Consider the following 124,140-nt stretch of genomic DNA (forward strand, 5'->3'; position numbering starts at 1 on the left):
GGCAGCTGGGGGTTGCAGCAAGTGGGGAGCTGAGGGATCTGAAACAGAAAGCATTAGAGTGCTTTCTCTCTCCCCCTGGACGTATCAATCTCTTTTTGGGGGTGGTAGATTTAGGAGAAAACTGTTTGAAAAAGTTGTAATTAAAAAAAAAAGGAACAGAAAAATCAATTTCAGTAACCCGGGAATCAAGTGTGGATGGGTTGCTCTGAGAGAGAATCAATGATGCTGAAGAAATTCTGCCTGCAATATGAGGCGAGGAAAGCACAGTGGTAGGTCCAGGGTAAAAAGAGATTTTTCCTGCCGAGTTGCTGCTTACTGTGCTGCTGGCACCAGGGAGGTACTGCTGAATAGGTTGGGCAAATCCTGGAGCAACACAAAGAGAAGGCAGAAATAAGATACATGGACAAGTGTCAACAGAGCCTCCATGGGAAGCCCCGAAGAGCCAGAAGGGGAACATACACAACAGTTGTTTTCTGCTTGTGTTTGTGGCTTTGCAAAGGAATTGTCTGTCAAGAATGACGGCCTCTCGTGCATTGCTAGGAAATGGTGCAAATGTGGAGCTGCATAAACAGAGCTGTGATCTTAGTTCTCTAGGACAGCCCTGCTTAGTTACCATATTCAGAAACTCAATTGTTTTAACATGTACCAGAACACAAACCCCCACCTGTTTTTTTTTAATCCACATAGCTTTATGTTTCTTTTATTAGTTATCACTAATTAGTTGTCACCCTAATTTTAGAGTACAGTAAGTCCCTAAACAGTGGTTGCAGGGAGTTTACACTGCGTCTGAGCTTTACAAGCAGTTGAAACAGCTAAAAAAGTGCTCTGTGTGGAGCAAAAGTAATTTTATAATCTCACAAATAACTAGTTTCAGTTCTTTTTCTTTCAGCGTGGCTTTTTGTAAAAGCCAGCAATAACAAAAAGTAACCCTCCTCTAACATTTTTTTTTCTAGAAGGAAAAGGGTTATGAAACCTGATATCCATCTTGGGAAACTTATGACCGACTGGAAATGTTATGAAAGCATTAAGTTAAATAGGCCAACCAGGCAAAGCAATGCTATTCAGAGACAAGTTTTGTAGAACAAAAGGAATTGTAGCCCAAGACAGTGTACAGATAATGTGTGTTGCTGACTCGTGGGTTAGCTCAGATGCTGAACCCTTTCTCTTGCACTGACAGTCTCAGCTTACATCTCTTTTGATAGCTGTAGCAGGTGACTACGAAGTGCTTTTCTCTAGTGACCAGACTGAGAAAACTTGAGATTCGCAGTGGACGACAGCATGGCATGGAGTTACATCCCAAACCCTAATGCAACCTGAATCTGCAGTTTCATTCCTAAGGATATGTTACCAAAACCAAACATCACAAAGGTGTGCGCAGTCACAGATAAACCCAAGTTTAGGGGAATTTATAGTCTTGTCAGTTGTAGATTAAAAAGGCTGTTCTACACCTGCAGCTCTGTAAGTGACCACAAACAATGAAGAGTCATGGTGGCAACCATCAGTGATGTGTTAAAGGATATTAAAGGAAGAAAATTCTTTGAAGTGTTCCTCTCTTCACTAAGCATTATTTTTTTCCATTGGTCTGTGAACAGTTTTCACTCCAGCTGCAGAATCCTAGGGTATGATGCCAGCTAAATCTGATATGAAAACAATCTGGAGCTAAATGTGACCTGCATGGAACTGGCATCTTATTCCATGTCTCTTCTGCTGCCCTAACCATTGGCTTCCTATGGATACACAGAATGTATATACAGCTGTTGTTCAGCAAAATCTCTTTCAAAGTGATTCAGCTGCAAAAGGGTGTTAAAGTCCCAAGGGCTCTAAGTCCTGCCCTAAATCAAAGCTGGCACTCTGACATCTGTTTGGCAGGAGCAGATTCTGCTGCAGATAGGCTCTCCATTGAGAAATGTGTGGGAAAACATTGACACACTGTGGCCAGACAGATAAAGTGCAATTTCTGAAATTTCATGAGGTTTCCTTGCTTTTGTCGGTTTTATCAGACAGAAAGGTAGTAAAGATCAGTTTGTAGCTTTTATTCTTGTTGATAATTTCCATTATCTTTTCAGTCAATTTCCTTTATTGGTAGAAAATGTCCTAAACATGCAAGATTAGACAAAAACTATAAACAAATTGTAAAACAAAACCTTGCATCCCTTGAATCTGAGGAGCACTGAGAGTGAGACTCCACTGTTGCTTTGGAGCCTGGCAAGTTGTGCAAAGCACATTTTCAGGTCCATGCTTACATTGTCATTTTAATTACTATTTCCTCCTGTGGAACTGGAATGAGGCAAGGCTGCCTTACGGGGAACTGGATTTGTGTATTGCAAAGCAGAATTTCCTCCAGACTAGTCTGGAGAGATGAACTTCATCAGCATACCCCCAAGGTATAATTTTTATGTCCCAGAGAATTAACAGATAAGGTATTACCTGTATTATATTTAGTGCAGGTAGGCAGTATGGTTAAGCATCATTAGATGGTCTCTGTAGGGCTTCCTCTTCATAACAGCCGGAGGAATACTAAATAGGATAGGATGGAGTAAAAGCCTCTTTTTGGCACATCTGACATGGATATTTTTGTAAGTGTACCCATATTTGCTCTTTTTTTCCCCATTACAAACGTTAAGAATAATGAAGAATTTAGATTAAGGCCGTTCAAGATAGTCAGAGCTGTATTTTAACTAGTTTGTAAGGTGAAAATGGCGTGTATGCAGTACGTAGCATAGATGAGTGTATGACCTAAGCTGGGATAGAGACCAACTGTAAGAAGAAGAGCTAAGGAATAGTTTCAGGAAAGAGAGTGATGGTGTCAGGATAGACAAGGATGCCAAAGAAGCTTAGTTTTGAATTGCCACGAGGAGATAAAGCTAAGATGTTAGGGGTCAAGGGGGAAGAAATCTGTGAAGCAATCTGTGAATTTAAGACATAAGTGGAATAGACAGAAGAATACAAAGCATTGCCAATTTATGTGGAAAAAAATAACACTATTTGGGCAGCACTTGAAAAAATGAGTCTACAGAGAGGACCTGCATCCTGATGAAATTCTAAACAGCTTTGGGAATAATAAATTCAGAGACTGAAGTAACAATATTTATGAAAAATATTCTACAGTCATATACAAAAGACATAGTAATTGCAACAGAAATCAGAACAAGGCAAGTACTTCTCCTTTCCTCATCAGCTGTTGCAGCACCTTCCAGCTAAGGGATGAGAATGCGAGGGAAAAAATCTTTGTTCTTTGCTGTATTTCTCCACATCTACCTTGCTGTCAGAGTGCAGTGAGGGATTCCAAGGGGGAGTCATGGCAGGGCCTGACAGCCAGGACCTATCCCACTGTCCCCAGCCAGGGAGCAGGCAGGCTGGGGGTCGTGCAGGGGCAGCCCAGCCCCAGGCATCTCCCTGAGAAAAGGGGTGGTCTGAGGCTCTCAGGGCCCTGACATCTCCTCAAGAACTTTCTGTTCTAGCTGTAGGAAGCATACAGAAATTGAAAACAGGGAAATGGTCACTAAAAAAAACATCAGACCTTTCCCAGATACCCTGGGGTACATACCATGTCTTTTCAGGATGTCTAAGGACAGACAAATCAATGCCACATTGTGGTTGACACTGTTCCAGGCAGCACGGATTGGTCTCAGTTAAGAGAATGTCACTCATGGAAGTTCAAATAAGACTCTGTTTGGACCTGGGCCCTCTTGACAATTGCAGGTATGAGGAACAGCTCATTGTGTTCATTCAACCTACTTGAACACTGAGCCAAATCACAGGAGGAGCTGAGCTTCTGTCTTGCCACAGAACACATCACAAGCAGGTGGCTGCTGGAGGCCATAGCCCCGTGTAGGGAAGGTCTTTCCATGAGATTTCCCATCCTGTAGTTTTCAAATCCAAACCTATGAAGTGAGGGGAAACTTGTGAGGTTGTTCTGTGAGGCAGAGCTCAGAAGTAAGCTCTTCTTCTTGGAGCTTAACCAGACACTCCTGGCCAAACACCTTTGGGCAACTGATAGGAACCACAAGCTATGTTTTTTCTCTTGTGGTTTGTCCGTCTCACTGACAGCAGGGTGCTCTGACATGTAAAGCAAACAGGCATCCAGGCCCAGCTGTGTTGAGCAGGACCTCACACCTGTGGGCGTGTTTGTGTCCTACGGGCTGCCATCATTCAACACAGGGATCTCAGCAGGCCAGACAGGTGGGGAATGAGAATAGTCAAGGGCCAAGTTTTCTCCTCGGAAAACTGTGATGTGGCATCAGTGAGGGCATAGCAGGTGACTTTTTGTGCTTTGCAGCTAGAGTCGTTCCCTACTGGGAAGAGTTAACTGTTAAAAGTGCAAAGCTGACAGCATATCAGCTGCCAGTTATGCTACCAAAAAAATATTTTCCTTCATCAAATGTTTGTCCCAAGAAGCAAGGGGAAAACAAAGACCACAGGATGAGTGCAGCTGTGAGAACACTGCCCTGTTTCCAAGCCTGCCAAGAATGCCCTGGAGTTACCAGCACCTCTCTGAGTGCTTGATGAGCACCTGAAGGACAGGTGCTTAACATCTGCCTGTGTGTTTTGTTGTGTGAGTCTTGTCACCCTGAACTTTTGGGTGTTGGTACAACTTTGAGTCATGTCTTGTCAAGAGACATCACTGCAGGCAGGCTTTTCTAGGGCATGTTAAAGCCTGTGGCCGTCTTGTGTAGCTTTCAGACTATGCTAAGCCATCTTTCAAGCCTCTGGGAGTTTGTCTCGGGAGGAAGCAGCTTGCCTTCAGCTGCTGCCTCTCACAGCTACTCACTGACCCTGACAGAACAGGCAGCGTCCTGGGCACATGCCAAGTGAAGCAGACTGTTAGCAGGAGAGTACTGGGTGAGTTTCCTGTGGGCATGCCAGAAATGAGGGGCAAAACCTGAGGAATGGACCAGGATGCAGAAAAGAAAAAAGCCAAACTTCTCTAAGCCTGAACCATCGCACTGGGCTTTGTTGCGATTTTATCTTGGGGTCCTGTGTAGGTCAAATCCAGTGATCCCGTGCAGGTCCGTAAGGAGCTGTCATGGGCCAAACTTGGAAGAAGTCCCCTTCAAGATGACTGTCAGCCAGAGACAGGTGGGCTATCCAGGTCAAGACATCCACCTGCATACGGGGCCTCCTTCAAGTCCCAGCAGGCTTCCTCACCTGCTGTCTGAACATCCCCTCCGTTGATGGTCCTTCCACAGATGATACAGTGAGGAGATCCTGCAGGAAACACAGGCAGGGCTGGGTGAGTGTGGCTTTGGTGACCTTTCCCAGAGACACAAGCAAGCCTGGATGGGGAGGCACGCTCTGCCTTTGCTGGGCTGAGATCCACTTGTTGTTCCAAGTAGATGCTATTAGGGGAACGCTCACAGTAAGGACTAGGTCTACACCTGTTAATCCTGGCTCTGCTCAGGGTTGTCCTCCTGGAGCTGCCTTCTAAAGTGACGCAGGTTGGAAAAATGACAGCGAATATAGTGATCAGGACAAAATCCCAGTTACTGGAATATTTAAGGCACAGGAAGGAGGAGGGATTGTCTCCTATAGTACTGGCTCTGATTATTGCTCTTTGTGATGATCATCTAGGAGACAGGGAAACATATGCATAAAAAGCAGCAAAGAAATAAATTGACTGAAATTCTATAACACTATAAATGAAACTAACAACACTGCCTTTGCTCCTGAGAATCTGGAGATGTGAAACATGAGACAAAAACGTTTGTTCTGTCCACAGAAAACATAGCTGGGATAAGGGCTGTCCTTGTCTCTGAACACAATTTCTGAATTTTTTAGCATCTGACCTTTCTGCTCTAGCAACAGGCTCACTCAAAGCTCATCTTGCCTGCTTTTACTTTCTTTTCTTTCATTCTTTCTTAAGCAGACCTGCAATTGCTCCAGTATATTATTTAGTGGAAATACTAGGCTTTTGTAACATACCTGTGGGTGAAACAGACTCCGCAGGCACAGTTTGCACCTTGTATTCGGAATCATTGGCATGAAGAAAGAAAATAAGCTGCAGTTCAATACACAGGATATAAGCATGGAAAACAATAAAAGGAATAGAGAGTTTCCTTTATTTGTCCTTGAATAACTGTATTCTATGCCACAGAAAACCTGAAGGGAATCATCAATAAAACTGTGCCCTAGCAGCCTTTTTCTGTAGCATGTGAGTGATGCAATCAAGACTCCACCACATCATATTTCAAATACTCAGTTGCTCTTCACCCTTGCTTCCCATATCTATATTTTAGTTTACTTAAAAGAAATTATGGTACTATGACAGTCTGGTCACATGAAACACATTTGTGCCACAGCTACCTATCAAGTCTCAGAGAAGACAAGCAGTAGCAAAGGCAGGAGAAACACGAAAAGGTCAAGCAACAATTCACTTGACCCACTGATGTGTCTAAAAATACCAACTACATTGATCTTAAAGTGCAATGCAATGTGGGAAGGAAGATTTTCCTATAATGGTGAGCAAACAGAATAAGGAGCCACACACCAATTTAATTTATTTTAAAAAAATGAAGAACTTGGACAGAAGGATAACCCTCGGGCAGCAGCACACACTTCAGGCTGTGCAAACAGTCCCCTGAAGGGCCAAAATCCAGTGCACGTTTCTGTTCCCACCGAGGGAGCTTCCTGCCATTTTTGTGCTTATAGACCGGTTTTACAGAAGACCACATATGAACATACACTGTACGATTTATCGCACGTGTGATGTTGCATGTCCACTGTTAGATTACTCTGGGACACATGCTGTTAATAAGCATTGGCTTCTGAGTTAACCTTGCGCCTGATGACAGTGATCTGGATGATGGGATCAGGTGTACCCTCATGAAGTTTGCCAATGATGCCAAACTGAGCAGGGAAGTGTGCATTTTGGAAGAGAAAGCCATCCTGCAGGAAGACCTGGACAGACTGGAAGGAAAAGTGGATTAATAGGAACCTTATTAAATTCAACAAAGACAAGTGTAAGACCTTGCACCAGGGAAAGCATATTCCAGGAGTGCAGCACAGGCTGGGATCTACCTACATCTACGCTAGAGAGCAGCTCTGTGGAAAGGGACCTCGGGGTGCTGGTGGACAAGCAGGTCAGTGAGATTGAGCAGTTGCTGCTGTGGCAAAGGAAGTCATGATGAGGAGAATGTCACTTGTGGAAGTTCAAATGGAGACTCTATTTGGACTCTATTTGTGAATCATCAACGGCATCGCCAGCAGAGATACGGAAGGCATTGTCCCACTCTACTCAGAGACTGTCAGGCCACACCTAGAATGCTGTGTTCAGTTTTGGTCCCTGCCATGCAAAATAGATGTGGACAGGCTGGAGAAGGACCACAGTGGTGATCAAAGGACTGGGAAGCCTGACATGTGAGGAGAGGCTGAGAGAACTGGGTTTGTACAGCTTTGAGAAAAGAAGGCTTAGTGGAGACATTATCACCATGTTTCAATATTTAAAGGATGGCTCCAGAGAAGATAGAGAATCCTTTTTTACAAGGAGTCACATAGAAAAGATGAGGAGTAATGGGTACAATTTATTCTTCATGAAGTTTCAATTGTTCACGAGAGGACAGTTTTTCACAAGGAGAACAATCAGTCACTGGAATAATCTCCCTAGGGAAGTGGTGGGTTTCCCCAGCATTGGACACTTTTAAGATTTGTCTGGACAGTGTGGTGAGCTTTTTTTAGACTATGTGCTTTCGCCATGAAAGGTTGGGTCAGACCAGATGATCCTCGAGGTCCTTCCGACCTGGTATTCTCTGACTCTTATGATTCTAGCAACATGTCTTACTCATGCACAAGCTGCATAAAGCTTGTGGAGGCTCTTGGTGCAAGCCAGGTCTGTGGGTTAACTACAGGAGAGACATGTATCGCAGAAATATCTGGCAAGGCATGGACTGTAGGACTCCTTGCAATCCTTGCAGGCTCTCTGGGTTGGACTCCTTGTTTGTTTTGTTTCTTATTCATCTTCCTTCCTTTAAAAGGTGAAAAACTGATACATCTTGCTCCCAGAGGAAGAAGTACATTTCTCGGTGACCACAAGCTAACCTGGTCACTGACCACAGTCCCTTCCACTTGCTGTGCTGAACTTCATCTCCAGCAATGTTGCCTTGTGACATGGAGCTGTCATGTGGAGATTATTGCTGGGAAACTGCATCTCCCACAGAGGCGCTGGAAGTTCCCCCATGGTCCCAGGGAGGCAGGGATGAATCACATTTCCTTCTCAAATAAAGGTGGCTGGAGGGCAGCTCTGCGTTAACCCTGTGATGTGAGGTCTGCATCTGCTTTTGGTTCTGCACACCTCTGAGCAGCCTTTTAGAAGCAGAAACCAACCAATAAGGAAGGTAACTACTGGCTTTGCTGGGACTCTGCTGGCTGTAATCAGCCACTCTTGCACAGGCAAGTCTGGTAGCTGTTACATCAGCACATTTTTGCCTCTGGCATGTAAAGTTCAAGTGGGGCTGTCTTGCTAAACAGTTTTCCCTTCTTTTAAGGGGTATTTTTTACCCTCTTAGCTGCAGAGGAATGACTTTGCTTCATTTACAAAAGTTAAAATGTAGTAAATACTTTGATGTAAAGGATTTTATGGATTTTCACCCCAGGAAAGGCATTTTGACTAGTCGTATTTCAATGAGACATTAAAAAAACATGCTTGCGTGATTTTTTAAAAATCGCTGTTATTACCATTCACACAACAGGTAGTAAAAGCTGATGATACAGAGATTTGTTTTGTACTTTTTAACATAAGATTGGCAGAAAAATTGTCAGTTGTCTCATTGCTCAAGATGCTTTAAATCCACACCCTTGAACTGTGATTCAGCAAATTCCCAGAGTAACCCTGGTCTGAAATCTAGGTTCCTCCTTGTCCTGTCCTGCCGGGGGTGGATTTCCCCTAGAGAAGCCAATGAACAACAGCTCCTTTATTTATGTATGTGGTGGGGAGGAAACTTGCTCCACTGTCTCCCCACCTCTTCCTGCAAAATGTTAGCTCTCTTTTGCACCAATCACTTCAGGTCGTGAATGAAAATGGAATTGAGCGGCAGTGGAGCTGGAGTATAGAAACTGCTGTTTTCAACATCACTCCCTGGCTCTGCTCCACACCTCATAAATAATACCTCTCACCTAATTTTAGCTACAGAAAGAAGCAAAAGGAAGCTGCCTGTGTCTTTCTTCAGCAAACCTAAGGTGCTCTGTCGGAGAGGCAGGACGGAGCACTCTGTGGCTGCATTTTCTTTGTTTGCCACAGTTGCAGCAGTATCTTGATGGGGAAGCTGATCTCCAAAGGCTGGCAAAAAAGAGATGCTCAAGTTGTCATGCTGGGGCTCGACTTTGCTGGCAAATCCACCCTTCTCTACAAACTGAAGAGTGGCCAGGCTGTGGAGACCTGCCCGACGGTGGGCTTCAACGTGGAGTCTCTGCAAACACCCTGTGGCGTATCCTTCACCCTCTGGGATGTTGGTGGACAAGACAGCCTGCGGGCAAGCTGGCCTGGCTACCTGGAGGACATCAACACCCTCATCTTTGTGATTGACAGCACAGACGTGGCCCGGCTGTCCGAAGCGGCGGCAGCACTGGAGGAAGCCCTGAGCCACCCCAGCATGGCTGGCATCCCCGTCCTCCTCCTGGCCAACAAGCAGGAGGTGCCAGGAGCACTGGCTCCTGCTGAGCTGGGGGAGATGCTGCGGCAGGGGCGGCTGGCAGGGCACCGCTGGATGCTCCAGGGATGCAGCGCCCACACCGGCCAGGGCCTGCAAGAAGTCCTGGCCATCCTGGGAGAGCTGCTGCGGGGCCCAGAGCCGAGCTCTGTATCCCAAGAGCAGCCCATCACAGGGCTGGTGGAGAGGAGAGAAGCTCCAGAACAAACCTGAAACTCAAGTGGACCCTCCCCACTCATCGCTGCCAGCAGCTTTGTCACAGAGGATTCCAGCCTCCAGGCACCCTCTAAAATGAGCAGACCTGTAGCTGGCACACACTGTGAAACACCCAGCTTCTCACCACTGAAACCCACCTGGAGAACCTCTGAGCAAAGCTCCCATCATGGAGCAGGTTTGGCCTCATCTCTTGGACTCTCATCACTGGCTGCAGCTTATCCCACTCTCACCATGTTCTGCTCATCCACTACACACTTGTGTCTGGAGCTTCAGCAGAGATGTTTTTGCCAGAGCAATATAAATTATATATATAAATTATAACAGAGACATGTACAAGGGACAGAAGAGGTTTTCTTCTTTCTGCAGCTCCCAGCCCAGATGCAGCCATCCAGATGGGGTAATTCCCACAGCAGGGGAGCTTGAACACGCCCCACGCTGCTTCTCTCTCAACATGAATCACATGTTCATTGGCTGGGAAAGCAGGCAGACACTAAAAGGAGTGGCTGGATGGGAGCAGTGTAAACTCAGGACTTCAAATGGCTAAACAGCTAATTGGCTTTAGTGTGGCATCTGTAGGTATAATCTTCAAACCGTGGAAGCAAGTCAGGATTCGATGGTGTATTGCGGTTTGAGGATGTGTATATATTAATTTATGCATTTCTTGTAATGTTTCCTTCTTTTTCCATTCGTTATTTTTGTCAAATACCGATTTCATGACAATGGTGCCTCATTTTCCTATTATATTTAAATATAGAGAAATCAGACCTGACTTTTAGATGCTTGCGAATATGTCTGCATAGCCAGGGGTTAACCTCTAAACATCCTCATGGCAGCCTGAACAGCCAAGAAAAACCCCATCTCTTAGACTTTTTGAATCTGCTTGATCCCACTCCACATGCACTGGTTGGTAACTGTGGGCACCTATGGGCACAGGCAGGTTGGTAACCAAAGGTCTCTCCACACTCAGTTTTGTCTGGGGCAGATGCAAATGCCCCTGGCAGCTCACGACAGGGTCCTGTGTAGCACTGATGGTCTTTGTCCAATCCTGCTCAGCCTACCATTGGAAAAACTTATAAAATATGTGCCCTGTATCCAAAATATTGTTATCCAGGATTAAAATTAAGATATTTCATAGTAGTCTCTGCTTTACTACAAAATGAATAGGGGAAGGGGATAGATAGAACACAACGTTTCCATTTCTGTTTTCCATTTCTGTTTCTATTCAGAGGCCAGCTGCTTTCAAGGAACAACATATCCAACCTAGAAACACCGAGGAGAAATACACAGTGAAACCCTCTTCCGTTCATACCAGAGCATTTAACAGCCGTTAAGGAATTAACCGTCCAGCTGCTACTGGTGCTATTATTAGCCACATTCCACAGAAGACAGCAGCTGGAATAGAGAGCTTAGACAGTCGTGGAGAAACAGAATCAGACATTTACAGGAAGGTCTCAATAAAAGAAATACTTCCCAATGGAAAAGAGCCACATTTCTGTCAGCTGTGTTAATGTAGAGTTATTATGTGCTATGAAACAGTGCTCCAGTGTTGATCTGGCCTAAGCGATCGTGGTTATGAGGATACTTAAGCAGCACTGAATCGTATAATTAATTATAGGACAAATCTCTCTGCATGCTAAGGGAGACAAAGTCACATCTTTAAATCTTTGCAGGTAGCATAAGCTGGTTGGTCCACCTTGGGCTTGCTGTAGGTGGTCATTTTTTGCCTCTAACACACCAAGCTGCAACGCACGTGTTGGATATGAGGCTGTCACAGTCAGAGCAGGCAGGTTTTGCCAGACAACACAAGATGCTCATACCTAGGCAAAGGTGAACAAATTCAAGTCGTCAGTGCAACCCAGTTGCCAATACATAAAAAAGCCACATCTTCTCTGAAACTCATGTGGCCCTTTGGAACACCAGTCCTAGAGGCACAATGCAAAAGACTCTGTTGCATTGCCATGCCAAAAAAAAAAAATTCTCCTTATTAATTTTGCTGGTGTTTTGGTCTTGCATCTTACATGGTACAAAACAGAGAATTGTATGTTAGGGCAGAGGCATCATCAATGGTTTAAATTCAACAACACATTGAAAGGTTGTCCTGGTGATGTTTTACTCTTAAGTGGTTCTTAATTCCTGCATTTGACTCTACAGGATTGTCTGCTGGTGGTTAAAAGAGGAACCAAAGTCTTCCCATTCCCCCATGGGTGTTTTTTAAGTTCTTTATAAAGGGAAAAAATAGGCTACTCTGGCAGCAAATACAGGTAATCGCCAGGCTTTGATATATAGCACTAATTAAAAATTACAATAGCAAAGTGGGAGGTGGGGAAGAAGGCACGGTGGTAACCCTGAATTTGTCTGAAATTGATGAAGCAATATCCCAGTTACTGAAAGTGTTCTCACTTCCTCTGAAGCACTGATTTGGTAAAACAACCCATCTCATGGGGCATCATGTGATTTACCATCCTTGTTTTCTGGAATAAGGCTTTTCTGGATGCTTGGTCACATTACTCAGCCCATTTATGCCGTTGTTGTAGAGACTGTCAAAACAATGATGGGTCATAATTTCTGAAACAGCGACGCAGAGTTTACTTCTAATTATTTGTCTTTTCTCCTGCATTGGAAACGTGTTAAAAACAAGTCAATCTAACAAGCAATGCATTGCTCTAATCAAAGGCTTGTGGGACGTTCACCGCACAGCACTTAAGTTGTTCAGTGTCAAAAGTCCTGCCTGGTTCAGAGGGAACGGCATGGCGGTTTGCAGGAAGCAGCCAGCCTGAGGGAGGGAAGTTTATTGCTGCTTTTTCTTGGTAATCCTGCAGGATAGCCTCTGCCACATGGAGTGGTATTAATCCCTTAAACATCTGTCCTTATGGACTTCAGCCAGGAGAGCGTCTTCAAACTTAATTTCCATCTTCCTGAGTGTGTGATAGATGTCACAATCTCTGCATCAATTTCTAAAATAACATAGCTTCTCTCTGAGTAGCAAGCTAAAGAAAAAATCCTCAAGACTTTTATTTCAGGATCCTCACAAATTCAAAGTGTCCTTTGGCTTATTCACCACAGAGCCCACTCTTGGTTGATCAAGATTCCCTTCTAGCAGCTTTTCTAGATGCTCAGTCTATCCACTTGCCATCCCTAACACCGGTTGTCTTAAAGCCAAGAGGAGAAGTTTGGAACAGTCAGCTTCTTCTATTTTCTTTTTCTTTTTCTTTTTCTTTTTCTTTTTCTTTTTCTTTTTCTTTTTCTTTTTCTTTTTCTTTTTCTTTTTCTTTTTCTTTTTCTATTTTCTTTTTCTTTTTCTTTTTCTTTTTCCCCACAGCAGCAAGTATTTATTTCACTCTCTTTGTAAAGCAAAAAGGTTTCTTGGGAATAGTTTTACTCCTGTTTTTTTCCCTCCTCACCTTTGTAATAACTTTCATCCTGTTTCTAGACTCTCTTAGTATCTTCCTACAGCTTCACCAGCAACCTTTAACTGTCCTGGTCAGTATTTAGTTGTTACTATGTTCTGTTTTTCCAGGAACTTGGTGGCCTTGGGTTAAATGTTGTGGCACAAGCAGCCACCTCATAAGATAGCAAGGTTCGGAAAGGACATCTGGTCCAAAACACTGCTTAAATCAGGTTGCTTGAGGTCTGGAGCAGCAGTTTTGAATGTCTCCAAGATGGAGGTTCAACAACACTTTTAGAGGTGCTCTGGTTTTGTCTTAACCTTTACAGTAACATGACCAGAATCCATAATTGTGCATTAATCTTCCCAGACACCACTCCATTGGGATGAGCCATACAGGTAAGCATCTACGCTTGCCTGTAGATGTCAGAGCAGCCTCCTTGCCCAAGGCAATCAGCTCCTCCAACCCTCGCACCTCCCATCCCTTCTCTGCTTTGCAGGGATCACTGCAGTGGGAATTACCTCCATGTCCTGCTGCTTTTTTCGAGGACACCCAGGCATTTTAGTCATGTTTCACACTGTTTATGAAAGAGCATAGCTAATTACTCACTGATTTACTAACATTTCTATAGGGCTGGTTTTCAAAGCAGCTTCAACAAACCCTTTTCCAGACTATGAACTCAGCACAGACTTATTTTCTAATTCCTGTCAAGAAGTTTTCCATCCACATCCAGTGAGAATGAAAGCAGCAAACTGGAAAAAAAGGACCCAACCAACACTAAAACCAGTACAGGAAGGATGAGTCACCTTTTCCCCTTCTCTTCACCAGTGCAGGAAGGATGACTCACCTTTTCCCTGGTCACTCCACAACTTCCATTTTTCATCCAGTCCATGGCACAAAATGTGCATTAGCACATTTCTGCTCTTGGAACCATTGCTTTGCTTTGTCTTTGGAAGGACCTACATGCCATTTGTCCTGCAGTTACTGATGGAACTTCCCTGGTGGGTTTCAGTATTGCTGAACGGCCTGAGATCACAGGGGAACCATGAGAACCCGGGGCTGCAGGGTGAGGGCATGAATGGTTGCCAATACACTATTTAAAGAGGGAACAGGCAGCCACAGGGTGCATGAGAGGCAGCTGTGACCAGCTGTAACATCAGGAGAAGAGTGTAGAGCAGCAGCCAGAGACCTGGGAAATGCCTGGGCGAAGAAAGGTCAATAAGAATTTTTTTAAAGGCCAAGAAGAGCTTTCTTTTCAAATACAACATGGAAAAGATTCCAACCCCCCTCCTTTTTTAGGACACAGGCCGTATAATGCAGTATAATGTCTTAATTTTTGCTTAATACACCTGACAGCTGTAAATTAACTACATCCTCTTAAAGAAACCCTGAAATAACCCCTATAAAGATTCACCACATGTAATTCACCAAAAAAACAAGGAGCAAACCGCATGTGATGCCACTTCTTAAAAAAAAACAATCAATACTGTTTCCAAATGGTATTAAAAATCAGTCATGCAATAATGATTAAGACAAATGAGAAACTACAGTTCAAGACATTTCAGCCTTCAGGGGGTTAATTAACTGGCCTCCATCTAAGCTGTCCAGTACTTGATTTTCTCATGGTGCATTTGTTTGAGTGGCAGCCCTGCGCCTTCCATCTGCACGTTGCTAAAAATGCCAGGTGAAGGCTGGCATTTGGATTAGGACTTCAGCGATGCATCCACGGCTGGAAGTGCGTCATTCCCCCCATCTCGTACTTCACACAATGTGACTTGTATAAAGTTCCTGCCAAAAGGAAAAAAAAGAAACCAAACAGATAAATTAACCAACTGCTATGAAAGGCGGTATGGACCCAGCGTATCCCCCGGCTCTGTCTTGCCGCTGCCGCCTCTCTGTGGTCAGACCAGAACAACAAACCTCTGCTCCAACCCAGTCTGGACACTTCTGACCTCCAAAGCTCCAATGCTTTAAACCAGACCCGCACCATTAACATCTTGCCTGCTAATTGCTGTCAGAAACAATCTCCCTGGAGCTCCCAGAGCTGACAAACTGTTCTTAAATTCTCCCTTAGGCCTCAGATTTTTATTAGGTTTTTTTGACCTGTGCTGGCTAACCACACTTGGATGTGGCAATGAGGCGTTTTTTTTTCAACAAGCCACAATCACTTGCACAAAAAAACCCCTTGGTGATCAGCAGCTCTGCAGTAATGCTCCGCTTTGCCTCAGACAGAGTAGCAGCATTTGCTTTTTAACCAAACAGTGATGGGGTTACAAAGACACTGGTTTCTGCAGTGAGAGAACAAAGTCACACGGGCCCATGTGAGGTTTGATAATGGAGGGAAAGGACTTTGGAAAGACCAAAGTGGAGGTTTCCTGGGGCAGAAGAATACCAGCTGAGAGCAGGGGACCTAATTTCCTGGGGGCGTACAATGGTGTGAGGGTCTGCTCTTGCTCGTAAAGGCACACGCTTTACAACTCATGATTTTCTGGCTTTTGACAGCACTTAACAGTAGTCTTTTTTTTTGATAATAGCATAAATGAAGATGAATGCTAAAAGTCCATCCCCCAGCACAGGCAGTATTTCCAGAGACATGAGGTTTGGATCAGTACAAGGCTGGAGCAGGAATCCAGCACCTCATCAGTTGTGAGGTATCTGCACAATGTGCCTCAGGGTGGAGATTTCACAAGGATGGAGAAGTAGCTTCTCCCTGTTCCTTGGGGAACTGAGGCAAAATATGGCAGACCATTCCTGAGGATGCCTCATTTCTTCAAGATAGGGTGGACCCATGGCTAACAAAACAAGGAAGCCCAGCAAGGAAGAGCAGGGTTTGGGCTGCAATCATGGGAAAGTAGTCCCAAGTCTCCAGAGCTGCTCTGAGAGGGATGAGCACAATGTCTGCCATGCTCTCGAGAAAAAGCAGCTCTGCAAAGGCAGTACACGGGAACAGCTGGGACATGTCCTGCTGGAGATGGCTGCAGGCAACCCCAGGGCTTCAGGTGATCCAAGCACCTTATCCTGTCAGGAAGGTGCTGATTTGACTCTTTGATTCCCCCAGGCTTTTTCCTTTAGAGAGACCTTTATTGTTCCGTATTTCCTCCCTGGGAAGAAGCCCCTGTGAGTTCCTTCAGTGAGATGCCGCTCTGTCTTCGATAAAAAAACCAGCCTCAATATTTTTGGTGTTCTATTCTACACCCTATCTTCATTCCATATAAGCAAATTGCTCACTTTGCAATCTTTCCCTCCCACACCATCAGCAGAGGTAACAAATGACCTTGTTGCACCCTCCTCTTGCAGAGCTGAAGACCCATCAGCCGCCTCCACCGCTGCATGGGGGCTCATGCGCCGCTGGTGGCAGGAAAATTGCAGGAGAACAAGTCCCTAGAGCATTAAATCTCAGGGAAAGACGGGAGCCTTGGCTAGACAGAGAGGCTGAAAATGCCACAGACCGGCTTCTGACAGGCTTACTATGTCCTCAGGACTGGCCCTGGCTCGCCCTGCTTTTGCCTGTCACTTTGATCAGCGGTCTGCTGAAATGCAGACCCCTGACTGCCCAGTCCACAGCCGCTACACTCCAGTCACACAGGAGCATCTCATGGTCTCTGCCATCTTCCTCATGGGAGATGCATCCTAGTTGAATTATTTCAGTCTTACTTTGGTGCTGGAATTTAATGGAGCTTCTTGCCATTTTCTTGCAAGGTGATGTTGCCCCAGGAAAGAGCTTCTGACAACAAAATGGATGTGCATTTTGAGACTGCATGTTCTACCCATGATGCCAGTACAAGTAGTGTACTAAAAGTCACGTCATCCTTTCAAAAAGGAAAAAAAAAGATAAAATAGCACCATAAATAATACATCTGTTAAAAAAAAAAAAAAGTGAAACAAACACACAGGGAAAATTTCAGCTGCAAAATAAAAGCTGCATACAAACCAGGCTGCTTTGGTAAAGTCATCAACTACAGAGTCAAGAAAACTAAGAAGTCGGGTCAGACTGTGTGTTTTTGTCATGTCCTGCCTGGATTTTTGCTTTATTTATACCTAGTTTGGGCCACAGCATTGTGTATTCCCAGCACTGTGCATCTCTGTATTCAGCAACAACCCAGCACTTCCAGTCTGAGGGAATAAGCCACGGCTGATGCTGCAGCACACACTCTGCAATGTAGCTTCAGGATAACAATCTTCCCAGAAACAGAAATTATCAGTGTTCCATAAAAATTTAATTTTAAATGTTTAGAAGCAGGGAAAGTAATTTTTGAAAGCTACAGTAATTTTTCTAGGAGACTTTGTCATTCCAGCTTTGGTGACGCTCACCAGAGTCAGTTGCAGGAATGGTCAGTGGGAAACTCACCGTGCGTTCACACCGATTTAGTGCTGCGTGGATTACAGACATGGCAGGCTCTGTGTGAGGAGGACAGCTTTTTTGCCCAAATGACCTGGAAGCAAAAGGATGTTGTTTTCCCCCTGCTATCCCACCCACATTCCTTGGAAGCAGTATCCTGCCTACACTCACTCTCTGGCCTGGGCAAATGCCTTCGGCAAGCAGGAGGGAATGAGAACAAGGTGCTCTCTAACAGAGGGACCTGTCTGGGGAGCAAGGCTGCCAGAACAAGGCACCAAGATTCCCACACTGCAGGGATTGCTGCAGAAATGTGCATTGGTCTGTCCACAGCTCAGCAACTGCTGCTGCTCTGGCTGAAATGCATTTAACCTGCAACAGAGCTAGCAGAGCTCATAGGAAGCCCAGCAAAGGGTGTCAGAATAAAGGAAGATGTTGGGAGCACAAGGGTGCCCTGACTGCTGGTCCCACCACAGGTAGCAGGGAGGGGTATGGGTGGCTCTTGCAGTGGTTGGCAAACCCTTCCTGCCCTAACATCTGCCCCTTCCTGTCTTTAAGGGCCAAATCATTCTTCTGTTAAATTTAGACTAATACACAACTGAGGTCAGTAAAACTCCTGGAGGACCTAAAGAGTTTAAAAGTTGACTAAAATATCAAATACAGAGAAAACTGTGGCTCCTACAAAAAGTGATTTCTTCCCTTTCCATCAATTTTTAATATTGCAAGCACAGACCTCTGGCTGAGCTCCCCTAAAAACATCTCCCTGGATATCAATAGCCACACAAAGCTCAGTGCAAACACTTGGCTCTGTGCCGCTGACAATAAGGTTGGGTTTAAAACCCCAGCAGTTTGATAGCAGGGAGAGAAGGAACACCCTCCTGCTGCAGAAGCAAGATGCCTCCTTGCTAAATACTCCCCTTGGACTGGGCCTTTTTCTCAGCAAAGGGTTAAACATTTCAGCACAGAGCCCTGAAACACTGTAAGTGTTCACAAATGAGCCCTTTGGACAGAGATTTTTCCATGTTAGATGCACCATTTTAGCAGCAATCGAACTGTACAAGGCGGGAGTTCAACCTTTTTTTTTTTTTAATTTTTACTTTTAATCTTTGTTCTAAACCAATAAAGTCAATGGCTGAGAGATGTGAAACGTGACAAGAGATCAAGGGATGCAAAAACTGGAAGGTCACTCTTTTTTTTGACAAAGCTACACAATTTTTGGAAATTTTCTAGGTATTTGATTTATACATGATAATGTGTCAAGTCCAAACACTCCCCCTACACATATTTCAGCCCCTGAGATTTACATGCTGCTGTGCTTAAAAAGACAAAACCTCTGACTGCACAAACCATTCCTAGAGAAATAATGTCAAATACTCTCACTATTACAGGGACAGGGGCAGACCTCACAGTGGTCATCCCTTCTGTAACATAGGGTCACCATGGCAAGGAGAACAGAAGGAATTTATCCCTTATTCTCATTATTATAAAATGTAGGCAGTACCCAGATTTCAGGGAGCCCTACCAGGATATAAAAGTATGAAATGCTGGGGAAACCAACTGTGAACTGCATTGAACACAAGGGAACAGTGATGGGTCTAATGCCAGGGCAAGTGCTGTGGCTTACTTCCCGAAGCATTTCCCTGCACAAACCTAGAACTGAACTTGCTGAGGCCACTGGCAAAATAATTCAATTTCACCCTCCTTTTTCATACAAAGAATTTTTTACGGTGGATCATCTGGCTCCATGAGTTGGGGTTAAAAGCAAACAAAGCCACTAAAGATTATCAGCCTCCAAATAATTAAAATGCAGACATGAGCTCCCTTATGCTCCATTTCAGCACATTACAAAAATCCAACCACCGGATTTTCCACAGGACCCTACTTAGGAAAGGGGATGGTTAATCCATCTTCCACATCTCTGTGTGTCCCTGGACCCTACTTAAAGGTACTGAGCAAACAAAAAACTAACCTCCTCCTGCAGTTTGCCCACTGCGTCCAGGGAAGAGTCTTCCTAGAGGGTATCTAAATCCTTCACAAAACTTGCCATTTTTCCTCAGAGGTTGCGTGATGACATTCACCTATTTTAGTGCTGTAGATGAAGACAGAGTGCAGTATAAAGGCTTCAACCTTCATTTTAAAACCAAAAGGATCATGGTATCAATGTTCTTAGGTGTGATACACAAGCCTGCGATCTCCCCAATATATTTTCTCAAAACTAAGATTGGAAAAAACCCAGCTCTTATGTTCCTTTATAAACTGGGATGCTGCTCAACAAAGCTGTATCATGAAAGCACTTGAGGAGAAAGCTGCTCCTTCCTGCAGCAGCAGCAGCTGGAGATCTCTGGGTCCAAGCCAGCAGCAGAGACAAGACCTGCCCATTACCGTTTCTCTGGCAGGATGATGTACACACAAACCAGAATCAGGAAAGCGGGAAGCTGCTCTAGTTTCTAACTCTGCATCTTAACATGAGGCAATTTTCCTGAGCAGCCTCAAGTAATGTCCTGCCCTGCAGCAGAGCTGAGCAGCCCAGGCAGCTCCAGCTCACGCTGCCCCCGCTCTCTCCAAGTTGATGGTGGCAATCATGACAAACCTCTGCTGCAAAATCTCCCAAGGTTTTGCCTGCTGGAGCCCAGTTTTCTACTGATCGGGTTTTTTTCCTTTTCTTCCTGAAAAGGGCTTCCTAATGGCCTGGCATAATTTGTTGTCCTACATATGTTTGAATAGAAGCATAATTATGCCACAATAGGGAGTACTTTTTATGCAATGAAATAAAAGGAACACAAAGCAATGGGGCTGATTTGGTGGAAATGACTACATTGAAAGACGCTCAGAATCTAGAGGGCATTATAGATCAGAGCAGAATAACAAAGTGGACCTGAACTATCATTCAGTCCAATGAGATAAAAATAAAAAATTTAAAATCTGCCTGCCAGTGGATCCTCTTACTCATTTCTCTGTTTAGCAGATAAAGCAAAAAAAATGAGTGTGTTTATATTTTTAGAAGTATGGGGGGCATTAATGTATCTTCAAGATTTTATTCTCTCTAAATTAAACATCTTTTAAAATAATGCATTATTTATTCCAATGTAATGTCTGTCAGGTCCCCTAGGTAAGACCTAATGCATGATTAACAGGTTGCAAAAACCCAACACAATTCAGTTTGTCAACTGAAAGTCTGAAGGAACAAAAGGGATTAAACAGCTTTTGGAAATGGGAATTAGGTTCTTATGAAATCGTTGTCCTTTATATCCTCTCGGAAGAGCATTTGTAAAGATTTAAATACAGCACGGGAAGCTCATTCCATCATTAACCTACCCACGGGGAGAAGCATTTCTCAAGGCGACTCAGCCGACTGACAGAGAGAAAGTATGGCAAAGCCAAAGCTGCAGCCACAGGCACCTTTCAAGCAGTTCAAGAGTATTCCCTCCACTGGTGCTGTCCCATACTTCAAGCAGGACTGTACTAATTGTCCAGGCTGCTGGACAATGCAAGTCTCTGACAGCTCCAATCTATTCCCAAGTAGCACCCCAATGGGGTCACTGGTGCCTGGGGTGATGGATTCTGGCCATTCCTCCCAGCTATGGAGAGCCATGGAAGGCAGTCTCCTCCTGCCTAAGGCCAGTTTTGGTGTACACGCCCTCCCAACGCACACTGGGCAGGAGTTGGGCCCACTTGTGCAGTGTCCCAAGCTTAATATTAGAGCAGGATCAGCAATCAGCCTAGCACCTGGGTCCAAGGAGCCCAGAAAGGACATTTCTGGAGGTAGATGATGACTGTGAAAGTTCCTTGACACCATGGTCCCCCTTCAAACCTTTGAACTATTCAAGTTACAGGGATCTGCTGCAGCCCACTTACCACAGCTTTCTGTACACACTTGGGAAGCATCTTCATACAAAGTATAAAACTCCGTATCCAGTTTCAGAGATGACTGCATTAGCTCACTTTATTCATTCTTGTAACATACTTCAGACTTCCATGAGGAGTTCTGCTAACTAATATCTAGTCAAAGACAAAAACCCCTAAGCCAATCCATGAAGACTAAGCAGTTCCATAACCTTCAAAATAAGTTCTTGAATTTTTTTATAGTATTTGATAGCAGCTTTTTATTGGTTACAAAACCTAAGCCCATATACAAAATTAGGAACACATTTAGATGCCTCTTTGAAAGAACGTTTTAGTCTATTTTAACTGATAGTTTAAAAAAATAATAAAAACAATGCAATTTTAAACACTGTTCTGAAAACGTAAAAGTGCAGCAATATACTTTGTTTCCTTTATTAACTATGAAATGGTGCAATCCCAATCAAAAGCTGATAAGGTCACAGCAGAAAGAACTGAGCAAACGCTTTGTCCCGCCTTACCCAGTTCTCCGATGTTCACTTTTAATGTAATGCATTGAGTGCAAGAAAAAGATCAAATCTTTACAGTAGTGGAAAACTGGTTTTTTCAGTATCAATTTGTATGTAATCTCTAGGATAACAGTGAGTGTAGGCTGAACCAGGTATCCATCAGTCTTTATGGTGTACAGAAGACTAGACTGAATTAGAAGGGAGGAAATATTTGTCCACAGTAACATCTGCTGGAACTCTAATTTCACAAAAACTTTGTGACCTTACCTAACTTTGACTTTTTATTGTTTAGTTTTTTAGCGAACACCACACAGTTTCAAGATTTTAGACTATAGTGTGTGAATAGGATGCAGTTACCATATGAAGCTTCAACTCAACTTCTGGGAAAAGAAAAAAGGCACAATGAACTTCAACTCAATTTTATGTGCACAAGAGTTGAAAAATCTGAGCCACCTTAAAGAGAAATTGATTCTAAAATTTATAAAACCTATAAATAATCAGAGGCCAAACCACTATATTAAAACAGATTATCTAGCAAGTAAAAATCTTGCAGTTTAAACATACGCTTGTATCCAGCTGAGATACAAGACAACTCACTCTTTAAAGTGGCTCCACCTTGGCAGATATATATTTAATGAATGCACACCTGCTATGTGTTGTTCATCAGTGGAAAAACAGCTGATCCACAAAGCTCTGATGGCATCTGTCCTTATCTTCATCACAGTAAATACAACCCACATCCAATAACTAAATTAGTTTAGATTTTTCTATCCCTTCACATCAATGCATTGGGAAATTACACCCAGTAAACAACAGCAACAAAACCAGTTTGTGTGATAGCTTACAGAATTTCAAAATTACCGATCTTCGCCCCAGCAATACCAAAATCCCTTTGAAAGTGACTGGGTCAGGCGATTTTCCAAAAGCAATGACTTCACATACCTTATATAAAGTTATTTAATGTGCGCTGCACATCAGGTTTATGCTGAATAACGGCAGCTTCCAGACAGCCTCACACATCAACCAGTTTGTATGTTTTTAATCACATGAATAAGATTTGAGACTAACTTCTGAATTACTCTTCCAATACTCCAAGAATGAAGCTTTTATGACGCTTCTAAGTAGTTGCTGGTTTGTTGCCAACCACATCATCATAAGCACTGGTTACTAAGTAAAAAATAGTTTAAGACTAAATTACAGTAAACATGAAAGCTCCACAGTTTAAACCCAATATAAATCAACCATATCCAATTATCAATTTAAAACAAAAGATATTGACTACTGAAAGTTGAAAGCAAGATTCTTTTTAACTAATACGTTTTTGGACAGAATTTTTCTTCTACAGTCTGGGACTCTTGCTTTCAGCTTAAACAGAAGTTCAAGTCCATAACAGGTTGTAGCTCAGGTAAAATACCATGCACAGCATTTGATTACTTCAAAACAGCAGGAACACACAGGCTGAAGTGAGTGGTCAAATAGGGCTCGCTGTTCTCAAAAATTAGGTATAATGGCAAAAGCTTTACCAGTCCAAATCTACAGTTCATTCTCCAACCCTGGTTTCTGAGGCAGTTAATGAACAAACATCAATTACTGATAGCTGAAGTAGTTTTTCTGTTTGTTTTAAACTTAAGTGTTTAATCAATTGCCAAGTGTTGTGTTTTTATAAGTTACTTTTATTTCAGTTTCACCAATGAAATTCATTTGGCTTGCATTTTTGAATCTATTCTTCCACATAAAAGTATATGAAAATATGTTTGTGGAGGATGATGATGGAGGCTCAGAGCAAACTGGGCCCCTGTAAAGTCTTCCAAAATGTATGCATCATACCAAAGTGTCTTGATCCACAGCGCACCATTTTCCAAAGAAGCTACTTTTCCGTGGAAAGCCAATGTGCCACCACTATGGAATATTCTTAACAAAACTGCAGATTGCGGTTTTCAGCATGTGGCACCAGGAAAAAGGCAAAAAAAGGTAGTTGGGACTGTTAAAAAGAATTCTGAAACAGTTTAAGAGATCATGCATATGCATTTACAGTCCATGTGATAGTGATGTTTGGCAACTGCAAAGTGACCGATACATGGCTTGCTTTAGAAGCATCAAAACGAAGAGGCATGTGTGTCTTGGAGCCTTTTGTTTCTTCACTTGGTAGCCATCTGGTGGTGCTTCGTACTGGTGTGGGACAAGAGAAGCTGCACTTTTTTTGAACTTAAAAATTGAATTCTTTCGTTTGAAGGTTGGCCGTTGGGTCAAAGTTGTAAGTACCTCCTTGAGTGGCTTCAGGAATGAGACTGGGGTCTTCATCGATCTACAAAATACAACAACAAAAACACATGAGAGAGAGGCTGATTCCCTGCACAATTTGGTACATGTAGAAGAGATTCACAAATGTTCGTATTTTCTTTTTTTAAATTATTTTTAATATTATTGCAATAAAATTAGATCATTTTTTCCAATTCAATTCCTCAAATATGTTTTAAAAGAACAAACATCAACTCTGTTCTAGTACCATCAGGGAAACAGAAAATTATAATGGTTAGGGACCACGCTGCTGTTTGGTCAAAGTAGTTGCTATTTTAGCTGTGCAGTTTAATTTTCAATGCCAATTTTTAGTACTTCTGGAGTTGGCTAATCACTAGTTGTGAATTCCAAAATTAGTTTTGTACTTTCTCCCATTTTCCTTCAACATGAAAATACTTTTTTATCAGCAGCTGATAGAAATACTTATATAAAGCTTAAAAGAGTCCTTAGTATCTCCTATCAGAATCTGAAGGATTTAGAATTCCTCATTTCAGAGCAGTTTTATATAGCTGTCATAAAGGCAAGCTGAATTTGGTTTTAAACCAAAAGCATTTCATTGCTCTAGGGATACAGTGAAAGGCATCAGTAGCCAACTTCACCCAGCTTCCTCAGAGCTGCTAGAATATAGGTATTTACTGCCTCAAGGAACAGCAAATAACGTATTCAGTAGCATCAATATGCACAACTTCAAGCCCTCAAAATCCTCCTCAAAATCACCACCTTTTCTCTGAGCCTCATTTGAGACTGTGCCATTCTGAAACAGGTAAGATCCCTTGTGTGGGGGGTCTAAATAGGTTTCTGAGACCACCTTGCAGTGGTGCGGACATCAGAACTGACTCACCTATCAGAACTGACTAAAATCTTTTGTTTATCTTTATTTTGGGTGACAATACCTAAACTGAGGGGAAGAGATTAAGGCTTTTGGTGGCAGCAACAATCCGCAGGAGGAAGCACGGGACACGTCATGCCCACATGAAGATTGAATCCCGTTTCAGAATGCTTTGCAAAATGTTTGTGAATTGATACATTAGCAATTTTGTCTGGTGTAGAGATACTACAAAGTAACACTACCTAAGTTCACCTGCCTTTAACACAAGAAACTAAAGTCAGGAAGCTGTTAGTGCCGGTCCTAAAGTACACACGTGTGCCACTTTACAGGGCTCAGCAAAGGAGCAGATGGAATTAACAATGAAGGGACATCAAGCAGCCAGCAACATCTAATGAGAATACAGAAGATCCTGAAGTCCATGGGTACTACGTCTTAACACTACCAAGCAGGGCAACATAATCAGTCTCTTGTCTTCCTAGGGCAATTTGGAGATTCCTCTCCCTCTCCTCTCTTCTCTCGTCTTCTCTTTTTCTTCTCACCAATCCTCAAACAACAACGGTTATTTTCCTACTTACAGCTACTGCCCGACAATTTGCCTGGTTTCATGTTTTGACTTTTGTCTCCCAATCATGGAGTTTCTACAATTTTGAGTTTGAGAAGCTCCAGAAAGTATAGTAACGGTATAAATGATAATCTGAAGGAAAGTCTTGCTCCTGATTAAAGGAGGCATATTCAGCTGATCAGGCATAGATTTAAATGTGTTAATGTAAAAAGTAAATGCACAAAATGGGAGTACTATCCTCAATGGGGTATTTTTCCATGAACACCAACTAGACTGTGCTCTTCAGTGAGATGCAGAAGTCTCAGAGCCATTATGGAGACTTTAGGACACTGCTCAGAGAATCATTACAGGCATAGGGAACTTCTCATGTATCATAACTTCTGCTGAGTAACTTCCCAATCACATGCTGGGCCCATCTATCGAGTCCTGAAGTTAGAGCTGGCATCTGGAGAGTTCAATTTAAGAGAAGAATTGAAGACATAGTTCTGCTAGGCTGCAGAACCCTGGATGGCCCAGAAAAGATAATTTGTCTTCAAACTGCTTGTTGAAGTGCTTCTCAGGGCCTTGCAAGCAGCCAATAGCAGGAAGAGCTAGAACCAAAAGGTCAAAATACCTAATCTGGGTGCAACAAAATACTGGATGGCCTAGATCCATCAGCTGCAGAAAGTATTAACAGTTTTGATGACTCTTTTCAATGAAGAATCCAGACTGAGCAAATACAGAGCTGAAATACAGAAACTATCTTAAAGTAAGGATCCGCTGCCCCCTCCAAAGACTGATGTGTGAGAAAGTAAAAAAGGAGAGACAGAGAACTGTTTAGATTCTAATCACAAGTAATTATATGTCAATTTACAGGTCAGTGTGACAAAATTAGGTCAGCGTCATCAATTTATCAGGCAAAACTAGAGCAGTCCTCTTGATGTTGCTGAAGAAAAGTCCTGATATTGGAGAAACTCTTCAAATTGAGGGAAACCATATTGAACAAGGAGCAGGAAAACTGACTTTCCGGATAACATGTGTTCATAACAATTGTAACTGAGGAACAATGACAATGTACTTAAATAAGCTAACAGCACAGTGCATATACTCTGCCATCTTTAACATACTTACATCATCACCAGAGAAATACTGATCTATGATTTCAAATGCTAGTTTATAAATGTCTTCATTCTCATGCTGTTGCAAGGCTTCAATTTTCTCTAACCCTGGATAAAAGAAAATGGAGAAGAGTTTTATACGTTTAAACCAGAGTTACTGACCACTTAGAAGAAAATAAGAAAAATTATGAAACATTACTACTGAAACATACTAGAATAGATGTAGCTCATTTGAAAATATTACCTACACAGCAGCTATCTGAGAGGAAAAGAAGTTTGTGAACTTTTCATGCTATGGAGTCTTCCATTTTATGAACAAAGGAATCTTCTCTGTTTTTAGCTAAAACTCTCTCTATTTTCTAAGACTTCTTTATACTACATAGCTTTTGGTTTAGTCGTTGTGCTTTCTACGCACCACCAAAAAGAAGTGTCTCCATTTGTGTGTTGCCTATGAGTTTCAAACATCACGGTGACAAAGCCTCACACTCAGAGAAGCTAAAATACTAGTCCTATTTTCAAACCACACGTGGAATAACACAAGGGAAAAGCTTCCAGTCTATTACATTCTTCAGTATCTCTACTAAATACATTAATTAGCATGTGTTACAACTTGGATTACAATATCAAAAAGACTCTTCATCATGCTTTGATCTGTTGATGAAATTATGATCCTAAAACTGCTTCCAAGGCAATGAACTGGAACAAGAATTGTGTGTTTTACTACAGGACAAAGTATGTGCAATTATCAAATGAAAAAAATGAAAAAGTGAAATTCTTATTTAAGCCTAAAACCCTAAAAAATACCTAAGCTACAGAAAACTCCTTTAAGAACTGACCATCTTTAACACATGACCATCTCCAAACCAAACTAAATAGGAAAATAAAAGTAATTTTTCTCATTAAAAAAGTCTTGCTTGTTTACTCAAATAACCTGTGTAAATAATGCTGCAGTAAACATCAACAGCAGTGAGGGGAAGACAGAATATCCAGCAAATCAATTTTTTTCAAAGCCTAATAAGGTCTTACCTCCACACTCTTCTATAATTTCAGCTATTGTGCTAGCCTCATCACCAGCCATTATCAGGATGTTTTTCAGGCCATCCAGCACCACCTGTACCACTTGAGAATCCTTTACTGAGAGCAGATTGCAGAACGGTGGGATTACATTTTGCTGTACAAGGTATTCAACCTTAATAATTAAAAAACAAAAAGTGCTTTCAACATCGTGCTTCTTACAAATGGCTGCACGTGCAACATTTTAGTGACAAATTGAAATCCCACTACACATACCTGATCTTTTCTCCCACTTATTGTCAAATTGCTAATTGCCCAAGCAGCTTCCTTTTGTGTTCCAAAGTCCCCCTGAAAAATAAAATTATTAGCTCATTAAAATTAGCATGGAAACATCTGTCAAACTTATTAAAAATCACAAACTCCTCATGTCAGATTTATAAAAAGAGGATGACAAATTGCATAGCTGATAGTTTGACTGACCTTAGCCAGCTGGTGTATGATCATAGGGATTAGCCCAGCATCTATTACAGCCTGAACTTGTTGCTGGTTTCCTGCTGTGATATTGGAAAGGAACCAAACTGCTTCCTACAATAGGAGAAAACAGAAAAGCAAAACACTTCTAAAAACTAGTGAACAGATGAAAAAAAAGAACCCAATCAAACCAAACCATTGCAAAACCTAAAACCATACCATGACCAATCATTAAACAGGCCTCTTCTCCAGTAGCACTTCTAGCACACAAACTTTTATTGCACTATGAAAGCCAAACATGCAGGGAATCAATGTAAAATTGATATGATTAAATCACAGGGCCAGACTTTTTTTTACTTAAGGAGTGTCTCCATACATCAGAAACAATACCGACTGAAACCTTATACCCACTTTGCACTGCTGGAGTCACAGACACGCTTTAAACTTTCAATCAGTTTTGCAAAGAAAATAGGAAAACTGGTAAAGCCTCATAAAAAAAGGACTTATCCTGTAATCTGACTACTGACAGCTCAGTAGTAGCTTTCTGTCATGATACAAGGAAGACTAACTCCACATCCCATTTTCTTCCTGAAACATGAAGTGATGCTCACAAAGCTCATTCAAGTATCAGACAGGACTGTCCTGTGCCTTTGCTCAGCAGTTACTCCTTCTGGAGGTTCATTCACACAGCTAAAATCTATGTCATGGAAGTTAAAAATTCCTGGTTACAAAGGGGGATACTTGTCAAGGCAATCCAGTACATCTCAAAGAGGCTCCAATCTTAAATAAAAGTCAAACAGATGTGTCAAGCAGCCAACTATGAATCACTGCAGGAAAAAAACATAATGGGTTTCCACTTTTTTAGGGAGGTGTATCTTGCTTTTATTTGTATTTGCCCTCACAATATACACTTGAAACAAAATTCAAAGCACTTCTAGACTCCTCTTACATAAAAACAATTCCTTGGCATTCAAAAGAGCTCTTCATCATTCTTTTGTGAGCGCGAGAAGGGCAGAAAAAATAAATCACATCAGTTTGACTGTCAAAGATAACTTCTTCAAAGCTCTTCATAGTTGACAAGGCCTGAAGAAACAGAGATTCCTCACAAACAGATTTTGCCTCAATTGTACATACACTAACTGAGGGAGTCATGTAAGCTCAACCAAAAAGCCTCCTCCTCAGCCAGCCCCATCTTTGCAGTGGAAGATGGCACAATGAGTAAAAAAAAAGGCAAATAACAGGAAATATAGCTCTGGAAAAGAGGGCCCTGATCACATTGTTTCATCTGACTTTCCCTATTCCATCCAATCTTTGCGGCAGTGACTACGCCTGCCAAAAGGAAGGAGAGGAGATTCAGGGACAATTTTCAGAAAAGCGCAGTGGTATACCCTCCTTCCTTGAAGGTGAAGATGGACAAGAGAACAAATTTCACTATGAAAAGGTGGAGTGGAAAAACTGGATCACTCTTATACAAATCACTAGACTCAACCAAAAGTAAAGAGCCTTTATTTATGGAAAACAGTAACTGAAGTTATCCACTTACTCACTTTGCAAATGAAAGGAAAAAGTATCACACTCCGAAGCAAAAACCATCAGTCCTCCCAGAAAGCATGAGGCATCAACACCAATGCATGGATATTCTCTATGGATGTTTGGTTTCAGCCCTAATTAAGCACCAGCCTCAAAGATTGCAACTTTATACAAAATTGCTCACATGCTGGAAGTAATAGTTGTAAGAAATGCTTCTGTAATATTCCACATGTTACTGCATTATTTCTTCAACAAAAACATTAAGTTAGGAAGAAACAAATCATACCTTGTTTATCTTCTCTTTTGGATGCGTCAGGAGATTTGGGAAATAAGACAAAACATCACAATTGAGAACAACTTGTGTCTGCTCATCAGTACCAGTTACTATGTTGCCTACTGCTCTCAGTGCTGCTGTCTGAATATCCAAAGTGGGAAGGAAAAAAAATTGCATGTTAAAGACATTGCTGTTACTTATGCTAAAACAAAGATAATTTTAAGATGTCTCTTTATAAAAAACACTTTGCAAAATGCAATTTAGCACTTAATTCTCTGAGCTACATCACAAAAATGGGTACTGTTTCATCAAAAGAGAAACACACAGCACATCACTGAATAAATGCACTGCAGCCCAACTCAAAAAGTGTATAGATTAGAAATTTAAAGAATATTAAAACAACAGACGATTAATCCATCATGTATCTGATCTATGTTACAATTACAATAGTGGCTGCTAGACTCTGACTATGTCTGCCAACACTGCTTACTTCTCCATTCATTTTCCACTAGGGCATTCAAAACATCATGATTAATTTTCTGAGTCTCCGTTGACTTTCAGTAGTGGACTTTGTATCTTTATGCATTGGTCAGTAAATGCCTTACAAGTGACAGAATACTGGAGAGACTCTTTTTCATCAGGTGAACCAGTCTGACAAATTTCAAGACAGCCAAGTCTCATCCAAAGTACAAACTAAACAAACACATAAAATGCACAGATACACAAAAAACCTCCCCATTACAGCCGTTGGTTTATAAAAACCAAGCACACATTAACTAACTTTTAGTTTCCCTTTGTCTTCGAAATTAATCAAACAAGCTCAGTCAACCTACCTTTCATAGCTAATTACAAAATTACTTTACCAAAAGGACTCAGCATCTGCAAATATTTTAACATTCAAAAGGTCCTAAAATACTAGTTAACTACCATGAGCTCTTCAGACAGAATATGCACTAGCATGTACGCAGCAACAGAAAGAGCACATATAACTTGAATTCCAGAAAAGTTTAAATCTGTTGTCATTAAATATTTTAGGCACCCCTGGTAATCACACAGTTAATGTTTAACCTGTCACTTTACTTAAAACTTTATCAGAACTGTTTTGCTTGAGTTTTCTTTCATTTTAATAATCTTTTTTCCCCCAGTGTAGGTAACACTTTTTGTTCAGTTTTACCTGCACAAAATGTAGCTATAAATGCTTATCTCAGTAACTCCACTAATAAATGCTCTAAGGTACGTTTTTTAGCAAATAGTTTACAAAAGACTACCCAAGAGCAAATGAACCAGACTTACTTGAACTTTAACCTCCTGATGACTCAGAAGGGGAACTAGGAAAGGTACAACTCCAGAATCAATCACCATTTGTATCTGTTCATTTCCACCGTCTGTTAAGTAGGACAAAGCCCAAACAGTGTCCACAAGAATCTACAAATTGGAGAGAACATGGTTTACACATGGAACAGAAAATCCATATAATGGAAACTTAATCTAGTGAACATTCCATATATTTGAGGGTGGGGAGAAAAAGCATGCAATTTGGTTAAGAAAAACTTAAACATGATTACAATGAGACCTAATCAGTAAAATGCTAGATTATGTACAACTATAAAAAATAGGGTCATTTGTTCCATCATAGCAAATTCTACACATTCTCTCAAATTCCTTTTTAATTAAATACCACATTTTGGGGCACAAAGTGACAGCATACATCATCTCACAAAGGTACACTGTTGGGCTTGATTTGCATTTACAAGGTAGACAACCAGCTCAGGTAAGTAGTTGTGCTAGTAACTTCCTGAAGAAAATACCAACCCAGCCTCCTTAGCACTGCTATAATTTGTTAGCTGTGCTATCTTTTGATTATGGAATTTATAATTTCCTTAGTCTCTAATGCATCTATCTACACCTTAGCGTTTCTGATCTAGTGCAGTTCTCAAGTGAAACCGCACTTTTTCTGCCTTCATACTAAGAATAAAATCCACAGCAAAAAAAGGAGTTCTTATACCAAGTAAAGAACTAGCAGATATTGTAAGGTAGCAACTACTCAAGTGTTCAAGCAAAGCAAAACCCACAGAGAAATGCCTATCCGGCAGGGCAATCTGAGTATCCTAAAGAAATTAAAGACTAAGTCATGGATGACTTGGTAAGGATGATTTGAAAGCCCTCAAAAAAAGAAAGGTACACAAGTTACAGTCATTGAAAGGTAGTATCTGAAGCAGAAACAAAGCCAGCAGAAAGAGGGATATCACATCACATAGAGATGATGTTAGGAACTGCAGGAAGAGAAATCTAGACCCCACAAAGGACATCATCTTTTGAGGTACTAGGATCTAGTGTATTTTTAAAATAGATACCCACTTAAAATTTACAGCTATGAAGACAGCTGAATACTGCAGTACTGGAAACATAGGAAGGACTTCACAGTCCTGCCCCACAGGCTGCTTCCACCCAGCTGCAGATGCCAGCCAGCACAGACCTAATGCTCTCTTGACACAGCCTGCTGCTGCCCTCATCTCCTATGCTGCAGGGACAGCAGAATGTGCTGCAGTGGAGCCACTATCGCAGCAGAAGCAGTGAGAGATGGTGCCTCACCAGTTTGCTGCCCCACAACCCTGTTGGTGACGAGAGCAGCAGCCGCCAGAAGTGCTCACAGGACTGTGGGCTGACCTACCTGCATCACTGACTCATCTCCAAAGATAGGTTTGCTGCTCCAGTACAGAGAGGCTGGGACCAGACTGGTACCTCCAAACTAGCACCTGACTCTCAGGATCAAAATGACGGACACCCTAATTGAGATCAGTCAAAACCTGGAATCACAGATTCTCACATCTACTTCAATAAGCTCTCATACAATCATTGCTTGCAAAAGCTTTCAGATTTGGCAGGGGAAAACAGCCTATAGGTTAAAAGTATATTTGGCTTTGCTATGTATTTCCATTCAGGTTTGTCCAAGTTACGCATTGAAATGTCACCATGTGCTCTCTCCCACTCATTACACTGGGAAAACCCTGGCAAAATCCCAGATTAAACTGTGCAGATATTTCGTGGAGCCAAGCCCACTTCACCATTAAAAGAGCAGCAGAAATACCACTACTACAGCATGGAAGTAACGAACAACAGTTCCACCAACCTTATCCTTTATCCCCAGACCCACCACAAGAGTTCACTTCTTTCTTCCCTAAATTAAAGGATCACTATAGGGATTACAAAGTCATGACAGGAGAAGAAGAGCAGCTCAGTATCCTTAGTTACAGAGATCTTGTTTCTGAAGTCCCAATGTAAGGCTTTAGGAAGTAAGTCCACACTTCCAAGGACCTTACTTGGAAAAATACAGGTAAACACATGGAGCAGGAATGTGGGAAGTACTGAAGGTTTAGTGTATAAACATGAAGGTTGTCAAAGGTGCCAGAAAACAATAATTTATTGCTGTTTATTTAAATGTATTTTCACATGCTATTTCTTCAGTGAACAGGTTGCAAAGTCAGGCACCCAAGAGGTTACAGAAGTCAGGTTTACACTTACAATATTTGATTGATATGTGGAATTGGATGTATTTTTTTACACATGCATTATATATCCTCTATGCAAAATTATAAATTGGGACAGAATTAAAGTGAAGCTCATGGTAAAGCTGGCACTTTCATTTTATAGAGCTCAGTTCTGCAAGATAGGATTTTTTATCATATTTCTAGTGTAAAGGATAAAAAAATCCCCACTTTTAGAAAAGGTATTTCAGAAATGTATTTGCACTTTCTTTTTCGTGTTCTGAGGGTCTACAGTTATATTAGTCTTCATATTTAAATGTGTATTTACTACTTAATTATGAATAAACTAAGGCACAAAACCAAGTTTGCTACTTAAACACAACCCTGCAGCATTTTCTTTCTAGAGAAAACAAATAATCTAAATATCAAAAACTTTGGAAAGTACTTACGTTTATATCTGTATGGTAAATGAGAACACACAATGCTGGCAAAATCTGAAAAGAAGTTCATCAGTCATTACAGTAGAATAAAACTAGCGGTACAATCAAGAATCCAAGTACTGCAGTCACAATTTAGCTTGAGTCTGCATTAGCATATTGTATTCACACACTTCCCAGCAGCTGGTCAATCCCTCAAAGTACGGACAAAAATATGTGTATTGTATTTAAAATTTGTAAAAATATGAGACAGTACTATATTTCAGACACACAAGAGTGCAGATTGTATTTTGAGGGAAAACAAGCAAACAGAGATAAGATACACGCCTGCTATTTTGAAAGCTTTGTTACCACATACAATAAAAATCATTAGCCTAGTATCAACACACGCAACCTCTTGGATTAGTTTTATTTTTATAATCACATATGGAGAAAATATAAAACCAAGCTGTGGTAAGACTGCTTAGAACAGAGGTTTTTATTTAGTAAAGTATTACATGTAAAAGCTTCTCTGTTCTTTGCTTCACTTTAAAAATGTCACTAAAGTTTAGTTAACAGTATCATACTTCACATGGCTTCAAAAACTTTACCTACACTTTCGAATTTATCTTAAAAGAACTTTACTTACATTACAACTATAGTTCTAGTGAAATAGCACCATTTTACTAACTGTGTCTGTTCTATAAACACAGCATTTGCTCTGTTCACCAGTTTAAAAGGGTTTTCAGATGCTTCTCGTCTCAGGCATTGACTGCTAATCATTGACAGCTAGTCAAAACACAAACTACACTACATTCATTAGTTTACTTACATTTGCTCTTACTGAGAATTACATTTGAATACTTTCATATACAGAATCATATTTGTAGCCTTTTTTAAAAAATAAAAACATGAAATGCTGAGTACGTTAACACTTTCTTATGTGTTAATTTTTTGTTGTGTCCATTTTAGTGTATATCTCATCAGTTTTCAGTCTTGCTCAGTTTCAGATATTACAAATACCTTTATTAGGGCCTTAGCAAGAACCACCAAATGGGTCATTTAACAACTGGTAAGTGGCACAATACATGTGCACAGTGACAAAAAGCATGCATAAATTCATACAATTGGTCTCTAGCCCAGAGTATAAAAAAATCATCTCTCTTGTAATTCTTTATTTACCTCCTGAACTGTCTCCATAGGCGGTGGGGGGTCCTTATTCCTGCAGAGATTTACAATGACCCATGTGACGTTCCGAAGGAAGGTGATGGGAATGGAGGGATTGATGAAGGACAGAAGAGGTTTGACAACTCCCAGTGATATGACATAATCTCTACACTGAGGACCATCACCTACAGAAATGAAAATTGTTGTAAAAGAAATTACATTAAAAATGGAAAATCTTGAAATGTATGCAATGACATGTTGGGATACTGAAATTCTATGTTTCCTCACCAGTAGTCTAATACTAAAAGGTGCTGCTTAATTAAATATACATACGTACAGTTATGTATGTATATTTTAGGAGACACAAAATTTATCCTGTTAATATTTTGCATAGCAAGTGATACTGTTATTTAGAAAAAAAAGTAGGAGGTACATATATGATTCTGGCCACATTACATATTAAAAACAATTATATCAAGCCACAGAATTTAGAGGAAACATAGTCTCATATGATAATGCCAATGTTTAAAAAGTCAAATTCTAAAATGAAATGCTCCCTGAATTCAAATCATTAAAACAACAAGAGTTACCTATAATATTTCCGAGAGCCCAGACAGCTTGCTCACAAACATTCTGGTGTGGTGAATGAAGTAGTCTCAAGAAGAGGGGTACTGCATCTGCAGAATGCAAATATTGGATTTATCTTATACTGAAACATGGTATGTGCACAGTACTTCCAATGATTTATACAAAACACTTTCTGCACTGTGCTTTATTCATGTTTCTATTATGATGGACATTTAAAACCTCAGTTAAACATTTCCATATATATCTAAAGAAGGGAAAAAACAGACTTAAGAACAGGCAGCTATTAAAAGACAATGCTCCCCACACTTAAACATTTCCCCATATTTGTCAAAGTGAAATGCAAGACCCTCAAGTATGCAGGTGTGAGGTTTCTTGTCCTGGTAATTCAGACTTTCCAGGTATCCATATCCAAAATCCCAGCAGAATGACATGCCTACTTGTGCAAACCTGCTTCATATCCTGACTTTAAGAAAATAGCTTCCTCCCAAGAGGTGGCTATAGTTAGTTTCCATATGCAGTGAAGATTTACATCCATCTGCCAGTACTAAGACACATTTTAATTTGCTCTTATATAACGCCGGCAACATACCAGATTAAAGAAGTGGTACTGATTTTAGATATTATTCTCTGTGGAATTAAATACATTTAGTAGAGCTAAGAAACCATCCCTCTACTATTCCCATGCACTACTTTCCTTCCGACAACCCATTCCATTTGAAAGACAGTCATTCTTGCAGCAATTTAAATCTATGTATGATCATACTCATCCTATAGTCTTTCTAAGTAAAATAGACCTATTTATAAACTGTTAAAAAAGTATTTTTCTTGCAAAAATAGCTTCAGAAATTTAAATAAATTGCAATACAATCTGTGAGCAACTGTGAATCAATATTCTGTTGATCACGTAACATGTGATAATAAGCCAAAAAGCCTTGATGTATTTTCCTGAAAAATACAGAGCAATGAAGAATGAAGACAACCTAAAATTCCTTCCCCACCCTAGATGAGTAGTTCACCAATTGCTTCTAACTGACAAGCTAGGAGAGACAGCAGCACACTGTTGCTTAAGAACACTCACTCTTCTTGTAACAATCATCCCACTTCCATTAGCTCAAGTGCAATATTTTAGCTTCCTTCTCAGCGATTAACAAGATTACACCTCAGTCATATGTGCATTCTACATATTTCAGAGAGGAGGGTCAACTATGTAGTATATATTAAGACTGCAATCCTAGTATGCTTTCAAAACTGGGAATGAAATTATTTCATATCAACACTCAGGCAGGAGGACAACCTGAGAGAGCATGAGTTGCAGGTTGTCTGACCTACTGCTCTCAAGAAAATTAATTACTCCTGCTCCAAATTGGCTCCTGCCAAGAAGCTAGTCTGTGTATATAGTACATCTCCTTTGTTGGGCCTTCCAACTTCCATCTGTCCCTCTTGATTGCAGGAGGCTGCCTCTTTTGTATTTAGACTGCACCAGCCTCTTCTGTAGCTGCAAGGATCTGTTGCTTTGTTTCCTCAAACCATCCCTTATCTAAAGGGAGAAGAGCTGGGAAGCTGTTTTCCCTTACTTATCTCCCAACCAAAGCTGGGAAGACTAAACTTCCATTTTCTCTTCATGAGTAAAGCTGAAAATGCTTTTTGCTTCTTTAAAATCATTCTATTACATTTTGCTCTTTTCAAGCATTAACTAAACAGATTTTGGGAGACACATATCTCAACTTGAACTTCTAGTAATTGTTCAGGTAACAACAATGCTTTCAGCTTTGCTGTTCATATTTTTATTCTACTTTAATTTTTTTCTTAGATTTTTTCCAGATTTTTTCCTGCAAAGCTAATACTATAAACAGCCTTTCTGTTAGATTCATTCATTCAAACAGGATAACATTGTGGGACACAACAAAGGAAGAAAACAATGACTAGCCAGTGAACAAAGTTGAGAAGGAAGAAAACACCTGGGAGTAGAATTTCAAAGATATTTAGACACCAGAAAAACAATCTAAAAACACAGTTCCCCAATCACATCAGGAATTTTTGAAACAAACTCAAGATATTGATTTTTTTAAAAAGGCTTTGGATTTTTATCCAGAGCTCATTTTGATAAGCATTCTTATTCTATTGCTCCTGTACAGAATCTAACAATGAATGAGATATTTGATTAGCTATGAAAACATACAAACCAGATTTTGATTTGAAAGGTAGGCTCATACACTTAAAAAAAAAATCAAACAACTGAGTTATTGTTTTCCAATAAAAAATGGGAATATGAATAAGCCCAGACAATGTATTATATATTTGCTTATCTATAGTCTCCTGTTTAATGACAAAACGTTGTAATTACCATAAAGGTGATTGCTTTCAGATAATGTGCTGATACATAAAAGCTATATATATAGTAATGAAAAATTTATTTGATTAATATATCTTCAATTATCTTTAGAGTTTCTTTCCTGTTTCTTTTCAGTTTCTTTCTCATTGTCTGATTAAGCAAGAAATGAAGGTAGCACAACAAATGCTGTGTGTACAGGACATATTAATCATGCAGTCAAGGAAAGGATGGTAATTTTTTAACTGTTTCTTTAAATGTGCAACCTTACATAAGTGTATGTATTTAATAAATTTAATAAGATTTATGAACACACCTTTGAGGTAGAAAGAATTACTTCCTAACCTAAGTTTTAGCCATAGAGCAATTAGTGGTACATGATTTCAGAAATCAAAATGAGAATTAGAAAGGACTAACATTCTGTCACATTCATTTTATCATCTGTCATTCTCTGTCTTCTTTATGGGAAAACCAAGTCTGGGATCTTTAATATTAATCCTTAGAGACAAACAGATTAGTGTTTAGGAGCAAATGTTGAAATTTTTAGAAAAAGAGGACAGGCATGTATTTAATATTTTAATGGTTTTATAACAAATAGCATTTGTTATCCAAATACTCCCTTTTCCCCATAATATCCACCCCCCTCAAAACCCTCCCAAACTGTAATACTTACTAGACTGTACAACAGCTTGAGTCTGTGCAGAAGTGCCTGATGCTATGTTAGTCAATGCCCATGCAGCTTCAAATTGTAATGAAGGACTGTAATGAAATAATTTTATAGTAGTAAGTTGAAACATGATCTGAAGACTATTTTATGTTTCATTTCAGTATTACTAGCTGAATCCACCCTGAGATATACATTTAAGCAGTTGCACTGTGTAAAATTTAAAAAAAACAACCCTCTGTACCTGGATATTTCAGGGAAAATCTGTAAGAAAAAAGGAGACCATGCATTCTATGACTTTCTGTAAACCATTCATCATTCTGAATTAATATTTGTAATAAAAAAAATCCAAACAACCAACCAAACTCGATTCTTCTAACATTATATCCTAGATCAAGTGCAAGCTGGTATACTGGGATACAGAAATTTTTCTGCTCCATCACAGACAAAAGGAAAATCTAGCACCTGTATTAAAAGGCAGCATCATATCTGTATTAAATCGGACTTATTAAATGCAGATAAAATTAGTTACAAATATCATGAAAGCTGGAGTGACAGCTCTTCCAAGATCTCTCTTAACTGTTGTCTATGCCAACAGCAATTCACTAAAGGAGGTTCCATGAAAACTGTTGTTCAAGCAAATGCTAAAGGTTAAGAGTTCTGGAAGCCACAAGAGAGTTTACAGTTTGTGGTCATTGGCATAACAGCAAGTCTGGCTTTAGGAGGAGCAGAGAATACTTATCGTTAAGTGACTGATTTTCATTTCCATGATTTTTCTGTCTTTATCAATCATGTTTTAGTACCTGCTTATTACATAGTACCTGTTTATTACACCTGCTTTTTTTGTGTATTAATTTCCAAAGCATGTTAAGATTTTATTAGGGATGTTGAGTTCAACTTTTAAAGACTTATTAAACATTTGCAAAGGTAAATCATGCAAAAACTAGTAGAAAATTCAAATTCAAAGAATTTTCAGAGCACTGAACCATCTACTTCTAGAGCAGGCAGGCATTTTAAAAATGCTATCCTGATTTGAACATTATTGCCAGCTGCCTTATAAGCAACTGTTTTGTTAAACAAGCTAGAAAAAAAGCTACTCGCACTTCCTATTTTTGCAGCAACCAAAAAATACCAAATTGCATTTTTGAAGTTTCTAGCCCTCATGGCTGCAGAAATAACACTGAAATTGGAAATATTATAAATACATTAAAATGAAAATATTATAAATACATTTATGGCTGCCTGAGACCAGAGACAGGCTAAAACATTTACCTCAGATGTGTTAATCTCCATCTATCTGAATAAGGGGTTCATGCTTTGTGGAATATGGCATTTTTCTTACATGTAATTAAATTCTTGCAACTACATGCTCAATGTTCTCTACTTTCTTTACTGAAGCTCTTGTCTTCCAATAAAGAATCACAGCAGAGAGCATGCATGCTCCCCATGTTGTACCATCACATAAGAGAGCAGCAGAGAGTCAGAAGGAAACCCACCGTGCAGTGAGAAGGAAAGAAACTAGAAACTTAAGCTAATAAAGAGTGTATTCTGGAAAAGTCTCCTGTTCACAACCAGGCATGTTCTCTGCCTTCACACAAATAGACAAGACAACAAGTCTGAGGCAGGTTTCTTAAAAACAGTCAGTAAAAGACTGAAATATTCAAAACCAATGAGAAATGCAGTAAGGTTTTCTCCATTAGCTGGATATGCTCAAACAGGCTGTAAAAAATAAAATGACATTTCAGTGGCAGAATAAATAGCCCTGGAGAACGTATGATTTATCACCATGGAATGTGATCCACTGTGTCAGATTATATGGTGCTGTGAATCCTCAGTTTCATTTCAAATAATGAGATATTTTTTGGATGCAAGTTTCCAGTAAAGGCAAACATTTTTAAAAGAATACTTACTTATCATCCCTTTCTAGGCATTTTACCAGAATTGGTAAAATTCCTGATTTTATTAAGTCATCAATAGGTGGATTTCTGTCACTGGAGAGGAGTTTTCTGTGAAATTAAAAGTAAAGTAAGTAACTTTCATAATGAAAAACGTGTAGAAATCATGTTTCTCTATCTATTTATTTTTACCTTGCAGCTTGGACAGCACTCAGTTGGATCACCGGGTTGTCACTTGTGGCGTTCTGAAAAGAACCCCAACAAACAGTAAAAACTAAAATGCACAGAACACACACTTCTAGTTAAAAAAAATGTAAATGTAACATACCTGCAGTATAGCTTCTAGTGTTACGTTTTGCTTGAAAAGAAAAAAATGTGTTTTAGTAATTTTACTGCTAAATTATAGGTTTTTCAAACATTTAATACAATCAAATTAATTTTAACAGTAAATTCATTCATCAATTTGCTTTCAAATAACTGCAAGACAACAGAATACATTGTTTGGAGACATAACCAAAGTTTTAAAATAATTCCAGAATCAAGGAACTTACTGCTTTGAAGTCAGCATCAACATCAGAATCTTCTAAACTTTCTTCTTGAGGAACATTTCTTTTTTTCAAAAGATGTTCATCTCTTTTGTTCTGTAAAGGAACGACAGAAAATAAAGCCACTTTTAATGCTTATTAGTACATGCATGGTGGTATATAATGGACCCTTTCAACATATAAGTATAGATAAAATAGCCTTTTTTCTAATGGCATCTGTAACTGTAAACAGAATTTACCATATTTCAGCTGTAAGAATATGGCATCTTGATAATCACAGACAGACGTATGACAATCCATGACATTTGAATTAATAAAAACTTATGGTTTAGGGATCAGTTTTCTAACAGACATTTACGATACTCATAGCTCTGCATGACGTTAACATTTAGACACACATAACAGAAATTCTTTTCCAGTGTAAGATGAGTTTTCAGCTAAACCTGCTTGAAAGCTCCCTGGATACATCTATTTGCATCTTGTGTGTAAAGTAGCATCCTCCATGTACACTGGCACTTGCAATATTTCCCACTCACACAGAACACCCTCCAGTCTTAGCTACTTTAAGGAATTACAGATGAAAAAAATTACCTTTTCAGTGGTAAAGTACCCATTTAACATTTCTAATTTAACAAATTTGAAGACATAAACCCCTAATTTAAAAAGAAAGAAAACAAATCATCAGTTGTTTACACTTTTTTTACAAATTTAAAATGTATTAAAAGTACTATATCAAAAGTATGAAACTGTCTCTTCTAAATGTTAGGCTTTATGTTTTGTTTGATATGTCTAGAGGTACAAAGACAGAAGGGGCAAAGGAAGATGACACAGAATGTATATCTGAACACCTTTTTCTCTTTAGTTTTGGTTTTAGTAAGCGCACGAAGATTTCTTTGTTTAATGAAGCAAAATGTTGAAAAATAATAACAACCAGCTATAAGAAAGAATAGATAGCCAGCTATAATAAGAAATCTATTATACTAGCAAGGAAAGGCAGGCTTTTCAGTCTCCAATTATCTGATAACCAAACAGTACTGACTAAAGAGATTTTATTACATCATACCTTGTAACATATAAAAAAAGGCATTTAAACAGAACGATGTGTTCAAGACTCCCCAATATTTTATTTTATATTAAAAAAACCTCAGCAGCTGCAGGTCTAAAATTTCTGGGACTTACTTTTTAAACATCTTAGAAAGAATTTAAAACAAATTCTCCAGCCTCAGTTTGAAAGGCTCTCAAGCAAGACATTTTTTTTTCAGACAACAGAATTCTAAAACAATTACCAAGCACCAGAATAAGCCTTTAATGCAGAAGACAACATCCCACAGAACGTAGTATTGTTTAATTTTTTTTAACTTTTGTCAAGTCTAAGTACAGAAACTAGATCCTCAGAGTGCACAAGACCACCTAGACTGGCAGTGGCAGCCTCTCCAGAGGCTGTACAGTAACAGTTGCATACATGGAACACATCCGTACAAACAAGCACCACAGGTATTTTGTAGACAAGTGGAAGGAAGAGGAGGAAGATGGAAATGAGCAGGCAGTTGAATGCCGATAAAATAGTGTTAAGCAGGCAAACTGCATCAGGAAGGTACAGATTGACAGATGGATTCGCTGTAAAAACCTGTGACATATTTACCTGATTTTCCCACACCAGGTATTTGGCACTGCCATTTTAAGCAAAGAGCAAACATCGTTGAACCCTCACCAATCTGACTTTGCTGAAGTACTACTCCTTTTCCCACGTTTGTCTCAACCACAGCCTATATTTTGGCAACTGCATGGATTGGACCCAGTTTCCAGAGTCCCTCTCCATGATCACATCAGCTTTTCTCCCTAATGCACAGCTACTATACGCATCCATCTGCAGAGGATGCAGTTCCTTCCTGCCTCACATGAATGTCTCCTCCTATGGAATCGGCTGTGCTGTTACAGTAATACAAGCCAACATTAGGAGAAGGGATTGAAGCTGGAAGAAGGTCATGATATCTTCAGTCAGCTGTCCTCTTCCCACTCAGAGATAACATCATACATTATGATGGTGAGCAAGCCCACACAGGTATGAATGTACAGGGAGACAGGTTTAGCTGTGCAGGCAGCAGGCATGGGTCCAGCAGACATTCCCTGTTTTCAGAAAAGGTGCAGCCTGAAGGAACTGGTGTTTTAGTGCAGAACTATTGCCACTGTCTGCCGGAGCAAGCTAAATGTTTCATATTAAATCATTTACTTGGAAAGGTAAAATTTCCTTGTCATTAGCAGCAGACTACTGTGATACAAGGCAGGGGTCTTTCAGTTCTGTTCCTTCTAAAATATTTGGCTGGATTTTCTACATTTTATGTTCAGAAAATGCAGGCATAGAGCACTGCAGGGTTATTCTAAAATGTGTTTAGTCTAAGAATTGTTATCCATGTGTTTACTGAACATTTCCAGAGATGGTGATTTTGCCACTTCCCAGGGCAGCCTGTTCCAAAGCCTGAAATTCTTTCAGTGAAGAAATTTTTCCTAATATCCAACCTAAATTTTCACTGGTGCAACTTGAGGTCAGTTCCTCTTGTCCTATTGCTCCTTTCAGGTAGTTGTAAAGAGTTATAAGGTCCCACCTGAGCCTTCTTTTCTCCAGGTTAAGCATCCCCAGCTCCCTCAAGCCATCCCTCATAAGACTTGTGCTCCAGACCCTTCCCCAGCCCTTCTCTGGACATGCTCCAGCACCCTAATGTCTTTCCTATAGTGAGGTGCTCAGAACTGAACACAGTACTCAAGGTACAGCCTCATCAGTGCTGAAGAACAGAATGGTTTGGGTTGGAAGGGACCTTTAAAGGTCATCTAGTTCAACACCTTCCCCCCTTGATACAATGCAGAGAATACAGTTGGAACAAAGCAAGAATCCCACTGTGGGGATTGAACAGCATCCTCACAGAACAGCAGAAATGAGCTGCTTGGCCTTCAGCAGCCAAACAGCTGGATAATCACCTTCCACAAAAATGAGGCAGTAGGTCAAGAGCACACCAGTGGCCAAAGCCCTGAATTATTCCATGCCACTTCACCCAAGGAACTTCAGAAAGACTACTTCCTGCTTATTCACAGTGAGCACACTTCTATAAAAGTGCTGTTCGCTGAAGTAGTTTACTTGAGTAGTATTTAGAGGGGCATGCACAAATTCTCTCTGCCTGTGGCCACAGAATATGTGATGAACACTTTTTTAAAGTTCTTATGTCTCCCTACAAGTCTTCCAGGGACTTCAGCAAAGAGGGAAGGAGGACAGGTTGTAAATGAACAACACATAGATACAGAGGAGCAGTAACAGAACAGTAAGTGGCTTGTCTCCTTCAAGCAACTGCCTATGTGTACATCAATGCACCAGCCATCTCCAAACTGCACCCCTCAAAGGAATGCTGTTCACCTGGAGTAGAGTCCCTGGAGTCCCCAGATGAACAGACACTTAAGGACTTTTCTCCTCATGGCAGCAGCATACATGAAATAAAACTGAACTCCAACTAACTGTTCTGCAGCTTTCAGGAATGGGGATACGCCATTGGGAGGCTACCAATGGTGAAGACCGGAACAAAGGAACAATGTTTCAAATTCTGGCCCATAAAATGTATATAACCTCGGTTTAAATTCCACTATGAGTCAGGGTCTGTTGACAAGAGCAAAACTGCATCAAATGAATTAGAAATCTTACTATGGTAAGACTGAGTAACAGTGCAAAGCCTCTCATTCATAGCTGCATGCTAAAGATGGCCATAATACATAAGCTGAGCTAACTCAGAGCCTAGTTATCTCCCATTCCAGCAAGCCTTCTATGTCTACAACTAATTCCTTTGGCAACATGAGTAGACCTAAGAGAATGCATCCTAATGTTAATGGTAACCAAAATACGCATGAATAAATGTGTATATTCTAATGCCAAGATGCCCTCCTTAAGAGAGATGTGAACTTCACAGGACATAACTGACCCCAGGTTGTTGCTACAACTTCTGTGAGTGCAGACAACATCTTCAGACTGTCAGTCATATGGTGCAATGGGCTCCAGAAAAAATTACCTCAGCTATTCACTGTTTGCAGGTGGATGGGTTGAAAAACAACTGTCAAGAACAAATATCAAGGAGCTTCCACAGCAGCCTGAAGCAGAGAGGCTAGTATTTTTTGAGAAACACTCGAAGTTTCTATTCTTATTAGCATTTCTGATGAAGTCAAGGTGCTCTTGGAACCTTCCAGTTCTAAAAAGTGTCTTTAAGGCTATTTGAAATAGCTCTGTCCATCTGCAAAAGTGTCCAATCCCTGGACAGCTAAACTCCTGTATACTGTAACTTGATAGACTCTATCACTCCCCTTCATAAGGTAAAAGAAGGTGATTCGCAGCTTGTCATGACCTTAAAATGCTTGCATTTTGTCATACTGTAGCAAACTCCAAAAGTTTTTGCCTAAATCAGCACCAGCCTCTTCTGCAGGCTCCTGTGGTGAAAATGAAGACAAATCAGCATAGCTGCATATGGCTGTCCTGTCCAAAGCCTGGTGAGACAGCCCTTTCAAAGGCAAAGGCATCAGACTGAAATCCCTGATGAAGGGTAAGACCTTGTCACCAAAAAAATTAAGCAGGTCTCCTTCAAATGAGAAGATCCTTAACACTGCCTGAAACATGTACAGTAAGTATGAAAGTTTATAAACAGGAGCTGACTGCTGATTATAAGCATGCCAACAGTCTGCTAGGGATGCCACTACAGTAGCCTACAAAGGTTTCCATACAAACAAAAGATATGGGGACATATACACTGGCCAAAAATGCCATTTTATTAGAAAAAACAGTTATGATATGATGAGTGTACTTTCTTGTCCAGTTTAATGACAGAGGACCATCATTTGCTTCACTGACAGTGGGATGGTCAGACTGCACGAACAGTAAATATGCCAGTCCTGCAGATCCTGGTACTCCTTGGGTTTATCTTCTTGGAAGATGGCCACAGGATTAAAAAAAAAAAGTTTACCAATGCAAGCAAATTTCAGATGTTCAAAAACATGATTAATGGAAGCAGAAACTTGTGGTCAGAGAGCATGTCCAACAAGTTCTATGATGCATTGCACACAGTACTATGGGACATGGCCAAAAGGACAGTCTAATGGAACTGTGGAAAGTGTAAAATATGAATTAATACACACTTTTCAGCATTTGACACATGGGAAACTCTGTGAGAGTGCTAATTCAGTTGGGAGGCTTCAAGATCAAAAGGGAAAAGAAAAAAACAAGAAAATATGTGCCCTCAGGTAACAAACACCATTACAAAATGCTTCTTCAGGTGATAAAAAGCTTTAGGAACTCAGAAGCCAGTAGAAGTTTTTTTGGCATGAAAGTTAAGTATCTTAAGTCTGAGGACAAAAACCAGAACTTCAAGAGCATCTCAACATCAGGAACTGTAGTTCCTAATGCTAGCCACCATTGGCTATACTCACAAATGACAAAAAGCATCACTTTCCTCTGCAATTACATCCAAAAAAAGACTAAGGGATCACCTCCGTGATGGGAGGTAGATTCAGGTTGTCTGGACATCCCTCTTAAGCTACCACTGTGACAGACTGAGCTGAACTTCTAGGTTCCACTTAGACATAATCTCCAATTTTGGTTTTGGAGGGTGAGAGTACCTGCCACAGTCCATCATGAAGAAAAAGGAAATGCCTACCACTCCAATCTCATCTCATGTTAAAGGGATGCTTTGAAAACCTCTACTGAATATCCTCCTCTTAATGAAAGTTTTTGTAGGTGGGTTATCTAGTCTGAGTGAATTTCTAGTAACACCTCCTGGATATGAATCTGGGGAAACATTCAACTTATTTAATGGGTGGGAGAAGACCATTAGTTGGCTCTAGTTACTGTCTCAGAACTCATTTACACTTGGAGATATTAAAAAAAAAAACATAAAACTGTAAAAAGGCTGAACAGGTCAATCTGATGATTGTACTATCTATGGATATTAAAATTATATCCTACTGCTTAGTGAACTAGGTCACTTGCATCTGAAGGCAGTCAGATTCTGAGACTCTTCTTCACATAAAGTACATAGCTACAGCTACACAGAAGACAAAGGCAACTTTTCTACATTTGAGTTACGCTAACTCACCTTTGTGATCACAGAGAGCAATGACAATGTTCTTGTTTGGGTACTGCACATGTGTCTCAGAAGAGGAGCGGACTGACTAAAAATAAATACACACACAGGCACACACCAGTGTGTGGCCCAACAGCCCTAAGCACGAATTGCAAAGATTGAAGCCTCTTAAAGTTAGGGAAAAGCAAGTTCTTATCAAAATAGATTCAAGCAAGCCTCCAAAGAATTTCTTCACAGCCCTTTTCAACTCAGCCTTTAGAAGAATACATTAGTAATGTAATTTTCCTCTTAGGGTATTTTTTTTTTTTAATGAATCAGTCAGGGCAGAGTAAACGCAAGTTCTTTTCCAAGAATTAGTGGTACTAACACTGGTTAGAGAAGCCTCCAGAAGACCACACTAATAGTGCTTCAGTGTTCCTGTGATTGTAGGTATTTTAGTCTATCAGTTCAAAGAAGAGCTAATTTGCAGTGAATGAAAAGCTATACATACACATTGAACTGGAAAAGATACGTAACTGATGCAAGTCTCACTATCCTGAAACCAAAAATACGGGTTTTTTTCTTTTGCATTCTCAGAGTTCCTGAGAATTAAAAGAAGATTTTTCCCACTCTAATGCTCCCAGCAACATGAAGACAGACTTCTTTCTTCAAGCTTTACTACTTTATTTAGGAACTATCATGGACATATGCAATCTTATTTAAGAAAGATCGGAGAAGGAACAAGTATGATATGTCAGGGAAAGAGGTAAAAAAAAGACATATGCCAATACCTACTTAATCCACCACTTGTTTAGCAAATAATTGCTTTGCCTTGCACCAAATTTAATTGGCAATTAGAGCTTTCATGAGCTCATGTCCATGAGCTCTCAGAGGCAGCTGAGTTTGCCAAGAAAGTCAAAAATAAACCTTGTCAGAGATCATGGAAGTTCCTAGGATTCCAGTTAGTTAGCATGACAGTATCCTGTGTTTCTGCTGAGGTTAGGAGTGCTAAGGCTTCCTTCAAAGAGTGGCATCCAAGTCAGTGACCATAGCATTGACCTGGCTGAGGATTTAAGCACACAATGGTGTGCTCTTTAAGTACACAAATGGCCCAAGTCAAACTTCATCCTCAGGGAGAGCCAAGCACTTAGAATCAAAGAATCTGTCATAGCAGTGGAATTTCAGGCTTCATTTAGACATAGAACCTTAGGGTGAATCCTAACCATTACTCATCCACCCTACTCCCCTTTAGACTGACACTAATATACTAAGCCAATTAATTCCGGGGTCCCTGTTGCCAACAGAGCAGCCTTCAGGTTTCTGTGATGCTAAAACTAAGTGATAAACACTCTAAATCAGACTTCACTAAGACACTACACAGAGTTAAAATTCTAAATCCTGATACAGTTTCCATCACCAAGATTGACATTGTCATTTTGTCTGTCAGGAAAGAAGAGATGGCCACTGTTTAAGCTCTGTTTGCTGTACAAACAATATAGCCAGAGACCAAGACTATCTTTCTAGAAATCTCGTAGATCCATTCCCAAAATGCACAGAACGCAAGGCCAATATGGAATCAGTAGAAGGGCAACTGACCATCAGGAGTGTCATCTGTCGGGCTCATGATGCCAACCCATGCCTCAACCTGAAATCTGCCAGGCTACTGCTACCCTTTCATGTCAGATAGCTTTGTTAATTCAATTCCTAAACAAATAATAAGTAACTGGGAAAAGAAAATAGGGAAAAAAAAAGTAAAAGTTTCCTTCTTAATAAGAGTTGTGGTGTGAAGATAGTGATTAGAGATAAAATATTCTTGAAACACAGAATGCGTTGCAAATGCACTTTGATGTCTGTAATCCCAAGAGAATAAACACCTCACACTGATGCATGCAGAAATTGTTTACTACTGTTCAAAGCTGTGATTTTTTTATTTATTCCATCTTACAAAACAGAGATGTAAGCAACTTCATCAGATCCATTCATTTAATATTTATATCCACATTGATTCAACAGACAAACCCATGAGTATGTAGTGCTTCAACCACACAGATCAGCAATATACTCAGTTTGCCTGTTTCCTTCAAAGGCAGGTGAACATGCAGCATCCGGACAGCTGGGATAAAGAGAAGACATCCCTTTGTTTTGAAGAGGCACTGGTGGATTACTTAAGGTCACGCCAACATGTATGGCCTAAATTTCGCATACTCACGCTAGAGTAGCAGTGTAAGCTGTAAAGACAAGACTGAAGGAATGAACTTAACAAAATATATCACTTTACATTTCAGTCTCAGTTCTGTACCAGAAGCAATGGCCTCTCACCTGCCACAGAGTTCCCACAGCAAACCAGCTGCCCACCAGCACCACTTCAGTTGCTGCAAACCAACAACTCGGACACATGCTGAATTTCTTATCAAAGCATGTTTCTTCTGGTCTCTACAGTAGATGTTCAGCAAACACTCCAGAAGAACACCACTTCCTGCATTTAAAAGTCCTGCAGCTGCTGCTCACTCTTGATTTACAGTCTGACCTACATCCCGTGCTCAGGCTTCTCCTCTAAATGTGTAACTGATCTTTGCATGTGCAGTTTGCAGTGAGAAGTCACTAGCAGCTCATAGGCTTCCTTCTCCTCATTTTCACTCGCGTATTATGGGCACATGCAGGATTCCTTCCACACAGAACAATCCTTTGCCTTAAGTGTATGACTTGCTCCCACCATGCGTCTGTAATAAAACAGCCTGAAATTGCGACCTGTTACAAAAACCAATTATGAGAATTAAATTAAAATTAAAATTCTCACCTTGCACTGCAAAGCTCTCTCCAAAGTACAATCCAAAGACTGTACTGGAATGCTCTCGTTCCAGCTCAATTTAACAAGATGTATGAGGATATGCTGCATCAGCGAAGCCCTCTTTTACAGCACTGTTTTGCTAACAGGCATAGGCTGCCCCAGCGCTGTGAGTGACTCTTCCCAGTACAGATTTCACAGTTATACAGCAAGTTTAACACTAGTTCTGAAAAGAGAGGGCCTCTAGCATGTCAGCATAAACTTCTAGTGCTGATAATTTTCCAGTTATCTGGGTCAAACTGGATTTCTTTGACTAATTCCTATAGTCTCAGGATGAATCTTATAAATAGTAATTTTTTCCTATTGTAGTAAGATACAAAAGTTTTTCTGTAAGACCTGAAAAAACAAAAAGAAAGTCTCTTTTTCTGAGAGGAACAGAAGCATCACAGGAAAATACTAGCACAAGATTTTTGGTAGCTCCTACGCAATCAGGTGATAAGTGTAGACAAAGTTTCTCAAAAAAAAAAAAAAAGGTCAAGCTGATTTCTATCAACATCTATTTACAAACCCTTCACTCTGATTTTAGCAATGATTTTGTCTTCTCTCTCAGTTTGCAAATAATGGAAAAAAAAATTAATTAAATTGGGTGGGTGTGCACTCCTAACAAGAACCGTTCAAACTGTCAATGATTCAACTGGCAAACTGGATCAAATGGGAGACCAAAAGGAGTTTGGGCTTTATTTAGAATATTCAAACCACATACTTCCATTAAGTCATTACTGAAAATACTAGAAAACACAGGTGATACCAAGCTGGAGAGGCTCTGAAGCATATTGGGGAACAAAATAGGGAAGTCTGAAAAAAGCAGATGCAATTCAGAAGACAAGGATCAATCACATAAACAAAGATTAAATCTGTATTTATTTAACCATGCAAACAGAACAAACAACTATGTTTGCTTTGTGGTACCCTAAGAAGTGTACAAAAGATATAACAGATCACAGACTGTGTGCCTGTCAACAACATACTCGATATAAAGAGGAACACTGTATTAAGAATTGTTTTTCCCTATTGCATTTAAACCTCAAGTGCAGCCTGCATCCTTTCAAACTTCCACCCTTCCAGAAAAATATAGGCAATTTGGATCCGAGAAGCAGCAACAAGTCAAATCTAGGAAACAGGTGAAGAAAAGAATGAAGAACTGAAATTGTCTCAATAGGATAAAGCTGAAGAGGCCAATATCAGTCCTCAAATACTCTGATGGTACCCAAAGGCGGACAGAAGTTTACCCTTCTCTTAGCTTGTGAAAAGGTCCTTCAGCAGCAAGCCATGAAGGTGCCTAGAAAGGCTGTTGGAAGAGTAATGAATGAAGAGGGTAAAACAAATGCTCTATTTAGGCAGAGCGGTAAACTAGATCAGTTCTCATATACGTGATCTTCCCAGTTTTGCTTGCATTTACTCAATATGCCAAAAATCTGACCCCAAAATTAACTCCTCTACAGCATGGAAGCAGTAATTTCCAGAAAACAAAAGATAAATCTCACTTTCTAAATGCTAAAATTCTCCCTTTTCCTATGTGGAGATTTTAAACACTTGAACAGCTGACAGCTCCACTCTAATAATATAAGAACTGGTAAAGAAATGGAATATGGATTATTTCCAAGTGATACATTGGAGTAATGCAGTACTGCTCTGTTGTAGTGAGCTTCATGAATTGAAGAGGAAAATTAAAATAGAATCTGCAGTTAGTGATCAAAAAATTTACAACTTTTCTATATAAGTTTGGGACTATAAAGCAAAGCTTATGGCAAAATATTTACCTAAGACACCAGAGTACTATTAGCAAAGTAACACAGTTGATAAAACAAAAGCAGACTCACCTTCCGCAATTCAATTGTGACTTCGTTTCTGTGTCTTCTCATAGTCTGTAAACAAAAAAACCAATTTGTATGTCAAGAAAGTAGTATTCTGTTTTGGAATCAACCACCTGTTTCTAGGTCAAAAGTGCAGTTATTCATCAAAAGACATGGAAAACTGTGCATAATTTATAACCCACTCTTTCCTAGGAAGCTGCTGAAGTTGTTTTTTGTGACGTTTCGCTTGGGTTGGTTTTTTTTTATTGTTGTTCGGTTGGTTGTTTTGGTGGGTTTTTTTGTTGGTTTGGTTTTTTTTAAGATTATCCACTTTACGGGAAGCTGTGTCCTAAATCACAGTAAGTATCCCTTAGGCAGAAAATATCGACTTCCCCACAGATTTCACTGGAATGACTCCCCAGGTGTTTATATGTGCAGACCAAAAGCAGCAGTAAATCCAGGTTAGACATATGATCACACAACCTAAACACATGACCTATGCCAGTATCTGGCCAAAATCAACCATGAGTGACAGAAGTTGACTGAGCTCAATGCAAACAAGATCAGGTTTGTGGCAAGAGGAAACAAAGTAGTACGGTGCTACTAAGTCTATTTAGGATCTATAACCTAAACACTGTCAAGGAAAACCACCCTGTAAACACCTCAGCTCCTTAAAGATACTGGGCACTCAGAACGCATTCCTGACAATGCTGCTACAGCTCTTACCTAAGAGAGATCAAAAGATTGAAAAAGAATTTTAGCCTACTAAAGGCAATCCCCCTAGGCTCATTTAACAATCAGTGGAAAAGACATATACCATCAGAATGCAATTCAGAGAAAATCAGGGCTGGATGACCGCTGGCAGCCCAGAAAGATCACCCACACTAACTAAAATTAGCCTTTTAAAACACTTCCTATGTCCTATCCTTGCTACTGACCTCCACTGTCGCTATCATGTTCCTTTTGGGTTAGGGCAAATAACTCCCTGAGCAAAAAAGTACCAGTGACGACCAACAGTAAAGACCAGCACTTCCATAAGTCACCTAAGGAAATACCAAACATGATAAAGTTTAAACATAGGTAAAATAAATGAGCAAACTTCACACCTTGAACCTATACAGGACATAACTGCAGTACCTAAAACATTATCTTAGTTTCACTGTTCTCAACCAGTTTGCATAGCAGTGCTCATTTCACAGAATCATAGAATGGTTTGGGTTGGAAGGGACCTTAAAGATCATCTAGTTCCAACCCCCTGCCATGGGCAGGGATGCCACTCACTAGATCAGGTTGCTCAGAGTCCCATCCAACCTGGCCTTGAACGCTTCTGGGGATGGGGCATCCACAACCTCTCCGGGCAACCTGTTCCAGTGCTTCACCACCCTCTGAGTAAAGAACTTCTTTCTAACATCTAATCCAAACCTATCCTCTTTCAGTTCAAAACCATTGCCCCTTATCCTGTCACTATCTGCCTGTATAAAATGTCCCTCTCCCTCCTTTTTATAAGCCCCTTTAAGGTACTGGAAGGCTGCAGAAATGCCTCTCTTCTCCATGCTGAAATTCATTATCTTGGGTTGACTTGAGAGTAAGGAAGGCTTGTCTTCCTGCCCACTGCTTGATTAACCAGCTCACTCATGTAAACACAGACACAATTCTCCTTTTACATCTACAAGCATGAACTATACTACTTACTACAAAGTAAGTCCTCATTACATTAAGAGGACATAGCACTACAGCATCTACCAGAACTACACTTATTTCCCCCTCATTACTTTGGTAAACCATTTGATACTTGTAACCACCTGAGCCTGCTGCAAAAACTTATCATGATAAGGACTGGATAGCTGGGAAATGGGAGTGCATTGGTTAGGTAGGTCATGAACAAATTAAGAACCCAAGAAGACATCACATGCAACTAGGAAGACCAGTTATTCAAGTCTGTTGTTCTATTAGAATTTAATATTTGAATAATCGTAATAACTGTGTCAAATTTAAGGGTACTATACAGCTTAAAGTTTTTCAACACTTCTGCCCCATGACAGCAGCCTTCCAGTACCTAAAGGGAGCTACAAGAGAGCTAGAGAGGGACTTTTTACCACAGCATGAGCAATAGGACAAGGAGAAATGGTTTAAAACTGAAAGAGGGCAGGTTTAGATTAGATACTAGGAGAAATTCTTTACTGTGAGGGTGGTGAGGCACTGGAACAGGCTTGCCAGAAAAGCTGCCAATGTTCCAGCCCTGCGTTTAAGGCCAAGCTCGATGAGGCTTTGAGCAACCTGGTCTTGTGGAAGGTGTCCTTGCCCATGGCAGGGAGGTTGGAACTAGACGGTCTTTAAGGTCCCTTCCAACCCAAATCATTCCATGATTCCATGACTCTGAATTTCAATGAAAAACTGTAGTTAGACAAGACTGTATTATCTCCTTTTCTTGATCATTCTGTGTTCTAGACACCAAGGTTCTTTACCAAACTTTTCACTAGCAACACTGCCTCACCTCCCCCCAAAATCGAATCTTTTATTCCTACTTAACTTTTAAGGAGTACCCCACCACATGACAAATCAGTCAACTTGAGTGTCCATTAGAATTTTTCTCCCCAAAATCCAATATTGTATGTGCCAAATCTGAACTTTTGGTGATTTAACTGATGCAAGGCACAACCTACTTTTAGATTTGCTCCCTAATTACAGTTTACTCATTTATCTATGTGAAAATACTCCAGAATACTTACACTGAGCAAAAATATAAATCAGACCAAGCCTGAAGCTCTTTAGGGGACAACCATAACATTTATAACCTACAACTCTTCTTGAAGTAAGACAGATTTCAGAAACATTATACGCTGTGCTTAACAGCTCAGCAGCTTAATATTTTTGGTTTAGGAAAAAAACCAAACACAGTGCAGTCCCAGGTATTACTACTCATTTCATCAATTTCCTCTAAAACCTTCCCTAACAATGCTTTGACTAAATACAGTTACTCAGAGTCATCCATCCATAAAGGCTCTACTGGGCAGACTTTAAGCTTCTTTTCAAAGGCAAAGAATTCACTCAGATTTTTCCATTACGGTATTATCGTTGTTTCATACCTCCATTACTTCAGCCCCACTGATCCTACCCTATAACAATTCTGTCTCAGTACCTTTTTACAAGTTTGTATCAAGCTGATCTTCAAAGTATTTGACTGCTACATAATGATTTTTACATTTAATGTGCAAGAATCTCCCATCATTTCCTCAGCTAGAGAGCTACCACTCTCTAGAAAGATTCCTCAAAAAAGGTTATCACCTCCATAGACATTTTGCTGACCAATACTATACATTTTCTGTGCTTTTATACTGTTAAGGCAATCTCCATACTACCTGGGTTTTATCCTTTGAGCTGTTCTTTTGTATTTCCTTTTAAACTTCCTGTGTTTTCTCTATTAAAGTAGCTCTGGTACATTTTGCCTTCCTCCTTTCAAAGGCACAATAAGCAGTACTCACCAGTAAGTCTAGAGCTGCCTCTCCATTCACAGAGCGAGCAGGTTGACAACTGGGATACCACTGAGCCTTAACTCCACAGAATTGATGAGTGTTATCTGTCCCCCACTAAATCAAGACTCCCAGTCTTATAGAGTCTCCAGCTGGCACATCATCCTCAAGTTTGTCAGGGTCACGAGGATCATCCAAGAATCAGTGATAAAATGTTAGGGCTAGAGTCTTCCTACATATATATGGAGCTGAAGTTCCCAAAAAGCCTTTGGTGCGTTCTGGTAGTTAAACTTGGTTGCCATGGCTGGATCATGATCACTACTCTCAGCTAGATGTATGGTGACACTATTTCTAACCCAGCACTTTGTGTCCCTGAGGTATGAGGTGACCATTGCATATCAATGTATTTAAGACCACGGACTTCATTCATATTGTCAATTGTGGCAATTATAGACTGTACATGAAAACTACATATATGCACTTGACATTGGCCTGACTTAGTTTTATTCATGCTACTTAATGGGTATTTGTTCAGACTGTTCCCCACCTTGATTTTCTCCTCTATCCACAGGAACTGATACACCAGTGATTCAGGACTCTGAATGTCCACAATTTAGCCATCCTTGCCTTGAGAAACCATACTCTTCAGAGTAAAACCATGCTTCAACTTCATTTGATTACAATACACTTGATACTCTTGCTGGACTTTTGGAAGCTTTATTTTAAAACTTGCAGACCAATAGGCACAATTTCTAATCTCATTTGTTGGGGGGACATAAGACGGGCAGGAAGGTTGGCAAAGCCCAGATTTTATTCCCCAGAAAACAGACTTAAGTGATTCAGGTAATTTTTTTGTCCTGATTTGGCATTTCTTAAAAGGTAAGTATTTAAAGCTTGTGCTTCAGATGAACCATTTCAGAAATACAGCAGGTCATCAGCACCTTCCTACAGCCTCAGAAGAAGTACATACACTACAATTCAACAGCATATGAAAGCAGCAGTTGTAAGAACCACTGCCAGCCTCCCTGTAAGGAAGCATTACTGCTGTTAGCAGAATACCACACTTTTATACTACCTGCAAGCCCCAGAAGGTGGGGAACCGACAGGCATGTACAGAAGATTTATACAGTAGTAGAAAGGTTAAACATTCTCCCAAGCTAAGACAGGTCAGATAAAACAGAGAGAAGAGGCAAAATTATTCTGCAACTTAATCCCATGATTTCATTACCAGCTTTCAAGCTGGGAGGACAACATCTGTTGAAGTCTGTACATACAACACCACTGAAGCCTAGCAAGAGGTTACCAATGGATCTAATACAGGGTTTGACATCCATAGCATCTGACTACAGGCACTTCTCAACATAATGTGCACCAACAAGTAACTTCATGTAACACTGAAACAGCACATCTCAACACTGATCTCCAAGACAAAACTGAACTGTTTCACTGAATAAATAATACAGACTCCAAATATTAGAAAGAGAAAATATGGCATAGACAAAATCCTACAAATCCCCAAAATGATGACAGCTAAAGAATCTGAACTGTGAGGCCACTCCTAAACACAAGGGTATTAATGCACCATACACAAAGTGCCAACAGTAAAAATGAGTAACAGCATGTTACTATTGCCATTATGTTACTCAGTCAGCATGTACTATTAAAGAACAAGAACATACAAAAACCATACAAAACTTATCAAGCTGTGCTACAACATTACATCTCAATTGTTACACAACTCAGACTTAAGTTTATAAGGCTTGCAACAAGTGATTGCTTCTCCCCAGCTCACCATCTGTAAAGAACAATTACATACCAGTGTGTTTGACAGGCTGATAGAACCACAGTACTGGACCACGTACTCTAAGTCTTGTTAGAAATCAAAAATAGATGTTGAGCAGTATTTCTAATTTCAAGTTCCTCAGCATTTTGTTATTTTTTTAAATAAACCATAAGAAAACCCAGAGGATCTACTAGATGTTGTTAGATAAATTAGTGTTCTCACTTCTACCCTGAATTTCTGAATATTCTTCCAAAACCAGATACAAAGAGCTACACAACAAGAATCTCTCCCTAACACCTTCCACTTGAAGGAAAAATAACGTCTAGTTCCCTCAAAGTATCAAATCTGAAATTACTTTCATATGCCAATGAAGAAAATTACTGCACATGTTAGGACTGCTGTGCTAAGGGCTGCAAGGGAACTTTCTTTGTGGTGATACAAAACACAGAAATGCTAAGCTGACATAAGACAAGAGATTTAAGAGATACTAGACCTTGGGGGGAAAAAAAATAAATCAAAGAATGTCACAGTCCCTGTAAAACTGCTTTTGACACACTCAGTGGGCAGAAGCAATACAGAATACAGCCACCCTCATCAGATCAGCGTTTCAGCTGTGGTATCTCTCAACAAGAAGCTACAAAAAACTCAGTTTTAGCTACCTGTGGAGAAGGGAAAATGTCTTCCTGATTTCTCAGTTGATATTTGGTTTATGACAGAACACAAAACTACATAGAACTCTTGAAGTCAAAATGCAATGGCCTGTGAAATTCTAAATTATCAGCATAACAGTACCCCATACCACCAGCCCATTCAAAGAATTATTTTTCAGTGACTTAACATCTGGAACCCTCTCGCTCACCCACACATACTTCACTAGTACCATCCACGAAACCGTGCACAGAGGTGCACAGGATGCTCACTACATGCCAAAGAACAAGCAGTGCTGCAGTAACACTGCCACTTGATGCCTTAAGACGGGCCATAAAGACCTTTCCGGCAAACAAAAAACTAAAAAGATTACTGTAAAGTTTTGAATAACATTGAGATTCTAAGGAAATAATTAAATCTAACAAGCTTCTTGATCCTTTGTTTAACATAAAAAACGTTTAACTGCATAATACATCCAACTACCTGAAAGGGCAACCCATATAGCTTCTGCAAACTAAAAAAAATAAAATAAAAAATTCAAGGAAGCCCCAAACCAATGAGCTGTACCTGTACATGAGAACAAGATAACATTTTCCAAAATCATCTGTAGCAAATACATAATGAAGTGTGTTTTTCCAGAGTGGGGAAGAACAAAAAAACAAACAACCCCAAACCCTATTAAAGCTATACAAGACTACAAGGAAAAAAAAAAAATCAGGCTAACTCAAAAGGAAAAAATCACATGCGAGACAAAGCAATCAGAATAGTCTTCCATTTATGAAAGAATTAAACACACTGTTACTACTCCAAGCAAGCTCGATCCCATTCACAACGAAATATCAGAACTAGTCTGTTAACTTGAAATTTCTACTTCATATCTAAAAATCATTCTTAATTGATTATAAACACGAAGTCCCTTAAGTACACCACTTTCAGAGACAAGAAATTCTGGATACTTGATAAGTTCATCCTCAATTACAGTACAAATCAGAAAAAACAAAACTATTTAAATGTGTGGATGACACAACTAGTGAGAAGCTCAAGTCATTAGATTTCACTTGGTATGCTGGGCTAAAGATTTCTTAAACAAAATTAAAAATTAAGTTTCATGTACTAGGTGTTAAATAATGTACGTTCCCTGCACGGAAAAAAGCATTACCACTTGCTGTTGCAGTATTTGATGAATTTTAATAGTTTTAACTACTTTCAGCTAAACCAATTGTGTCAGAAGGAAGATTAAAGCATAAATAGCATTTAATGATGAAAAATCTACCTGCCATTATAACAATGAGATAGGGAGCTCAGCACGGTTCTCAACTTGACTGGACACCTCATTAAGTGGGATACCTCATGAGTGTCATGTTTTAATCAATACATTCATACCACAAAACATCAGAGATGGAGAGTAAAAAAAAAAAAAGGATGTTTTTATCCATCCAGCATATCAATACTGTCAGCTGTCCCTCAACCAGCTAGCTGGCCACCTCTGCCCTCCTGCAGGCCAAAGCACACATCAGCCTCCAGCCAGCCCAAGAAAGTGGGAAGGTTCACCTTGACAAGACAAACACCGCAGCCCAATGTCAGTTTTGGTTATTCTGTGGACACAAAAGATAGGTTTTCAGGAACTTTGGTAGGATGTGCCTTTAGTTCCTTTGAAAGTTCAGCTATTAAATGGAGATGAAAGAACAACTTCACTGACTGATTCTAATTTCTCTGCATCTACAAATCTCATTAAAAGATAACTGGTCATTTAAGTCCTTTATTTCTGCTCTTGCCTCTCAACATTACAGGAACAGATCTTGAGAAATCAGAAGATACATGCTTAGAGGAAAGAGCTACACTGAATACATAGCTGGGATAGTAAAGCAGCTTGATTAAACATACAGGGTACCCAAAGAGCTTAGTATTTGCAAGTCAATTCCAGACTCCTTCCACCTGCCTAACTGAAAGAAAAAAGACTGGCCCAGTTCCAACAGCTGGATTGGATTTAACTAATGCCTTCCCACTTACATTGCAACTATACTCCCTAGAGTATAGTTTATATACTTTATGACATGGGTGAAAGTGCAAGACATGAAAGGTGGTGTTTGCATTGATGAAATAAATACCACTCTTCCGTAGAAACTGCTTTATTAGGCTTCTTTCCTTATTCCTTCTCTGACACCTTTTAACAAGCATGAAATACTGCAATGCACATGAAAATGCAGAAGCCTCAGGAGCTGGGCTGGTTTGGGGCAGAAAAAAAAAAACCTCAAATGGTTGTTTGTGTACAATTGCTGAGATGATTAAGGTTGTCAGCTGCCTATGTTTGGTTAACATTAGAAGCTAAATATTCCTTATTTGCATAGACATATAATTAGTCTGTGTAAAGTTGGGGCTTAAACTGATGATATTGTTCTACTTGTTCTGATACAGCTGGCTCCAGCCAAAAAAATAAAGAGACAAAGGGACACTGACAGAAGGTGAGACTGCTGTTCTACCTCTTCACACTTTCAAAGTGCATATAGCTTGCTCCAAGAATTACACGTATACCTCAGTACAGCAAGGAAGAATTCTGGAACTACTTAATCGAAATTCTGGGACAGCATCACAGTGGTCTAAGTGCAACTACCTAATCACAATTGCAAGAATTAAAAACAATGATGCTGCGCAGACCAACTCCCTCTATTTCTTTTGGGCATGCAAAAAGATTTGACATCACATGCCAAACTAAACCAAATATTTAGTCCAAATTAACCCTTCCAGCTAGGCTTATCCCTTTAGTTACGAGCATCATGGATTATTACTCAGCTTACTCCTCCCAGGGTATGGTCTAGGCAGACTCTTCTTCCCCATGCCCAATTTTGAGACTTACCTAATTAACAAGTACTCCCATAAGCTCTAAATTGTCCTTCTACGAAAAAAAAGTGATTTTTTTTTTCCAGTGGTACAGACTACACAGTTAGAACAACTTCACTTCTGGTTTTGTTATCATAGCTCCACATTAAATTATGCTGACCCAGTTAAAAATGCAGGCAGGGGGCAAGGATTCCACAGTAGAAGCAGCAGATCTAGATCTACCAAAGCAGCCAAACAAATTTACTATGTGTCTGTACACTGATCTGATACCCCAAGACAGTTTTATTTCATTTGATTATTATTTGACCTGAAAGGTATTTGCTCCTCTTTTAGGGAAATATTCTATTATTTTGCAGAAGGTTTTAAAACTTAGTTGAGATTCTTTGTGTGCTGCAGAATCTTAATATTACAGAGTTTCCTTTTGGCTTGTAACCTTTAAACACAGTACCAGGTACATTAGGAGTGGAGAGCAGTATTTATGCTACTGTATTTTATTATAATCTGTCTGGGACTTATGTTCCTCAGGGTTAATAAAGACCACTGAAGGAAAACTAGTTTTTTTGCAGTTGGAGCTGCCACACTTATTTTTTTTTAATCCTCAGTTTAAGGCCCCTAAAATTAGGACCAGCTGCTTTTTGCTAACCAGTCTGTGGCAAGATAATTCAAATATCTGAACCTGGCTAGCCTCAGCAAACTGAGCGAGTTGAGATATCTACCGTAACTCTTTTACTTGGTGGGTAATGACTCACTGAAGTCAGACACTCATGCCAACATGTAAAGCCACAAGCCTCCAATTATTGCTGCTCATGATGCTGACTCGCCTGAAAGCCCTATGGAAGCAGACAAAGGTGCACATCCACATTGTCTGCTTCTACAGCTCAAAAAAATCTTGGCAGAAAAGCAATTGTTGTGTTTATTTCTTACCAGCTCTTTTGTAAGCATATAATTTGAGATCCCAATATCCCCTCTGCATTTGTTTAATCTCCATACTGAGCTACTACCAGCAAAGAAGTGAGATGTGAGCACCCATGTTTTAATTCCCATATACCAATTACCCAGTTTACAAGTACAGACATATCACACAACCCTCAGGAGACTGGACTTGAAGCCAGTTAGTTGGCTGCATTCAACACAAATTGCACCAATACTGAAGGACACAAAGCAGTCTGGAATACAATCAACACGTTTTCGTTTTATATAGCACAAAAGAGCTGGAATTTTCTATTTGACATCAAAACTCAGCTGGGAGAAGGAAGACAGAATCTAGTAGATTTCCAGTTACTGCTACTATATGACTCAAGGACATCATATGCGGTGAAAAGTTTTACACCATTTCCATTCAGATGTAGATCTCAAAACACTCTTAACCCCATCTTTACTGATATCAGACCAAAGACTGCAACACACCCATATGGGCTCCCATTGAAGTTAAACTGAAGTTTCCAGGTAACCCCACAGCATCCCAAGCTAAACTCATCACTGCACAAAACCAACAGACAGGCAGGCAGTGAGAATCACCAATTAATTCAAACAAGGTGGTCCTAACAGGGCAAGGAACCTGTCCATGTAGTATTCCAAAGAGCGCTGGCAATGTAGTCACTGATTATCTTCATTTTGACAAGGGTTCACCTCGAAAAACTTAACTGTGGAGTTCAGTCATTTATGCTGCAGCCCAAAAGAAACTACTGGTCTGAAGGACACCTATATTAAGTTGTTCTTCTCTTGTATCTTTTGAAAAGAGAAGGGCATACTGAATTTTACAATGCATTATCTGAATACTGTGATATGCCAAATAAACACCAAAGAAAGTGGATAACCAAGACAGTCTAACTACAAATGATTCCTATTCCTACTTTTTTAGGAAGTTAGAAGATTAGGGCTTTTTGTCACACTAAATCGGTACACAGATTTGAAATGTGGTAGTTTTGTGTTACAGGAATCTGCTTTCACCAGTACACAAATTTCTAAAAATATATTTGTTATTTTCCTGTATTGCATGAGCAGCGTAGATGTTTTAGAGTTTCCTGGAAACAGGTGCTTAACCTGTCTTTGAGGGAGAACAAGTGAACCACCTACACTGACTCCTTGGTCTCTCCTAAGACATGACACCACCACCTCTGTGCTCTCCTAGAATTTCTAAGCAAGCATCCCTCCCATTCCCTTATTGAGGAGGGAAAGTACACGGATTTGTCTATTCAAACAGAACACCTCATTGCCATTGCAAAAGAGCAGGAGTCCCCTTCCTCCTCCATAGTCTAGAAGACCAGAAGAGTCTGAAGAAGAGTCTAGAAGATCAGTTCAGAGGTATAGGTTCACTTTTTCACTAATGGATGTTATCAGAAACCAAATCTACCACTTAATACTATTTTTCACTGACAAGATACCATATTCACTTGTGTACAGCACATGAAAACAACAGAGTAAAACTACTACTGTTCATCATATCTAGGTGCAAATATCAGACTAAAATTTTGATCTTCAGATCAACATGAAGACTTAAACAAATCCTTTCAAATGTAATAGCTTTTATGAATTGCAGATAACCACTTTCAAGAAAGTAATTACAAATTTAAGTTTGGTCAGAAAAGCCTCACAGATTTCTGGGACAAATGCCAGAAGATCAGACATTCTTAGGCTGGCCCAGTATTTATACTAGTTTCCCTTAGGAAGTAAAAAAAAAAAAAAAATAAAAGAAAATCTACTATGCTAAATACTAGCCAGATACCTTCTTGTGCAACCTATGTTTGAACAAAGACACTCCCTTTTCAGATACTTAAACAGTCTTCAACTGTAATATCAAGGTACCTCAATCATTCTATGAATCTATGATGTGTTTATAAGCACCTCCCCGAAGTAAGGAAAAAAATTCTGTTATTCCATCTATAAAATGGGAAAACAATTGCAATTTGCATACATTTACAGGGTGCCATGAAAAAAACAGCAAATCAAGTCCCTAAGGAGCTAGGCTATATTCATCCACAGCAAGCTTTTTTGGTATAATATTACATGGCTCAAATGAAATCAGATTTTCTTTGGTGTTTTTTGAAAGATATAATCAAAAGGCAAAAAAAGATTAAACATGTGCTAGCTGCCTAATTAAATCTATGAAGAGATCATTCTGCTCAAGATGCAAGAGAAAACAACAAACCCAGCTGACAACCCAGGAAGAAGATGGAGCATTAGGGATTAGCAAATACACTTCAGCAACATCCCACAATCTTATGAACCCTGTCAGTTATCCCTCTGATTTAATCATTTCACTATCAGGAATTCTAGATGCTTCTACCTCACTTTTTAATGTGACATAAGCACTGATCCGTGTTTCTATCACTTGAACATTTTGTGTACCATGCTTTTCTCCCTGAGGATACCTTCAGTTTCTCAAAATTCCAATTTGTATGTCCTACAACAAAAAAAGGTATTGGCTAGCCTTAAGAATTCACTTAGATTACCAAAGCGGTCCAGTTCTGATGAACAAGAACCACAACAAAACCCCTTTGAACCTCACAGCTAAACGAAGCCACTAAAAGACAGGTTACACGGAGCACTGAGGTACAGTGAGCCATACCCCTACTGGCAAAGGGGTACCGCCAGATTCAGTCTGGCTGGCAACTCAGGATGCTCAAAGGTGCTGTCACGTTGATTGCATGTGTCAGAGCTTCTTAAACGTCTGTTCTTGTCTGGAAGGTTGCTCCACACTGCTGTTTGATCAGTGATACGAACACTACACATTACCAGCCAACATTCTTGTTGCATGCCAGACAAACAGCGGTTAACAGGATCCTGCTGACTCGTAGTCAGGTTCTCTCATTTCAGGATCCTCTCCTGGAAAGCCTTCTCTGTATCTGGCTGGAAGTCAGATTTTCATTGCAGAGAAATCACTACCACTAACATGGCATCTAACGTTTTGTGTGCATCAAAAGTGAGAGACCCTGATGTCAGAAAGCTGCATTCAATGACAGTATCTGCTGGTTAGGGCGACTTCAGCTTACCTGGGAGAGATGTGACAATGTGTCTCTGCATAATTTCATCAACTTTCTGACTTACACTGCAGTTAACCAGGAAAAGGCAAGGACTAGGACATTTTGAGAACTGCAAACCTGAAACATGACACTGCACCTGGCCAGGAATCCCCTACTGCATCTCTGAAAACCTGGCCACCCTAGCACCCTGTCTGACCACTTTCTCCTCCTGTGGTGGAGCTCAAACACTCAATAAAATACATCTCCATCAAGGCTAACAAGTCTTGAAAGGAAGCTACTACTCCAAGCTGATTTTTCAAATCCCTTATTTTGTCTCCACCTCCAAAGTCCACCTGTTACTGGATTTGACAATAACCAAAGTTTAAAAAGCACAAGAAGAGGTCCTCAGCTGATGAGATATGACAGAAAATGAGGGAAATGACTAATTCACTAACAGCTGTTTGAATGGGGAAGATAGTAATTTGTCTTCTGTTCTGCAGCCATTCGTACAGTATATATTCCTACTCTGTACTTGCTGTATTAACACACACAAAAACTAAATATAACATTTGCTTAACCTGAGAAAGGAGACCAAGAAGAAACAATATGGATGGAGCCTCCCCAGCAGATTAAATGGTGTTAATCTGACTGTGAAGGGATAGCAATCCAACAGTTAAATACCACTAGACAAGATATACCTTCTCCCCTTCACACTGACCTCTTTGAGCCACCACTGGTCTTCTTCAGATGTGAAAGGCTGGCTCAGGAAGCTAAGGGAGCAGAAAATTAAAGAAACATGAAGAGCTTTGCAACCAGTTCACTCCAAGGCAGAGAGACAGACAGTTCTGATGCAGGAAGAAACTAGTGCTTTTGACTACCCATGTCAGATTTTGTGAAATGGAATACAAAGCCCAGTTTCTGCTAGTACAAAAGTAATCAGGAGTACTGTTGCCAATTCAGTATCAGAATTTCACAGCACCAGGTATTTTGGAAACAACTGACGGACTATACTCCTGGAAAAGGTACAGACAGGTTTTATATTTCTTTTTCATTTCAAGTCAGTTCAGTCAACAATTTGCTTTTACTACTCCATGACATGCACCATCATCTTCAACTAGTTCATTGCCTCTTTTAGCCTAATGCTGTAAATTAGATGCCTCATTCCACTTCTAATCCCACAATAAATACAAATCTGATCACTTACTGGTATCTGGCACATCCTCCTAATTACTGTCTTTTCATAAAACACAGTTTTAGAGGACAACACATCCTGCTTGGATTTGTGCTGGAACTGTACAGATACTATGAAAGCCTCAAAGAACTTAAGCAAAAAGTAGTTAAAGAGCTCTTTAAAAGTAGCATGACAGTTACACTGCTACCAACTTTGACCAGACTTTGATATTCTACAAATTAAAAATCAATCCTTTGATAAAAGAATCTTTAGAGATACCAGTGCCACTGCTGTAAGTGTTAAAAATACACAAGAATGAAGAAAAACAAATTCTGTAATTACAGGAAGATTATCAGAGGCTTGGTATATCACAACAGCAAACAGCAATAATTGGGCCTCAATACAGCCAGCACAGATCCCAATCAGCTTATGAAGATTATGTTCATCATGAGATGCCATCTCCAAATTGCACTCTCCACAGGTATATTTGAAATAAACAATGACTTCCTCATGTATCTGTGTATTTAAACCTTTTAAAATGCAGTGGATTCAATTGATTTGGAACCTCAAAAACATTGGACAGTACATCTAAGTGGACTTAGTAGGTGGGTTTTTTTCTGCTCTTGGCACAAACATTGCACAGCACTGTACTATTTACCTGCAGACTAAAGTTTGGAACATTCTGGAGCAAGAGCAACCAAAGAGGCTTCCCACGTCTGTATCTTACTTCCTACCCACATAATTCTTTCCAAGGTCTAAACGCACACCTCTATTTTCCCAAGAGTATATATACTTGTCTTAAAGGGTAAAAAAGAAACTGCAGGAGAGTACTGGATCTTGTATTACATCCAATTCCCAACAGCAAGCTACCTGACACCTGTGTTTTCACTTAACCTACTGAGACTCAAGAAGCCAATGAGCCTATTAAGACAGCAGGTCCACAGTACCCTAAAACTACCTAAAATCAGCTGTTACAGCCCAACTTCATCGCAGTATTCATTCCTGTGTCTGCAAAGAGAAACAGAGCTGACCTATCTGTAAAAGTGACCTCTTGAAAGAAACTGGATCGTTACAAAGTAGCTGGGAATAACAGGATTTCTGGGACTGCTACAACCTTTATTTGTTTCACTAGGTATCGGAGGAGCACAGAGAGACAGCAAAAACACTAGTCAGCAGGCAGAACAGCACGAAGGAATGAGCTGGCAGCAGCACGTTGGCCCATTCACTAACACAGCGCACCTACGGTACCTCCACTGCAAAAAGCCTTTGACATTTGATGGGAACATGGCTTTAAGTCAACCTGTACCTTTTCTCAGGTGCCCAGAGACTGTACAGATTTGGCCTCCCCAGAATGACGTTCCTCCACTTGCAAAAAATGTCACAGTGAATTAACAAATGTGAATGAATTCAAGCATCCTCAAGAAATAGATCCTCACTGTTAGCAAAGCAGGAACAGTAAATACACTGAAGCTGCCAGAGCTGATGATGGAGATCTGGGCTAAGCTCCGTTTCCTCCTCTGCCTCATTTGGGATCAGGATGCTAAAGGTACAGAATCAAAATGTGTCTTTCAAAGTTCCTGGTCCCAGAGGTGATACAGATCAGAAGGTACCACAATTGTCCCCAAAAAACTGTAATCGGGGAAAAGTCATCAGTGGCCAGGACGTCTGAAGCTTAAAATCAAATAGGGCAGGAGTACATGATAGATGACAGAGTGGCTATGTTTCCTTTTGGTAAACAGCCCTCAATAAATTTCAGAATGATATCCCTACAGCCTAAGCAACAGAAGTTCAAGGACTTGTGTTCTTACAACCAGGGGTACAACAAGTATGCAAAAAGGAAATTTTAATCCCAGTCATTAAAGTGTTTTTAGGTTGTAACGCACTAACTCCTGACCAGGTTTGGGGACTTTTTTGGTTCATTTGTTTTCTTCTAAATGAGTGCAAATGAAGTTTTACTTTTGATCTATTGTGCGCTTTGCATACGTGATCACAGTCTCATTATATCACACACAAAACCCCCAGCAAGTCATGCAGACAGCCCTACAAATTATAACATCTCTGTTCATCAAGAATTCCTCAGTTTTAGTCGGGGATGCTGACTAATCCTGACAAAAGAAATGGGCTGCGTTGTTTGATCCGTCACCTTAAACATCAGAACTGTGAGTCAACAAATGGGTGCCTGCTATTGTAATAAAGAATAAGCAACACTTCTAATACAAGATGATGGAGGAGTAAAAAAAGGCTAAGAAGGATGTTACTGGGCAAAGAATAAAGCTGAAGAACCGCAAAAATCAGAAGGTTCAGGTTTTCTAAAAGCTAGGCTATCTTAGATATCAACACAAACAAATAAACACAGCAGTTACAAGGGGCGTTACAAATTAAGTGACTGCAACTGTTTAATCTTGTCCTGTAAAGCCGCCACTGTACTGGAAAAATCAGTGCTGCACATTTAGGAAAAAGCCACTGAGACTTAAGACTACATGCCCATGACCAACACAGAAAAGTCTTCTCCCTGAATGTGCAATGACTAAAAAAGCTCTTTCACATATCTGGAGAATATAGAATTGAGAAGGTTATGAGGAGAAAACTGGCAGTTATTTGTCCAGATGAAGCCATGAGTGTCTTGGCTCCTTATTGATCAGCTCTGCAAGTTCTGGTTAACTTTTGCTGCTCTCACAAATAAGAACAGAAACTCTCATTAAGTGAGGAATACTTCACTTCTGGCATTTGATTTTGCTTTGATCTCTTTTGGGGGCTAAATACTTTTTGGAAGTATTAATACCTCTAAATCAGAATTCCAGTTCTACAAACACAACTCCAGCCCCTTACAAAAGAAGCCAACAAGGTATGAAACTTCCACCCAAACCTGAAGCTGGAAAAGATAGAGTGAACCTGTACAGGTCAAGGATTCAGAAGCTTTGACTTCTGCTGAAAAGATCTGTTTCTTGGCTCTTAGAAAAGCACAATGAGACGTTGCACAGGATACTGAGGTCTGTCATAACACAAAAGTAAAGTACTTACTCATGTTTTGTTTCCCTTAAAGTTGCATTAACAAAAAGCAAAGACAATTATACAGCCCAGCAAACCCAGTAATAAAATATGAGTTAACTACAAATTAAAGGAGTAAGTATTTTGGTCTGCCAGAAGAGTCTGTACCCAGAGGGGATCAATAATAACTCACAAGTATTTAACAGAAGTCAAAGGAAGATTACTAAAGAATGTGTTCAAGCCTGATGAGTTCAAAGGCAGTGACTGTTTCCAAACAGAAGGTGACTCAAGTGTCACTGTTTTCAAACTGAAGTTGAGAGCATACAGCTTCGAGTATTTTAAATTTTCCAGAGGATATAATCTACATATCAGACCATGATTTATTATGCCATCATTCTAACCACTTCATTTCTCTTTGGTGGAATTTGACAGAATGTGAAGATGCAGATCAATGCCAGTGACAGCCTCCTGATTTCCCAAGTACAGAAAATTGAAGGCAGGATATCTATGTAAACCTCTACTCCAGCACAGGGAGCAAAGCAAGTGTATTCAATTGCTGATAGTTGGAAATTAGGAACGTTTGATTTAGAAAACCAACACTTGGTGGAGAACTGACAACTTTCACTACACAGAAACAAACTGTCCAATCAGCAGGTCAGTCTGTGTATCAGTAGCTCAAGAGAAGGACAGTTCTTATACTGTTCTATATAATGGCAATTACACAGCACTTCTGTGCTCCTTCATTCTCCACTCTAAACTTAACTTACATTGTTCTACTTTCAGAAACTTAAGTTAGATAAAAGTTACTCAGAAGAGTACTTCAAACATAAACTTTTAAGTAAGTAGTCTGATCAGAAAAGAGTCAAAAAGGAGGTGGAGCGGAAAAATGCAGACATTTAACACAAATAAAACTGTTCTGAAAGATGCTGACACATGTCCAATCTTTTATGGATTAAATGAACTTAAATTTTACTTTAGCATATCTTCATGGGTATTCAGCTTTTAAATACTTCTGCAATTTCTCTGTTTGTAAACCCCAGAAGAAAGATGCTTCCTAGATTTTAACCCTTTTCAAAAGCGTGGATGAAAGCTTTAACCATATTAACATTACTGGAGCTGTCTACCCATCGTAGGCTCCAGCCACAAAAAGGAAGTCAGTCAGCACGCTGGAAGACAACCCTAGGGGATATACTTCACCATAACAGCAAATACACTACTCCAAAATAATTACTCCCCTTCAGGGGGAAATGAGAGCTAAGCTACCTTAGCTGGTCTGGCATAAGTAATTTCAGTAAAGCCTAGGCAGCCCTCCTTCCTCCCCATGGAGGCAGATATTTAACTCCCCTAGTCTCGGGCACGATATAATATAAGCAACCACGGATGACAGATCAGTTCACACTAGGCACGAACATACCTAACCTTTCCCTGTTTAGAGCTGTGATGGATTCAGGCCAGTGACTGAGAAAGCAGCAACAAAGCCGGTAACCAATACAGGGAGATGAGACAAGGACAAAATGAATGAGGAGCAGCAGGAAGAGTGTCACTGGATGAGAAGGGGGAAAAGAAACCCACCACGCCTCCTCCTTGCCCTGAGAAGCAACTGCTCAACAGAAGGATGGGCAATTTTTAGTTACTTTCTTACATTTACTAATGTTAGCCAGAAGTGTTGAAGTTATCATACTCTTTACATGCAATATTTTCTGTGAGAGGTTCACTGTCACCGAGTTAAACAAAAATTAAAGACTACTTTACACCATGAATGTCATCTTAAAGACACTGCTGCTTCTAAGCCTGACCCGCATAAAATTGTCTCCACCCAAACAATAGCAGCAGAAGTGTGAATTCTGCTAACATACAAAATGTGCTTTCAGAGAACTACAATTCCAGTCCCATTGATCACAAAAAATGAAGTGATAAAATCAACAGAAGCATGAAAAACAGCCCTAGGTTAAGTCAAAGTAATTTGGCACATTTTTAGGATTTCACTCTAGCGATTCCTAATCCGATTTCAATCCTAGCCTGATTTCAGAGCTCCCTCCCCCTTCCTTTCCTATTACAGAAACTTAAACACGAGATTTGGGATTTCCTCCCTTTTCAGCTGCGACTAGAACTGAAGATGTCTCCGGTAATGACACGCAGATTCGGAAGACCTCTGGGATACCTCCAGGGAATAAGCTTCCAATAACCCTGCGCCTCTCAAATTTGGAGGAGCAAACTACTACCCCATCAGCCTTACCGAGCACCACGCTCCTTCCCGATTTAGACGGAGACGCCCAACAAGCCATTACTGATGTGCCTACCAGCATTTGAAAATGAAAGAAATAAAAATTAAAAAGAAAAAGAAACCGGCTGAGTCGAGGCAGCACAGGGAGCAGAATCGGCCGGCACAGCACTCCGTAACACGGCTCACCAGAGCGTGGGAGCGGTCCCCGGCACCAGCACAGGCCTCCGCGCACGGCGGCGGCACCGCGGGGCGCGGGAGCGCGGGCAGGGCAGCCTCGATTCCCGGCGGAAGGGCCGCCACCGCCCCGGGGGGCGGCACAAAGGGCGGCCGCACCATTGTCCGAGGCCCCAGCCGAGCCCCGAGCGGGTGGTGGGACGGGGAGGCCGCCGGGGCGGGCGCGGGAGGAGCGAGTGCCGCATCCCGGCGGCGCTGCCCGGGCCCCGGCGAGCCGGGCCGGCGGCGGAGGGGCCCGCGGGCAGCCCGGCCGCGCCAACCCTTCCCCGCCGCCGCCCCCGCCCCCGCCGGCCGCGCCCGCCCGCCCGCCCGCATGACGGAGAAGAGAAAAAAACCCTCGGGCGCTCCCCCGCCGCCACCTCCCCGCGGCGAGCGCGCGGCCCGGCCCGGCCCCTCCTCTGGCGGCCGCCGGCGGAGGCGGAGGCCGGGTCGGGTCCCGCCGGCCCTGCACGCACCTCCGCGTCGCGGCCCTTGTTCTTGAAGCTCTTGATGCGGTGGCTCTCCAGGCCGGCGGCGGCGTTCTCGGCCATGGCGGCTTCCCGGCGGCGGCTCCCGGCGGCTCCTGCGAGGCGGCTCCGGCGGCTCCCGGCGGCGGCTCGCGCGAGGGGCGGAGGGAAGCGGGGCGCGCTCCGTGACGAGCGCGCGGGGAGCAGGGCGGGGGGCGCTGGCGCGCGCGCGCCGTTGCTGAGTGACTGGGGCGGGGGCGGGCCGGGAGAGCGGGGGGCGCGGGGCGCACGTGACGCCGCGGGCGGGCAGGGGCCGCCCAATCGCGGAGGTGCCCTGCAGCCCTGGCCCCGCCCCCTCCCGGCCCGGGCCCCTCCCCTCTCCGCGCGGCCCCGCGCGGCATTCTGGGGCGTGTAGGCCCGGCGGGGGCGGCCTCGCACGTGTGGGGGCAGCCCCGGCCGCGGGGTCCGGCTCGACGCCGAGCGCTGTGGGCCTCCGGGACAGCCCCGGGGCCCGCGGGGAGGGCCTGGCGGGGCTACTCATACAGAACCAGGGAATCGCAGAATGAGTAAGGTTGGAAGGGACCACGATGGGTCATCTGGTCCAACCCTCCTGCTCAAGCAGGCTCGTCCTAGAGCTCATGGCACAGGACTGCATCAAGACGGTTCTTGAATATCTCCAGTGAGGGAGACTCCACAACCTCTTTGGGCAGCCTATTCCAGTGCGTGGTCATTTGCACAGCAAAGAAGTTCTTCCTCGTGTTCAGGTGGAGCTTCCTGTGCATCAGTTTCTGTCAGTTGCCTCGTCCTATTGCCTGTATCTTTGGCACCACTGAGAAGAGCCTGGCCCCATCCTCTTAACATTCTCCATTCAGGTACTTACAAGCATTGATGATATCTCCTCTCAGCCATCTCTTCTCAAGGCTGAACAGGCTCAACTCCTTCAGCCTTTCCTTGTAAGAAAGATGCTCCAGTGCCTTAATTGCCTTTGTCGCCCACCACTGGACCTGCTCTAGGAGCTCCACGTCTCTTTCATGCCAACATAGCACTCCAAATGTGGCCTCAACAGGACTGAGTAGAGAGGCAGGATCACCTCCCTTTACCTGCTGGCAGTGCATCACAGAATTCCGTTGGCCTTCTTGGCCACAGGGGCACACTACTGGCTCACGTACACACACTCCTCGGTGGCCTCGTGCTCCTGAGGGAACCAGCACCTCGCCTGCCCCACTGGGGTCAGCCCTGAAAGCGGGGCTGTGGCTGTTAGCCTGTGTCCCCAAACACACTCTGCGGTGACCCTGCTGGCAGAGCTCATGCACAAAGCAGCCTCGAGCAGCTCTGCCAGTCAAGAGCATGTCGGGGGTCTGCTCCGTACCTCCCTTTGCTCCCAGTGACTACTGTCACGTTGCTGTATGCAGCCTAGGAAATGCTGCACAACAAGCACGTAAGAAATCCAGGTGTTTTGGTAAGCCCTGAGTCCCCTTTGGTGAGGCTGCTGTGCAAGCAAGCCCTACCTGAAAAAAAAGCAAATCCAAAGCTTTGCCAACACGGCCTTCATACAACGTGTGCATATGGCATAATACAGAGCACAAAGAGTCTCTGCCAGCCCGACAAATCATCCCCAAACTGTTAGAATTACTGCACCATCACTCCCCAAGTTCTTGATGCAGCTGTGGGGGTGGTTGGACAGACTGCAAAAAGACCCAGGGCCTCCAAATCGATGACAGACTGAGCACAGCAGCTTGGGTCAAATACAGTGCCCTGAAGTCCCTGCTGGAACTTCCAGGCTAGAAAAGAGGATGTGTGTGGGTGATGTAGTTGTAGACAGCGGTAAGCATTGATCTAACACTTCCCATAATGCAGAGTGTTATTTCTTTGGAAGAAAAGTATCCAAGAAAACTAAGATCCCAAAATAACAAAAACATATAATGTTCAAATTTAGCTCATCTTATACCACATCAGGTTTTGCAACAGACCCTTATGGCTATATATAAGCTTTTCACAGACCTTTTTTTTAAAAAACTCTCCTTCTAATTGACAGCTTGGCTTTTTAATTGCCTTCCCCCAACCCCTCTTCATATCATTCAGATGACTTTAACTTGTAACTCACAGTTCTGGCAAAACAAGGCTTGCAGCCTGATGGAGATGAGTAAAAATCTAGAAGACTAATGCTCTTCTTCACTGTCATTCAGCTGCACACCAAATGTTGTTATCTAAGGGATCAGTGTAGTGTTCCCATCCCTCTTGTTTCCAAGTAGTTTGGGTTCCCAGTGTACATTCCTCTGTGCCTTTTCCCAGCAGCTTTATCTGGGTGTGCTGCACCATTGTTGCTAGCAATGGAAGAGAAGAAGGAGCCAGTAGCATGCCAAGCCCAAATGGCATGACCAGTGTGACCGGTGTTTGTCAAGACTACTAATGTCAGAGATGGTTTCTAGGCTCTGGCACTTGGTGTTTTGAAGCAGAATTTGCCCTAGCTGTCCAGCTGCCTTCAGCAGCTGAGAACTTTGTTTTACCCACCAAGGAAGGTGGCCGTAGCTGCCAGCTGGGACTTACTCAGGCCTGGTAGGACAATAAAGCTATACCAGTATGATCCCTGCTAGACAGGGGTGCTGCAGTTATCCTCTGGAGAAGTTGCTCACCAGTATCATGAACAAAAGAGTGTTGTTCATCACCACCCAGAGTAATCTGAGAGGTAAAAGGAAACTTGTAACTAAAAAATCAAGTGTCTCCAGACTGGGACAACTCAATTTACCAGTCCATAAATCTACACCCATTCCACTAGGTAGGATTTACAGATTCAATGGTCTTTTCTTTCCTATTCCTTCCTATCCATGATATAATCCTTTCAGTTTCTATAGTGCATTTCATTAGTCGTAGTAGACACTCAGGAATTGAACACCTCTTAGGCAGAGCTGCATGAAAGTTTGCTTGATTTTACTGCCTGAATAAAGCTTCTTGGTGGAGTTCTTGACTAGATAATGAAAGTTGCATGTACTCAGTGAGACAACATTTTGATGCAGTTAAGCAAATACTACTTTTTGGCACTGTAATTAACAGACACCAATAAAATACAAGTACTTTGCTACTTTGAAAATAGCACAAACCCTGTGGTTCAGGGTGGCCATTCTTCTTCACCATGTGAGTTTCATATATTAATGTGTTCTTGTTGCCAAGACCTGCAAGACATGTATCAGGGCCATGAGCACATTAATAGGATTTACTGACCCTCAGCAGCCTCCCCACATGCCATTTCAGCCCTCTGTCCCAGCAATGCTGCAGTGGTGCTAGTCTCCAGCTCCACTGCAGCCCTGGCCCAAATATGCAGGCTGATATACTGGTTGAGCTGAAATGGGCCCCTGGGTGATGGGAAAGGGTGAAGGGGAACAAAAGAGGGCAGTTAGGGCCAGCAGGGTCTTTGGGTGCCTTCAGTGCCCTGACAACATAAGCTTTGTAGCTTTAAGAGCTATGGGGAGAAAAGGTCTTTCATAATTCAAAGATGTGGGACAGTAAGAACTTTTCATCTGTCCCATTACTGAACAGAGTTGAGTAGTGCTTGTTTCTGGGATGACCTGTTGGCTTCAGCAAAACGGAATGGACCCAGGAGGTGATATTGCCATATTTTGGGAAGTGCGCTTGATCAGCTCAGGAGTCCACCCTGCAGTTCCAGAGTCAGAGGTTTGCAGTCAGTGATTTTGTCTGTATCCACCAGTCAGTACAGCTTCAAGAAAACCAGCATATAAAAGAAACATAATGAACCTGAGTCATGTTCTTGCTGGCAATCCCTCCAAGAAGGACTGGGGAGATTTAGGTGCAGTGCTTTAAGATGCAGTCCCACCCTGCTAATGGATGTTAGAAGGTGAGGCAGGAGACACAAATGAAACGTGTCAGCTCCTCAGTGTCTGTTCCTAGCCATGAGCAGCTGAAACCAAGACCTGTGGGGTGGAGCAGGTGTGGGTGCCTCCCCAGCGGAGGAGTGGGGTGGCTGGCTAGGTGCTTAAACCACCACTGCTGACTTGGCTACAAACAACCTGTCAAGAACAGTCTGTAAAATCATACAACCTGTAATCACAAGACCCATGAACAGTTTGGTAACAACTTGAGCTTACATAGCAATCCTTGCACTTTTCTGTGATTACACGTTGCTTGCCCATCTCAAAATGGGATACCTATGCATTTCTGTTTTGGGATGCACGACGGCTGTAACCACATGTTACCACTGACACGGCAGAGCAAGAGAAAGCCTTTTTTCCTACAAAATTATTGTGTGCTCTCTAACTCTCAGCAGATGTTAACTTTCATGCCTTGCTTTCCAATATCTGTTAGAGACAGCATGACTAGCGCAGGTTCAGAAACTTGTGTGGCTGGGGTCCCTGCCTTGATCATCTGTAGCTGTCCCCACTGTATGTATGGCTCTACAACAACTGGCTAAGCAGTGTCTCGTCAGGTGTTGCTCTCTTACAAAAAGGAGTGAGTAACACATAAAGTAAATTAAAGCAATGCCTTTAACACTCATTTCCCCTTAAGATACATGTATTGTTTTGATGAGACCATCAATGCATGTTTGCATCCCTTTCTATCACTGAAGTAAAATATTTGTCTTCATGGGAAAAGGGTCATGTTTTTACCTCATCCTAACTAAGGCTTAGTAACAAATGTGAAGTAAATCGTGATAAAGACTCCAGCTTTGTCAAAGGCTGCCAAGAAATGTTGTGTGAGCTGATAGGTACCATGCACAGAAGAGAGGTCCATGATAAGTTGCTGTGTACAAAGATCCACACCCCCAGGTCAGGAAACCCCTAATCTGAAAACGGTTGGAAGCTGGGAAAGTGCTGGGGGAAGCATCACTTTTTTTCTTGTTCTTATGCTTTTCTTAATACACCTGTTTACTGGTGACTGTTGGAGATGCAATATTGAATAAGACAGTCTTTTGGTCTGACCCACAATAGTCCTTATATTCACAGCAGAAAGTTGGTGCTCAATGAACCATGTCAGTATGAATCTGACATCTGAGTACTCTCAGAGTACAGTGGGATCCTCCAGTGTCAAAACAGTATGTTATGGGTGTCACCTGGCTGTCCTGTTACTGTTTTGTCCCTTTCATGCCAGGGGCTGAGTTCTCCAGTCATCCATCCTGGGGGCAGCTTACCTTGTGCCAGACTCCATTCTGAGGTGAAAACAGCTGCTTTTTTGGAAGAAAACTCCAGCCATAGGTTAGAATGGTGCACATAAGAAAACGCCCTCTGGCTCAGTGGGGCTATGTACCTCATCAAATTGGCTCTCTGATGTCCTTTCCCAGTCTTTCAACAGTGTCTCAGCAGACCTGACAGTCTGAAATACCTCTCTGCAGCAGTGCACCTTATCCTGCTACAGGCAGCGCAGTCAATGGCACTTTGCCAAAACAAGCAGCTCCAGTGGGATTTCAGGAGATGTGGGACTGGTACAGGGCTCAGGGAAATGAGGACCCTCCTCAGTACATCTGTGCAGGGACCAGTCCCAGAGAGCTCTCCTTTCTGCTGGAAGAAGTCACTTCTGGGAGGCAACACAAAGAGCTGGTGAAGGAAGCATGAGGCTGGCTTTGGAAGAACCAGTGAACAGCCCAGGGTCAGGATTTATAAATGCCTCATTATCTGCAGATGAGGAACAGAAGCATTGAGGGAGCAGCTGGCTAGTCTGCTAAGCGTTTCCAGAATCTGGGAGACATTGTTAGTGAAGGAGGAACTATAAAACCTCTGGTTATTCATAGGTCCTGTGTTCTGTCTGAGCCAAGTTGCTGTCTCAGCATCTTTGTCCACACTTTGACTGGGGGAATCAGGTTCTGCTTCTTCTGATTCAGAGCATCGCTTTCCTTCTCCACTATTACCATAGGAAATCCTAAAGTATGCAATATTTCCTCATCTTCTGCTGTTTCCCACTGTCAGGCAGCTCCACACAAGAGCTGGTGAGCTGATGTTGAAGGTGACAGTAAGGTGGGCATGGAGCAGGGGCTTCATGGACAAGGACCTGCTGCTGTGGTACCCAAGCAAGAAGAGCTTGGTTGGGAGACAGTAGCTGAGGTCAGTCAATCGCCCAATCACCAGACAAGACCATAGTGATGAGGCAGGTCCCAGGTCACGTCTGGGTCCAGAGCGGTGAGTTATATGGTCCTGCATGGGGATAGCTGCAATGTAGCTTAGGCAGAGACCAAGGGCAAGAGCCCTACTTAAAAGCAGTCCCTGAGATAAGGGGAATGAGTCCTTGCCAAGGCTTCTCACAGCTTGTTCTCAAACAGCTCTTTGATTCAAGGCCAGGCAGCTGCACTGTCAAAGCTGGCCTTGGGCCCAGGCAGCCCAAGCCCCAGGAGGAGGGGGATGTGCTCAGGGCCCGGGCACCCACCTGGAGCTGAAGACATCCCTTTCTCCTGATGTCTGCGCTCCAGGCAGCCACAGAACCATACAGTCATGGAGACTTACACCAGCTTTCCCAAATTTAGGATAGGTGATGATCAGGAGTGGGAATGTCATCCTGCCCAGAGAATCCAAGCAGAGCTCCTGAGATACTGTTTGCAGAGCCATAAATTTATCAGCCTTGGCCTTGGGATGCAGGTGCTCAGGAGACTGAGCTGGGCTGGGCTGGGCAGGGCTGTGCCCCAAAAAGCAAAACCTGATGGGCTCACTGGGTTTTTTTCTGGTAGGAATGGCTCTGGGCAGTCTTCTCCATGTCCCAGAGCCTTTAACACAGGCAGCCTGGAGGTGCACTGGTTGAAGTCCAGTTCCAGAGCCAAAAAGGGCCAGGAAATTCCTGGAGCATGCAGTGCTGCACCTGAAGGAGACATCAAAGGAATGCATTTTAGAAAAGACCCCTGAAGACCTGGGAGTGACTGTCTGCAGTCTTAATTTATATTTCAAAGTACATAATTCAATTGGCGTAATTGGGACTTTTGTCTTACTGTCATGGCCCTGCTCCTGCAAGCCCTGTGACAATGGTCTCCCATGAGAAGTGATAGCCACTGGTGTGGGAATCCCTGTCTTTTCCCCTATGTCTTCCTATTCCTTGCCTTGCTGCATCGTCTAGGCAAAAGGGCTCCTCAAAGTCCTCATGCAAGCTGTGGAGACTGCAGCAAGGTGGAGAATGTCACAGTGGTTGAGGGAAAGCCTGTCTTTAGATCCCTGGGACTCACGTCAGCTACCCAAAGACCCTGTACTCCATCCTGCAAGAGTTGTGGGCCCAGCTGAAGGTTACTGTTCTCCATCTATGAGGAAATGGCCACTGGAATCATGGAGACAACTGTTAGCAGATACAGTGTGCATTTAAGCCTGTAAACTCTGGCATGAGGAGGACCCACCTGTCACAAACCATCTGGCTTCACCTTGAAAACTCTGGGCGAGCTTGGAGCAATCCTCTGATGTGATCCTCATCAGCATCACTCGTAATAGGGTGATGATATTACACATTTCCATGTGGTCACGGTGTGTGCACAAGATGGACAATGCAGAGGTGGGTGTGCTGTCCAGGCCTTTTGTTGGTGAGGTTCAGCAGAGGACAGGCAGCTCTGCTGTCACAGCCCACTCCTGTCAGCTGGCAGGACACATTGCCCATGACCTGCCAACTTAAGAAGGGGGAAAAACTCCTGGGAAACTGCAGCTGAAGAGTGGAGTGAGAATATGTGAGAGGAACAACTCTGCAGACACCAAGGTCAGTGAAAAAGGAAGAGTGAGGAGGTACTCCAGGCATCAGAACAGATTCCCTGAAGCCTATGATTCAGACCATGGTGAGGCAGGCTATGCCTCTGCAGTCCATGGAGGACCATATGCAGGAGAAGGAATGAGGCTGTGACCCCATGGGAAGCCCATGCTGGAGGACACCCCTGGCAGGGCTTATGGGCCTGTGCACTTGTGATCTCATGGGTTTTTAGGATTTGGTTTTATTTCTCAGTACCCTGCTCTGATTTTACTTGCAATAAATTAATTTGCCTGAGTTGAGTCTGTTTTGCCTGTGACAGTAATTTGTGACTGATCTCTCCCTATCCTTAACTCAACCCATGAGCCTTTGTCCTATTTTTCTCCCCCTATCCTGCTGAGAAGGGAGAGTGATAGTGTGACTTGGTGGGCACTTATGTCCAGCCAGGGTCGACTCCTCACCCTATCACAAAGCATGATGAGCCTTTTCAGATTTTGGTACACGTTAGCAATACACTTTTTGTCCTAAACACAGTTGCTGAGAGCTGAAGACTTACATCTGCACTTCAGGAAAAAGATATTTTTTTAACAGAAGTATCTCCAAGTGGAATTGCAGTGACACCAAAGCCTTCACTTGATCTAATTTCACTAACTCAGACTAAGACTTTTTTTTGTATAAGTAAAGACAACTTAATGCAAATAATTATGACAAACAATGCAACAGTTTACTGAAGAGGATCTGGGGGGCTTCTGGTTCCACCACCCCCACCCCTTGATCCCATCAACACAGTATGCATTTGCATGTTGTGTGCATGTTGTGCAACCAGTGCCTCCCTGCACCCACTCCAAGCAGGCTGTTTCTGTCCCTGGTTAATGCAGCTCTGATTACAGCATCCTTAGAAAGGCGGATTTTCTTTCGTGTTCTCATATCCAAGTATTAACCTGCTCTGACATCGCTTCATTTGCCAGAGCTGATAGCACAGCTTGAGATCGCTTCATTGCAGAGATTATGCAGAAGTAGAAGCAGATTCCAATAACTTCTGTTCTGCAAAACAAGTTCTGGTTTCTACTCCAGTATAAGTTTACATTTCATATATATTTATATTTATTCTCTCTCTGTGTATAAGAGCTCTTCTTCCTGCAGAGATAAGAAAGTCACAGATGCAGTTCTATGTGAATCTGGAACAAGAGAGACTTCCTTTTGTTTGCCTTGATGGAAGAAAATTCAGCTGTAGGTTTGATTCTGGTGCCAACACAGACCCACTACAGCTGACTACTGCCACCATCTCCTGCTCCTTTAAGGAGATGTTTTGGGTATTTAAATCCTGAAAACACATTTGGTACCAGGCTGTTATGAACAATATCTAATATCCTCCTTGTTTCGGTAACTACAATTTTTAAGAAGTCACCAAAGTGGCAAGTCTCTGTGCTTACACATTGAAGCTGGTTTCACATGATTATTGGCAGAAATGGCAATTTTATTTTAAAACCTCCTGTGATCTGATCTCAGGATCTATTTGGATCCTCAGTCCCCATGGCAATAGCTTCTCAAATCCTGAAAATAACAATGTGTACAGCTATTTTGACTCAATAAACCAGATGCCACGTATGCATAAGTCTCAACATAAGGGTGCATGCTTGCAGGGAGAGGGTTTTGTTTCAGTCATGAAAGTAAATAGCTGTTTTCCAAGTGCACATAGAGGTTTTCCCTCACTTGGTCAGATGTGTCAAGTGAGGGAGGGACATTTTTGCATTGTCACTTTTTAAAGCAGTCCTGCATCCCCCCTTTTGAATGGATTTCTAATGATATCTGTTGTGGTGTACATGTACCAGGAACCCACTAGGCATCACTCTTCCTGGAAAAAAAACACTGAAATGGTGCAACAGAAGAAGAGAGAGAGAAATGTATTCTAGCTTCATTTTGTTTATTCATGTGTTCCCCAGGCGGACCAGAGCTGTTAATCAAAATAGGAAGCCCTGTGAGTTGTTTTGGTTAAGAACAGAAATTTGTTTTCATCTTTGTTGCCGCCTAAAGTGTTTGAAGATAATGTATGATGAAGGAAGAAGCAACTACATGGTCAGTTTCTTCACTCACAGCTCTCCGCCATTCTGATGGACCTTGGTTCTGTCCTTTGAGGGTGTTCCTGCAGGACTGTGCATGGATGGACTTCTTCCTGCAGGTCACCAGGTACCACATGGACCTTCTCTCCTGGTTGCCCAACTCTTCCTCAGTTCTGGAGCCTGCCTCCTGTGTGATCCCTATGCAGGAATGCCAGGAGCTGGCAGGCACCAAGTCCCTCAGCAAGTTGGACATCATTTATCATTGGTGCTCACCTGCTGACTTGTATTCAGCTCACAGCCTCACCCAGGTTGTTGTGTAGAGAATGTTGAGACAGCTGGACCTGCACAAAGATTTCTTCACAAGATCTGTAGCTGGTGACATGCATTGACTTCACAGGTCATAGCTATTTTTTGGAAAAGATAAAAAAAATAAAAGGGGAGAAACAAAAGGGAAAGGAAAGCTCACCCCCATGACCAGCTGGGAGGAGAAGGAACAGTAGATGTCCATAGGAGTGTCCTTCCCTAAGTATCCTCTGTGGTAACATCTGTCACCTCTTTGCAGACAAATTTCCCATGGTAAGTATATGGGTTTTTTGGGGAGCTTTTTTTTCCCACTCGAACTCAATGCTGGTTGGACTCAATGGCCTTAGAGGTCTTTTCCAATGTAAATGATTCTGTGATTCTATAAATGGTTAAATGATTTTATGATTTTGTCAGTTTCTCTAATGCAAGCTGAGAGCAATAGCATAGAAATAGGAAAAGAGATAGAAAAAGAAGGTTATTCTCACACTGGTGTCCATCACTTCTTGTGGGAGGCTGTAGTAACAGGGCTTGCAGGTGCAGGGCCATGACAATAAGACAGAACCAACATGGCTTGACAAGGGAAAACCACTGACCAGGGGCTTAAGAAAACCCAGCAACATGGCAGGGAGACGTGGAGTGAGGAGGCTGCAGAGCTCCAGACAGGAGCTCTTCTTGTCACACCAATTGAGGCACTTTAAGCTCTGCATGACACAGAGCAAAGCTGTGGCATGGCTGAGAAGCACACGCAGCTGGGAAACACTCCCAGTTGGAGCTGTGCAACTCTAAATTGTCTCTTCTTATTATCACAACCAGCAGAGTGGGTGACAACAACGACTTGCTATGATGACATCTCTCCAGCTGCAAGCAAGCTTGCTCAAATGCAAGTGTCCTCAGCCCTTGCTTGACTCTCACAGGCCCTCTGGCTCAAGGGAATCTCGATGCATCCCATGGGATTTGGGTGAGGTGACTGAGGCCCCACGGCTTGCTGGCCAGGATGGGGCAATACCAGGTTCTGCACCGGACTTGCCAGGACCTTACTGGAAGAAATTGGGGTCCATTAACTCCAAGCTTGGCATGGGGCATCTGGCTGCAGCTGGGACACATCACTGCAGCTGACTGCCATTCTTGTCCCTAACATCTACCAATGGATGCTGTCATCTCAGGCAAGGACGTCCAACCCACTGGTGAAACAGACTCACCGGCTGCTGTTTTCCATTGGGAATTGAGCTAGGCCAGTCCTGAGTTTGGCTTTGTCTTCAGAGTGAGTCCACAAAGGACTTTTCATGTTTTCTTCACCAGTGCAAGGAAAATGAAAAAGTAAGGTGCAAGTAAGGGAAGAAAAAATTAAGGCACAGCAAAGCAAAAGAAAGGAGAACAAGGCACAGCAAGGTGAAGGCAAAGCAAGGAAAAGATGGTAAAGTAAGGAAAGACAAGACAAGGCAGGGCAGGGGAAGGCAAGGAGAAGGTAAGGTAACAGAAAAAGCAGGCAATGGCAAGAAAAGGCTGGAGAATAATAGTTGAGAAGAAAGGAGAGGAGAGGAGAGGACAGGACAGGAGAGGAGAGGAGAGGAGAGGAGAGGACAGGACAGGACAGGACAGGACAGGACAGGACAGGAAAAGAAAACTAATAAGGAGTGCTGTAGTTCCTATCTCACTGCTTGACTCAAACTGCAGTGGATTTAAAGTGCAACCTCAAACAGCATGAGTGTTGGCAATGCTCTATCTAAGCTAAAGCATGACAATGACAACACAGTATGAATAAAAAATGTGAGTGTGGAGTAATCAGGAGGGCAGGGAGCTTTTTGTAAGCATTTGTTTGCAGATAGTTTTATGATGATTCAAACACTGTTGATGTAACATCTGGCTGGGTTGAACTGGGTGTCAGCCAGCCTGGTGTGGCTACTAAAATTTAGCTGAAGTTGATATTTTATACCAATTTATTTAGTTGAGGAGAGGGATGCTGCCTTTCAGGCTGGCATCCCTTTTGCCAGCCCCATCCATGATGGTTGGTTCTGCTCCCCAAGATCCCCTGCCGTGGGGTTTGGCAGTAGGGGCAATTGGCAGGTTGGTCATGAACCAGGCCAGAGAAGGGATCCACGTGAAAAACAGAAAAAAGGGAGAGAGGTGTTTGTGGGATTTTTTCCTTTTCCCACACTGTTTTTCCTGCCCTCATCTAGCTACTAAGTGAGAAACCACCAGGGCCTCCCAGAAACACTCCAGCAAACCTGCAGCAATGCGACTCAGTATTTCCCCAGCTGCTAAGTGAAGACAAGCAGTGAGGAAAAACAACAGCAGTAAACCCCAGAACCCTGCAAGTCTTTTTCATCCACTTTGAAAAATAGTACTGACGGGGACCTCTGTTTGGAGAGACTCCTGGGTGGGTGTCCTTCACAGAGCTCCTTGGCAGACCCACATTCTCCCTCCTGCCCCTCCGCTCTGCACATTGCCGTGTCCCTTGTCAGCCCTCAGCAAGCTGATATTAAAACAAGAAGGAGGCCAAGTGGAAGAGAAACTGAAAGCCTCCCTCCTGGCTACGGGGAATTCCTTCCCAGGCAGAAAATCTGTGCCAGATCTGCCAAAGTCCCTGCCAGATTTCTCTTCTTCCAGGTAATAAGTGAGAGTTCAGGTAATTATGCCAGTGCCACAGATCTTAATTTTTTAAAACAGTGTTGCACAGAGCATACCTGGTGAGTCCCTGACATCGCTCTCTCAGTGTAAAAGGAGTAGGGTTTCTTTGTGTTTGAAGAAATAACAGTGCTCCAGGCTACAAGAGATAACTGTGCTTTTTAATGTAATCTTACAGCCGTGACAGCAGCGCAGGGTGCCTCTGCTCCAAATATGCTCAACCTGCACTGACTGATGGCTGTAATATCTGAAACCTGGTAGGTTGCTTTGGGGAAAGTGCCGGAATAAGCATATATTGCTTACTACAGAGACTCAAAAAGACCGAGATGCAGTTAGATGTATATATCTGGTTTGGTAGCTAATATGTTTGGGGTTCTGTTCAGACTCTCGCTAGGTGCTGGTGGTGGTTGCCTAACAATTACAGTTACATTTTTGAGTTGTATCAAATACTGGGAATATGTACTGGAGCCCTGAAGCTGGAGGGGAAATCCTTGCGGATTCTGAGGAGGAAAGAAGACAATTCACTCTTCACCTTCCTTTTACATTTACCTTTAACTGTTAAAGCAGAAATTACAAGATACCTGTGCAGATCATTGTAAGCCCATATTGGGAGAAGGTGAAACATGATTACATTTTGTAAATCTAGTAGAAGTGCAATGCAGGAAGACAAATGCAGCTATTAAAACTTCACCTCCTGGATATATTTGACCAATATACACACGTTATTTGGAGCTACAGTTTTTGGAAGTTACTTATAGTGTTAAGATAGCAATAAATCCCTCACAGTGGGAGTTATTTAGCATCTGCATTTCAGTTCATACCCCAAAAGGATGCCAAGAAGTGAAACAATGAAACAGAGGGCAGATGTCTTTCATCAGCTCTCCTTAATTGCTGGCCAGGTTGCATTTCTGGAAGATTGGCAGGAGACCTCTGTAAAGGCTAGTCACGGTGATGAAAGATGCCACAACGATGGGCATGTGAAACACCAGCAGCAACCTGGATAACTGTCACAAATGTAGGTCCAAACCTGTCAATCACAGCAGTGACTTCCCAAGATGCCAGCCCTCTCCATGGTTTTTTAATACATCTTTGAGAAGCCAAAAAATGGGGAAGAGACCCACAGACTTCATTAGCGTGCTGCTAATGAAGCAGGGGCCGCAAGCTGGACTGCTTCAGACTTAACCTGGCCATTGCCTTTCCACGTACCCATTGCCTTTCTGTACCCTTCAGAATAAGGGGTAATGCCATGTCAGTCCCTTTCTGAATGGTGCCCCATGGGTTTTAACCACAGTTTGTCTCTGAAGACACAGTGTCTGCTCTGCTCCACGATCTGCCATGAACTTGGTGATTCCAGGGACCTTTTGTCACCTTGGCAGACCCCACACACCCGACATTCTCATCTGCAGTATTTTGCTTGCAGGATTCAGCAAACTCATGCCCTGGTAGTACAAATCTCTTCTTGAGCAGCAGGGAGCCAACACAGGGGAGAGAAAAGAATGTGATTAGGGATCAAGTAATGAATTTTCAAAGCATCTTCTTTTGTCTTTGGATTTAGCAGGCTGCAAGTCTTGTAAAGGGCATTTGTGACCAGTTTTTTTGCACTTAGAGTCTTCATGGTGAGTTTGGCTGGTGTGAAGTTTCTTTTGGACCACTCTGATGGGTCCCCACAGTAATTTTCAACACAAAATATGGGAATGGCTTTGCCACTATACTACTGTGACTTTTCCCTTGACTTTCTTTCCTTTCTCCAAGTTCTTGAAATGATAGGGTATTTAAGAAAACATATGCTGTGGTGTAAAAATGCCTGATCTTGACTCAGCTTATCCAGATCAGAAGCAGATTAAAGCCAAATCATAAGAGCATCCCCTCTGCTTTTGGTATATGGATTTAAACTGGGGAGAAAGTGGGAAGATTAAAGATTAAATTGTCTCTTTTAGCCTGCACTGCAAGCCTGACTGAATGAGGAGTGTGGGTGGTATGGGCTCTGTCCATCTCCTTCAGCCTCTTAAAACAGACGCACATACTCTGGGGCCAAAGACTTTTTAAATATCCTCGACCCAGCAGAAAAGCACATATAAAATATGAAATTATTGGCCATTAATCACAAATTCATTGTTTTAAAGAGAAGACAGTGTCCTTGGAAACTGCTGATGGATGCGAGTCATCCTCTTAAAATCATTGGTGGCTCTTGGTGCAACACAGAATGAAAAGGTTAAATGAGCAGCGACGCTTGTTGGATTATATGCCAAAGTGGTTTCGCAACAGTGTGACTGTTTCAGTGTACAGAGTGTCTCCTGGTGACAGACACAGAAAACTGCTGACAATGCCGGATTTTAGGTGGGTTTACAAGGAAGACATTGGAAGACGGGACTTGTTTCTGATACACAGCAAACATCTGTCTGGAAAAGGGAGCAGAGAAAAGCTACTGCATTTTTATACCTCTTCTTTGGGTGACGAAAGATGAAGTTATAAAAAAATCACATTGTTTTACCGTAGTTTGATAACTATAAGCTGCCTCTTATCTTCAGTAATGTGAGAACTTGTGGTTTACCCAAAAGGAAAGGACCTTCTCCAGGTTTCCATGCTGCCATGAATTAATATCCTTCCTTGGATGCTACCTTTTAAAGCATTACCTCCTCCTCTAAAGTTTTCTCCCCATGAGCGCTGGTACTCTGACCAGGCAGAGGCTCCAACCTCACAGGTCACCAGGACCATGAAGTCCATCCCAGGTCTCCAGCAGTCACCCCACTGTCAGAAGAGGGTCATGGCCTGGGCTGTATTTCTGCTTGCATGTATCTGTGAGCTGCCTGGATAAACCTTTCAGCTCAGAGTTGTGTAACATGTTTCCTTGATGGATCATTCTATAAAATCACCAAGAGATCTTGAGGCAACCTGACACTTGTAATCAGCTGGAGGAGCAGATATTGCTTTGGATGGCGACTTGGCAGGGGAAGGAAGGGTTTTTCCCCCCCACATTTTTGTTCTCTGTCTGGTCACAGCAGGTTATTTGACAATTGTTTAAACTGGCTAGATAGTAATTGTTTTTCTTTCAAGTAAACCAAAACTGAAATGAAAGAAAACCGTATGAACTTAAGGCTGTGGAGTAGAAGGGAGGAGGAGAGGGCAAGGCTGTGTAAAATTACACTGTCTGAGAAAGTCACAGGGATTTAACTGCTTACAATCCCATTAGGCTTGTGCTGAAGAAGGCAAATCTGGTTTAAGTTGAAGGAGGATCTCCAAAGCCTCGGCAATCACAGGGAGCCTGGAGCAACTCCTGACCGGCTGCTGCTTACAGAGGTCACCCGGTACTTGCTGGGGTGGCAGGTACCACCCTGTGCTTCCCTGCTTGTTCCCGTGGGTGGTCCCTTCATGCTGTCCCAATCATGGTTATTCGGATGCAATATAGCATTGCCCCAGAACTGGAAACCTCCACCCCAAGGATTTATAGTGCTGTCTGTCCTCTCCAGTGTGCCAGGGATGAGGGCCAACCCTCTGGGGCAGATAGTTTTGGGCCAACACGGTGGCCTGGGCTGTGTCATATTGGCTGTGAGGTGCCACACAGCTGTCCCCAAAGGGCACTGCTGTGGGCCGCTGCAAAGGGAGATGACGGGCAGAGCTCAAGTCTTCCGGGAAAACATGGATAACCTGAAAGGATGTGCTGGGTCGTGCCAGGTCATGAGATGCCAGCTTGGGTGAGCTTCGACAGGTTTGTGCAGGTACGAGGAGCATCACAGGATGTGTGTAGGGCTTGTATTTCACACCAAGAGCCAGCTGGCCCCAAGAAAGATGTTGGGCCATGGAATGGCAGGTTAATCCCCCTTGCAAGAGCTGAGATTGCACAAGCAATTTGGGAAGCTGAAAGCTGAATTCAGGTGCCACCAGTTGTGGCAAAGGAACCATAGTCAGCCCCCATTTCAGCAACAACACACTGGAGCGCTCATTTCATCCCAGGAAGTAAAATCTCTTCAAGTCTGGATAAGGTAACATCAGCCAATAAGTACTGGAGTGTTTGATTTCATGGCTGTTTGCTGTTTTACTTTAAATATTTTAAAATAACTGGAAACCAGGAGGTTATTTGTATTTTTTAGCACCCTAATTGCAGGAACACAATACTTTTGTACTGACAGAGTCATGATTTAGACTGTTAGTTAATTCTTTCTCAATATTAACATTCCAAGAAGCAAAACAAGTATCAAGATAAAAATCAAAAAGGCTGAGTGAAGACTATTTACAGTATTGTTTGCCATATGCTAGTCTTTGAATGGCCATCACCATCCTTATTATTATGCATCTTATGATTAATGATTAGTTGCTCAGTGTTCATCTTCAGGAATACCCTGAGCTTATTTTTCAGGCTTCCCTTCCACAATTGATATGTCCTGAGGAGTTAATTGCTATAAAATTCAGTTATAGGTGATGTGTAGAAATTTCAGAAAATACAGAGATTAATTTCAAAATTCACAAGGGATAAAGTTCAAAAATGAGGAGTGTGCAAATCAACACTCAGTGATGATAAGACAATTTTATTAGTATTTTATTGTGGCTTTCTATTCTGGACAGAGTACAGACTTGAGACATCCTTGTTAGTATGCATGCTTCAGAAAAAAAGAAATAGCAGAACACTTCTATTTTGATTCTTACAGTTTCCTCTCTCACTCTCTATTTAGGGGCTTCATCTGCATGTATTAACTCGAGCAGTGTTAGGACAGGAAGGCTAGGTTAGCACAGCTGGTTGCCTTCTCAATTTTCAAACTGAAGGTAAAACCCTTCTTAGATAGCTGGATTTATTTTTGGTTCTCATGGCTCAGCATTTTTTGCTGATTTAACGCAGGTGAACACATAGGATCATAGAATTGTTTATGTTGGAAAAGACCTCTGAGATCATTGAGTCCAACTGTTAACACAGCACTGCCAAGTTCCTAAACCATGTCCCTACGTGCCACATCTACAAGTATTTTAAATACCTCCAGGGATGGGGACTTAACCATTTCCCTGGGCAGCCTGTTCCAATGCTTCACAACCTTTCAGTGAAGATATTTTTCCTAATATCCAATCTAAACCTTCACTCGTGCAACTTGAAGCTATTTTCTCTTGTCCTTCACAAGTTGCTCGGGAGAAGGGACCAGTTCCTCCTGGCAACATCGTTTTGAGGTTTCAATATGAGAGATGCAGAGGTTTGTGGAAGACGAGGGGGCCAGCTCTCTGCAGAAGGGACGTGTGGTTGTGCAGTGTGTTTCTGCCCGGCAGAAGGAGAGAGGTGAGCGAGAGAGGTGAGCCTGCATGTCCATGGGGTGGCCCAGAAGCTGGATATGCTCCCATGCTTGGAGGCACTGACATTCAAGGAAGAGGAGAAAGGGTGAGGGAAGATGCCAAAGGAGACTGGAGCATGTTGAAGCTTGGGCAGGGGCATGGTGCTGCAGCCCACCTGTCATGGGACATTGCGAGCACAGGGGATTGGCAGATGTGCCAAGGGGAAAGTGGTAATGCAAGGTCTGGGGCTGCTTGGAGAGGACCAGGCTGCTTTTCCTGATGTCTGGAAAGCCAGATTCCTTCTCAGTCGGGTCAGTGCTCCCAAAGCAACAGAAAGATGTTGGCTTGGTTCTGAATCAGAACAAGAGGGAGAAAAAAATTAAAAACATGAAAATATTGGTGACAAGCCCCATCTTCTCCCAAGGGAGAAGGGGAACCACCTCAAAGCGCTACCTTCCCAGTGGGAAGCACGTGGTGGTGGTACCTGAGCAAGGGGCAAACTCTGCCCTCAGCAGCACATCCTTGCCCTGCTCAACCACAGACCCCATGTGGGGTCTTCCCCTGGGCAGAGCACAGCCAGATCTGGTGCTGGAGAGCCCACCTGAGCTGTGCTGCTGTGAGCAGAGGGAAGCCATCTGGCTGGGACAGAGGAAGAGAGCCCGTGGCTGGTGAGCCACGTGCGAGGTTCCCGTCTGTCATGCAGAAGCTTGTCTGTGCAGAGCTGTTTAGGAGGGCTCTGCCGTGCTTGCAGGGAAAGAGCAATTATCTCCCCTGTCAGTGAGTTCTCAGGTTTATGTATATCCCCGTGCCTTCCCCTAAACAAGCTTTCAATACAGAAAGTGCAAAGCTGCAGAGATTCTCTGCAATTAGGGGAGAAGACATCCCTCTTTCAGCTAACAGGAGAAAAAGAGCTGAATGAAACCCTGCATTGTTAATGTGCTTCGGCTTAGTCAGTGGGGAGGGTAATAAACAAGGCAGACTTGGTTGGGATAAAAAAAGCGTCGAGTATGGCGAGATTATGAAACAATAGGTACTGATAGAGAGGCAGCACAGAGCCAGCCGCAGAGCAGAAGCTTTACTGAATGCCTGGGTTTGAATGAATCCTAATGATAATGACGGGCTACAGGGCAATTTGTTTAAATAACGTGCCTCCTGCTTCCTCCCAGCCCGGCAGAATGAGTCCGTACATGTTAATTGCTTCATTCTGAGGAGAAACCTCCTCTCTGTGTGGCAATATTATACATTTAATTTTTGCTGTTTATTTACTCTGCCCTTCTTCAAGCCTTTTTCTGTCTATGAAGGCATCTGCTGCTGTTGTTTTGTATTTCGGGCAAAGGTGTTTGCATTGAAGTTCTGAAGCAGTTACAGGGAACCTCTCAAGGAAAAATGGAAAGGACTGATTGCTACCCACGATAGGTCACATTTCAGGAGGGAAAAGGAGTTGATGAGCCAACCTACAGGTCACAGGTAAGAACCCCAACACCACAAGTCCTCTGAACTTCGTGAAGGGTTGGGGCAGGCTGCAGCTTGACCCACTCAAGTGTCCTACTCCTTTCAAAGCAAAAAAGTGGTGTGAAGACTTGAAGCACACCCAGGAATGTATCACTTAAGATTAACATCAACTGAGTTCACTGGGCATGCATGCTGGAGGGGCTGGCATGCTTATGGTTTATCAGAGAGCAACCACAATAACAACAACAACAACAACAATAATAATAATAATAATCTGGCATTTTAGCAAGATTCCTCACTGATTATGTGCCATTTCATTGCTGAAGCAGAAGCAGACTCTGCCATGCAGCTGCACTCCCACAGTATTGGTAGGAGCAGAAGCAGAGGCAGTAGCACTTGGGCATCTGTAGCCAGACTTCTTGGTGCTGCTGCTACACTTAAATCCTGGCTCTCCTCTTCTCTCCCTGCCCCTGTGCAGTTTCCCCTAAGAGCCTTTCCTGAAGGGTGATTAAGCCATTATTGGTTCAAAGGTTTTGTTCTGTCTTTATGGACCAAAAAGGAGCAAGGATATCAATCCTATCGAGGATTTTGCATACAGTAGTTTATAGGTGTGAATTAGCATCCCCTAAGTTGTGTTTCCTCTCATGTGGCCTTTGTTCCCATTAATTTGTCCATTGTCACCTGCAGACTGCTACATTAGCTCTTTTAATTTACAGAGGTTTTAAAAAAGGTTTTTATGAGGTTCATCTAAAAATGTGGTTGTGAAGGTCACCCTGTCCCAAAACGGCCTGTTTCCCAGAACACCTTCCACCAAAGCTTGCTCACTAAAATACCACTACCACACTGTGGGATACTCACGAAGGGGTTATCATGATTAGAAAAATTCATTAGAATATACTGTAAAAATGGAGGAATGCCTCTCACAAATGCAAATATTGTTAGTAGCTATTTTTGCAGATCTTGCAACCTTTTGCTATTTGTTTCCTGCAACCAAAAAAAGAAAATGAGGTTTTTTTCTTCATTGACTTCATCAAGGGCATTAGAAATCAGATTTCAGCAGTGACATATCCAAATGGTAAAATGTATCTATATGCAATAACATTTATGACTATTAAATATTATTTAGAATAATGCCTTTATGCCAGGTAGGGCATGTTGCTGAAGCCCCACAACAAGATGCAACAGAGGGAGGTGTGTGTGGGAGGAGCAGTGCCTGGGAAATGGAGGCACCTGGGGTCTTACATGGTTTGGCTGCTGCAGCCTCCGGTAGTAGTAAAATGCTAGAGAAGAAGCAAATCCCTGCTTGCTGCTGTCACTCATCATCCTCTTGTGAAGCTGACAGGAGGACTTGTCCTTCCAGCTAACTCCCAGGCTGGCCTCTGCACCACAAGAGAAAGGCTCAGTGTCATTGTACAGCTGACTCTGTTGGGTCCAGAAACTCCTTACCAAGATCAGGTCTTTCCTAGGCACAGTGCTGATAGTGCTCCACAGAGCTGATCCTTGCTTATCTTGCACAGCCACAGTGTTCAGACTGTACTGAAAAAAAACTATAATCAGTTTTGGTTCCAAGTTTTAACGAGCTTTTAGCTACAACTAATCATAGAATCACAGAATATGCTGAGTTGGGAGGGATCCATCAGGATCATCGAGTCCAACTCTAGGCACTGCGAAGGGCATTCCAAGAGTCACACCATGTGCCTGAGAGTGTTGTCCAAACACTTCTTGAACTCTGTCAGGTTTGGTGCTGTGACCACTGCCACCCCACTGTGTGTGGAGCCTGTTCCAGTGACTAACCACCCTCTCAGTGAAGAACCTTTTCCTGGAATCCAACATAAACCTCCCTTGGCTCAGTTTCATGCCATTTTCTTGAGTCCTGTCATGGGTCACAAGAGTGAAGAGATCAGTGCCTACCCCACCAATTCCCCTTGTGAGGAACATGTAGACTGCAATGAGGTCTCCCCTCAGTCTCCTCTTCTCCATGCTGAACAAAACAAGTGCTGCTGCTCATAAGGCCTCCAGGCCCTTCACCATCCTTTTATCCCTCCTTTGGATGCTCTCTAACAGCTTGATAACTTTCTTATATTGTAGTGCCCAAAACTGCACACAATATTCAAGAAGAGGCCGCCCCAGTGCAGAGCTGAGTGGGACAATCTCCTCCCTCAACCACCTGTCGATGCTTTGCCTGATGCCTCCCAGGGCGTGGTTGGCCCTCCTGGCTGCCAGGGCACTGCTCAGATTCAACTTGCCATTGACCAGGACCCCCAGGTCTCTTTCCGTGGTGCTGCTTTCCAGGGTCTCATTTCCCAGTCTGTACAAACATCCAGGGTTGCCCCATCCCAGGTCTAGAATCCAGCCCTTTCACTTGTTGAACTTCATACGGTTGGTGATTGCTCAGCCCTCTGATTTGTCAAGGTCTCCCTGGAGAGCCTCCCTGCCTTTGAGGGACTCAACAGCTGCCCAGGTTTGTGTCATCTGCAAACTTGCTCAGTATCCCTTCCAGTCCTGCATCCAAGACATTTATGAAGATGTTGAAGAGCACAGGGCCCAAGATGGAGTCCTGTGGAACCCCACTAGTGACAGGTCACCAGTCTGATGTCACCCCATTCACTGTTACCTTCTGTGCTCCACCCATGAGCCAATTGCTCACCCACCTCATGATGTGTTTATCCAGCTGTGTGCTGGACATTTTGCCCAGAAGGATCCTGTGAAAGACAGCAGCAACAATTTTACTGAAGTCTGAAAGTTTTCCTAGATCAGCTAGGTGGGTTACCTTGTCATAAAAGGAAATCAGTTTTGATAAGGAGGATTTTCCCCTCATGAAGCCGTGCTGGCTGTGACCAGTGATTGTATTGTCCTCCAGGTGTTTTCAGTACCTCCCAATCTTTTCCACGATTTTAGCAGGCACTGAAGTGAGACTTACAGGCCTGTAGTTTCTGGGGTCCTCCTTCTTGCCCTTCTTGAAAATCAGGACAACAGTTGTCAGCTTTCAGTTGGCTGGGACCTCTCCAGATACCCAAGACCATTCAAAAATCATCAAAAGATTTTGTGATGACATCAGCCAGCTCTTTGAGGATTCTGGGATGAATGTCCTCAAAAGGATGCAATTGTACCTGTGTCTACATCTCTCTTTTTTGTATCGTTTTTTATTTGTATCCACTTATGGCATAGAAAAAAATAGGTACTTATCAGCGAAGGAGAGATGGTTTTATGTGGCTTACAAGACAGATGGGTGAACTATGTGTCCTACCACAGTCACTCTGCGAGTCTGCAAGGCAGGCAGCTTGCTCCTGCTCTTTTACAAGATGAAAGATGTGGCCATACAGCAAGGCTTCTTGGAACTGGAATTAAAAACATTTTACTTTCTCAATGGATTGAAAAACGAAATTACTTCAGTTGTAGGACCTTGCTTCCTCAAAATGCATTAGAGAAGGAATTACCAAAAATAACAAAAGCCATCTCTGCCACAGATTGAAAGCCTAGAATTAGTCTGAAACACATGGCTCTGCAAAACCATTCCCAGACTGAACTGCTGCTCCTGACAGAAAATCAGGCCCTGTCTAAACAAAAAAGTTGTTTCACTTTCATTCTTCCAGTACTGTGTAAACCCCATGCCTCTTTCTCTCCTTGTGAAGTGTGGAAGCAGATATTCCATCCAAAAATTATTAGTAATGTAACTTCTCTCCTTGAAAATGGGGGAAATATATTATTATGCCAAAGTAGCTGTATGTGACACACTGAATTACACCTCTGTGTGTGTTTCAGAGGAAATATTGACCCTCTTCCCAAATACTGTCTCCTTTTTCTTGAATTCTTGAATCTTCAGTAGGAAAGCAATGTACGGACTTCAGGCTTCTGTCTAGAAAAAGAAGACTTTTTTTTTCTGTTCTCATTCCCCTCGAAGCCAACATAATTACTGATCATACTTTCCCCCCAATGTTTTTCAGGCCAGCACAACTCCACATGAGGATAAGATCATGCAGACGGAGAGAGCGACTGAGCAGCGACCACTGCAGCGTAACATTCTAGTTGCAGAATGACTCCAGGCTCTAGGAGGAGTCCAAGCCACTGAGCAATTCACCAGTCAGGCTAACACCAGCAGCTGCAGATCCTTCTACGTCAATGCAACAGGGTTTGCACTGGTATAAATCATGTGCGTCGCTTTATTCAGAGACAGGAAAATAAGGAAGGAAGAGAAACAAAGGGCAGAAACAGAGGTGTCTCTAAAAGGGAACTTATTTTCTTACAGACCAATGTTGAAAGCAACAATAAGGCACTAACAATAAGGCACAGCTAAGCAGTTCATTGCTACGCAAGGTCACAGTCTACCTTCCCCCACAACCGCCCGCAGTGGGAGGCTCATTGTGGAGCGACGGATGCAGAGCTGAATTGACAGCCAAACATGGGGGATCTGGCTGTTGCCCCGGGATGGATCTGACATCCCTGGCTCTTAGGATGAAGACAAGGGATGAAGGAGCAGAAATATTATGACTGCTGTTCTGCAGAGGAGGAGAAACAGCAGCAGTGTTAGGGCTATCTGCACGACAGGGCAGCTTTATCAGCACCGGAATAGCAGTGTGCTCTCCTGCAATGCACGTCTAGCGAGGACAGAGCTATTTCAGTAAAGCTGGAATTTTTTTTTTTTAGCAGTGTAACACCCTCCTGAATGCAGTGAGCAGCGATGCAGCTACAAGCAACGTTCTTGACAGTTTAACACTCACTAGCCCAGAAGCTCCTTCCCACTTGCACAGCTGTGCTAGCAGGGAATATCAGCTCTTCCCTCTCCTCACAGACGGACCTGGCCTGGTTCACCTGACTCAGAGTTTCTGTGTGACCTGTGACAAAATGTTTAGGGTAGAGCTGTAGTCCTTGATGGAGTGGGAGAGGTGTGCTTTTCCACTAGTTACAGTCACTGACTCTTTCTTTCCCACCCCACTGTGACAGCAGCAGAAAACACAGCAAATGCAGAGGATTTTGGTTTTGCCCTCACTGTTTGGTCCAGCTCTGGCTCCTCTCCCTGGAGCCCCAACTTTCAGTGTGCTGATGCTGTTGAGAAGCATCCAGCAAGCTCTGTTTTTTTCCTGATTCCAACCAGCATGGCTCTGCAAGGAAAACCTCAAGCAATATGTGAAGAAAAGGAAAAAAGGCTATCTGTCACTACTGCTCACTCTGTCTGAGGAAATAATTCAAGCAGCATCAGCAGAGATCTTTTGCTGTGTGACATGCATCTCCCACAGGGGCTTTAGCTGACAGGATTATGTTGACCATCGCTTTTTAAGTAGAGACTAAGTCTCCCAGAATTTGGAATTGTCGGCCTGCAACAAAAAATGGTTGGTGCATCACTTGTTTCAATATTAACAGGAAAATGGGCATTTAGGGCAGATGAAAAAAGATCATGAAGTGGGTGAGAAGTGAAGAAACAGGCTAATCCTCTCTTCAAGAAATCTCTGGGAAAATGCAGGCTCTTAAGATAATTAGATGGCCCTCCCTTTACTGTAACTTCTGAAGGTGTGTTCACACTCCCTACTCAGGGAGCTTAATTTAGGAGTTATAACTATTACATTCAAATTAGTCATAAGTGATTCAGACTGCTCAGACTTGATTCCTCAGACAATGGAGAGATGGAGTTGTGACAGGCATTAGGGTACAAGCAGTCTGAGCATGGTCTTGGCTGCCTTACATTCCTTCGATGTGTTCTCCTGACATTCCTTCGTAGTGGGAAACACTGTTTCCATCCTACACATAGGAAAAGATGACTTTGTCTGGAACAAGCTACCAAGCTACCAACTTGCATGAAAAATGTCTCTTCCACTAGCTTATCTCGATTTTGCCAGTGTTTACTTTGGCCAGGAGCAGCACTTTTTCCACTCAAAATCCTCACTGAACTACTGCAGCCTTTATTCACTTATGAGAAGGTCATAAGTCCTTTTATACTGAGTACAGATATTTTAAGGCAAAAGGGAATTTAGATTTCTCAACAATGGAGATTTTAACATGTACTGCTTGCCAATATAATGAGCACATCCAAGAAAAATGACTCAAGTCTTCATGTTTCCTGAAGCTAGGAAGTGTCTTGTCTGCTAAACATGCCAGAGTTTTCCATGGATGTGACTTGGCTTCTATTTTTGCTCTCCTTATATTATCTTGAATTAAATTGCAAGCACAATGCAACCTAAATACATATACACAATATGTAAACTTTTTTCTTGACATGTTCTGGAATTAAGGAATAGCAATCTTAACTTTATTTATGCACTTCATATGGAATTTCTGGCATTTTAGCAATGACTGTCCACAAGAACATTCTTTCAATCTCATTTAATCCCCAGCCCACCTCTCTGACTGCAGCAAAGGAAATTCCAGTGTCTAAGAAATTATTCCTCTTCCCAGGAAGTGTCAGTTGTTTGGACTGTGTGGAGGGATAAAGAGCTCTTCTGCTGACTCATCTTGGCAGTCAGATCAGGTGAGCTTTCTTAGGACCAACACAGGGCTAGAAAAAGAGCTAGGAAAAGCTAAAATGTCCAATTTTAGGTGGGGAAACTAAAAAGAAGTAAAATAAATAAAGGGCTCTCACGCAAGCCAGATGAGATAGGAATTCATCCTTCCAACTCCTTGTTCTCACAAATATTCAACCCACATACATTCAATATTCAAGCCACCAAGATTTGCCTCAACAGAGAGCTTACGTGAAGCACTCAAGGAAAGCAAAGGTCTGTCTCAGTATATCTGAGAGCTCTCCCTAATCCTTTCTGGTTTTGTCTAGAAATCTGTATCACTGAGAGGCTGGAGTATGTCCAAAGAAGAGCGGGCAACAAAGCTGGTGAAAGGTCTAGAGCATAAGGCTTATGAGGAGCACCTAACGGAGCTGGGGTTGTTTAGCCTGGAGAAAAGTAGGCTCAGGGGAGACCTTATCACTTTCTTGGAACTACCTGAAAGGAGGTTGTAGCCAGGTGGGGGTTGGCTTATCTCCTAGGTAACAAGTAATAGGACAATGGCCTCCAGTTGGGCCAGGGAAGGTATAGATTGGATATTAAGAAATATTTCTGCACTGAAAGGGCTGTCAAACATTTGAACAGGCTGCCCAGGGAAGTGGTTGAGTCCCGACACCTGGAGGTATTTAAAAGACATGTAGATGTGGCACTTAGTGGCATGGTTTAGAGGTGGACTTGGCAATGCTGGGTTAATGATTAGACTTGAGGATCTTAGAGTTCTTTTCCAACCTAAGTGATTCTATAATTCTATGATATCCAAGATGTCTATAACCTGAGAAGTATTTTATTGAGGAAGCAAGCAAGGGAAGGAACAGTGAAAAGAAGTGAAGAGACACTTAAATTTGTTACAAATCTTCTGTTACAGGCTTCCTGCAAATACCTTAGTGGCATAGTTTTGGAAACATTTATGCAAGCAGTTCCTCACTAAGCAAGAGGTAATAGTTAACCCCATTTCCAGAAGCAACAGTGGCTCTGAATACCTTAGGTATCCTGGGGGGTTGGATCCTTGAGCCTTAGACCTGGGTTTAGAGAGACAGGTAAGAAAAAATGTTTTGCTGATTCATGTGTTATCTCAGCCACGAGCTTGATTGGTTGTCAGTATGCAAAGCAGCATCAACACAAACTGATAACAAAGATGAGTGAGTATACAACAATAACCTAAGAACTCAGATAAAGTTAAGAAATTCCCATCAATTACAAGAACCTGGTTCCTTCTTTTGTTTTTGCACACAGCTGTATGCATGGCAGTGCATGCCCAAGAAAGCCCACAGAAAGGAAAAACAGTGTGAATACTCATGGAAGTCTGTATTCTCATGACCATTTGCACCTGAATAGCATGTCCTGCCATCTCTGAATGCTCTTTGCAGCCTGGGATTAGAACTGCGCTGAATAGCATTTAAGGGACCCAATGCACACCATGAAGTTTCTCTTCACAGAGCATCTGTGGTACTGTATCCTGATTCTTTTGCAGAAAGAGCACCTTTTCAGGCAACTCTTGACAGGCGTTTTTAGCCTTCCAGTATCTTATTAGGGTCTTAATCTCACTGGAATAGTACCACCTGATTTCATCTATCCCCGACGCAGCATGAACAGTTCCGGTAATATAAAATAACAACTCTACTGATCTATATGCAACCAGTATTATGTGCCCTGCTACTTCCATCAATTTGTGGATGCGAAAATGAGGTCTGGTTCAGACTTCATATCTTGCTGCCACAGTATAATGTTAAAAGCACTCAGAAAACATACATTATTAGTCAATACAAAGTTTTGCAATCAAGGGGACAGGGTGTCAAACTTGTAACATCCAAAGACTAAGAAAACATTTGGGTACAGCTAGAGGAAATACCTCAACCATTTCACTGGGAAGTATGATTCATTCTCATTAAAATGAATTTGCTACTAGTAAATATATTGCCAAATTTTAACTGAAAATTACTTTCTAATGCCATTTTTAGAAATGAGTACTGCATATAACTTCTTTGGGCAAAGTTGGGACTGGGCACACATCTGGGAAAACATCTGCATTTATTGCCAGATGCTGAAGTGAAGTGCTGAGACACAGGTTAACTCACATTCTGTTTCTGTGGCCAGTGAATTTAACTGTACTCCTGCTTCTCTCAGGAACTATCACTACAAAACTTACTTTCATTTCACTCTTTCCGTTTTGTGTCCTGGTTCTGGCCAGGACAGAGATAATTTTTTATAGTAGCTGTGAGGGGGCATAGCCTGAAGCTGTGTGGGCATGGCTAATAGGTTATTCTACACCACCTCAGTTCATTGCCAGGGATGGGAGTAAGGGACTTCCTTGATTCCGTGAAGAAGGGTGCTCCTTTTGGTGGGGAGAAAATGTGGTGGGGAAGAGCCGGTCCCAATTGGTATTGTTGCAAACTTTCCGTGTAAATTATTTTTTTGTGTTATACCTTTTGTCTTATACCTTTTGTTACTGATATTGTTGCTGGGTTATCATTGATTTTCTTACCTCACTGCTGTTTCCAGTAAATTGTTCTTATCTCAATCTGCAATCTTTGCCTTTTGTGCTTCCAATGGGAGGAGGAGAGCGAAGTGAGCAGCTGGTTTTAGTGGGACTAGTAAATTGGAGAATACCATTCCTAAACCATGACATTTTAATAAATATATTATAATAGTCTTTTATTTACCCCTCCCCTTTGTAGAGTTTCCCTGTGTCACTTATTATCAAACAAGAAGTTTTCTGATTTTTAAAGAAGAGATGTAGTTACACTGCACACTATTACAAATGCATCTTACTCTGTTTAGGATGAGAAATTAGTAACTTTGAGTTATAAAAGCAGGTTATTTCTATATTTTTGGTGAATGGAGCAGCTATTTTGAGTATTTTATGTTTACCAAAATGTTTTCCATTTCAAACACCAGCTTTGATGAAGACAGCCTTCTCTCTATTTTAAATCAAGTCTATGTTAAGCTCAAGGTGCCAGCTTTTACTGTTAAATATTCCTAATTACAGCAGTCTTCAATAAAAATTGTTTGCTGGATGCAATTAGATAAAGTGATAAGAACTCTTTAAAATACTTCCTCCTTTCCCCATGAATGTGAGAAATGTAATTCCACAAGAAGCACTTTCATCTCAGCAGTCTTTCATGGCAAAGAACCTCTGTTGAAGGCATTACTGAAAGATATCAAAAGGAAAAAGGACACACGCTTTCCCTTTCCTTTTAGCCTTCCCTTTCCTTTTATTTATATGTGTGTATATATATATATATAATCAAGTTTGAAAAGCGACAAACTTGATTACAGAAACATTATCGGATGTGTCAACTAGCATAGCAACGTCACCTATGTCACCTCAAGGAAGAGTCACAGACTGGTTGAGTTGGGAAGGGACTTCCAGTTGTCATCTGGTCCAACCCTTCTGCTCCAGCGGGGCCACCTAGACCCAGATTCCCAGGAACACAACCAGTTGACTTTTGAATATCTCTGTGGATGGAGACTCCACAACCAGTCTGGACAAGCTGTGTCAGTGCGCAGTCACCCTGACAGAAAAAAATGTTTCCCAATGTTCAGAGGGCACCTCCTGCATTTGTTTCTGCCCATTGCCCCTAGTCCTGGGAATCTGTTGCATTTCAGGTTTGTGCCCATTGCCTCTAGTCCTGTCACTGTGCACCACTCGAAAGAGCCTGGGCTCTGCATTCTTTTCACCCTCCCTTCAGGTATCTAAATGCATTGATCAGACTCCCCTGAGCCTTCTCTTCTCCAGGCTAAACAGTCCAACCTTTCCCAGCTTTTCCTCATAGCAGAGATGCTTCAGTCCCTTAATCATTTGTGGCAATTCTTCAGTCTCTCTCCAGTATGTCAATGTCTCTCTTGTACCAAAAAGCCGAGAACTGAACACAGCACTCCAAGTGTGGCCTCACCAGGGCTGAGGAGAGGCTAAAGATCAACTCGACCTGCTGGCAATATTTTGGCTAATGCAGCCCAGGATGCCATTTCCTTTCTTTGCTGCAAGGACACATTGCTGTCTCATGTCCAAATCATTGTCCACCAAGGTCCTTTTCTGTCAAGCTGCTTCCCACATGGATAGCCCCCAGGATGTACTGGTGCCTGAGGTTGTTTCTCCCCAATTGCAGGATTTTGCACTACTTCTTGAACTTCACAAGGTTCCTGCCAGTCTGTTTCTCCAGCCTGCTGTGGTCCCTCTGAACGGCAGAACAACCCTCTGGAATAACAGCCAATCCTCCCAGGTTTGTGTCCTCTGCAAACTTGCTGAGGGTACGCTCTGCCTCATCTTCCAGAACATTAATGAGGATTTCAAAGGGGACTGGACCCAGTACTGACCCTAGGGTATACTGCTAATTACTAGACTCCAACTAAACTTTATAGCAATGACCACACTCTGGGCCTGGCTATTCAGCTAGTTTTCAGTCCACCTCACTGTCTGCTTTTCCAGCAACTTGCCTATAAGGATCTTATGGTATATTTGTCAACACTAGTTCTGCAGTTAATTATTGACTTGTCCTATTAAGTCCCCCCTTCCTCCTTACTCCCTTTCCCCTCACTGGCAAGATGGAGTCCACCACCTGGGCCCCCATGCCTGTGACTACTGCCCTCACAGCTCTCTAGTCACTTCTGATACTGTCCAGGTTCTTTGCTTGAGGGCTCATCCAGCTCCTCTTCAACTAAGAGGGCAGTGAGCCTGTTTTGCAGCTGTAAGCCCTTAGGTGTGGCAGGAACTTTCTTCTTGGTGCCAGAAGTCACCAGCTTCTATCCCTCCCCTTCTCCAGAGGTTTTGCTTACCTTGATAGTGTGAGATAGTAATTTCTATCTTCTCTGTTGCAGATGGGGCCTGAGGCTCTTCAGGCTGTTAAGTCTCAGAGAAGATCCTATCTGTCTCCCTTTCATGTTCTCTGATGTGCAGCCTGCTCACAGTCCTGAACTCTTCCAGTTGGCAGCACAGATTCTCCAAAACAGCACATCTCTGAAAGGGCAGAGGACAATTCTTCCCAGCCTCAGAGAGAGGTCCCAGGCAATCCCTATAACCTGGGACTTAGAGGGCTGCGTCAGACATCTGAAGCTCAGGCTGTGTGGAAGCTGTATTGGTTTTTATGGCAAGCTTTTGGTAGCAGGAGGCTACAGGGGTGGCTTCCATGGGAAGATGCCATGTCTGACACAGCCAATGCCAGCTGGCTCCAAGACAAGCACGCTGCTGTCCAAGGCCGAGCCCAGCAGGGACAGTGGTAGTGCCTCTGGGATAACAGATTAAGATGGTGGGAGGGAAAAAACTGCATCCTTTCTGCCAGAGACAGGAGTGAGAATACGTGAGAGCAACAGGCCTGCAGACACCAAGGTCAGTAAAGAAGGAGGGGCAGGAGATGCTCCAAGAGCCAGAGCAGAGATTCCCCTGCAGCCCGTGGTGCAGACCATGGTGAGGCAGCTGTGCTCCTGCAGCCCATGGGGGTCCATGGTGGAAAAGAGATCCACCTCCACCCCGTAGAGGAGCCCATTCTGGAGCAGGTAGATGCTGGATGCCCAAAGGAGGTTATGACCCAGAACAAGCTCCTGGCAAGACCTATGGACCCAGTGCTGGAGCAGTCTGCTCCTGAAGAACTGCACCCTGTGGAAGGGACTCACACTGGAACAGTTCATGAAGAACTGCAGCCCGTGGGAAGGACTCATGTTGGAGAAGATTGTTGAGAACTCTCTCCCATGGGAGGGACCCACGCTGGTGCATGGGAAGAGTGTGAGGAGTCCTCCCCATGAGAAGGAAGGAGCAGCAGAGACGTGTCTGACCATAGCCCCCATTCCCCGTCCCTCTGCGCCGCTGTGGAGAGAGAAGGTAGAGCAAATTGGGAATAAATTTAAGCCCAGGAAGAAGGGAGGGGTGGGGGGGAAGGTGTTTTAGGATTTAGGTTTTATTTCTCATTCCCTACTCTGATTTGAGTAGATTTCAAAGGGAAATGATAAAACTGCAGTCTAATCTCCCGAGTTTTATACCATAGTGCTGACAAGGGCATCATTCCTTTCAGGTTGAAAAGTTCTACTCAACACTGTCATGTGACAGCAAGGCTAAAAGAAAGGAAAACACAGGCCACAGAATTAGGAACGGACACAGTAAATCCTAAGGTGAAAGGCTTTGAGAAGGCTGTTTATATTTGAAAATTTCAGAATAAGGTAATTTCTAAAAATATTTAAATAAAATTATTTATGCAAACGCATTAACCCAGGAAGAGCCAAAACCAAAACACAAACATTCAGTATGAAGATTTTTTTTTTTTACAATAAAAATTCTTCTATGAAGTATATTAAACATGACAAGAGGGGAAGAAAAGCATCTCACAATGTATATTCCAGGGCATCACATTTTAGAACAATGTCTTTGCCATTTATAAATGATCCATGAAGAAATTAAATATGCTATTCCAGAAGAGAATAATCTAATTTACAGTTTAGATGTAAGGCTTCACCATAACACGACCCTTCACCTGGCTCTTTGCATACCCAAGTTGAGCTGATCTGTACTTATACTCTCCTACCAGAGTAACCAGAGCATGGTGGCCCTCAAAAACACAAGTAGTGTTTAGGTTTACTTTTTAAGGTTCAGCAAAAAAGTATTACTAGAAAATATTCTTTTTCTTTTTTTTTTGGTCACAATGAAAGCAAATGAAAAGCTAGGAGAAATAGGTGAATTGTATTTGCTGGTCTAAGATTGAGGGAATGGATTAATCTACACCTTGCAAAACAAAAGTATCTAGCTGCTAGTTATGCCATTGTATTATTAGTCATTATGCACAACTGGGAGACTCCAGATCACAGACTAGAAACACAGTACAGCCTTTAGACAAATTACATAATTCCTGTGAGAAAAAAGTTGGTGGAAAAAAAAGTCATGAGAACTATACATCTCCGTAGCTATCATATGCATAAGAACTATTTGTCTTACAGAGCTCCAGTTCATTCAAAGTACTGAATGTAATACTGACGGCAGTAATATCCCTTAGTCTCCTTATGCATCAAGTACAAATCGGAGAAAAACCCTGCCCCAAAACACTCATTTTCAATCACAAAACATTGCCAGAAAACTCACAGTTGCAACACATTTACCTGGTGTTGCAGTTAACATATTTATTCTGCAGACAAAAGTCACAAATACTTACTAAAAATATAGATATGTTTCCTGAAAGTAAAGTGAAGCTTTAAGATGACAAAGCTTTTGTAACAGTGCAGGGTGCAAATTTTCAATATGAAGACATTCAGAAGATTTGCTGCTCAAAGAGGATCTTTTCAAACCCCGGTGGAGGTGTATGGTAAAATTCACTGAACTGACAATCCAGAATGGCACTGTCATCAACTGCAGAAGAGAACCAAAAGGAAGGAATTAGAGAAGGAACACTTACAGTTTGATCCTCTATTACACCATCTTATTAGACTGTATCTTATGATCAAACCACAGAGAATTTCTTCAATACATTCATTACGTATATGCAACTGAAAGAAATCTCTTCAATGAATTTGCTAGAGCCCTACACATACCCCAGGAGAGCAAACCATCTTTTTTTTCTGCTGTTTACTTTAGTCTGTAATGGTCCTCGGTGAAGTCAACAAGAAAGCTACACCTGTTTTCACTGGGAGTGCTAGCAGGGCTTCAGGCTACTCTCTCCAAATTTTCTACTCTATTTCTCCAGAAGTCTACAGAGTAAGGACACTACCAGATACACACTGCAGGGATGTCACCTCGTCAGGTGCATATTTTTCTGTCCACTTCTTGATTCTGCTGGAGTTTCAGCTGTTTATATTGGGGTTTTGGAGGTTTACAAGGTTTCAGATGTCTGCAGTGGTTGGTGTCAGACCATGTGTTTTTAACATGTGATACAAAGAGAGCTGCTCTGACTGCTTCTGAAAAGTGGGAAGTTAATGTTTATTTACAAAACTTCTCCTAGCTTTGGACTCCCTGCAAAATTTAGCTACCTGCAACATTACTTTCAACACAGAATATAAAAAAGAAACAGCTGAGTATTTTCAGAGCAAAGCTTTGCTGTATTTCAGCAGCAAACTGAAATATCCAACCAGTCAGAAAAGCAAAATCCCTTTCAGAGACAATGCCTGAGATGAACCTGGCACACTAGCAACATTAGTTCACACCAGAAGAGCTTCATCTCTGTGTTTTGGAATTTCGCTACCTCAGAGCCAAGGTCAGAATTTTTCCCTCCCAGGCTCAGTTAAAATTCATATCAGTGTATTTGTACAGTTCTGTAGTACTTATGCAGTGTTTGCATCTCGCTTCCATGAAAGTGCCTGAAGTACAGCTGCGTACTCTTTAAGTCCATTTTTCTCTTTCACGTTCTCAACCTTGACGCTGTGTTTGCCTCATCTACCATGCTTCTTTTAAAAACATATCTACAGCTCTAGTCTGAATAGGGTAAATGTTCTCTATGGCCACATCCTTTCACATGACCAGAAGCTGTTTGTTCACATTAAATTAAGGACATTTATAGTTAAAGTTAAAGTAACTACCGCACGAAGGCAGTCTGTAGGCTTCAATTGTTACAGCCCTACGTAGGAGACATGATAATTATGATGAAATTATGCCCACTTGTGGAAGATGATAATAAGGGCCTGGCAGTAAAAGGTCACTGCATTCCCCAGGCATGGAACTTCCTTAGTCTGAGGAAAAAAATGGTTTACAGCAGGCTAAACCTACATGCTACCAAATGTTTTCTGAAAGTAATCTTCATTCTTCACGCTATGCAACACCTCTACCAAAATACAGGGAAGATGCAATGATCGGTTCTTGCACACGGAGCTGCCACAGCATTTTAGCAGCGCCATCACGTGGCCTAAGAACACATCACGACATGACCATATAAACCAATTTCCACTCTAATGGCTTGGAAATACGTAATTCGTCAGCTACATTTATAGACTTCAAAGGTTCTAGAATACATCTGGAGTTCAAATCTTTCTGTTCATAAAATTCAGTATTACAAATGTATCAAGACATAAATGGGAACATGCCAACAGTTCATTAGGAACGCACCACGAAATTGAAAAATTATCCCCATCACATAGCTAGTGGTATCTCAATAGCAAAATTATTTTGGAAGAGGTTACTACTTAGATGAGGCTCACATAGGAATAAAGATAAACTGAAGATGCAGCTCCTGGAGCAGGTCCAGCAGAAGCCTATGAAGAGTTTTAAGGGACTGGAGTATCTCTCTTACAAGGAAAGGCTGAGGGAGATGGGCCTGTTCAGCCTCAGGAAAAGACAATGGAGAGGGACCTCATCAATGCCTGTAAGTATTTGAAGGGAGGCTGCCAGGAGGATGGAGCCAGGCTTTTCTCAGTGGTGCCAAGCAATAGGACAAGAAATGACAAGAAGAAACTGATTCAGAGGAAGTTCCACCTGAACACGAGGAAGAACTTCTTTATTGTGTGGGTGACTGAGCACTGCAACAGGCTGCCCAGAGAGGTTGTGGAGTCTCCTTCACTGGAGATATTCAAGAACCGTCTGGACACAATCCTGAGCAACGTGCTCTAGGGGACCCTGCTGAGCAGGGAGGTTGAACCAGACGACCTCCAATGGTCCCTTCCAACCTGACCCCTTCTGTAACTCTACCGTGGCTGTAGGTGTAATAGTGGGAACATGGTGAGCAGTTATCAGTTTCTGTAACTTACATGTCAACCCAGAGTGTAGCACCGACTATGCACTGAGCTAGAGAAGTGCTGCCTTACAGATGAGATGTTAAATTCTGACTGCTTGGGAACTACAAAATTACCACCAGCTTCTGGAAGAGTAAAATTTTAATATGACTTGGCCAAATTCCAGCTTCCATCATTCATATTTGTTTTTTAAAGTGCCTAGGCAGTGATTAATTCGATATGGTATTTGTTTCCTGTTCAAAATTGCTGTGTTATATTCGTGGTTGCTTGCAAAACAGCTCCCATAAGTTGCTCACCAATTGCTGGATTTCAAAACTAGGCATAAATTTGGTGTAGCAGCAAAGAGCTGCACCACCACACAGCAAGCAGCTGTACCAGCACTACATTAAAGTTATTACTGTCATAAGAAAATACAAACAGCAATTCTATTCCTATGTAACACTGAATGCACTTACGAAGTATGTGAAATTAAAAGGCACAAATGACAAGCTTCAAAGATAAATCAGATTAGATCACAAGTCTACATTAGCTCAAACCTGTTGTTTTTCTTTTTTTTTGTAAATCTGCTTCACAGTTTTTTTACCTGGCAACTTTTACACTGAATGCAGCAACTCCCCAGCTTGCTGGATGTGGACAATGTAAGTGCTTTTTTTCCTATTAAACAGCATTAAGAATGAGGTGAAAATATACTTTTCTAATTTCCTAGGTTTGCATTTTCATGTAATTAATGGTTGTAGTTGTCAAGAATAAACAACTGATGTGTGTGTTCCACTAAAGTGAGAAGAAGACGTGGCTCACAAGACAGAGTACTGTCCATACTATGAAACAGTTTGAAAATCTCTGACTTACCATAGACCACTGGATAGACAGTCCCCCTGATTCCTGAAGCTGGACAATGCATGTTCTTCCCATTTAAATATACATTTAATTCTACATGGTCATACGTAATGCCCTACAAAATAAAGAAAATTAACAAAAAAAAAGGATCAACAAGTTTATATGCATAAGACTGCTACTTAATTTAGCTTTCTTAGCTACAGGCAAATCTTAACACGGTTATGAAAACCACAGCATCCTAGAGAATCTCACTTCATTCCTGCAAACAATTAGAAGTTAATAAATGACTTATAACATTTGCATTTTCAAATAGTCAGGACTCCTTAACACCCATTCAGTTTGGAGGCAGCACAGTACTGTGCGCTGCAGATTGCATCTTACTAAGTTTACAAAACATATTTCCAAAGTGTTCTTCACTGTGTTAGAGATACACAAGATTTTCAATGATTTCGAATATTAGGTAGTAGTTTGCAGTCTTCTTGTTTATATCTTCTCATGGAAATAACTCTAAGAAATGGTGATGCTATGAATCAAGTTTATCTTTCCATGCTTCCATATAGGAACGTCTCTCAGCTCATTTACTCTGCCGGCAGCAACAGACCGCGGTTTCATACACAACACTAGAAATATGCTGACTACACAGCAGCAAGCAAACACTAACAGGGTAATAACTTACTTATCTGTTAGCTAAAGGATTTTTCTCACTGCTTTGGTATGGCTGAGTGTGACAATTTGTGCTGTCATTTAGAACTTCAGAAATCTATTTTCGTGACAGAAAATAAATTGTAAATAAATCAAAATAAATTGAAATTTATGGAAACTGGGGAGTAAGCAGTAACACATCAGCTACTTTTCTGTGTTTAGTTGAAGCTACACAAGTTGACCAAAAACTGAAGCAGTCTGCAGCTCTCCAAAAAACACTTTCAGAAGGGGATTAAAAGAACAGCATAGTATCTGTGGGTAAGCATGGAGATGTTCGGAGTTTTTAAGGATGACATTTCTAACCATTGCTACATAAAGGCAAGGTTACACAGCGCAAAAAAGTAGTAGTGATAAATGGTCTAAATTTCACTACGTTGCTCCCATGTACTTTTGAAAATACATCTGTAAGAGGACATGGAGGAAATAACAGCCCTAAAAACACAAATTCACAAACAAAGTAATTTTAAGATTTTTTTGGAATAGTAAGGTACAAAAAAAAAAAAGGATTCTCCATTTTCCCTCATTCTTAATCATTTTCCCAGGGAACATTACACCCTCCCCACTTAATATCTCTTTTTCCCTACAAAAGTTTTGCTAAAAAACCCAATAAATTTATCACCCAGGACCTATCTCTGCTCTGTCCTTCTAATCATTAACCAGTTAGCTATGAGTTCAGCTGGGCATGGTGCATAGCCATGTAATGCATTCCAGCACATTATCTGTTCAGGGAGGTCCCATCTCAAGCAGTACAGGATCCTTGTGATGGGAGTTATCTGTCAGGTAGATACTGCAAATGGGCATTGAAGACTACTTCTCAAACCCCAGTTAAGTCCATCCCTCATTCAGAACATATCAATACCTACATATCAATCAGTGAAGTCCACCAATATCGAGGCAGCTGCCCCGTTCAAAGACAACGGGAGTTTATATCAGCACTTTTCACACAGAGAGATGCAAGCTGAACAATTTGACTGAAACAGTCAGTATGGCCACAGAGCTGTAAATAAGAGGCATTCAGTAGCAGCTGAGGAAGTAACAAAGCCTTAAGAAACTCACCACCACATCGCCCTCCTGAGGAAGGTTGTTTGCTGGTAGCCTATTTTTCTCCTCATTGTTGTAGTAGAGAGCTCCATCATTTCTCATCACCAGGCTGTGGACATCCCGACCAAGTGGAATTTGATTCAAGTTTGCTTTCTGGGTTGCAACTCCAATACCCCAAATCCCTAAAATGTGACATGAACACGGTAAGGAAAAAAAACCCCAAACATTCTTTCGAAGACTATCTGACTGAAGCAGGACAGCATAAAGAATTTTAACTAGTACCATGATGGTACTACCAGTAACTATCTCCTGGAAATACCAGAGCTGTTGTGGGTTAGCTCTGGTAGGCAGTTAAGCACCATCCAGCCAGTCACTCCTTTCCCCCCACAGGCCCCAGTGGAGCAAAGGAAGAGGAAAGGAAGAGTAAAACCCAGAAAACTTGTGGCTAAAGATAAAAACTGTTTAATAAGCAGAAGAAAAAGAAATCAAACCGAAGTGATGCTATGGCAATCACTCACCACCTCCCATGGGTAGACCGATGCCCAGCCAATTCCCATGCAAAAGATGGCTAACCTCTGTAAATCCCCTCCTCTCCCATTTTTAGCCTGAGCATGACAGTATGTGGTATGGAATATCTCTTTAGTTAGTTTGGGTCATCCACCTGCTTATGTCCCTTCCCAACCTCTTGTGCAACCCTAATCTTACCACTGGAGGGGCAGAGTGAGAAAGAGAGAGAAACAGCCTTGATGCTGTGCAAACACTGCTCAGCAATAGCTAAAACATTAGTGTGTTATCAGCATTGTTTTGGTCACAGATCTAGAACACAGCACCACAGCAGCTGCTGTGAAGAAAATTAACTCCATCCTGGCCAGACCCAGTTCAAGCAGCCACAAGAGTGGCATCTATCCTGAAAAAGAAAGATCCAGAGAATTGTAACTAGCTAGCTAGATCAGTCTTATGGAAAAAGAAGAAAGTGTAGAAAGTATGATAGATCTCAATTTGGTAATGTTTTTGAAACTCATACAACACTGAAATAGTCAAATGATGAAAACATGGTCTAGACAGTTACAGCAATATGAAGGCACGAGTGGTTAGAAAACTATTCCAGGATTACTCATCAGTAGCACCCTGTCAAATCAAAAACGATGACTCAAGTGTGGTTTGAGGTTTTGCATTGAATGCACAAGGTCAGATACCGTTCTGCATTCTTTTTTTCATCAATTACATGGATAACATGACGATGTGCTTATTAAACATGCTGCCAATCCCAGCCTCACAGGACTTCAAGCTCTTCAGAGGACCCTCAAATTTAAAATGATCCTAACAAAGTGGTTAAGAGGCCCGAAATAAGGAAAGTGCATCAGCTTTTTATGAATTATAAAGAAGAGCAGGTAAGTAGGAACAGTAAGTGGCACAAATACAGCACTGGCTTGGTAACCAGTTCACAGAATATGGTTTGGGGGTTTATCACAGAGCACATGCTGAGCACGAGTCTGGGCCCTTCTGCCATGAAAAACTGGATGTGTGGCATGTGTAAGGCAGACATACTGATATGTACAGCAGATCAAGGACATCTACTGCTGCTGCAGCTGGAGCAGAGCATCCATTTTAAGCATCATATCTCAAGACAAATTAGGGCAATTAGAGATATTGCGGAAGAAACTACAAAACCACTCAAAAGTGTAAAAATTTCATCTAGAAGAAGACAATGAAAAAACCCCAACAAACTGGAACTGTTTAATCTCCAGAAGACTAAAAGGAGGCAAAAAATGTAAAAAAATTAATTTAAAAAGACAAAAATTGCAGAACAATTTATTCTAACACTTACATGCCCAGAATGAAAAGGGCAAGAGTGTGATTATCCTTCAGAAAACTTTCCAGTAGTCAGGGGACCCTGCAGATAACCCCTAATAGATTGTTCAGGGATATTTCTGGAAATTTTCGTTAAGTCATCTACAGTTCTCCTGCCTTGGGGCACAGGAATAGATGAGACATGGCTCACAGCGACCAGGAGAGTTTACTGCCCGTGTTTCTCAAGTGTAAGAACATGGATACCATATCTGTGCGAATAAAGACCATAAATGAACAACAGCTGCAATGGATTCTTCCCCCAACATAAAGGAAACAAAAATTGCCAAGTTAATATTGATAAGGGATTACATGTAGCCTAAAACTAAACAACTCATTTGACTGCAAGCTGCTGTGGACAGACCTGTGTTCACACTGCCTGCACTCTAATCCCAACTGAATGCAAACAACCCTTACCCAAAACATGTCAGCACCAAGCTGCAGCTGGTATCAAAAGGCCTGTCTCTGGACTAGCATTTACCTTTTTCTTCCCTCCCACTACACATTTAGGGAAAGAGCTGCTTCATTTTCACGTTGCCTGTTGTTCTTAAAAATACAGGCTGATTTTTAATGCTAGAATACAGGCAAGCCTGGAGTGCTCTCTATACTAGTGAGGCTGACTGCATCAGTAAAAGCAAAAAGAAACAGGGTGCTGAAAGGCTCCTCTAGATAAGGCAGTGTTGGAACAAGTGCTGCACATTTGATTTGAAGAGCAAAGGGTAGTACAAAGCGTGTTACCCTGGCTTGGGCAAACACAGAGCATATTAAAAGCAAAGGAAGGCAGAAAAATAGCTGCAAATATCACTGGATAAAATGCACTATTAAAAAAAAATCATAACTACAGTGTTTTATGGGGTCATAAGCATCTATCTAGCTAAAACATTTCTAAAATACGCCCACTGAAAAACATGCATATAACAGTATACAAAACAACGTGGGGATTTAGTATTTGCACTTTAGCAGTATACTTACCATCCTTTTTAGTATTTCGGAGTCATGGTTAAAAAAAATTTAAATTTCCTTTTATGCCATGACAACTTATAACACTCTCCAATGTTCGCAAGTTCAAGGATGCAATTAAAAAGATGCATATGTTGAGCATTTGAGATATGACCACCAGCAGGCTACGTGACATACCTTCTAAGTTTAAGGTTGTATATTTTTTGCTGACTAACCTGTGGACTGGATTTTAAACTCGAAATAGCTCTTGTTCTGATGCAAAGGTGCATTGGCTAAGCAGCCTCCTGTGCCACATATTCTTCTGCCATTTTTAACAATGACAACATCTGTTCCTGCAAGAAGGAAAAAAAACAACCCACAAAACTTCAGAGAATTTTTAGAAGTCTGGAAGCAGCCCTCAAAGCCCTAAACATTGAAAACAGTTTTTGTTCTTTCTGCCCCAAGTACAAACTTCATTAGTCTGTAAGAATTATGATGATGGGCCACACTTTGAAGTAAGAGAACGAAGGCTGTTTACAGGCTAGTTCATCTTTCCACTAGGGTTTATTTATTTAAAATCTATACGCTGATCTAATTTTCACCTCCTGGGCTTTATGGCACCATGCTGATTACAACTTTTGCTTAACCACATCAGAAGCATAACTTACAATTTAGTCAGAAAGGGTTCACTGTGGGACCAAAGCCCTGTACTCTGTCTCTAACATCGGAGAAAAAACATTCTGCAACAAGAAGGAAAAGCATATTGGGTAGAAATGATTGACGGAATTGCAAGGTGTTTAGTCATTCTATGGAATAATCTTTTTATTTGAAATGTGCCTGTCAATACAGAGGGAAAAAAAGGGAGTTTTCCTTCTCCATTGTAAGACTTCATCTTTAGGCACTGCGGTCAAGTACACGGGAGACAGTTGTTAATAGTGATGCTCAAGCACTGGACTCTATCCAATCCATTACTCCTAGCTCTTACACCAGCTCTGGTGCTGCTGGCCCAGACCACTTCTGTCCTCAACAAAGCCCGGGCATGGTTTTGTGGCTAGCTCATCCTAAGGACAACGCTCAAACGAGCGGCGTGGACAAGACTCTGCACGGCCTGGTTCCTTCAGCATCTTCACTGCCATCACTGGAGGTGGAGTCACCGTCCCTGGAGGTGTTTAAGGAAAGACTGGACGTGGCACTCAGTGCCACGGTCTAGCTGGCACGGTGCTGTTCGGTCATAGGTTGGGCTTGATCTCGGAGGTCTTTTCCAACCCGGTTGATCCTGTGATTCGGTGAACTCGTCCCCTCGGCTCTGACCCGGACCACCTTGTCGGGCTGCCTGTCCCCCTCGGACTACCCCCGAGACCGAGGCGCACCCCCACATCCTCATTGTGCTGATCACCTTCAGTTTAAGCCAAAGAGACGCTTTCTTTTTCTTTTTTTTCCCCTCTCCCTAAAAACCGCCAAATCCTGCTAAACAAGTCGCCAAAAAAGCGACTTTCCCAGCGGTTACCCCGCGCCGCGCCCCTGGGGCTGCGGCCCTGCCCCGCCGGGGAGCCGCCCGCCGCCGAGCGCCGGCCGTGCCCCGCCGCGCTCACCCATGCGCTGCGTGTCCAGGTGCACCGCCGGCATCTCCTTGAGCGGGATGTGCCCGGCGCCGCCATCGCGGCACCACGAGAAGCAGCAGAACACGGAGGCGGCCATGACCGGCCGCACCCGCCGCGCCGCGCAGGCGCAACGGCCGCCACCGCCCCGCCCTGCCCACCACCCCGGCGCGACATGGCGGGCGGGCAGCGGGAGTGAGGGCGAGGGTTTGGAAAGCAGCTAACGCAACGTTAAAGCCCCGTCTTTCCTCCGAAAGGGGAAATTTAGTGGAAAAGGAGTGCAGCCGACAGGCTGCTGCTCTTGTTTCTCGGCGGTGGCGTGAGGAGACCGGCACAGTCTCCTAAAGGGCGGTTTGTACGTATGTACGTGCACATGAAGGACATCGGTCGTGAGGGGCAGGTGGTGGGTATCGCCTCCGTGAAGTTCGCACACGGGAATGAACTCCTTCGTGGAAATTTACTGGTCGGTTATTCCCGGCGCCAAGTCACAGGAATCCCAGTTACTTCTGGTGCCTCCCTCCCCCTCCCCTTTTTTATTTTTCAATTCTATCTTAGAAAAGTCAGAAGAGACAGGGCTCACTGAAGTGAAAGGTTTGCACAGCCGGGCCTGGCAGGTGCACCTTTGAGCTGCCCTTTCTCCTCAACTTCCAGACCTGTCCGGCTGTAGCGAGGTTTAACCCTGAGTGGTTTGGGCACTGTTTGCTTCTAGAGTACTTCCTCATCTGTTCAAAAGGTTTGGAAGAGTGTATTATTTCATTATTTACTTGGTTAAACTCTACTGCAAAAGACTGCCACGGTGAAAAGCCAGCGTGCTAGCGTTGCGCTTACCGGTTTTGTTTTTCAAAACACAGTTTGGGGACCAGATTTGTGTCCATTTCACAGAGGCAGAATGCCATGTAATTAAAAAAGCTGTAGCTTGTGGCCTTTGGATTATACAAGCATTTCTACACCCATTTCTGCATCCCTACGTCACATGCAGCATTCAGAACAGGGGCTATAACAAACACAGTAAATAGTGATAAGATGGCTATAGAAGCCCACCTGTGCCTACTTCACATTTTTATTTCTCTACAGAAAAATACCCAATAAGTGTTGTGCCATAAGCTGCTGATCTAGAATGTTTTGCCAACAGCAGGTATTTTCAATACTTACGTTTGAAAGCTTATTTATCTCCAAACCAGTTTGGAATTAAATTGTTTCTCGTTATTTTCAGCTGGTGTGTTATTTTGGGGCATATTACCTAGAAAGCTCCCTTAGCATTTTATTACAGTGTAAAGCATGATGCAGCTAATGTAACCCATGTGGCACAATGTTATCTGCCTTGAGGGGTGCGGAGGGGGTTAAAGCAGATATTCAAAAATCCTTGTTAAAAGAAATCTTCGTAGCGAGAAATAATCTTACTTGTCTGGATGGGCTGTATCAGTTTCACCCCCTTTACTTGAAACATGAGGTGAAGTGCTGTCTTTCTCAAAATTGTGCCTAAAATCAATCTGATTTTAAGAGCAGCTTTAATATATACTTCCTTTTTTTTATTGGACTTACTGTTACAGCCCATAAAAATTTGGGGCCAAGAACTCACTTCCTTAAAATATGCCAAATGGGATTAATCTTGAACTTCCAAGAAGTAAATATTAGGTGGAAACTGATGTTTATTTATTTCATATGGAGGGCATCGGAATTCTCACTGGTAGCTTGTTGTTCATATAATTTAAATCACTGTGGGATTTTTATTGCCTGTCACTCACTGTGGGTTTGTTACAGTAAATGCTAAATGACAAATGTTAATATAGTTTTCAAACAAGAAGGAAAACCACTTTAGAAAGAGACTCAACCTCCAAATGATGCCCTGTCCCATTTTCTTCTGTGTGCCCCAGCAAGTCCTTTCTTCTCCAAAGCGAGCACTGGCAATACAAACACATCTCGCCACATGAAGTCAGCATTGCCAAATGTGTTGGACTCAAGGGTGTGAGGCTTTGGGGAGCAGTGGCTGGCCATGCCTTCCTGCCAGTTTCCTGCTCCACTACTTTCTTAACTTGAGAGGCTGGCTTTACAGGCCAGCAGGCTGCAGCACTCGTGGGGTAAAGTACACGCCACAGCTCAAAAACGTTGCTGGTGCTGCTTTGGAGCGCACTGACTCCAGTGCCTGTGTGCTCAGAAGGCAGGAAGTCTCGGGAGAACAAGTCATCCCTGCACCCGCCCTGTCTCCCTCCAGACGCAGGGCCCAGAGCACCCTGGCAGCAGGTGGCGACGGCTTGGCGTCACAATGTGCAGGAACAGCAGCAGAGATGTACATGTGCCCTGAGTGAAGGCTCTGGCGCCGGACACAATCAAGCAGATAACAACGGTGGTGTGGTGGAAGTAAGGCAAAAGTCAGCTGGTAAGGAACGTGGCTTATTCATATGCCTTTCTTGAAGGATGAGGTGAGCAATACCAACAGGATAGTACTGTATTTGTAAGTGTGCTTGTCAGCTTGTTTAGAGTGTAGTTGAACACCAAAATTTTTACAGTGCATAAAGAGCTTCCTCAAGGAAATGAAGATCTGGCCTTCAATATTTAGAAGTATAACTGTGTGTGGTAGTCAAGGGTTAATTCAGCTTCTGCCTTCCTTGAATGTGCATTTCTTTCACTGGGGAGGCCAAGTATTTAGGACCCTCCCACACTGGAAGCAAAATTATGCTTAGCATGCCTAAACATGCTTGTTGCTTGCAGGGTTTTGACTTTATTTCCTTGAACGGTAGCAGCAGAGACATTTTGTCTGGGAACCATGTTAGTAGAAAAGGAATACGACCACTCCCATCTGTTTCACAAAGGCAGATATATTTGGAGGATCTACTGAAAGAAGATAATGGTCACTGACTTGTTTTATTCTCTAGCTCAGAGCTTCATTCACAAAATACGACTGTCTCTCATTAGCCCTGCAAAGTACATCTACTGACTGCAGACAAGTATGTTTCAGAAAGGTTCTCTGATATGCCAAATTTGTGGGAGAGAGAGCAGCTCTCTCCTGTCGTGGCAGCACATAATACAACAATGTAATCAGTACAATACAACTGACTAAGCAGTTCTCAGAAAAATAATTCCTCTTCACCTTCTTAGTAAAACCACTGGGACTTGCTTCTCCACTATCACAAGCTTTGTGGAGTCATTTACACCTGTGAAAACCAGTGAAAAAAAGTAGTTATTATGTGGGCTGGGGTAGATTTGGTAATGTCTCTGTGCAGCTTGCACTGAAGTAAATGATGGTGCAGGACTGGAAAATCAAGATTTGTTTATTGAAAGCAGTCCTTCCACTCCCAGGGTCAGGCCTGTGGTTTGGAAGATGATACAGACAAAGTCTCAGATGAAAAACAGGTTGTGCTTGTACTTTTGAAATCTTCATTATAATGTGTTCTTGTGAGGATCGACATTCTGTAGGAAGTCTTCTGTTTTATACAGTTAATTTGACACTTGGCAAATCATAGAAGAAATTATATATGAAAATTAATTTGGTTCCTTGTTGTTCTGTTTATTTTGGAGGTCACTTCTCCTCTCCTCTCTATGCCATATAAGCAAAACCTACCAGAGCAGTCACAAACCTCATTAAAACTGACAGGCACTCTGGCCATGCTTTGTTCAGGAAGGAGCAGTTAAAATCCTTCACGGCGTAAGATAGCTAAAACCTAGAAACCGCTGCCCACGGCACAGGGCTACATGGCCAAGTGCTAAGATGAGCTGACTCGTATGAGCAAGCACCAATTTGGAGAAAGTCAGAGAGACTTTTCTAGGGACTGCTTGCGAACGCAGCAGCTAGAGCACAGATTGGTTGCAGCTGTGTTTGCCTGTGTGCATGTCTGGGACCGGAAACACCACGCAAGAGCCAGCAGACAGTGGGAGAAGCAGTGGTGTATGGCCCTGAGAAGAAGCCAAGGGACAGCTTCTGGGCAAGCATCCTGGCTAGAGCAGCAAACTTGGACTGCCGCACAGTATTCCCTCCCATTTGCTTCCTCTGCGTGCAAGGAAATGGGACGTGGCTGTACATTCTTTGTAAATAAATAAGATTTTTCTGAGGAGCTAACTGAATTCATCATCGATCCCCTCCACCCCCCTCTGCAGGAAAATCTGGCAAAGTGCTGAATATTAGTTAACCGTGTGGGTCAAAGTTCCGTAAGTAAAACTACAGAGCTTCTTATTACTGCTAAAATAGTCACCAGAGACCCTGCAGATATGAAGGCAGTCTCTGAAATTCAGACCTCAAAACAGCAGTTGATCATGTCAATTGCTGATGATCTTTCATGGATTTTAATGGCTGGTATTTCTACAACGCATATTAAAAGTAGCTTTTATAAAACAATAACAAGAAACTGCTTTCTCTGATCCCTCATTTGGAATGTTTAATTAAGTCCAGATGTTTCTGTTGAAAAGAAAGGTAGTCAGATGTGATGTAGCTGTGAAACGTTTATATATGAGTAAGGTATTTGATACACAGGGCTGTTTTGAATAGTTTCTTTATTTATGTTATTTTACAGCATCTTATCAAGCTGCTATTGGCATCAAAGCTCTTGCAGATTTATGTCCATTTTTAGGTACCCACAGCAACTACATTGTCCACCTCAAACTGAGGGTATGCTCATCCCAGCACAGCTGGATAAAGCAGTGTCCTTCCAGAAGTTTCTGTCCTGACACTGGAGTGTACTCTCAGTGTGCTCTGACATCTCTGTAACAGGACATGAAGCCTTAGCCTCCTTCAGCTGGAAGTAAAAGGCAGGTTTGCAGCCAAGAATAAGACTGTAAAATTCCCTCAACTTGCCTCCTTTCCTTGGAGTTTCACTCTAGGAGACAATTGCAATCTGACAGATCTTTGGTAGCATGGCTTCAGAGGTGCCTTACTGATGGGGAATACAAACTTGGGAGAAAAAGAAGGCAGCTTTTAATTCCAGCTACATTTATCCATCAGTTCTTCTCCAGCACAGCACAGCAGGTGCCTGGGGCCAGGAATGAGCAGCTGGTGTGGCCGAAGGGCAAGGCTGTGTTACTTTTGGCAGTAGTGCTGGCAATAGCTGGCTGGAAGCATTTGTGAAATTATGGCCTGTGGGGACACTTCTGGTTTATGCTGATGTGTGTGCAGGCTGCCACCAAAACAGGCCCTCTTGCTGGCTCATCCTGGCACTGGTGTTTGTTCTGCTGCGGGACCAGCTGGCTGCCAGAATTGATCCTCCTGAAAACTTTTTTTTTTTTTTTTTGTAAACTGGATTAACTTTCAGCTCTGTTGGCAAGTGGATCTAGCCTAACATGTGGCTGCATGAATGTTGGAGCCAGCAGAGAGGAGGCATCAGGAAAGCATGACTCAGGGAAGGGGAAAGGATGGAATGATCACTTTTGCCAGTAGCACAGTCTCATCTTGGCTTAACCGTGCAAGAATCTGCCTGTCAGGGTAGAATTACTGGTTACATCTTGAGTCATGTTAATGGCTTGCTTCCATGGAAAGGGAAAAATCTTGTTCCTCTTTTTCTTACTCCTCTGATGTTAGACCTAATGATTGTCTAATCTTGCACTGAACTGGTTTAACTCGTTGAATCAGCAGAAAACTCATCTTGGGAAAGAAAAGGGAATAGCGTTCTGCTTGGCTTAGTGGGTAGAATCAGCTCAGTGGACCATCTGTGGAGCCTGGCAAAGCTGGTCCAGGCAAGGAGAACAGGAGCTGACACTCTGAAGTTGCTGACTGAACCACAGCACAGAGCTTCGGTCTCTGAAATCTCCTGTTATAATGCTTACTAGAAGAACTGTGATCTGGGTTCTCTCTGTAGTTTAAAGATGACAATAGGCAAATATCCCTTTGTCTTACAACAAACATGGTGTTTGTCTTGAAAAACTGGAAGTTGCCACTATTTTGTAATTAATTCCAAATTCTTACTCCTGTGTTTTCAAGCCTCAAATGGCTAAGTGACATTTATTCTAACATTTCCCTTCAAGTTGGACCTCTCCTTTGAGCCTAGCTTTTGCTTGGGTTTGTTTCTGTATTAGATAGGGAAATACTGCCACAGATATACTAACGCTCTTTTCCATCAGCCAGAACTTTTCTCTGAAGTTTCAACAAATGGCCTTTGATGGTTCTATGGGAAGACACTGTGCTCTCAAATGCGGGAATGCAAGCGCATAAACAAGCTGCTATTGAAACTGCTGCTACAAAGCAACAAAGAGTTAAAAGGAGTATAAAAAGGTGGACTTAGATGTGTGCAAAATGGTTGTGTGCAACTCTATCAATCAGAGAAGAAGGAGAAAAATGCCCTAATTCTCTCTGACCGTGCTCAGGACAGCCATGGGACACTTAAGTATGATGCTGGCTAGACAGTGTTTCTATGCACCAAGCACAGAAATCCCATGCTGTGTTTTCCCAGAATTTTAAGCTTTCATCTTTGACAGAAGAAATCCTAGACCATTTCAGATGCACTTAATGAAGAGGACATTTCACAGGTGGGCAGGTGTCCACTCTTACACTCATACAGCTCCTTCTTCATTTATCAGGAGACAGAGTAGGACCAGCCCAAAGAATTATGGAGAATAAAATGTACTCTAAAAAAAAAAAAAAAAAACAGGAAAAAAAGTTATATATGAAATATATGAACTTAATGAGTGAGAAATCTAAAATGCCATGTTGTTGTTAGTCTTTAACCTTATGACTAATCCTTAACCATAACATTGCAGAGAAGATTAATAGAACTCAGGAATTCTTGATATAAAAGTGGCTGTTGGAAAAGTGTAGACAAGGGGTTACTCGGCAAACATAAGTGTGCAAGCATTGGGATGCAAATTTGAATGCAATTTGAGTGTCTGAGGAATGGGCTGAGCTATCACTTTTCAGTAACTACCTGGAGTTACTTGCTTTTAAGAAACGGCAAATAAGATTCTGGACAGTTAAGACGACCCAAGCAGGACACTGAAATGCACCTGAAGGTCTTGATTGCTTTTGTGTAGCAACTCTACCCCCTGGGTCCGTTCTCTAATAGATAATGGGTGAAATGCCCAAGTGTGTGAGCACTCTGAAGGAGATTTTCAAAAATGCTTGTCCTTGGTCAAATTGCTCCCATTGAGTCCAGCTGAGCAGGCAGGCCAGCTAGGGTGGAGGCAGCAAGGAGGAAGTGAGGAAGAGGACAGATCTTCCTCTTCTGGCTGCAGTAAATTGGGGGAGCATAGGCTTAGCATGTTATTGAATGCCTTTTAGGATCTGGATTCCAAAATAATCAGAAGAAAGATGTGAGATGCACAAGGAAGCTTTATTTGATAGAAGTACAGTCTGGCCTGTGATGTCACTTGTGTGGGTAGTCATGGAAGGGAATGGCCTCCCCTGTGCTGATGAGTGATGTGACTGCAGTGGGTGTGCAGAGTAGGGAAGTGAAGGATGCAGGAGGCAGAGTACATGTGTTTTGGAACAGTTTTTGATGTAGACTTTCACAAAGTCCAACTTGAAAGTAAGTTCAGTTTGGCCTTGATGTGAGACCTGTTGTGTTGACAGGTCTTATGCGGACAGAAGGACCGCAAAAAAGATGCAAATCAAAGAGGTTCTCTGCAGTTTCAGCACTTTCAGACACAGTTTCGTAGTGCTGTAACTAGAAGGTCCTCCCAGGCAGAGGTGGGATCCCTCCTGCTTCCTTTCCGTGGGTCTGGTCGGAAGACCTGCAGAGGTTTGACAGGTCACATTAGTCTCCAAAAGATTCACCAGCAGGAAATGGTACAACCAGTGCGTTAAAGCAAAAAGGAATGAGTCTCCATCCTTTTAGGAAGCACATAAGGATATCTTTTTGAAACGATTGTTATTTTAATAAGTGCTTTCAGGAGGTGGAAGATGCTCAGCAGGATTGCCGCCCAGCAGCACCCTTCCTGAGGCTGTGCAACGTATGCCTGTGAGCTGCAGCCTGAAGTCTAATTTGAGAGAGTTAATCAACATCTGACACCCGTATATATCTCGGCGGAGGAACAGGCTGCAGCCTCGGCAAGCGGCATCCCCCCGCCGGCCCCTCTCCCGGCAGCCCCGGGGGCTTCCCGCGCCGCCCGCGGGCAAGCGGAGGGGGAAGAGCTGCAGCAGCTGCTGCCCCGCGGCTGGATCGGCGGCCGCAGGCCAAGGTGGGTGGAACGGCGGGGCGGCAGCTCCCGGCCCATCGCTCCCGGGGGCCGGAGCCGGGGCCGGGCGGGCAGAGCGGCGGGCCTGGAAGAGGGGGAGCGGCGCCGGGCGGGGCGGGGGCCGAGGCGGCGGCTGCCCCAGGCTGCCCGCGGCCCCGGCCGGCCATGGTGAGTAGCGGGGCCCGGGGAAGGCAGGACGGGCGGGCGGGCGCGGCCGGGGGCGCGCAGGCCGCGGCTTTGTGAGAGCGGCGGCCTCGCCCGGCCCGGGGCCGTGCCGCGATCGCGGCCGGTCCCGCTCGCAGCCGCCTCCTCGTGAGCCCCGCTGGGCTGCGCAGGGGGATCCCCAGGGCCGCCCCCCGGGCTGCGGTGCCGGCGGAGCCCGGGGAGAGCAGGGCCGACGGCCGGCTGGAGAGCCGTAGTTTGGGGGGGATTACGCGATGGGATCGGAGGGGGTGTAACCAGAAGCAGCGAGGGAACCTCTGCCTGGCCAGAGGCACGGGGAGGTGAGCGCGGGAGCCCGCCCTGGTGCAGCCCCGCATTCGACTCGTTGTCAAGCCCTGTGGGTGAAGCGGTGTTCATGGGACTGGAACTGCACTCTTGTTTCTCTAGGCCTTTCCGGCTCTCTTGAAACTGCACTGAACCGAAATTCCTTATTTCTCCAGGCCTCGCTAGCTTTCTGGAGGCTGCACTTACTGGAACTACCTGGTGCTCCTGGAAAAATGTTTGGCCATGAAATAACACTTACACGCCATTGCAGGGAACTTGTAGTACGGGAGTTGTCTTTCTGTTTTGTTTGAAGCTCAGTGAAATTTTGGGTTTGCTTTCAGTCTGCTGCTGGCTGATAAACCTGACTTCTGTGCTGAGAGGCATACTAAATTAATTTCTATTTGGAGCGTGGGAGAAAGCTACTGTGGTTGTTTTTGCATTTATGGTTTGATGTGTTTTGCCATTCTTTTTCCTAATGATAAAACTGTGCAAATTGCCCTTTCTGATGGATGACATCTGCTGGGTTTGTACCCAGAGATGCTTTTGGTCCGTGTGCTACAAGTGAGGAATTCCAGGCCATCCAAACCTGGATCAGAAGTTACACAGAGAAGTTCCCAATGGAGAAGTTGAAATGTTGCTGTAGTTCCTCACGCAAATCCCAGGTTGCTAAGGGATGTGTCAATCCACAGACAATTTACTCTCTGAAATTAATGTCCTGAAGAAGATGGAAGTTCACCTGACCCAACCAGTCATACAAGTCTTCACTATTTTTGGTTTGGTGTTTTTGGTGTTGTAAGAGGAGGGGAAAACTTGTAAACTTGCCTTTTTTGTGTGTGTGGTTTTTAAATTTTTTTTTTTAGTTCAACGTTTTTAATAATGTTGTATAAAGGTGTTGAAATTCGGTTATATTTATAAAACATAACTATTTAATTGGATAAGTGGAGTTGGAGTGCAACAGGACAGTTTTATTTGGATCATGAAGCCTCTCTGTGTATGTTTTTTGTATTTTTAGTAGTGTGAAAGTCTTCAGTGTTTGTCCTGCAATTTTGATGGGATGTGTTGTAGTAAGCATTTTCTGCAGTGGTTTGCAGTTCTTGCTGTCAGGCATGCAGAGCTGCTTTTCCAGCTCCCTAACTGGAATGTAAAATCCTCCCTGGTAAAGGAGATGGACCAGAGCAAATACTTTCTGCACTGTGAATTTCCATTTACTAAAAGATGGAGAAGTCCCATTTTGGTTTTGTAGTTATTATCCTCTTAACACATGAGCAAAACTGATCTTTGTGCTGCTACTGTGGCTAAAAGCTGTGACTGCAAGTTGGAAAGAGGGGTATTCATGAAGAGGAAGACTTGAGTATAGGGACAAAATCATCATCTTCCTGTGATCCCATTATTTTTAGCAGTAGGAAGAAGATGGAATAGAAACGTTGCTTGTTTGAGCATCAAGGTGCTTCAAAACCAGATTCTTCTTGCAGAAAAGGAGGTTTCTGAGTTGGATCTGTGGGCTTACAGAAAACCTTAAGTGGTAAATGGAGTCATTAGACCTCTTGTCTGGGGCTT

At 42.4% G+C, this 124,140-nt stretch overlaps 4 protein-coding genes across 10 annotated transcripts in view; 2 read left to right on the forward strand and 2 right to left on the reverse strand.

The window, feature by feature from the left end:
- The first annotated feature begins 8,994 nt into the window (after positions 1-8,994).
- On the forward strand, positions 8,995-10,657 carry ARL11 (ADP ribosylation factor like GTPase 11). Its single transcript, XM_050333017.1, has one exon. The coding sequence runs from the start codon at positions 9,249-9,251 to the stop codon at positions 9,852-9,854; it is 606 nt and encodes a 201-aa protein (XP_050188974.1). The 5' UTR covers positions 8,995-9,248; the 3' UTR covers positions 9,855-10,657.
- An 11,005-nt stretch (positions 10,658-21,662) lies between these two features.
- KPNA3 (karyopherin subunit alpha 3) lies at positions 21,663-71,745 on the reverse strand. The gene is made up of 17 exons (XM_050332464.1): positions 71,587-71,745; positions 51,841-51,885; positions 41,099-41,188; positions 40,876-40,905; positions 40,740-40,792; positions 40,563-40,658; positions 38,662-38,747; positions 35,662-35,748; positions 35,087-35,256; positions 33,938-33,982; positions 31,297-31,428; positions 30,016-30,144; positions 28,209-28,313; positions 28,005-28,076; positions 27,741-27,903; positions 26,728-26,822; positions 21,663-24,233 (listed from the first exon to the last, which is right to left on the reverse strand). Exons 1-17 carry the CDS (start codon positions 71,659-71,661, stop codon positions 24,135-24,137), a joined length of 1,572 nt encoding a protein of 523 aa, XP_050188421.1. The 5' UTR covers positions 71,662-71,745; the 3' UTR covers positions 21,663-24,134.
- A 31,886-nt stretch (positions 71,746-103,631) lies between these two features.
- SPRYD7 (SPRY domain containing 7) lies at positions 103,632-114,132 on the reverse strand. The gene is made up of 5 exons (XM_050333443.1): positions 113,998-114,132; positions 112,642-112,758; positions 109,634-109,800; positions 107,888-107,990; positions 103,632-104,729 (listed from the first exon to the last, which is right to left on the reverse strand). The coding sequence occupies exons 1-5, from the start codon at positions 114,101-114,103 to the stop codon at positions 104,632-104,634; spliced, it is 591 nt and encodes a 196-aa protein (XP_050189400.1). The 5' UTR covers positions 114,104-114,132; the 3' UTR covers positions 103,632-104,631.
- Positions 114,133-121,642: 7,510 nt separating this feature from the next.
- The window catches only part of TRIM13 (tripartite motif containing 13), a 6,019-nt gene continuing 3,521 nt past the window's right edge, over positions 121,643-124,140 (forward strand). The window contains exons 1-2 of one of the 7 annotated variants that reach the window (XM_050333429.1): positions 121,643-122,100; positions 122,760-123,245. In XM_050333429.1, the coding sequence (XP_050189386.1) occupies positions 123,093-123,245 (153 nt within the window). In that variant the 5' untranslated portion in view covers positions 121,643-122,100; positions 122,760-123,092. Of the gene's footprint in view, positions 122,101-122,151; positions 122,266-122,567; positions 123,575-124,140 lie in introns of those variants that run through there. The other 6 variants (XM_050333431.1, XM_050333436.1, XM_050333433.1 and 3 more) reach the window with 6 other exon arrangements.

Source organism: Myiozetetes cayanensis, unplaced genomic scaffold, assembly GCF_022539395.1.
Source record: "Myiozetetes cayanensis isolate MyiCay16 unplaced genomic scaffold, myiCay2020 scf5-8, whole genome shotgun sequence".
Lineage (NCBI taxonomy): Eukaryota > Metazoa > Chordata > Aves > Passeriformes > Tyrannidae > Myiozetetes > Myiozetetes cayanensis.

Excerpts from the sequence above, each read along its gene's own strand:
- ARL11 (XM_050333017.1), top strand. The coding sequence starts at position 9,249 with ATGGGGAAGCTGATCTCCAAAGGCTGGCAAAAAAGAGATGCTCAAGTT.
- KPNA3 (XM_050332464.1), bottom strand. The coding sequence starts at position 71,661 with ATGGCCGAGAACGCCGCCGCCGGCCTGGAGAGCCACCGCATCAAGAGC. Across the intron at positions 40,906-41,098 it reads TTGATGCTGACTTCAAAGCA|CAAAACGTAACACTAGAAGC; the intron begins GTAAGTTCCTTG and ends TTTCTTTTCAAG. Across the intron at positions 38,748-40,562 it reads TGCCTAGAAAGGGATGATAA|TCCTTCATTACAATTTGAAG; the intron begins GTAAGTATTCTT and ends ATTTCATTACAG.
- SPRYD7 (XM_050333443.1), bottom strand. The coding sequence starts at position 114,103 with ATGGCCGCCTCCGTGTTCTGCTGCTTCTCGTGGTGCCGCGATGGCGGC. Across the intron at positions 109,801-112,641 it reads GTTTAAAATCCAGTCCACAG|GGATTTGGGGTATTGGAGTT; the intron begins GTTAGTCAGCAA and ends GTCACATTTTAG. Across the intron at positions 107,991-109,633 it reads CTCAGGAGGGCGATGTGGTG|GGCATTACGTATGACCATGT; the intron begins GTGAGTTTCTTA and ends TTTATTTTGTAG.